The following is a 144,179-nucleotide window of genomic DNA, read 5'->3' as shown; positions in this document are numbered from 1 at the left end:
TTGATAGGTTCTAGATGGTTCCTGGATTCAGATGCTTCACACCATATGACATCTTCTCAAGATTTGTTCTCTTCTTTTGAGGTTTCTCCCACTCCACACATTTTGATGGGGAACAACACTTATATGACTATATGTGGGAAAGGTTCTATTGACATTGATGATTCCCTATATTCCACCTATTATCCCACCTCCATTGGAGATTCCACTTCGGGATTCTCGTGCATTTTCTTTTGAGCATCAACCAAGACTTCCAACTTCATCTTACATTCAGGTGTTTCATCTTCCTTGTCCACTGCCTTTGTTTCTTCCATAGTGGAGCTACATTGGTCTGATCATCAACACAAGAGTTCTACCATTCTAGGGGGGAGCTATGGAATCTCGAGTGTCTATCATGGGGGGTTTCATTGTACTTATGGTTTTGGAGAGAGTCTCTTGAGATATATCATTTGTACTTGCTTTCTATGTCTTTTTGGAGTAGGGTTTTTACCACTGGGATTTCTCTATTTCTCCATTTCATAGAGATTTGGTTGTGATTGGGTACCTCATTAGGCCTTGTTGCTGAGTTTGAAGTTTTCATTTAGCATTGTAGTTTCCTTGCTTTCCTGCATAGCTTGTAGTTGCATTGTTGCTCATCTTAAGGAGGGGTGTTAGAGTAAAGAATAATTTCCTTTATTTCCTTTACTTACCTCTTAAGTTTCATGTTTATGCATCTCCATTTAATAATTGAATGCAATTATTAAATGGGATTTTTCCTTTTAGGAAGTTTCCTTTTAGTTCATTCTGATCTCCTTTATAAGGATTGGTCATTTGTACATTTTAGTCATTCTTTTGGCTGATAATACACATTCATATTGTCAAAGAAAAAACCTTATTAATTTTGTCTCTATATTTCTTCCTTGTAACAATTTTTTGCATGCAAGTTTCTTGGGCTTAGTAGATTTATTTCTCATCAAATTTTACAATTTCATTCTAAATAAATAATAATTTGTGAATTTTATGCTACAACATTTTCATAAAAAAAAAACTCTCATGCTTGACCACCTTAACTGATTCATAAGTCAACAAAATTTAAACCTTTAAATTTTTCTAGTAGGTGAAATATAAAATGCAACACATCTTTCAAATTTTAAAAAGGTTGTATTTTTTGAAAGTTATAGATATTTTTCAATCACTATGTCAATCAACATGTTATAGGTAACTTTATTAGAAAATAAGTATAATTACTTAATAAACTCATATATTGAAAGCAATTGTATCGATGGAAAGTTGAGAATGTCCTTAAGAAACCCTTTTCATTTCATCAAATTTTGGTGAAAAAAAGTTGTCAGCTACACCCTAAAAGTATTAAGCTCACAAGAAGAGGGGGAAAACACATTTTTGGTGGGTTTTAGGCATTGACCATTAGAGCTTGGTAATACCAAGCCTAATTGGGTACTCAATTCTAAATCGGATACATGATATTTTGGGTACCTAATTTCAAATCAGATATATGATTTGCAATAATAATAATAATAATAATATTTTTAAAAAAATTGTTTTTATAATACTTATGAACCCTTTTGAGTACCATTAATATTTATTTCTTTAAACATTTGAGGACCCTTGACCATACATATCATGGTTCCAAAGGATCAAAGGGGTCAAATGGTATCCTATAACCCATTTTGACCCATTCAATCACTATATGTGTTTGTAGGGGTTGTAAGACCCCTAATCACATAGGTAATGTGATCTAATGGGTCAAAAGGGGTCCTAGGATACTGTTGGCTATTTTCGCCCCCATTGAGCCCTTCGCTGATAACCAATATGAGAGATCTTCAATGGGCTAAATTCTTTGGTGGGTTAACATGCCAATTGGCAGTTAATGTTTTCATGTTGTCCATGGTGTTCTTTAGCCGAGTGGCTTATTCTGTTCACCTCTTGAGTAGCTTAGTTACTGGCTTGGTTTTATCTTTGCCCAAGTCACTCAGTTTATTCTTTTGTTGAGTTCTATGTTATCCCATTGCATTATTTCACAAAGGCCATTTTGAGCAGCTTATGAAATAGAGAAAATGTTTGTTCTTTCTTCCACCATCCATTGAGAAATGTGTCAACCATCAAATTAAAAGGTTTCTTCATCAATGGTTGTGTTTTAACCATTCATTGGAAGATTTTTGTAGCATCTTGGCCATCCATTTTAAATGGAAATATTTGCATCAATGGTACACCACTTTTTAGGGCATATTTGATCTTTTCCATGTTGGTTAACTCTACAAGTGTACATGTGTGGGTTAACATTGCAGGTTATCCCTTTGTGCATCTTTTGACAATGATGAGATTCGATCTCTTGCATCCAACACACATCTTCAAAGCCAATTCTTTAATGTTGGATGAGCTTTTGGGCTTTGTTATGTGGTAGTAATATATTCCCATTTCTCTTTATTGCTTGTACGGATCAAATCTTTTGGATTTATCCTTCATTTGTTAGATGCATTCATTTTGGCTCTTTTATATCATTTCCAAAAGCAAGTTGTATACAAAGATCAGATTTTATTTTGATATTCAGTTATTGCTTATCTTTGTCAATTCTAACTCCACCATGGTTGGGATTTGAACTTCATCGAAATATCTAAGTTATGCTTGATCTATAAAAGGCAAGTTTGTAAATCCTTTTCTAGGTTTCTCTATGTTTGCATTTTATAGAAAAATTATGCTCTATAAATACATTTGTTTGCCTACCATTAATGAAATTTTTAGTTTTATCTCTTCTTTCCATTCTACTATCTTGCACATTTTGAATGCCTTATGTTTCTTTCATATTTCTCAAGTTTGTGTGTTGTGTTTATTCTGTTGGTAGTTTTTGTATAGAGAAAATCCATTTCCTTTCAGCATCTAATTGGTTCTAACCTACATACAAGTTCATAGAAGATATAATAGAGTTGAGATCTGTATATTTGGGCATTTTATTGATGTTCAATGCATTCATGGGTAGAGGTAGTAACCATGTTTCAATCTAGTGCATCACCCCCTTTCATTTCAGCATTTTAATTTTATGCAATCCTTCTCCCTTTTCCCTCAAACTAGTAGTTTAGGTGCATCTTGATTGTAAGGAAGCTAACCTTAGAGATTCAACTGTAGAGAATAGGTCCCATAATGGAATTTGTTTCCATGTTACACAATGTCACTTGTGGGTCATACCTCAAGCAATGTTGTAAACTTTTGTGTCAGCAATTTTTGGCATGCCTAGTGGGACACATAGATTCAACTACATAAGTTCATAGGTAGCTAGTTCAAAATCCATTCTTTGAGAAATTGGGTGTTTTCCTCAATGTCATCAGCCTTTGGAGGCATTTCCATCAAACACCATGGAAACTCTAAGTGCACATTTACTAGTTTCAAGTAGAAATGGTGTTGGTATGAAAAGATCATTCATGATCTTTTATGATTTCTAATATTTTCTATGAATTTTTAGCTTTTATGAAGTTCTAACCATGGACCCATTTCATAGAAATAACTACTATTATCCCCCATATGATGAAAATGCCATTCCTCGGCTCTCATATTATCAATTTCAATCTCATCCCTGACCTAGTTATAGTCAATCTTCTCAAAATTGTTAGCACCCTTCTACCCCTGCTACATTAGACCCAACTACTCCAAATGAAAAAATTTAAATGGAGTAAGCAAATGGATTTATGGTTTCAAGAATAGATTGAGCAATTGCTCACCAAGGATAGGAAACTTTATGAGATTGCAAGGTAGCAAGAACTATATCAACAATGGGAGGAGATGACATACTAGGCCTTTCTCCAAGAAGAAAAGAGAGAGAGAAAGATAGAGTCTCTTTTAGGAGAAACTTGAAGGAAAGTCACTGCAATAAAAGAAGAGGAAACGAACCTCAAGTTGGTTCATTTTAAGACTAAGGAAGAAGAGGCACCCCCTTCTCCAAAATTTATCATCCTTAGATTCAAGAATCCCACTCCATTACAAGATCTTTTTGTTGTAACTTATCCACTCCCTGTACAAAAAAATGGCTCTATTAGCCTTCTAAACCTATCACTATTTCACTCTTTGAGGGTGGACCAATTGTATGGACTCCTGATGGTCCAGAATGTCATTTTGGGAGAGTGAAGAAAAGCCAACAAAGCTACCATGAGAGGAGTTATAGATTGTTAAGGAGGGAAAAGAGGTGGAGGATGAGCACAAGGAAGAGGATCCAACTCTTTTATTTGAAGAGCTTCCCTCTTCTACTAAGGAAGAGAAATAAAACAAGGTTGTTCCTTCTCTCGAGGAACAAATAATGGCTTTTAAGAATATACAAATGTTTGAGGATTTGTTGCAAGTTGAAGAAGAAGAAGATCATCTATTATAGTAGGTCATCCCCCATGATAGGGAGGATCAGAAAGAGATCCCCAATGATAGCTCTATCCTTGAGGAAGAACATGTTGATATGCATGAGGCTTCCTTTCAACTTATGCATAATACTATAGTTGAGAAAGAAGAGTCTAATGAAGACAATTTTTGGAATTAGTTGAAAATTTTTTTCTCACCCTTGGACAATAAGCGATCTTCTCCTTCATCAGTAGATCATGAGGGTCAACAACAACATGTGGAGATTCACACTAGTAAATTTGAACCTATTTTTCAATGAGGGTTGGTCGATATTTTGAGAGACAATGGTCAAAAAATTTCCTCCCTAAAATTTGTTGTTGGAAATATTCAAGGCTATGCTAAGTTACTGAGAGGGGAGGCGTGAATCAATAACTTCTAAAAATTCTATTAATTTCAATTCTTAATCCAATAAACTAATCAGCATTTATTTCATCACATCTGATCTAATTGCATGCATGAGAAATTGAAAACATGAAAGCATCCACAACATTTGAACACAAAGATTTGGTGACCCAGAAACCTTCCAAATAGAAATTAAAAATGGGGTGGGGATGATACCCACAAACTTTAGTACTGCATCATAAAGTTGGCATGTTAAGGCTTACATTGATCACTTCTGATGACCTTCCTTGTTAGGAGAAAATAGGACTACTAGGTCCACCTTGTGAGAGGACTTACAAACATACAATGAAGTATGCACTCAGTAAAGAGGTTTAGAAAATATTATTAGGTCTACCTTGTTAGATGATTTTGACTCGTTCACCTATTAGGATGAAGTATTAGATCTCTGATTAGCAACTGAGTTTGCTAATAGAGATTCCTTAGTGTACTGATCACCTTTTTGTGATAGATTTTTCACTACTTCTCTTTGTACTAATATGGCCTTTACAATTCTTTATCTATTGTATTCACAATATATATGCTTTCACATTTGCATTCTTACACTTGCATTACATATTCATTGGATATGATATAATACATCACATATATATCAATCCAATTTACAAAATTACAAAGCCAACCATGACACAAGTTAACACAAATATTACAAAGTCGACCCATATGAAGATACTTGGGTTCTAAAGACTGATTTAGTGAGGTTATGATACTTGGCATCCACTGTCACTACTTGGCATCATCATGCTCTTAGTAGACGTAAAAGCTTGGTCCATACTGATCACTTTCAAGTAGTCTTGAACTCGGTCTGCACTGGTGACTCAGTAGATATTGTGCAACTTGGAAAACACTAAATCACTTGGTTACCATGAAGTAACTCAGTTAACACTAGCTTCACATCACCTAAACTATAAACTCGCTAGATACTAAAAAGCTTGGTAAACATAGGCTTCGCATCACATGGACTATGAACTCAGTAACCATTGATAAACTTAGTATACACTAAACTGCTTGATTTGAACTGTTGAACTTCACACTAACTAAATATGCTTGGTAACCACTAGAATTAGTCCAAAAGACTCGGTAGCAATTGTAGAAGCTCGATGACTACTAAATTACATGGAAAATATAGTAAACTATTCAATGAGCTTCGTAGCTATATTGAATCTAAATAAGTGTGTGTTACTAATAACAAACTTGATTGATATGTCAAAAATCTCCCCCTTTGGCATTAGTGACAAAAACACTTATTAGCCCAAAACTGAATATAAGGTAGTTGTACAAAACCTAAATAAGTGTGTGTCACTAATAACAAACTTGAATGATATATCAAAAATCTCCCCCTTTGGCATTAGTGACAAAAAAATTTATTAGCCCAAAATCAAAAATCTTGTATTCATCACCATGTGACACTAGCTTGATCTTTTTTTTTGAGATTTTTCAAAATTGATCTTTGTAAGGTATATATAGAGTATATCTATACCATAGAACATATTCCCCCATACTAGGTGATCTATTATGTACATGTAACTTTTCTCTTATATACATATCTCTTCTCCATATCTCATCTCTTCTCTATAACTCTTCTCTTCTCCCCCTTTTTGACAGTAATGCCAAAGATTTATGCAACATATTTACAAGGAGACACCAAAATGAGATAAGAATTTAAGTGCACCTTGAGAGTAATTGCCAAAGTTTTATCCCAATTTTCTTGCAATACCTTACATGTATGAATGGTAATTTACACTTCTGCTGATAATTCAATCATGTGGTCAACAAAAGAGAAGTTGTTATCATGGATCAAGGTCTTTAAATATACAATGTGTTTCTACATAGAATCCATGACTAGAAGGATCATGTTTTGTATATCAACTAATGTTGAGCGGATCCTTGCTTCTTCTCTTAACAAATTCGCTTGCATATCTGACAAAAAATTGATCTTAAAATGTGCAGAGCTTGAACTAGGTTCAAGTTGCAACTGCTAAGCACTAGCTTTAAGATTAGTATCAATTTTGGACAATTTGTCCTTAACTTCCTTGGTATACTCAGTGACATCACATAGCTTGGTAAAAAGTGATGACACATTTGAATAGGACACCTCAAGATTCACCAAAATTGTTGAAAGCTCAACTTGATGAATTGCTATTTTCTGAACACTTTATTATTGAATTTCTTTTTTGCCTTTTCAACCAATTTCTCTTATCCTTCAGTGTCCTCTTTGAACTTTTGGACTACCTCTCCAAGTTGAAAAAAAATAGGTTAAGAAGAATCAACCCCAATTACAATAGCCTCAGTCAAAATATTATTGGTATCATCTATAATCTTATACTCTTTATCTCTTTCCTCTCTCAATCCTTGCTGCTTGGCCTTTTTCTAGAAGAGTTCATCAAATATGTGCATTTGGCTTGCAGAAAGATTGTAGATATCCCATTTGGGAATTTCTATTTCCTCATCTAAATCTATATCCTCTTCTATCTCCTTTCATTTCAAAAATTTTGTACTCAGATGAATCTTAGGCTCAATTGTCCTTGTACTTATTGCTTTAGTACCTAAAATGGAAATAATAGTAGACATACTCGAGCTTGTAGTAAAAAATGAGATAACACTGACTGATGGAATACTTATAGAAATGCTAGAAGAATCCAAAATTGATGAAGTCAAAATTTGTAGAATCTAAAATTAAAGTAGACAAAATTGGAGAGCTTACCATGGATGCACTCAAAATTGAAGAAGTCAAATTGGAGAGGTGATGATTGAAGAACTTAACTTGAAAGATGAAGAGAGAGTCTATAGCTTGATTGATGAAGTGGAAGTCACTTCTGTCAATGATATGTTGAGTTGTGTTTGGGCAAAGATTGATTGGACATTTGATGTATCTAAAGTAGTCACAACCAAACTTGTTGAAGCTGTCTCCATACTCAATGTTGTCAAAGGTTTGCTCAGGGAGTGAGGAACTAAGGCAATGACTGCAATAACTATCTTTACTAGTTCAGTATCCTCATCATCTTGCTTATCTTCCTCAGTAGCTTCTTCACCTTGATCTTCTTCATCTTCCTCATTATCAAAAGGAGTCACTTCTTCAACATTTTCCTCCTCATCTTTCTCCTTATCCTCTTCTTCATCAACATCCTTAACTTTAATTAGATATTCACTTGGTTTATGAAGATGATAAATGTTCTTCCAAGTGTTTGTAGAATTCTTAACTACATGCTCTATATCCTTAATTAAAACTAAATAGGTATTAAACCTTAGAGCCATTTTATCTTCATTTTTCTTTAAAGACTCTTTTACCTCAGCATCTATTATGCTTGGTAGTAACTATCTCAAGGTTTGTGCATAAATGTCTTTTACTATTTTTATTGAAAAATCTAATCTTGACTTTATTTTCTCTAGCAAATTCATTAGAGATTTGAGAGGTGATCTGGTTTGGCGAGTACTTCCATTTACCCATTTTACTTAGGACTAGTTCTTCAACTTGTTTTTGCTCTGCCTCTGTCCTTGTCTCATACTTTAAAGATTTGAAATTTTTTATTCTAGCACCTTCTTCCATTTTCTTCAACTTTTCCTAAAAGGTGGGATGAGGTCTGTTGAATACAACGTCACTTCCTTTCTTCTGAGACCTCCTTGTGAAGACTATAGTGGATGAATTTGTAGGCTTGGTGATGATCACCTTTCCCTTTTTCTTCAAAGGTTCTTCTTCTTCTTCATCCTCTACATGCTCTTCATCTTCACCTTTACCCTCGGTTAACATGAGAGGTGCACTAGATTTCAGTTTGGCTATCCTCCTCTTTCCTTTGTTAACTGCTTGAGGGAGCTTTATTTCCAGCTCTATTCTTGCCTTTGCCTCTTCATAAGTACCAAAATACAAGGCCTTGGGGTCTATAAGTTCATTAACAAGGGCTTTAATGATATCCTTGGTTTCATCAATGTTTACCTCATAACTAAGAGGCTTGACCCACACAATTCTAGGCTTGACTACCTAGATGTATACCTTGACACAATCAACCATAAAGCACACATCATCCTTGTAGTCATTAATTAACTTCTTAGGTGTCCTAAACCTATTGTTCATTTTATCCTTGAACACATCAAAGTAGTTTTCCATGACATTACCATATTCTCTCCCATTTTTTGCAATATATTCATTTATTTGGTATAGAATAGGTACATGTTTTTTCCAGACTACAATGCCTTTGGAAGGGAAGAACTTTTGGACATAGAAGAATAAAAATGTTAATAGAGAACCAAATTTGTATGGGTTATTCTTGGAAGTTCTAATGCTTTCCATGTTCTTATTGAATTTCCTCAATAATAACATGGCAAGGTCATAAGGTAAGTTATTCTTAACCACTTTATATGCTAAGTTCACAACTTCACATGATACACTGTTAAGATGACTTGAACTATATATCTTATGAGCTATAACATGAATACCAAATTTCAATTCTGCATCTATGACACTACTTATCTTCATGCCTCTACCATCCCACTTGGCTAGGGTTTTCTTTTCCAATTTTTCTCGACCTAAGGTTTTGATTGTTTTGGCTCTGGCGAGCATGCGAAGGTTAGTGATTCGATGAATCATTTTCTTGGTTATCAATATTGGTTGCTCTAACCATTGTTGTCCACTCTGCACCTGGCTAAGGATATACCTAATCCATTTTATTTGAAACTCTTAGAGCATATGGGGAATGTGAGTTAAACCTTTTACTTCCAAATGTTGATGCTTGGGTTTCAGGGTTCCATCAACACACAACTAACCTAGGGCATCATCTATCTCAAGAGTACCAATTTCTTGAATTGCACATTTAAAATGAGTTTGAATGTCATTAACAAGAAGTACCTTAGGAGGGATTTGAGATTGAGCTCCTTTGGGGTCTAGGGTTTCAACAACCATGGGCATGAGCTTGAAGTCCAACACCTTCCATTCAACATCTTGAACCAACATGTCATAACCTTTATTCACCTCACTGCTACTAGATGCCATTTTCACTCTAGCTTGAGAGAACTTTGAAAAATTCTGCAAGAAATTTTCCCAAGTTGCTTGATCACATAGAAAATAGCTCTTCGCACTAGCACTCAAAAATTCATGGTGAAAAATGAATTTGCTTCTATGCCTTTTGTTAATTTTTTTCCATTAATGTTCAATATGAAGGTAGATATATTAAAAAAATGCTTGATAGATTGTCATGTACTACTCTGTATTGATCACTTGGCGGAGTCTTCATGACTTGGCAACCATAAGAGCTTTCGTTACTCTCGACCTTGCTTGGTAGAGTCTATGACCCAACCTCACTCGATAGAGAAGGTAACTTGATAATGACTGATACAGATCTTTCTCAATGATCCCTTTGTATCTTGCATATAGATTTGGATCTTTGTTTCCTTTCAACTAGAATTGATTCAGTTGTCTTCTTTGATAGCTTGTTTCTAGTTCTTCCTTAAGAATTTAATTGGAAATGGTAGAGTCACCCAATTCTTGAGTGACTTGACCATCATTACTTGGACTAGTATCCTTGGTAGACTTAGTAATCCATTGTTTTTTCATCTACTTTTGAATGTTATCAGCCTTTGCCTTCTTTTCATCTTCAATCTTACCAGTATTCATACAATTCTTGGCAATATGACCAAGTTTTGTACAAATAAAACATCTTATAGTGGTATCTCTTTTCCTAATATGATGTTTAACACAATTCATACCAATGTGTCTGAATTCTCCATAGTAATGACATCAACACCAAGTATTGTAATCCCAACCAAATATTGCATTCACAATTTGTTCTATAGGATTCAATGTCTTTTTTTTGCATTCTGATGCCTTGTGTCCATGTTTCTTACATTTATGATAGTTGCCTTCAAATTTTGGTTTCTCTTTGAATTCATTAGCCCTATGACCATGCTAATTGCAATTGTAGCATTTTCCATTAATTTTTGATTTTCCATTACTCCAACAATTTTTTGATGTATGACCTATCTTACCATAGTGATTGCAAGTAGGTCTTTGATTCCTTTGAGCACTTTGTTTGGAGAATTCACCTTCTTCTTTGTATCCAATTCCTACTTTTCCTTTTTTCCTATAAAGGTTTTTGTCATTAGTTGATCCATGTCTACTTGAGATTTCATCATTCTTTCATTGATTTGCTTCTTAGTGTTTAGGTCATTTCTCAATCTTTCACTAATTTATTTTTCAGATCTCAACACATTTTTTATTCTTTCATTGATTTGTCTTTCAAAATTTAGATCATTCCTTAATCTTTCATTGATTTTCTTTGGCTCATGATTTCCTTATTTGCATTGGAGAGCTGATCAATAAGGTCTACATGCTAAAGGGATTGGTTCTGGATCTCATTTTTCCTTCCATCCATCTCTTCTTTTATCTTGTTTCTCTATTCCAATACTTCACATAACCTTACTAACTAAATTTCTTGTTCTCTTTTTAGCTTTCTTACTTCTTCTTGCAAGGAACCATTCTTCTCTAGGAGTTCTTTGATTGCATCATTTTCTTCATCTGAACTACTTGAAGGGTAAATCTTCAATTATTTCTTCAATGTAAAGATGATCATTCATTTGATTTGCAAGTTCATTTCTTCTCTTCAGGGATTGGGAAAGTTGCTCCTTAGCTTTCTTGAGTTGGGCAATGCCCATTTTCAAATCCAACTTTTGATTGTCAATAGCTTTGTCAAGTCTGAATATCTCCATATCTTTGATCTTTGTTGAAGCTATTAAACTTTCTCTTGAGAACCACAATGCTCTGATACCAATTGTTGAAAATATTCAAGACTATGCTAAGTTGCTGAGAGGGGAGGGGTGAATCAGTAACTTCTAAAACTTCTATTTATTTCAATTCTTAATCCAATAAACCAATTAGCAATTATTTCATCACATCTAATATAATTGCATGAATGAGAAACTGAAAATATGAAAGCATCCACAACACTTGAACACAAAGCTTTGGTGACCCAGAAACTTTTCAAATAGAAAGTAAAACTAGGGTGGGGATGATGCCTGCAAACTTTTGTACTACAACATAAAGTTGGATTGTTAAGGATTACATTGATCACTTTTGATGATCTACCTTGTTAGGAGAAAATATGACTACTAGGTCCACGTTGAATTGCAAACTCAGTAACCATTGATAAACTTGGTATACACTAAACTACTCGATTTGAACTACTAAAATTCAAACTAACTGAATCTACTCAGTAACCACTAGAATTAGTCCAAAAGACTTGGTAGCAACTGTAGAAGCTCAATTGCTACTAAATTACATGGAAAACATAGTAAACTATTCAATGAGTTTGGTAGTTATACATAATCTGAATAAGTGTGTGTCACTAATTAAAAATTGTACTAATATGTCAACAAATTTCAACAAAATTTTGATGAAATCTAGGGTTGTCTATATATTGACAGAAAACCCCATTAAAAATTATCCCAATCTTTATTAGAGGACGGCATCAAACCATTACTAGAAACCATAAAAAAATTTATGATTAAGGGATTGGTATCAATGAGCTTGCCATGTTGTCGATGATAGGCCTCATCAAAACTTTGACGATTAGGAGATTAATATCGATGATCTTTCCATGTCATCACTAGCAGAACTTGTCGAAAGATCAAAAAAACATCATTGATGAAAAAGACTATCAATAGATCAACTAATGGTCGTTAAAACTTTGATGAAAGTGCTAGTTTTAAAAAAAAATCATAAGTGATGAGAGCTAATTATAGCCTATTTAATGCTCCATTTTAATCTATCTTACACACTTTCCTACATACTTCTTTATTCCATTTTACCATTATAATGTTGCATATAGTTTAATATAATTAAGTAGTATTTAATATTTTTTTGGGATTAAAATATGGAAAATTCATTATTGATTATGTTTTACTAATCTTTACTACTGCAGCATGTTGATTCGTTGTTGTAGATCTTCTTATTAGTTAACAACCTCCTGTCGCCTGTTAGTTGGGAATGCAACTTCCTATCGCCTTCTTCACATTCTATGGAGGACTCTTATTGATATTTATTTGGAGTATTTTCGATTCCATCAATATTGGATAAGGAATATGTTGAAGAAAATATAATGATATTATTAGAATTTTGCAAGAAATCACAATTCAAATATTTTCTATAGTCAATATTGCGTGGCAGTTTTTGAGAAAATGAAAACGAATCTGAAAAATTTGGGATATGGTTTTTGTCCAGAATAGAGCCAATTCAGTTCTCCTGTGGCAAAATCTTTAGGAAGTGAATGAAAAAGGAGTTATGAGTGGTTTTCTAAAGGCCAATATTTCAGATTTACCATTTCGACCAGATTTTCATATTGTTTATTTGTTATATTATTAGAAAATTAGTTTGCAAATAATTAGTATATTGTTAAGAAATTAGTTTATTGTGTTATAGAAAGAGTGGTCATATATTTAACACTCTTTATTAAAAATAAAACAATAAGTTTCAGCCATAAAGACTAAACTTCCATGATAAAAATGGAATTGTTTGTTTTATATGTAAAAGGCTATATAAGCCATCACATATTCAAGAGAGGAGGAGAAGAATGTATGAATTATAATATCAAAAATATATTATTGTGTTGAGCTGATTTAAAAGTTATTTGAGCATTTTCTTCAATTAGTTTGTTGGGAGGAAGGGCACCCACTCTCCAGCAGCTAATAGACTGTAAATAATTTATTCTAGTGTGTTTGGCATTTGTTTATTATGTTTTATATTGTTATGTTTGATAGTTTAATAATTTTTGTTAGTTAATATCATATTTCTATATTCAATGAGTGTTAATAATCTATTTTTATTTCAATGCTGCAGATCTAGTTGATATGGATTTCATATTTGATTTCTATTATAATTTGTCTTAATTTCTGTACTATAGTTCCTGTCGCATTCCTGTATTGTAGTTTATGTAAAATTTTCATCACAAAATTAGAAGAGAAATAATTGTGCATTAAGAAATTATGTTATCAGATTAGCCATCCATATCTTATGCACGTTTGTGGTTTGTAGATTAGTTTGGTTTGTATTTGAGATTTTTGTTTTTAGATTATTAGATCTATTGAAATTGTTATTGCCAGAAAATTATAGTTCCTATCGCCAGGAATGCACAGTTCCTGTCACCAGAATTACTTTAGTTTGCTGCAGATTTATTCTTGTGTGTTCTAGATGCATTAATAATCCCTCATATCATAAGCAACATCCCTTGATAGCATATTTCTTGGACACCTTTCGCAAGCTTACACTCTCAGCTTGACACGAATAGACCAAAGTGAATTTCATCATAAATTGTTAATTATTTTTTAATTATTTTCCCTAGTGTTGGCCTATCATTTTGATGCCATTTTCGAGGAAAGGTGTCAAAGGCATGTTAGTTTGATGATTTGAGTTAGGAACCATGCATTAGGATGAAAGCTTTTGCAACTGCTAGCCTTGCTTAAGTAATTAATCTTAATTTGTGTTGGTTATATCATATAGATGCATTGCTTTATAGTTTTTTTTGAGAGTTTGCAAGTACGCATTAGAAATTAGATTCATTAGTTTCTTTAGAAGTTAATTAAATTTTACATTATCATAAGTTGTTGTGAGTTATTGACAAGCAAATTTTGAAGAAAAAATGTTTAAAATGATGCCTTTTCAATGTTGCTCAAGTATATCAATTTTGGTTGAAAATTGTTTCAAAAATGCAAAATCTAAAGGAAATGCAAGAGGCAAAATGTGTGAGTGCACCTTGGGCACTACCCCAGGACCCCACAAGGGGCATTACCCCTTGACCCCACTAGTGGCTACCACCCCCAGGCCCCCGCCTTCAAATTTAAAAAAAAATGATGCTGACCAAAGGTGATGTTTTAATACCCTCTCTACCTAATGAGTGCATCCTAAAAGATATTGATCTTCCATCATCGCAGGTATGTAAAAATGGTATCCTTATTGCTAACCAAGAAGATATCATTGATGAATTTTTAGAGGAATGTAATTTTGATGATGCTAATTTAACCACTTGTTGTTCTCTTTGCTATAGGAAAGATGACCAATGCATATGCCTGAACAATCAAGAGTAAGTGGTGAATGATGTACAATTCTTTTGTGATCCCTATCAAGATAAGGGAGGAAGTGACCAAGTATTCCTTATAATGGATGAACAATATCAAGTGCCAACCCAAGAAGATCAAGGTATGCATTATGTTGGTAACATGTATTGTCACTCTAATTCATTACAAATTCAACATATTTCTTCAAAATGTACATCTCCACCTAGCATGCACAATGAATGTAATCATGCATGCTCACAACAACTCATATATACCTCTTATATTCCACCATATCCATCCTTACCATCTACATTTCAACCATCTTTGTTATTCCCATCTACTTTATCTCCTCCATACTTCTTACCATATTCATTATCTCATTCATATCATATTCTACCCACTCCACCATATCCACCAAATGAAACTATATTGCCTCATACAAGACTTCATAATAAGGTGGTTAATAAATTTTCACGGATCCCTTTACCATATAATGATGTGCTCAAAATTGATAAATCAACATTGGAATATATTGATGGACTTAAGGAATGGGATTTTGGTTTAATTAAATTAGAAGAACAATATTAATATTTATTGAAATATAATCAACTTTGTTCTTCTTTTATACTTAGTGAATTCCAAATACCTACAAATCAAATTGCATCAATTTTAATTAATGGACTCATGAGTAGGTGTGTTAATATCAATCATGCACTAAGTAATATTAAACCATATGTATTCCATATTCCACAAATGTGTTTTTAGATACTCCAAGATCTATATTCTATTACTTTTGTACTTACACACATTGATATTTGGAGGCCTATGATTAAACTATGCATTCTTCATATACTTGTTGATCTAGGACCAATAATTGATTAAGCATTATCATAAGGGATTCTATGCATAATGGCCAAAATCTTAAAACCTGGATGATTGTTAATCCTCATTGTTGATACTTCCCATTGTCCTAAGAAGACCAAATAAACTATGGATGATTCATTTATTTAACAAGGATCAAAGTATTAATATCCATATTTTCTTTATTCTTGGTTCTTGTATCTTATAATGATCATTCATTGATTATACATGTTAATTTCTTGATTCCTTAGATGAGGTGACTTCTCTCCGCTTTTATAACCTACAGTTTATTTTGGAATCCATCCATTGAATTATTGAAATATTTGATTTATCTATCATTCAATAAGGCTCACAAAATTCTAAAGATGTGTTACCTCTTCGGGTTACCTAATTTATTTGGTTATCCTAATGATTTCATGACCTTGTAGTGTGAAGTTAAGTTGGGGGGAATCCCTCGAATCTTGTGGTTCTTGGATGATTCCAAATCAAGCTTCATTGATTGTTTTTTTGGTTCTTTTAGCAAACCTCAACATGTGATGTCTCCACAATTCAAGGTATGTACTCTAGTGTTAAATTTGCATTGCTACTATATGAACACAAGAATTTATTTGTATTTATCCATTCTATCAAGTATCTATTCATAGCAATAACTCTATCTATCATTTGTAAAACTAAATAACCTACTTAATGATAGAGTTATTGAATGGATGATATTTAATTACTATACTTGATATGCTTGGTTTAGAGAATGTGGTTATAGGTCTCTTGTTGTGGTGTGATAATCTTAGAATCAATACCAATTGATGATGCTTATCTACACAAGCATTGCATAACACACTATGTTGGCTTTGTTCATGTTGTGTGGGCTTGCTAGCTATCTGGTGCATGTATGTTTCACTTGTGGTTCACTATTCAAGATCACAAGAAGATTATGGCATAAGGTGTTTACCACTTTGAGACAAGATTTCTTTTCTTTGGTGATTAATTCAATGGAGGAAAGTATGAAACCTAGTCTACGAGATTCATGATTATTCCACAACACATCTAATAATACTTTGAAGATATGTACAAGAATCTAGAGCATCTTGCCAGCTACCACATTACTCTCTAAAGTTCTATGGACACATTGGAGACTATCATTTGTATTTTACTCTATGACTGTGTCCTTGGTAATGAAGGTGTGCTACTCGCAACTTTACATTTTCCTACAATATATATTTCACAAGCTTCACAAGAATAGGGTTTCATATCTTCAAGAGATGTCTTCTTATTCAGTCAACATAGAGAAATATGAGAATCATCATCCTTGTGAGTAGTTCTTTCATCCAAGTGTGCTAGTATGTTCCCAAGTTCTCCAAGCAGATTTCAAATTTAGTGGTGAAGAGATACATCGATAAAAAATATTTCAAGTGCAGTGGTTTGTGGTTCTAGTTTTGATGAGGTTATTCTTGGTGATCATTTCAAGTTCATTATGCAATCAAGTTTCAACAGTGCCTTTTGTGAGGTCATGGACAAAAATTGAGCTTTGGATGATATCATTTTTCATCATCCATGTCAGAATTTCATTTCTTTGGTCATTTTATGCAATTATTAAAATATTGAAAAAAATCAAAAATAAAAATGAAAAAAATCAAAAAAATAAAAGAAAAGAAAAAATAAATAAATAAAAGATCCAACAATGAAAACCTTTGGGCGTTGTTGGCCAGTTAATATCTAAAAACCAGTTTCTGGCAGATGTTAACTGCAAAATAAATTCTTAGTGGTGAAAACTGTTCTTACAATGCCATTAAGTGGTGAATGATTGAAAACTAGCTTGTCAGTGGTCACTTGTCTTTATCAAAATTTATTCAAAAAAAAAAAAAAAGGCAAAATTGACAAATGCAATAATTGGTGTTCCTAGTTTTTCTACTAATCATTCTTTTCAGGAACACTCATTGGTTTTAGTGGTTCTTTTCACCTCCTGTCACTCACTTCTACAACTCTGCTCCTCTTCAATGTGCTCCTCACATCTTTGATCACCCCTAGTACGTGTTGCATGATCTATTGAGGTGTTTCAGTGGATTTTGGTAACTACTATATGATCTCCAGTGCTTCATTTGATAATGGTGGCCCCACAGATTGCCCTCTTTATCCCATGTTCTATTATTGGTTCCAATGGTCTTCTTTTAGCTACTTTTAGTCAAATGGTAGTCTTCTATGGTGTTGCAATACTGTTTTGGGTGCCTTTCTTCATTTATTTTTAGTTGATTCATCACTTTTGGTGGCGACAGTTGCTGAGTTACTCCATCTTCCCACCTTGGTCTCTCTACTCATGCATGTTGGTAAACCAATAAATTTTGTTTTTTTCCTTATTTTATCTCTTAACTTTATTTGTATTGCTTATTATATTGATCACTATGCAACACACCTACATATCCTCTCCTTGTTTCCCGTGGACGGTCAACCTTTAAGTTGGGGGGTGGAATGTCACCCTATTATCTTCCATCTATCGCCCTTACTAAACCCACTATATTATCCATTATATCCATCCTATAAGAACCTTTGCTTAATCTCTCATCTCTCCTATTTCACCCATTTAAACTCCTCTTGTGCAAATTGAGATAAATTCTCGTATATTAAACCTTTTGAACCATGATGCTATAAAAAATGAAAAGAAACAAAAAAGAAAAGAGAATAGAAAAATCATTTATGAGATATCCCTATTGAGGAAGAAAAATAACAAAGCTTGTCATGTAAAGCAAAGAAAGGGATTTGTGTTTGTCTATGAGTTATCATGGTTTAGAGTGGAGACAAAGTCTAAATCCATAAATCCAAGTGCTTTTAATTCAAACTAAAGGCCTCATGATCATAATGATTGCACAAGGATGCACAATAAGCTAAGTTGGGGGGAATGATGAGAGCTAATTATAACCTATTTAATGCTCCATTTTAATCTATCTTATGCACTTTCCTACACACTTCTCTATTCCATTTGTATCCCATTTCATTCCCTTTTACCATTATAATGTTGCATATAGTTTAATATAATTAAGTAGTATTTAATATTGTTTTGGGACTAAAATATGAAAAATTCATTATTGATTATGCTTTACTAATCTTTACTGCTGCAACATGTTGATTTGTTGTTGTAGATCTTCTTATTAGTTAACAACCTCCTATCGCCTGTCAGTTGGGACTGCAACTTCCTATCACCTTCTTCGCCTTCTATGGAGGACTCTTATTGGTATTTATTTGGAGTATTTTCTATTCCATCAATATTGGCTAAGGAATATGTTGAAGAAAATATAATGATATTATTAGAATTTTGCAAGAAATCACAATTCAAACATTTTCTATATTCAATATTGCGTGGCAGTTTCTGAGAAAATGAAGACAAATCTGAAAAATCTGAGATATGGGTTTTGTCCATAATAGAGCCAATTCAGTTCTCGTGCGGCAAAATCTTCAAGAAGTGAATGAAAAAGGAGTTATGAGTGATTTTCTAAAGGCCAATATTTCAGATTTACCATTTCGGCCAGATTTTGATATTGTTTATTTGTTATATTATTAGAAAATTAGTTTGTAAATAATTAGTATATTGTTAAGAAATTAGTTTATTGTGCTATAGAAAGAGTGGTCATATATTTAACACTCTTTATTAAAAATAAAACAATAAGTTTCAGCCATAAAGATTGAACTTCCATGATAAAAATGGAATTGTTTGTTTTATATGTAAAAGGCTATATAAGCTATCACATATTCAAGAGAGGAGGAGAAGAATGTATGAATTATAATATCAAAAATATATTATTGTGCTGAGTTGATTTAAGAGTTCTTTTAGCATTTTCTTCAATCAGTTTGTTGGGAGGAAGGGCGACCACTCCCCAGTAGCTGATAGACTATAAATAATTTATTCTAGTGTGTTTGGCATTTGTTTATTATGTTTTATATTGTTATGTTTGATAGTTTAATAATTTTTGTTAGTTAATATCATATTTCTATATTCAATGAGTGTTAATAATCTATTTTTATTTCAATGCTGCAGATCTAGTTGATATGGATTTCATATTTGATTTCTATTATAATTTGTCTTAATTTCTGTACTATAGTTCCCGTCGCATTCCTGTATTGTAGTTTATGTAAAATTTTCATCACAAAATTAGAAGAGAAATAATTGTGCATTAAGAAATTATGTTATCAGATTATCCATCCATATCTTATGCACGTTTATGGTTTGTAGATTAGTTTGGTTTGTATTTGAGAGTTTTGTTTTTAGATTATTAGATCTATTGAAATTGTTATTGCCAGAAAATTATAGTTCCTATCACCAGGAATGCACAGTTCCTGTCACCAGAATTACTTTAGTTTGCTGCAGATTTATTCTTGTGTGTTCTAGATGCATTCATAATCCCTCATATCATAAGCAACATCACTTGATAGCATATTGCTTGGACACCTTTCGCAAGCTTACGCTCTCGGATTGACACGAATAGACCAAAGTGAATTTTATCATAAATTGTTAATTATTTTTTAATTATTTTGCCCAGTGTTGGCCTATCAATAAGAATCCTATTTATTTGATGATCCAAGGTAATTGGTGACTGTCATGTTGGGAGCATTAAGAGTGTAAGAATCCTAATTTTTTGGTGATCTAGGGTAAGGAAATTATTGGTCTATGAGGAGTAAGCGTCCCTATTGATTTAAGAGTGAGGGAATACATTTTCTAGTTTGATAGGTGAGTGATGTTCGAAGTTTTTTGTTGTCTATCATAAGTTTGATAAAGTTAAGAATGCTATTGGGGGTTTAGTATTAGATATTAGTTCAAGGGTATGTCACAAGTAACATCCTTAGGCCTAGAGAGAGTCAAGGACTGAAGGGTCAAGGGTTGATCTAAGGACTGGATAAATGAAAAGATGTAATGTGGGTTGGTTGGGTGAGAGGGAGCATTACATTTTATTATCTAAATTTTGATAGTGATGGTAGTTTCCAATGGTCATTAAGGATGGAAAATAGTGTGTTTGAATAGCCCAAGGGTGTGGACATAGGGAAGGACAAGATGTCTCATGATGAGAGTGTGATAAAAACTATGATTGAGATCAAAAGTTGGACCTTACAATATGATCAACAGTTGATGGACTAATCAAAGTTTGAGTGCTCGATGTTTAAGGAGCTGAGTTTTGAATAGTGACATTGGTAAGGGTAGATGATGTGAGAAGTATTTTACAAATAGTTGAGAACTTATCCATATCTAAACATTGTGTGTAATGCCCACTTATAACCAATCAATCTATGCTTGGAGGGGTGCGTCTCTTCCCACCCTTGCAAGATATAAAATGGGATTCAAACTCTTTTTGAGGGGGGATCATCCATATATTTTTATATTACAATATTATCCTTTACAGATTATTACAATTAGAAAATCATTAATAACATTATATCCAATTGGAATAACAAGGAGAAGATCATCGATTGATGCCCCTCATTCAAAACCAAACATGCAACAAAATAACATTATGCAAGAATCTTAAAAAAAATTGTCATCAATACTTTTCTTCTAGATTCAAACCATAAATAGATTCTGTCCTTACCTAGAATTACCCTCAAATGATGGGGAGATACTTTCTGTACCCTATAACCTCAATTTCTCATTAAATTTTTTTGCTTAGTACCCTACAACCAAATACAACGAAATCATGATCAATTAGCATTACAAAAGATGTTGAAAAGTTTCAAGATATGTTTAAGTTTTGTTGAATTGGTGAGTGTGCTATTTGCATATTAGGATCTATAATGTTATAAAAATAACTTTAAGAAGACTAAGATCAACTTGTTAACAATATGGTTGCAATTAGTAGAGATCAATTTTAGTAAATGAAGGCAAGACACATTTCAACAAAGGAAAAAAAAAATTACTTTTAATAACAACAAAATGTAGAATGTAGCAATAGTCAAAATAAGGAAATCAATGATAGAACTACAATGTAAATAGTGAAGAATCATTGTCTATAGCCACTTAAGAATCCACATGTCTTTGGTTTCTCTTCCTCCTATCCAAAATAAGATTCAACCACTCTAATATGAGAATGCACATGCAATATCATTCCATATGCATGGACAATAGGTGGAGCTGAAAAAATGCACCACATTTACATTAATGATCTGTATAAAAAATGCAAACATGTTTCATTTTTCAGCTCCACTTGATGTCCTATGCATATCAATTGAGATTGTATATTGAACTAGGGTCTCCTTCTACATTTCCTGAAACCAAGAGATTGAGATATTTAACATCTACTAGTATCTCCATTAATCTGGTCCACTAAAGTATAATATTTTACTTTTTCTTTGAAACATAAATAGTAAAGGATATCCAACATATTAATTTCCAATTTCTCTTGAATATATTCACTAATAGGATCAACTCACAGATAGAAAAAAAAGTTTCTAATGCAGATGCAATGAAGATTTTAAGTGTTTCTTCAATTACTTTAAATAGCTATAAAATATAGATAGAAGACAAACAAATTATTAGTATTAATTGCAAGATTCTCAAAAAGGTATGTAAAGTCATCATAGATTATGGTTACATTCAATGTGGTAGATTTAACAATGTATAAAGGGCCTTGAAACTAACTTGAAGAAGAGAGGAATCAATCCTCAACTACTTACCCCTATTGTCCCATGATAATTGATTTCTTTGTGGGGGAGAATGGTGTAGGAACACCCCATTTTTGGCTTGCAAGACTCAATTTTGGGTCATAGATATGGAATAAGGGTTTCTTAGTTAAGCATCACATCATCACCAACCTCAAAATTAAAACAATAGTTATTTAAGAGATATTATTGGAGAAAACAAGTACCTTCCCATTAGAAGCTTCAATAATGACCCAACTATTGAGATACCTAAAGAAAATCCAACATATGGAAGAAAGTAGTTGGCCTAAGTTAGTCAAAGAGGAAAGACTAGATAGGAGAAAGAGCACATGGATAAAGAAAACCAAAATGAATATTTAAAAAGGGATGTTAACATTCAAAGAGTGTTTGATTAGTAATGAAGAAATAAAGAATTTTGTAAAAGAATAAATTTAGGAGTATCATATGGTCAAAACCAAAATAGATGAAAAAATTTAATATGTCAAAGAATTTAACCTCATGGATGATCATTAGGAAAAATAATTTATAGGAGAAAATATTAAATGATAAGCAATAGTTGATACCAAAACAAAAGTGGAAAACTTGCATGTATCCATTCTACAATATGAAAGTGGTTGAGACCAAACATCATGGAAGTCTCCAAATATTAAAATTATTAGTTGGCCTAAGTTAGTTAGAGAGGAAAGACTAGATATGAGAAAGAGAACATGGATAAAGAAAAACAAAAAGAGGATTTAAAAAGGGATGTTAACATTCAAATTGTCTGATTAGCAATGAAGAAATCAAGAATTTTGTAAAAAAATAAATTTAGGAGTATCATATGGTCAAACCAAAATAGATGAAACAATTTAATATGTCAAAGAATTTAATCTCATGGATGATCATTAAGATAAATAATTTATAGGAGAGAATATTAAATGATAAGCAATAGTTGATACCAAAAGAAAAGTTTAAAAATGACATGTATCTATTCTGCAATATGAAAGTGGTTGAGATGAAACATCATGGAAGTCTCCAAATATTGAAATGATTCAAATAAGATTGTGGAAAATATAAGGGATTAATTTAGGTAGAATGGGAAGAATCTCAAGTATTTTGAGGATGTCATTTTCCCTAATATGTCCAACTATTTTATGAACTGTGACTGTTAGACCAGAGTTTTATAAGTCACCATTATGATTGGGTCTCCTATTATTCTTTGAATTTTAATGAGATGAACCCTCACATTGAATGGAAATGATTTTTAAGTTTTTTTGAGTCCTTGTATAGAAAAAGAATTTATCATACTATTTTGACCATGATAGTGATAGTCATAGTAATATATTGATTCATTTAAGGTCAGATCTATATGTTTAGGAACAAAACATTGTGATTGACCTTGAAGTGCATTGAGGTTATTTATTTGGTTTGAAGTGTGTGTTGGGAAGGTTTAGATCCTTTCATGTGTCAATGTTATGTTATAGTCATAGTATGACATTCAAATCAGATTGTGAAAAGAAAGAGCTTTTGGTCCCAACAAAGTTAGTGCATTCATATGTCATGTTTGAAAGGGTGCAAGGAGAAAATATAAATCCATATTGAGATTTGTAAAGTTGATTAAAGGGTTGAGCATTGGGTGGGTAGAGTAACATTGTCATGAAATTCCTAATAGGCCTTATTGTTAATGTGATCAGTGAATGAGATAGGATTGGACAGTTCATTTGAAAGATCTAATTCCATTATGTGCTTCATGAGTGGAAGTTAAGTGAGTTTAAATGTTTGTGGTACTAGGTATTTTGATTGAATTCATGCAAGGTATGGTGAATTAGAGATCCAAATACCCCTTTGAGTTTGTGTGATGGAAATGTTGAAGGTTCCATTGGGAGTTTGTTCATAAAGCTTTTGTAATCAAAAAATGAGTTTGATCCATTTAATCCTATTTAGAAGGTGTTATGATGATTTAGTGAAGGTTTATTTGAGTGTCAAGTTGGTAGACATTTGGTGTTAGAAACAATAGTCCATAAATATAATTGAGAGGGGGAGTGAATCAATTATGTGACAACTAAAACAATTATTCTTTAAACAATCTTGATCAATCAACCATAAAGAGATGCTCATACATAATTGCACTAGATATGTTGACTAGGGAAACCCTTGATTAGAGGGAAAACTCCTATGGGAATGATGCCCACAAAATGATGGACTAATATGAATATTCCTTGTTAGACGATGGACCCTATTAGGAGTTGTTTACAACATTTAGTACAAAGAGTCCATGTTAGTAGACTTTGAATCCCTATTAGGAGATTCCAACTCTATTAGGAGTTGTGCCAACCCTATTAGGAGTTGTGGAAGGTAGTTGAACCCACTGTCCAAACAATTTTAGGATCAGATCAATGAACCCATTGTCCAATTGACCTCGGTACTATTCCTTTCAGAATAATAGATGTTTAATAGGATTTTACTTCTTCCTCTATCTAGTAAGTCAAATTTCTTCACTTTTAGATCATGTAATCAGATTTGGAACACTGTGATTCATAACAATAACCCTTAAGGTCACTTGTATGCATTAGTATGTCACTTTGATCTACTACTTAGTAATTTGTAAGTCTTCTTCTCTTCCATATCTCTAAAATATGGAAAACATCTTTCCTTTATACCACACTTAATTAATAAATCCTTGAGTTGGCCTCATACTTCATTATCATACATCAATTAAATGAAATACACATTTGATTAATGTTGTTAGATCATAGTTATACACAAAATTTCACATTTGTGACTTTACATGTGCACTCTCTAACGTCATCCATGATTAGTAAGCTATCTCCATTTCACTGTGCAACCCTTCACTACAATTATAACTAGCTATAGCAATCATGCAATAGGAACTACTTTCCTGATACTCTGTTTATATATGGTTCTCTATAAATCAATCATATCTTTTTTACACTATGGATTCAGGTTTTGCAAACTTTCCCATGTAGCAAATACACAATGTAGTATGTGCTGGTAACTGCACATAAGAAGATAAGTTATATAATATCCTCAATATAGAAATCATAGTCTACTACTCTATTAGTCTTTTAAAAACTTATTACTATGTTTTCATCAATGACAAACATAGTTATAAATACATCATAAAAATGTTCTGCAATGCGTCACCATAGCATCAGTATTCATGCTAACAATATCCCCCTTTGGCATTGATGGCAACATAGATGAAAAACATCTAGTTCCAAGAATACCAGCAAGTCTCTTCATCAATCAAATCTTTCTGCATGCAAATCCTTTATTGCAATAATTCTCCCCCATAGTATAATGTTTTTGATGCCATATTTTTCCCACATTGACATTAATGTCAAAGATAGTACACAAATGGTTGAATTTTCTTGAACATCTAATTAGCACGACCACAAGTTAGTATGTTGCTTTATAATTTTGTACATAAATCCATAAACAACTCAAGTGTCTAAAGACACTATTGTATACCAATTACCAACCGCCAAGAGTCCTTTGCTAACTCTATTCACGATAGACACTTCCCCATAGAGGAAGCATCAATATTCAATCCAGTCTAATAATGATGCTATGTACTTTGGACTGATGCACTTTTGCATCTTTTATTCTAAAATAGGCAACAACATAACCCCAAGCATACCTCTTAGGTACTCAAACGTATCCTTTGGTAAGGCCTTTGTGAAAATGTCTACAATTTGTTCCTTAGTGTTAATGTACTCTAGTATGATTTCTTTCTCTGTAATTTTTTCTTTCAACACATGATACTTTATAGAGATTTTCTTAGTCTTAGAATGCAAAACATGATTCTTAGACATGTTAATTGTGCTTGTATTATCACAGTAATTGATAACAGGTTCCTTGAATGTAATTCCAATATCCTTCATCATCTTCTTCATCCATATGACTTGATTGCAATTGTTTGCTGTTGAAACATAGCCTACCTCTATAGTGCTTTGCGAGGTGCAATCTTACGTCTTGTTGAGCCAAGAAACCAATCTTCCACCAAGAAAGAATGCTCCTCCACTGGTGCTATTTTTATCATCCCTATCTCCACCCCAATCAACATCAGTATAGGTGCAAAGAGTAAAGTCATTTCTTTTACCATACCAAATGCCATAATTAGATGTCCCTTTCAAATTTATGAATATCCTTTTTTATTGTTGCATAGCGATATTCTTTAGGATCAGCCTAAAATCTCGCCACAATTCCAACCATATTTTCTATATTAGGTCTACTATGAATTAGATACTACAATCCTCCAATCATAGATCTAATACCAATTTCTTTAGGATCAGCCTCTGGTTCAACAATAGTTACACAAGTTGTCTCTTCTAGTACTTCCTTTTTCTTGATCTTATCACAATCATTCTTGAGTTCTTTATCTTTATTAGAAGGTAAATTCTTTCTAGATTTTCTCAACCTCTTAGGACATTTACTTGAAAAATAACCAAACTCTTTACATGTCCAACAAACAAAAAGCTTCATACCTTTAGGTTCTCTCCTTGTAAACAAATCAATACCTTCTTTTATCTTTGTATCACCTTCTATTTTGGATCTATCTTTGCTTGTGTTGTTGTTTCCTTGTATGCAGCAAAAGGATTTTGGATCTATAAATTCAATATTCTATTCTTTACACAAATATGATAACTCACCAATAATTTCCATAACTCATGTGCCAAATTTTCTTGTCATATGAAGGACTTTCTTCCTTGAGTATGTTCAAGTGAAATACATTACCTTTGGTTGTTGTGCCAATACTATGTAGTTTTCCTTCCTTGTTCATGATAATACATGTGTCATTACCAAACTGCAATTGCTTACCTTTGTCCATAAGCTGTCCAACACTTAACAAGTTATGTTTCAATCCATCAACAAAATAAACATCATTAGTATTTGTTTTACCATCTAGTGTGATAGATCCGATTCTTGTAATGTGGTAGGCTGCATTGTTCCCTACTTTGACAATTTGTCCATCATGGCTTCTAAATTTGACAAATTTTCTCATATCACCAGTCATGTGATGTGAACAACCACTATCAATGATCCAATATTTCCTTTCAACTTGTGAGATTAGTGCACTTTATTTTTTGATTTCTTTTTCAAGATCATCTTCCTTTATAACTGTGAATCCTAATTCATCTTCACTTTTGTTATCATCAAAATTTTCTTCCTCTTCTTCTTTATTAGCATATAAACAACTTCTAGGTTTTCTAGATTTGAATATTCCCTTATACTTTCTTTCTCTTTTGGGACACTTAGATGTATAATGACCATATTCGTTGCATGTCCAACATTTAAAGATATTCTTAGCATCTTTTTGTCTTTCCACAAGAAGAGCCACTCCTTCCTAGATCTTTTCCTCAATAGACTTGTTGCTACTAGAAATGTCTCCTTGTGCTTTTGTGTTCCTTGCTAGACTAGGTTTAATGTTAAATGCACTAAATACTATCTCAACTTTTGTTAACTCTCCAAATTGTTTCAGATTGAATTCTTCATCTTCCAATCTACCAAGCAATATTTCTTTGGTGAGATTAGTGGTACAAGGTAACATTACCCAAATCATCTTTGTTATTGTCTTGAAAGGTGGTGTCATACTTTTCAAGATCTTCCATATTACTTCATCATCAAATTTCTTTCCACCAAGAGATGTGATTCCTACAAAAATCTTAGATATTCTACCAATATAGCTTCTTACAGATTCATCTTCCATCATTTTAGCATCTTGGAATGTGAAATACAGATTTTGTAATCTAACTCTTTTTCCATGAGTATCACCTTCATAATTAGCTTTTAAGGTTTTCCAAATTTCATGAGATGTTTTGAGTTGTTTTACCTGGCTATACTCACTTTCAGGTAGACTTGACAATATTGCTTTTCTTGCCCTTATGTTGAACATGAATACTTCTCTCTATTCCTTGGTACAACTTTCAAGATTGTCTTCTTCTACAATATTTTTAAATGCCTTGGTTACAAGCCAATATCCTGGACCCATGTATAAAATATGAGTCTTCATTTTATCCTTCTAGCTATCATAATTTGTGCCATCAAATCTTAGACTTTCTTTTCTAAACATTTTTTCCATGGATCTCCCAAAGTTATTAGACTTTTTCTTCAAGGACTTGAGGCTCTGATACCAATTGTTAGAAGCAATAGTCCCCCAATATAACTTGGGGGGGGGGGGGGGGGGGGGGGGGGTGGGTGGTGTGGGGATGCTCATAAAAAATTGCACCAAATATGTTGACTAGGGAAAGTATTGATTAGAGGAAAAACCCCAGTGGGAATGATGCTCGCAAAATGATGGACTAATATGAATATTCCTTGTTAGAGGATAGACCCAATTAGGAGTCTATTACAACATTTAGTACAAAGAGTCCCTCTTAGGAGACTTTGAATCCCTATTAGGAGATTCCAACTCTATTAGGAGTTGTGCCAACCCTGTTAGGTGTTGTGGAAGGTAGTTGAACCCACTGTCCAAATAGCTTCAGGATTAGATCAATGAACCCACTATCCAATTGACGTTGGTACTATTCCTTTTAGAATAATAGATGTGTAACAAGATTTTACTTATTCCTCTATCTATTATGTTGGACATCTTAACCTTCAGATCATGCAATTAGATTTGGAACTCTATGATTCATAACAGTAACCCTTAAGGTCACTTACACACATAAGTATGTCACTTTGCTCTGTTTCTTAGTAATTCATAAGTCTTATTTGCTTTTATATCTCTAAAATATGGAAAAAATATTTCCTTTATACCACACTTAATTAATAAATCCTTGAGTTGGCCTCATACTTCATTATCATATGTTAATTAAATGAAATACACATTTAATTAATGTTTTCAGCTCATAGTTATACACAAAATTTCACACGTGTGACTTCAATACATGCACACTCTCTGATGTCATCCACAATCAATAAGCTATCTCCATTTCACTGTGCAACTCTTCACTACAATTATAACAAGCTGTAGTAATCATGTAATAGGAACTTGTTTCCCGATACTCTGTTTCTATACAGTTCTCTATAAATAAATCATATCTTCCATACACTATTAATTTAGGTTCTACACACTTACCCATGTAGAAAATACACAATGTACTATGTGCTGGTAACTGTACATAAGAAGATAAATAATATAATGTCCTCAATACAAAAATCATAGTCTGGTGCTCTATCACTCTTTAACAAACTTTTACTATGTTGTCATCAATGAAAAACAAAGTTATAAATACACCATAACAATGTTCTGCAATGCTTGTCCATAGCATCAGTATTCATGCTAACATTTGGGAAGAATTTAATTCTATTTAAGGGCCAATGAGTGGGTTTTAATAAAACATTGGAATGAAAGTTTTAATAAAACATCAATTTTTTTATCATTCACTAGGAGTCCAAATAGAAAGCTCTTATGTCCTCATTTACAACTACCCTAGACTATTTTCTTCAAACTTAATGAAAATAATAACATATGATCAAATGCATGCCATATCCACCAAGAAATCTTCTCGCTAAAATTCCTTTGCATTTGTACAATCTCACAATAGAATATTATCTATAGCTAGTGAGATTGGCTATTTTTTAAGAAAAAACAAACTCTTGTTTCCCATAAAACACTTGAGTGAAAGGGCTACTAGGAAGTGACTAGCCAATTTAGAAATTCATAGAGAAATGGAGTTTGGGGTCATTTTGATTGTTCATTCTAGATCAAAACCAAGTTGGTTAGACCTTATTGAACTTCCTCTAAGACCTTGAAAAGAAAGGAGCAAGTTCAAGCAATTTAGGATAGACAAACCATGTTGGGAAAAGAAGGCAATTTTTGGGTGTTGTAAAGGGCCTCATTATAAAGTTAAGAAAAGCATTTTAGGTGGAGTTTGGTGATGACCAAAGGAGTCAATTAGACACATCTACATCAACATGGAAGAAGTGGTATTTGTTAGTGTAGACACCTAAATTTGATTATACCATTAGGTAATCTTATTTAGCCATCTTCTAGGACATTATTAATTAAATATTTTATATTTAATTAATTAATCATCATCCCCTAGTTAACTAATTTATATAATTAACTATAGTCCAATTGATAAAATACATGATAACCCAAAATTGATTTATCAATTAAATCCCCATTCCTCTACTAAATTAAATAAATACAAAAATCTATTTAATTTAATCACACATCACCTATTTATTAAATAAAACATTTAATAAATCATCCCAAACTCCTAAACCATCTCCAAACCCTATCATTACCCTAATCTGACCCATTCACCCATACTAACCTCACTTAGAAAACTAACCCATCCCATTAAAGCTAAGCCACTTACCTCCTAACCCCCTCCTAAGCTAAGCCTAATCCCCCTCCTAATCATGTGCACAACTTGAAGCAAGGGTTAAGATATCTTAACCCAAGCTAAAGTCAACAGTCTCCCCTATTCTCTTTCATTCCTATCCAAGAGCATTAATGGATTTTACATGCCATAAATGCCTGTTACATCCCTCTTACACACTCCTCCTCCCTCATATCTCCCTTTGATCATCCATTTTTTCCATCTCCTCTCACTCATCCTCCTTGTGACAACTGTCACTTCATGATTGGCCCGAGAAAAGCATAATCTATGTGCTTCCCTTTCAGAGCATTCTAACCCTCCCTCACAATTCTTCCATCCTTGTATTTTGACCCTCCTATTGACATAAAGGTCAATTTTTCTATAAGTGACTCAACACTTAGTCAATTGGTTACATTGCTACTAAGCACTATAGTTGCTACTGAGCTTATCATTTAGTTTACAATGTTAACCAAGTGATTCAATTATTCTTGAGCTAAGTAGTTAGTTTGCAATGTATACCAAGCTTTAGAGACAAAGTTTAGTACAAACTAAGAAAAGAAAAGGCTACTAAGAAAGTCAATGGAAGTGAAGAAGATTGTAGTGTTAACCAAGCTCTACAATGTTAACTAAGTCCAACAACATCTACCAAGCTCTCAGAGTTAACAAAGTGGACCTAGTGTTGACCAAGTCATGTAGTGTCAATTGCATGATCTAGTTGCTATCAAATTTCTTAGAGTTCACTACGTCACATAGTGCTAATTGAGTTCAAGATACTTGGAAGTGATTAGTATGGACCAAGCTTCATGTTCAACCAAATGCAAAAGATTTTTGACCATTGAGATTTTTTGTCATGTATCAAAACATCAACATGTTTTTCTTCAGAACCCGAGTTACAATAGTTGGGCTAACTTTTTGGATTATGATGAAATTGGTATTGTAGCCGACTCCAATGAGTTTTGATTTGGATTGGTATATATGTAATGCATTGTATCATGTACAAACATGATATATGAAGATATGATGAGAAAAAGTGTGAATTGAGGATGGCTACAAGTAGTATAAGGGACAAGAAAGTATTATTTATCATAGTTAGGTGATCATTGTAACACGAGGAATCTCAACCAGTGAATTAGAGTTGTAGATTAGAGATCATCCATTGGTTCATCCTAATAGGTGCATGAGTAAAATCCTTTAATAGGGTAGACTTAATAGTCTTTTCTCAATCTATTAACTGACTACATATTTCATTGAATGTTTATAAATCCTTTGACAAGGTGGACCTCATAGTCCTCATTGCTCTTAATAGGATAGACCACCAGAAATGGTCATTTGTAAGCCTTAATAGGTTAACTTTATATTGCAGTACTAAAGCTTGTGGGTATCATCCCCACCCCATTTTTACTTTCTAATTGGAAGGTTTCTAGGTCACCATATCTTGTGTCAAATTGTTATGAATGTTTATTTGCTTTAATTATTTCATGCATGCAATTAGATTAGAATATTATATGAAAGATTAATTGGTGAAATAAAATTAAGTTTTATTGGTTCCTGATTCACCACTCCCCTCTCAGTAACCTTGCCTATCTTATATTTCCAACACCTTCATCTCACCTTCCCTTAGCCTATAAATATAACCCTTCCCTCTCACAATCCATATCATCTCTTAATGAAAACTTATAATGCCACATTGACCACTACAAACACAACCACTTCACACCCTTACCATGTTAAGATCCTTCACCTCAATTGTTGAATCTTTTACCATCCCCATGCATGACCACTTACCACTTGAATCTTGGGCAATTTGGAGCACACATCCATCCATATCAGGACATATCTATGTCATCATAGGGTACACTTTTGAGGAGATTACCATTCTTAGTCTACTTTCCTCCATGATGTTTGTCTTCATCTCATTGTAAGTGTTAGTTTATTTTGTAGTGTGAGTGCTTTTTTAATCTCAATATTCTATTTGCAATTACTAAAATAGGTGATACGATTAGTGACTATGGTAAAGTTCTCCAACCACTCAATGGTGGGACCATATATTGGTTTTAGTTTTGATAGGTTTAGTTTGAGCTTCACTTGGTTTTGAGAATCCTTTCATATTCTCTACTTAACAGGGCCAACCACGTGAAGGTTGAAGCTCATTTGGCCTCCCCCTCCACCTATAATCACTCTAAATTCCCCATTAACAACTAAGTAAATATTGCATCCATTCATTTAAGAACTATATCATTCAATCATTATAGTCACATAACATTCATTAACATGACATACAATTAATTAATACATATAAACATTCACCAATAATTTGTGAACACATCAATCATTATATTCACATAACATTCATTGACATGACATATAATTCATTAATATGTACAAAATATTCATCAATAATTCATGAACACATCAATCATTATAATCATAGAACAATATTCAATAACATGAAATAAAATTTATTAACAAGAAACATTTACGAAAAATTCATTAACACATTCATCATCAAACAAAGTTTTTAACATTCATTTCTTCTTTTATTTTTTATTTTGTTGAAGATAAAGGCTAATAGGAATATCATGACTATGTTTGACATTCTCCTATGGCTCTTATGGTTTTGATGTTATGATATGAGGTTTCCTCTTTTTTTTTTTTCAGGACAAGGCTAATGCACCCCTACAATAAGAAATAAATGGGTTTAATTCTAAATATTTTTAAAAATGTTATAAGTATTTCATTAATCTAAAGAACATAACATGGAATTTTATTTACCTAATAGTGCCACATCATCTACTATCACATTTTGTTTAGCCCCAACCTCAACATGCTCAACATTAACATCATGCTCGACTTCGTCACCATGATATTTTCCATACACAAAAATTGTCATGTAAAGTTTACACCAATTGAAATTTAAGATATTAAATTTTATTAATGATCACATAATTAATTTTCAATAAAATTTTAATATGTACCTATATCATTGTGATGCACATCAAGGCCTTCGTCATTTAAGATTTGTTCCTTCATCATCATGAGTAGGATCTGTCTCAGGAGTAGAAGGTTACAATGAAATGTCATGTGTATTGTTATCATTATTTGAAATTAAAATCAAATAGATTATTTCTCATGAAGTTATCAATTTCTATTGTTATTCATTAGGCCTATTTACCTATGTGTGAATTGGTGCACCAAAATCTTCTACACTAGTACATTTTAACTCATTTTTTGACAAAAAATGGTCAAATTTTTGGTTCATGTTGGTCGAATTGTCAACCAATTACTTTGTCGCTATTTTTGTCATTTAAATTTTGACCAAATCATGTAGGTGTCATAATTTCAATGATAGATTTAGTCAAAATTGGCCTCTCTTGATAGTAAGACCACTGGTTTGAATTTCAACCAAGTTTGGTCAAATGTAAACCAAATCATTGACTAGGATTGATGCATTGATCAAAGTGTCAACAAATCTTTGGTGGAAATTTTGACCAAGATTGGTCAAAATTTCCACCAATTTTGGTAAATATTGGTGGAAATTTGACCATGTTTTATTTCAAAAAAAATAAATATCGCTATAGCATATTGTGATTGGATTCATCGCTATGCAAAGAAGACTCATTATCAATATGGTGATGAGTGATGGAATTGAATTATCATTATAACTTATAGCGATATATCTCATCAGTGAGTAGAGGAGATATCTCACTTGATGAAACTCATTTGATGCCCAAAATTGCTTATCGCTATAGGAATAGTGATAAGCATATCGCCCATTGCCATATCATTTTCTACCTTCACCATCTACCAATGATCTCTATACCCTATAATGATAAGCCATAGCATCACCCATCATTATATCATAGTCTATCTTTGTCATCCACTAATGATCATTGTACCCTATAGTGATAAGCCCTAGCATCACAAATTGCTATATCATTTTTGGCCTTCACCATCTATTGATGATCATTGTACCCTATAGCGATAATCACATCACCCATTGCTATATCATTTTCCACCTTCATCATCTAGCAATGATCACTATACCCTATAGCGATAAGCCTTGGCATCACCCATCAGTATATCATTTTCTATCTTGTCCATCTACCAATGATTTTTGTACCCTATAGCAATAAGAACATTGCCCATTTTTATATCATTTTTTTCCTTCGTTGTCCACTAATGATCACTACACTATATAGAAATAAGCACATTTCCCATCTCTATATCATTTATTGGCTTCACCATCCACTGATGATCACTATACCCTATAGTGATAAGCCCTAGCATCACCCATTGCTATATTATTTTCTATCTTTGTCATTTTCTTATGATCATTGTGCCCTATAGTGATAAGAACATTTCCCATTGCTATATTAGTTTATACCTTCATCATACACTAATAATCGCTATACCCTATAGTAATAAGCACATTGCCCATCACTATATCATCTTTTGCCTTCTTCATCAACTGATGATCACTATACCCTATAATAGAGTGGTGAGAGCACAAAAAGGATATAAAAATTAGCAATGAAACTTGGAGATCACTATAACTTATAGTGATGGATGGTTGTATTATTAAAAGGGCATTGGTGTGAGTTGGGTTGATAAGTTGAATGTGATTGTTGATCACATTTTGTGTTATAGATATATAGCGATCAACAATGAGCTGCAGGTTATTGCTATATGTTATAGCAACATTTCAAATACCAATATCAAAGGTTGAAGTTTCAATATTGACATACCTAATAGCGAGAAGGTGTATCAGAGATCACAAATGAAGATTTTCTAGTATAGTGATAAGCGATGGTGATATTTCCATTGTAATAGCGATAGACACAAAGTTAAAAGTAATTCACTATTTGTGAGGATAGGCTACAATGATCAAAATTTTATATATTTATATCAAGCCATGGAAATAAGTGCATGAAATGACTTCTATAAGTGAGTTCATTTGCTACAATGATTCATGTGGAAATTAAGTGTATGAATGCATTCTATTAATTTGGTAATAAAAGAAAATCATTACTAGTTTGAGCTCACAATAACATTTCTGCAAGATATCTCAAGATCCAATCCAGACCCAAGCTAGTCTAGATCCACACTCTGGTAGAAACCTCCAAGATCTCAACTTGTGCCCGCAAGACACCAAGCAACCTCCTTGTTTCTAAATCATAGCCACTAGCTCTTCTCCAACTTTATCCAAGATCTAAGTGTAGACTGCCTCACATTCGACACTTTGTCCACACACTCACAACTCCACCACAATCCTGTTGTAAACTACCTCACATTCGGCGCTCTATCCACAAACTCAGGAAATGTGGCCTCTAGCTTCCCCCTTCTCTCCAAGCTTCTACTAAGAAGAGATCATACCTTGAAGCCTTCACACCTTCCAACTTTCACATCTTGAAGCTTGACCTTCCAAAGCTTTCCTTCTAGCTTCTACTTCTTGAGCTTGATTAGAAATGCTCATATGCCTTGCTTAAATAGGCACTTACCACCCAATGCATGATTTATCCAAAATATTCTAGAATTCCACCTACATAATATCCACAACCTTCTACAACTTCCATAACCTTCTATAATATCCACAACTTTCTACAATATCCATAACTTTTTAGAATTCTACCAACACACCTCGATAAATGGAATGACAACCAATTTTTTTAATTTTTTTTTATAATAAATTTTCTCGTGGAAGATGCTCCTGCATCAGACTCCCCTAGTAGATAGAAAAGTGTGTCCCACGCTTTGATGCCAAAAGAAAGATATACAACCATCTTCATCTTCACCAAAGGCTTCCACCTCAATAGGGACAAGAAAACCAACATGCAAATCTTCCACATTTTTTTTCTTGATGCATGATGCTCCTTCATCCAACTCCCATGGTAGGAAAATTTTTGTGAATATGGATTCAAAAAATAAAGTAGCCATTGCTAATTTTTTTTCGGCTCTTCCAACACTTAGCTGGAACAAGTATCTGGTGCCAATATGTTTGCTTCTTTCTTCTCTTCCAACACCTAGCTGGAAAAAATGTTTGCTACTAAAAATACTCCTTTTCAATGAACTCTGTCTAAGTATAACTCTCATCCTCATCCCATCTTGTTGAATTAATCACACTTGTAATAAACCTAGCAACACCATACCAATCTTCCTTTGCATGCCACACATGATTAACAACATCCTCATGCAAACCATCATCAATATCTTTCAAACTCATCTCAAAGACAACGTCCCATGATTTGTAAGAATTTACCTATTTGACATATTCATCTTCACTTGCCTCTTTTATGTTGTCAACAATGCATGTAACTACTCCACTTGCTTGATCTCCAACTAAGGCACTATATTTTTCCTCCATTGCTGCAATCTTCAAATCATCTTGATTTATTTTAGGTTCGTAAATCTTGTCATCTTCAACCTTAGGTTCTCAAATAATTTTCTCTTCATCCTCTTTCTCTTCTTTTGTACCACATGTCTAATACTCCACTGGATCTTCTTTCTTTTCTGAATCCAAAGAATTATCAACATCTCTTTTCTGGTGATGTGCTCTTTGTTTCCACAACTCAGCTTCTAATTCATTCACTTGCTTCTACAAATCAACTAGCAATGACTATTGATTTCTTGCTCTAAATTTCTCAAGTCAAGGAATCCTTAGAATCCATCCAATCACAAAAGTCATCTTCTTCTTTCTCTTCTGCATAATCAAGTCTTTAGAAGACAAATCTAGTGCAACACAAGAACCTTGTGCAAACTGCCTCACAATCAGTGATCTATCTACACAATCAAGAACTTCTTGACAAACTTCACCCAACTCAAGGTCCTGGTGAAAACTACCTCACGTTTGGAGATCTATCTGTATGCTCAGGAACTCCTACTTTGATACCACTAATGTAGGGCCACACCATCCATACCAACTCACAACCAAGATCAGAACAAGATGGAGACAAAGAGATGACAAAATTCTTCAAAGCATGTTTTATTAATACTTGAAAATCCTTACAATATCCTCCAAATGAGAGAAGTCCAAACTCTTATAATATAAGAGAGCTTCCACATTAAACCTTCTACAAGAAGAGCCTATCCTTTAAGAGGGTATACTAGAAGAGCTTCTACTTCCCAAACTTCTACTAAGAAGAGATCACACCTTGAAGCTTGACCTTCGAAAGCTTTCCTTCCAGCTTCTACTTCTCAAGCTTGATTAGAAATGCTCATATGCCTTGCTTAAATAGGCACTTACCACCCAATGCATGATTTATCCACAATCTTCTAGAATTCCACCTATACAATATCCACAACCTTCTACAACTTCCATAACCTTATGCACAACTTTCTACAATATCTATAACTTTCTAGAATTCCACCAACACACCTCGATAAATGGAATGACAACCATTTTTTTAAATAAAAAATTTAAAATTTAAAAAAAAAATTTAAATAAATTTTCTCTTGCAATATGCTCCTACATCAAATTGTGAGATTTTTGTTTGTATTTAGTTTTTATAGAGAGTTGTTCTCAAAGAGAGTTTTAGAAGGTGTCATGGAGAGTTCTAGTTGTACACAGAAGAGGAAAGCCAACAAAGTGAAAAAGGGTAAAGATGATAAGAAGCAGAAAGAAGATGATGAAGTGCCACCAGGGAAATTGAATGAAGACCTCATTTAATAGGTGGCTTTTGCAGGTCCTAAGTCAAGAAGAAGAAATTTTGCATCCCTAGATAAACTTGAAGACAAGTATAGTGACATTGGAGATGTACGAAGTAGGGCTAAGGGTTATGAGCTCTTTTTATTATTTGGATTACAAGTAGAAAGAGTGAAATTCTGGGGGGGGGGGGTGTGAATAAGTAGTTTAAAATTGGACCCATAAAAATTTCACCATTCATTCATCACATGCATTAATTAGTAAGCTGAGATAACATGTAAAGCATATGCATCTAAGATATGCAAACATGTAAGAGTTCACACACATAACACTAGATATGATTACCTAGAAACCCTCCAATTGGGAAGGTAAAACTGGAGTGGGGATGACACCCACAAATCTTCACTACTGCAGTAATAAAGTGTATCCAATGAAGGTTACCATATTTTAACCATGAAACATGATCTACCTTGTGAAAGGTCTGCCCTGTTAAAGGCTTACAAAGACTATTAGGTCTCACCTTGTTAGAGGATTTCAACACCTTGGTAGAAGTGTTCCTTGTTATAGGACTTCAATTTACAACTAAGTAAGCACCATGTTAAAAGATTTCATACAATCTGCTAGGACTACTCTATTAAGAGATTTAACTGAAATCAACTGTTAGAATGTCTTAGCATAAATCCTATGATTGGAACTTACTTGCCTACTAATAGATCACCTGTAAACAATGTCTAATTGATCCTTTACAATAAAATGTCTCAATGTTGTATCCTTTTCTCTATCCTTTGTTCTTCTCTAACTAATTCTGCAATTCACTCTCAATCTAAGTCACCATGAATGCTCTACAAACTATCTTGTTTGCTCCTTCAAATCCTTATAAATTCATTATTCATTCCTCTATTCATCCATCCATAAAGAGTTTAGGACTTCATCCTCCTTAAGAACACTCTAGTGGCTTAGGGTTAGGTATGGATCTATGGTTGAGATTCACCCATTTTACTACTTAAACCTTCCCTTTTTCTGATTGGTTGCATGTAATTGCATAGGGAATCCAAATAGAGATTTGTCCTTATGTCCAAAATATTGAATTCTATCTTAAAGTCAGCTAAAAAAAGGTTTTTATATAGTTGTTTGTTCCATTACAAAAAAATATGTTAAAATTGTATTACTTGGCATATGAAGTCCTTGATGCTTGGCATGCACTATATTTCTGTTGTGACTTGGCACCTACATTACTTGACATCCACTATATACTCAACTCCTGAATCACTCAACATGGTCTATCTACTTAGCACCTGAGTGACTTGGCACATGAGTGACTTGACACTCATTGCAACTCGCCATGGTCTAATATTTACATGTTGTGCTCAACATGTATTACTAGTTTGGCATGAACTAAGTAAATGGCTGAAGTGCGTTAATACTCACTTGTCAAAACCAATCTAAGATCAACAATCTCCCCTTTTGACATGAATGTCAAAAACACTTAAATATGCAATATTATCCTTAACTTCTTTAGCATAACATATCCATGACTTGGCTTATATACAAAATTTCAAAATTTTGCAATAACTTAGATACCTCAAAATTTGATAACTCCCCCTAAGTTAATATGTCTATATTGCACCCAAAATTCTATGCTCCCTTTGAGAAAATGTGTTTTTGGTGATACACTTTGACTTCAATGCACTGTATTACTAATACTCTTTCATCTAATAGGCTCTCCCGTAGTTGATATCTATCCCTTTTTGCTACTTTCTCTCCCAAAAATATATCTACTACTATGCTCCCCCTTTCTTATCTATTTTCCTTTTGTTCATACTCCCCCATATTATGTTTCTCCTCCATTTCTCCATTTCTCAACCATGTTATATTTCTCCCACTTTTTGACACTTATGTCAAACAGGCTATACACCTATGGTCTGTTTGTCCAAAAAGGATTTATGGACATCCATTATTATCCTTAAAGTTGCATCCTAGTTTTCACATGCAACACCCAATGACTTAATTCGGAATACAAGCTCAACAACAAGGTGTACTAGACCATCTGAAGTAGAAAGATTGGGGTTTGTCTTTAACAATGTCTTGGCATAGCCTCGCTCCTTGTGCATTATCTCCATATGTGGGGTGAGGGTAACTTTAATACTTGTTAGTTTGGCTCTAATATTAGCCTCACCTAGTATTAAGATAACTAGTTGACTTTGTGTCTGAAGCAACGTTCTAAAATGCTTCTCACTCTGAGTTGGATTTGATGATAGTCTTGCACCCGATGCAGATTTTTGACTCTCTAGACTCAAAATGTGACTTCTAGTCTCTTGGGTGAAGAGAGTAGGATTGCAAGTTTTGTGTATAGTGAGAATATATTCTCAAGCACCTTCTTCACATCCTCAAACTTTGTTGCCAATGCAACTTGTTGTAGTGCTATCTCACTGGATATTTTCTCATTTATCTTGCCTTGAAACTTCTTTTCAAACCATTCTAAGAGTTTTGAATTTGTATCAAGGTCTTCATTGTTAGGAATAAGGTGTCTCAACCTTGTATAATTCCTATTCTTCTTATTATTTGTTTTGTAAAATGTATTTTTGAAAATAATATGTAAATGTGAGTGTACATGTCTAGTTGACATGTTGATCACTTACATGTGTTGGCATCTTGAAGTGTGTGAAGGAGATCATGGTTGAAATAGTTATGATGGATTTCTATCACGCGTAAGAGCTATTTAAGAGATGAGCTATGACAGGTGTAAGAACATCTTATGACATGAGGCCTATTTGGGTGCCCAAGAATGAGTGGTTGGTGTGTGTAAGAGAATATGCCAAAAATAGGTTGGTATGATGGATTCCCTTACACTTCACTTGTGACCGCTATTTTTGGCATATTCTATGACAAGTTGTCATTGCCTATTCAAGGGATGGACACCCTTTTCTTGGTATTGGATGTACATGTGGCATTGTCCATGTTTCTTGGTGGTTGAGCCATGAAAAATGCCCAACTCCTTTGTGGGCATTTTGTTGGGTCTTAAGATGTTCATAAAATGGGTATTGCATGTTGTAATGCAGTAGTGTGAGAGTGAGAGATGAGAAGATATTTGTATAGGGTTATGCTTCTGCATTTTCTCTAGAATGGAGCAAGATGTAAATCTCCATGTGAAGGCTGAAAATGTATTGTAACTTGTTACTAAATAATACATTAGCTTGATGATTTGTGGGGTTTTTTACCTGAAAAGGTTTTCCCCACTTATATCTATGTTCTCTATTTTTTCTTATTCTTCTAGTTCTATGATTGTAGAGTAATAATCTGTATGTCATAATGCTGCTGAATTTTGTTTAGATCAGTAAATTGCAATCACTTTCCTTTAAGGTTTTAATTGTGGGAAATCAACTATGTATTTCTTCTATTAAGATTTCTTAGCTTTCAGAGCTTGAAGAAGTTTTTTTGAAGAAATTAACTGATAATTAATCCTTTGATGAGTGGAAGTCTTGCAATTGATTTATTCTTTCAGGAGATAGCAAACATTTCTTGAAGGATTGTGAAGACAAAGAAAATAGAGTTGGTCATGTTGAAATGACATTGATCTGGAGCTCTTGGTTGACAACAGAATAACTCTTGATGCATGGGTATTTGAAGGTGTCTCTTTTGTTACCTAGAATGCATTGAGACTATGGAGTTGATCATTAGATGATCTGGAAGCTTCTGGATAGTCTCTCTCTCTCAGATGCATGAACTAGTAGTGGTTGTGGGATTGGTCTACAAGTGGGCCTGAAGTTCCAGTACTATGTTTTCCTCTTGGATGTTTATACATGCATGGCTTGGATTCTTGTTTGTTGGATTCAAGGGGTTTATAGATTTTTTGAAAAAAATCTATGGTGATGTTCATCTATGATAATCCATTATTTTGGGTTCAATTGTTTTGTATTTTATTCAGACTTTGAGTCTTCCAGATGAGAAGTGAGTGTGGATGTGCATGGGTGTTCTTAAACACAGTGTTTTTGCAAGTTTTTCATGTTGAAATAAAAAAGCTTGTGGTTTTTTGTGGATCTACTGAAGAGCTATTTTCTAGACTCTTGTTCCTTTAGAGTGGTACCAGTTGAGAGTTGTAGTTCTACATGCATGCATTCTTTGTGCATGGTGAGAGGAGGTATTTTTTCTTTCTCTGGATAGAGATGATGGTACGTGATTAGTCACTCAGCATTTCTGTGGTGATGATTTGTTGGATTCTTTGACTATGGTGCTTGATGTGGACATAATTGGCAAATCAAATTTGTGCTCGATCTGGTTTTTGAGTCATGTTGTCTACGTGATTATTCTCTTTGATATCATTTGTATATGTCACTAATGTGATAGTGGGTTTTGTATGTTGCAATGATTGGATCTACAAGTTATGCAGTTAGGTGGGTAGGTCGCCCATTTAATTGCAGTGAGATAACTTGGATGTGGACTATCTATATCCACCATATTTGATTCAGTGTTGGTACATACTTGTTAGCTGACCTTGTTTGTGGTCACTTGTGCATTTGTGTGGTTGCTTTGAGATGAGAGGATGGATGATATTTGAGTACTTGGATAGTTAGTTATGGAGTCATAAAGCATGGTGAATTTCCTTAGTGTGGAGATCTTGGTTTCACCCAATGTGATGTGTGGACTTGGATGATTTTCAATTTTGGAGGATGGTCTATCATATGCTTGGAGAGCTTGGTATCATACTTCAGTGGGAGCTTTAGCAATGGCTGTATTTTTTCCATCAAATGGTGGTGGATGATCTTCTTTAGTGTTGCAGATGTTGGAGGATGCCTTAGATCCTGTTGTTGCAGAAGGGTCTTTCATATTTGTTGGTTCACTAGTTGGAGATGGTATCTTCATGCGATTGGAGATGTTGACATCTTTAGGATTCAAGGGGTCCTTGGTATAGATGTTGTTTATGCTTTTATTTGATAGGTTATCATGGTGACTTTTATGTCATGGTTATCTCTTTATTACTAGTTTAGAGTTGTGACATGGTACAGTTATTTGATATGATCACATGAAGCATGTTATCTCTTTGGAGGAGATGGTTTAGATCATGATGTCATGATTATGTTCCTGATTCCATGGTTGGAGCTTTGACATTGATCTTGTTTTTAGTTTCTTGGTATTGAGTACTTTGATCATTTGCTTGATACTTCATGACAGTGCTAAGTTGCAGTGGAGTTTTGCATGAAGTGATTGATTACATGTGCTTGTGGATACTTGGAGAATTAGGTGAGGCTAGAGTTCTCTTGAGATGAGAGACATGTTGTTGAGATGTATACTCTTAATGAGATTTCAGTAGAAAGTCGGAGGAGCCTACACCTTTGTTGGATGTGAGTTCAATAGAGACCTATGAGGAGTTTGTTCTTGGATAAGTCACATGGTGACTTGCATATCTTGGAGGAGCATTCTTATTCCCCACTCTTGGTCTACTTGGTAGTTTATCACTTCAGAGCTATTGCCCAATGTTATTTTCAGGTGATTTATCTTTTCTTTCATATTTGTGGATATTGAGCTGCAGTTAGATGGTTTTGGAGGATTCATTGTGAGAGATGGATAACATGATTATCTCCTTGAGGTGTACTTTCATTTATGATGACAATAGGACATGGTAGTGGGCTGATTTCTTGAAATGGGAAATGGAGTTTGTTTGATCTTCTTTGAGAGGCTTACATCCATGTAGATTCGTGATATCATGTTATGTTTGATCTCTTGAGGTTGAACGGTTTTGGATGTTGTTGTGTCTTTTCTCTTGGGGTTGTGAAGGAGATCATACATGGAACAATTGACATTTAGAAGTGTTTGTAGAAGGACATGCTACATGCTTATTTTTTGCAGCTTCTTTCTTTGGTCTTGGTTATCTTCTTGAATGTTTGGGTTCACATAACATTGTTTTTTTGAGATTTGTTGGAGCTATGTGGTCACTCTTTTGTGGTCAATTGTTATCACTTTTACTTCATTATTTTTTGGTGATGACAAGTTGGTTCCTTTATCTCTTGTCTTTGTTGGATGTGGAGAACATAGGAGATTTGTGGAGATTGGATGAGAGAGATGTTTCTTGCAGTGATTTTGCTACAGGATTTGCATATCTTTGTGGATGGTCCTTGGTACTACATGGTTTCACTTTCTTTGTGTTCTTATCAATAGACTTAGTATGCTTTTGATTTTTCAGATTCGACATTATCCATGCAGTGAGAGTTCTTGTATGTGTTTGGTCTTCATCGACTGGTTTGCACATAGAGCTTGAGGTTGCAGTTTATGGGTTGGTTATGTTGTTGGCATGAGTTTTCTGGTGTTCGATACCTTTGAGGTATGGGTGATTGGATGAGTTAGAATTTACTGTGGATGCTATTTTCAATCTTGTGGGTTTATCAGTTGGATTGGATAAATAAGTTTGGTTGTTGTTTTGGCTGATGTTTTATCTTGTTTTCTGGAGGATAACTTCACAATTTTTTTGGGCTAAGAAGTTGATATTTTTGATGCTTATGTGTAACTCATGAGCATAGTGGAGTGGTGGTAGTGTGTGTAGCCTTTGTTATCACATGGATCTTATGCTTGTGTTATTTGGACAAGTGTCTAGTTGGAGCACGAGAGCATATGTTATGATTTATGTTGTTTCATGGATGGCTGTGATGATATAGTTTCATCGGTTCTCATGCTTGTAAGGAAGCCATTTGGCTTAAGAGATTGTGTTCTAATGTTGGCATTGATGCAGAACAGATTACTATTTGGTGTGATAGTCAAAAGTGCTATTTGCCTTGCAAAGAATCCAACTTTCCATGCTAGAACGAAGCACATTGATGTGCAGTTTCACTTTGTGAGAGATATGGTGGAAGATGGAAAGGTAAATTTAGAGAAGGTAGATACTGTGAAGAATGTTATAGATGCATTAATGAAACTAGTGGGCACTTAGAAGTTCAGATGGTGTTCGGAGTCTATGGGCCTTTCGGCCTATAGCGGTTAGTTCCTATTATGTTCCTATTGCTCTTACAAGGTGTTCAACAAGTGGGAGAATGTTAGGAATAAGGTGTCTCAACCTTGTATAATTCCTATTCTTATTATTATTTGTTTTGTAAAATTTATTTTTGCAAATAATATGTAAATGTGAGTGTACACGTCTAGTTGGCATGTTGATCACTTACATGTGTCAGCATCTTGAAGTGTGTGAAGGAGATCATGGCTGAAATGGTTATGACGGATTCCTATCACGCGTAAGAGCTATTTAAGGAATGAGCTATGATAGGTGTAAGAGCATCTTATGACATGAGGCCTATTTGGGCACCCAAGAATGAGTGGTTGGTGTGTGTAAGAGAATATGCCAAAAATAGGTTGGTATGATGGATTCCCTTACACTTCTATTGTGACCGCTATTTTTGGTGGATTCTATGACAAGTTGTCATTGCCTATTCAAGGGATGGATGCACTTATCTTGGTATTGGATGCACATGTGGCATTGTCCATGTTTCTTGGTGGTTGAGCCATGAAAAATGCCCAACTTCTTTGTGGGCATTTTGTTGGGTCTTAAGATGTTCATAAAATGGGTATTGCATGTTGTAATGCAGTAGTGTGAGAGTGAGAGATGAGAAGATATTTGCATAGGGTTATGCTGCCAGATTTTCTCTAGAATGGAGCAAGATGTAAATCTCCATGTGAAGGCTGAAAATGTATTGTAACTTTTTACTGAATAATACATTAGCTTGATGGTTTGGAGGGTGGGGTTTTTTACCTGAAAAGGTTTTCCCCACTTACATCTATGTTCTCTATTTTGTCTTATTCTTCTAGTTCCATGATTGTAGAGTAATAATCTATATGTCATAATGCTGCTGAATTTTGTTTAGATCAGTAAATTGCAATCACTTTCCTTTAAGGTTTTAATTATGGGAAATCAACTATGTCTGTTTCTGCTTTTATGGCATAGTAGTATGCACTTGTATTTGCTGATTAGAAGTTGTACAAGGAACTATTGTATACAGGATGTGCATACTGATCTTAGATGAATTTCTGGGGTGCTCTCATTTCCCTTCATTTATTAGTGACCTTTTCCACTATGTCAGTCTATTATTCTATTAGTGGCTTGGTCTCTTTAGGATTTGGTAGACTAAGTGCATCTAGAAAGATGTCCTTGATATCTTGAAGTTCTTGCTACTACTTGTGTTCTCTCCTAAGCATTTCTTGATGCCTTTTCCTTTCTAAGGCTTGTTGTAAAATGCCTATTTTTTCCAATATCATGGTTTCATAGTCATATTTGGGAATAATGATGTCTTCATCAAGGCTTATGTCTCCATAATAAATGACCTTTTCTACCTTTGATGAGCTTGGGCTTGGCATTGAGATTTGCAATGGAATGGCTTTTGTGCCTAGCTTCTGAAGAGCTTTTGTAGAAGGAGTGTCAGATGTTGGTAAGGCTACTAGTGCTTGGATGGCCCCTTGTTCCTTCACCTTTTTATTTTCTCACTCTCTCCAGGCTTGTCCTAGTCTATCACTATGACTTGGCTAGCACCTTGTTCCTATGTTGTAGGTATAGATGAATCTATATGTCCTATTTCCTTCTGTTGTCCTATAGTTGTGTCTTTCTCTTCTACTTTCCTTTCAATAATATCAACTTTATCACTTAAATCAACCTTGGTGGATGTGTCTACTTTTTTTTGAATCAAAGGTTGTACATAAGTAACTAAAGGGATGATTGAAGGTGGTTCTTGTGGATTCACCTTTTCCCTTGTAACATCAGTTACTGACTTTCACAATTCATTTACACTAACCAAAATTGGATTACCCCATTGTTTAGCTTGGAGTGTAGATTGATCTAATATTTTCTTCAAATATTTTGTAGTAAGTGGATTGATATTATAAGTTGGTGCATCAGGAACATCCTTTATAGTTATAGTTTTAGTGGTTTTGTTTATGTCATGGGGAGGACTGACACTTGGCACTTGTGTTTCATGTACACTCTATTGATCTTGATGTTACTCAGTTATTGGCTTATCATCATCTTCCTTTTCTATCTCTTGCCTAACTTTATTGTCTTTGTCATCATCTTCCTAACCATCATCTTTCTTGTCATCATCTTTATCATCATCTTTACCCTTTGAAGGGTCAGCTTCTCCTTCCTTGACATTGGTGAACTCATAAATGAGTTTCCATATTTGTGTTGACTTCTTCACAACATCCTCAATGTTATTTTGGAGAATGATAAAGGCTCTATATTTAGGTGTGAACCTAACTGCATATTTCTTGACTACCTTATCAATTTGTCCCTTTTTCAATTATAGCATTACTTGGGCTAATGTTATTTCACTGATCTGTCTTTCCAAATTTAGACAATAATGCCATTTTTTCTCAACATATCATATAAGCTTTTAGGTATTGAGTTAGAAAATTCTAGTGGTGTGTTCTTGAAATTTGACATCATGGCATATAATGTCTCTTCCACTTGGTTTTTTTCTTCCTTACCCAATTTATAAAAATTTACATGACTAAAACCTAATAAATCAGCATTTCTCTTGACATTTTCAGATAAGTTCTCAAGATCTGATAGAGGATTGTGACTTACCACCTTGGTTTTTTTGTTATCATTTGATTTTTTCCTCTCTTCATTATAATCTAGCTATGCCACATATTTTATTCTTTCTCTTTTTATTTCTTGTCCTCCTTGCTCTATCTACTTGGTCTTTTCTTTGGCCTTTTGGGTAGTTTCTTATGTGTTGGCTCTGGTGATAGTTGTAGTGGGCTTGGCTTGGCTAGGTTTGACAATCTTCTTTTCCTTTTCCATTAGTTATGCCTTTGCCTTCCTCTTCTTTGACTTAAGAAGAGTAGGTTCTTCCTTGGCTTCTTCTCCCTCAGCACCTACAATCTATTGTTCTTCCTTGTCTTCTACCATGCCTTGAGTTAAAGCTAGAGGTTCTTGAGTTTTATTTTGTTCTTCATCTTCATCCTCTTCTTCTTCTTCCTCTTCCTCTTTGACACCCTCTCCAAGATTTTCTTTAAATTTCTTTAGTAGCTTGTCCTTTTTCTTGATTGTAGAGGTGGTTTTCAATTCCATAGAAATCTTTGATTTTACCATCTCATAATTTCCAAAGACTTTAGTAGTCTGATCTACTTCTTTAGCAAGTAAATCTATTATGGCTACTAAGGCTTCATCAACATTGACCTAATAACCTAAGGGTCTCCAAAATCTTATCTTTGGTGTAGCAGCTTGTACAAATGTGTAGTCAGCATCAACAAGAAAACATACATCATTGTAATGTTTCTCCACAAAGGAAACTGGTATTCTCATCCTTCCATTCATCAAGTTCTTGAAATCTTCCATCCTAAAATACCAAAAGAGGGGAATGTATTTTGTACATAAAAGAATATACAAACTAGCATGGAACCAAATTTTTATTATGCACTCTTGGTTTTTTTTATTGCTCCAAGGTTCTCCATAAGTTGTTGTAGTTGGAGTTCTGCTAGATCATATGTATGATCTTTTTTGACAATCTTATAGCCAACATCTACATATGTAGGGTACACCATTCAATCTATTGGATTGATAAAATTTATGTGAGATTACCCTTACTACAAATTTTAGCAATGGATAAGTGATTGTATCTATACTCATACCTCTTTTATTCCAGACTATTCTATTATTCTTCTCAATGACTTCCTTGGAATCATTCCTAAGTGTCTTTGGCCAATCTAGGGTTGGGTAGCTAGTAACCCTATGGATTATTCTCTTAGTAATCTTGATTGGTCCTCCTTCCAACCACAAGGAACCATCATGAATTTGGCTTAGCACAATACATATCCACTCAATTTTGAATACATTATGAAAATCTAGGGTTCATGTTAAACCCTTCTTCTCAGTAATTTTGTATTCCTCTTTCAAAACACCATTTTCACACAATTTTTTATATTCACCTCTTATCTCCATGTCTCCTATGCTTCCTATCTTGCAATTGTAGGATTTCCTTACATCTTGCACCATTATCACATTTGGTGAGATCATAGATAATGTGTCAGATGGATCTTGTTTATAGGTTATGTTAGGAATGGCTTTAAATATAGGCTTCTTAACTTCATTACTGACTAGCTAAACATTTAAAACTTCCTTCCCTCAATATTTTTCAAACTAGATGCCATCTTGTCAAACTAGGGTTTATGAAAATTGAAACTGTGTAGCTCAGCTCTTGATAAATACCTTTGAAAATTTGATGAGCTAGTGTGGAACACTTTGAATGGGTTTGTGAATCACCTTCTACTCTACTCGCTCTATCTTGAATTCAAAATGATGAAGAATGAGCAAAAATTGATCATATACTCTTTGAGAACCTTGCATTTAATGCTAAGTTCTTGCACAACTATAAGCTTTGCATTAATGAATTTCAAGTTCACTCAGAATCCATTGATATTTCCATTACTTGGAAGCTACTATAAGCTTGGCATTAACTAACATTCCACTCGGCACATACATGAAACTTTTCATACTCGGCAACAACATGAAAAATTTAAAGATTTATCTTGAATTTCTAATAACTTCTTACATCTTTATTCATGCTAATTTAGTCTTTTTAGTGCTATATCCTTTTGGACTTGATGTATGATATGAGCTTTAAATATCAGTCCCACATACCTCTTGTTTCCCTAGTCTAATGAGGTGTGATCACCTAACCCATTGGGTGAAGTGACCCCTTCTCCATTTGATGTGTTGCAATCATATTTCTTTTTCCATGTCTTGTTCATCTCATCTTTGATGTGTTCAACATTTTCCTTGCCTTTACCTTTATCAAATTCATAGCTTGGTGCCTTTGACCTAGTTGGGAAATATTTACTGATGTGTATAATTTTCAAATAGCTAAAGCATGTGGTTTGACTCAACCACCTTTTGTAGTTACCATTCAAGCATGTCCTAATACAATTCTTAGGAACATGTCCATATTCTTGACAATAATGACAGCTATATCTTGTATTATAATCCCAATTATAAGAGTTTTCTTTGTTTCTTTCCTTTGTTTGCATGTTTGATGACCACATGGATTTGGATCTGCATTCAAAATCTCTATGTCCATACTTCAGATAGTTGTAGCAATATCCTTCAAATCTTTGTACATGCATGGTCCTAGTTTTGCATTTATGTGTCTGATGACCTTACTTTTTTCACGTATGACAATGAGTCATATTCTTAGGCTTGACATTCTGATTTGTATTCTTGTTCTTGCACATATTAGCAGTATGTCCTTTCTTACCACAATTATGACAAGTAGGTTAGGATTTTTTTATCTTTGATGTTCCTTTCTTCTACAAATTTGGATGATTCTCCTTCTTCAGTGCTTGTGTAGCCCAATCTTGATGTATCTATAGACACCCAAAAATTGGCAAAGACCTAAATCATGAAATTCTGATCAATTAGTGCAAATTAAAGAGAAAAGTAGATGAAACATAGTATACTTTCAAATCAAAAATCACATTAGGTCATTAATTATCTATCAAATTGACAAGACCTAAATCAACTTTAAAAGAGGAGAAAAACAATTCAAATTCATAAAATAAAATTCAAAAAAGGAGGAGGAAAAAGACAAAGTGTTGAGAATAAATAAGACATTTATTAAAACAAAAAAAAATCATTTATCCTCACAAAATTGAAAATCTCCCTTTCTCATTTTAAAAGAATTTGAAATATCCTCAATTATCCTCAAAACCAAGTCTGTTGCACTCTTCCTCTTGGTCTCTTATGAGATATTTTTAGTTTCACTTTCACCCATCAATCAAAGGTGAAAATTTTGATTCTTACCCTAGCCCCTTTCGAAATCCTATAAATAGGAGGGAAATCAAAGAGGCAAAGGACCCAAGTTTTAGGCATCTGCACTGTAGGCACATTTTGAGTTATCATTTTAGCATTATCATTCTAGTGAATTCATAGAATTTTAGCATTGGTTTATGTTATTTAGCATCATTTATTGCATGCCCATTCTAATAGCATATAATCTACATTTTTAGTCCTAGATCTTGCATGTATCCTTGTAGATCTACATTTTTAGTGTAATCCCATTCTAGAACTATCACTAAGATGCTGGTTTGAGAGCTATTGTAGCATTTGTAGTTAGGAAACATGAGATTCTCATAGAGATTACATTTTGATGATGAAATCTTGGGTTTACTTTAGTTTGTCATTAGTCCATTTGTATTTTACATTAAAGTTTCATGAATATGTGTTTACACCATGTACAAATTTGCGCCCACCATGGGCCTTGAACTAAAAGACTCTCTTTCATCAAAATTTTCAGTCTAATCTTTCATTTCTACTATAGATCCATGTTTCTTGCTATTCTCTTGTGCAAATCTGATCGAATACAAGTTCTACAGCATTCGAGAGGCCTCATATCAGTGAGAACAATGTCTCAAAGTTTTCCCTAAGCACACAAGGGCTAGATCTAAATCTTTTCACACTTCTGAGCTCTGTTATAATGCTTCCAAGAGATATTCTAATGCCTCTGAACTCTATTTTCATGCATTTAATCTTTCTAAAGTGCATTTAAATTGTTTTGTAACACATTTACATCTTTCTACAATGCTTGTAAAGTTTTCTATGATGCATTTACATTTTTTTTGTAATGCATCTAATGATTTCTAAAGCACATACAAAGTATCTTATAGTGCATCTAATTTTATTATAGTGCATTTTCCAAATTAAATAGCACATATAAGGCTCTCTATAACACATGAGTATTTCTATAACTCATCTGGTAACATTTACAATTTCTTGAATCTAACTTCTAAATTTGAATATCATTTTCTTACAAGTCCCTTTCAAGTTAACAAAATGCTCCTAGATTACAAAAAATGTGCGATAGGAATGAAGACCCTCCTAAAAGAGCCTAGCCTTTGCTATCCCTAAATAAGATAAGTGGACCTCGGCTCTTGTCAATATAAAGTATGATATTCCAAAGTTTCAAACATAGCTTAATAGAAGCATTCAATCTTGTTGATTTAAAATAGAAGTAGGCCTATGCTCTCAACTCCTTCAAGTGGATTAGAATGCCTGACCTTCTATAAATATTGGTTACAATTAAACAAGGAAATAATCCACACATACCATAACTAGGAGCTCCTCTTTTGCCAGTAGTATAAGAGCTAGTGATCAAACCTTTGTATCTATTGTGTTTGGGAAGAAAAAACAATACGAATATGCTCCCACTGTTCTTGAGTGATCAGATTCCCAAACCTGTTTGTGACTTCCATTTCCCACTTTTCACTAGTTAGGATTATCTAGCCGTAGAAAGGCTACCTACCAAGTTGCCTTAGCCAGGCCAGTGAGAGGGATTACCTCCCAATCTTATATTCCTAATCGAATGCAAGCCACCCAAGTTTGGAATATAGCCTTCCTCAAGTAGTCCTATAAGGGATTGTGCCAAACCTCCTTAGCATTGGTGGAAATCTCTCTTTCACAAGAGAGGTAAATCCAAACATAGTTGGTTAAACACTAACACCCACTAGTCACTAGCTTTAGATAACCTTGTTAGGAAGCCATTTTCTTCCATTTTCTAGGTGCATGTGGTTTTACATTTTGTTTTGGTCTTACTACTATTGTTCTTGGAAGTGCTTTAAAACTTAATAACGAACAGTAGTATAAATCACAATCCTTCCAGAAAGAAAAACTTCAAGCTAGTATCAACAAACCATGTCCATGAGGAGAACATTGCTGAATAATCTTGAAAGTAGTGCATATACTACATAAATCAGCAGTTTTGAACATTCCTATAATGCTTATGATCTCTGTTATAACACATATTCCTATTGAAGAACATGTCTGAGCCTTCAAAAAATGCATTTGCCTAGTGAAATAGCTCATCTCTATCATGAAACAATGCATATGACAATTCCAATAGCATGTCTGAGCATTTAAAAAATGCATATGATCAATTAAACATCACATTTGACCAATCATGTGATGCATCTGAGAAAAAACATTAAAAAAAGGTCATCTACATGCATAATAATTGCAAACAAATGACAAATTTGGATACCCAATTCCTTTCTGGTATTTTACAAAGTCTAAAAAATTCCATACTTGACTAAAAACACCTTTTGAAATGAGAAAACCTACAAACATCAATATCAACCCAACAATTATCATTGATTCATTTCACACATCAAGCCAAAAATGTTCAGAGACACACATCCATCCCTTACCTGACTTTGTGAAAGTGAAACTCATCCAATCAACATTGGAAAATGCCTTGTCCAATCTAGCTTGTTACCACAGACAAATCATGGTCAATGGAAACCCTCACATTCAAAAAATGCCTAAGAACTAAAGGAATCCAATTCACATTTTCATGCCACTAGATAAGAATAGTATAGTGACAAAACCAAAATGATCACCTATATAAGTGAGTGCTAGAATAGTCGGTAGAACCATCAAATGCACAAAACCTCTTAATCTCATTGAATCCACGATAGCAACAGATTGCTCACAGAATGTAATTCTTCATGAGTCACCCTTGTTTAATCAAAATTAAGAATCCTTAGCCACCATGGGTTCATCTAACATATGGGATGATAGGAGTGTCAAAACTAAAATTAAAGATTTTCAACAAAATCCTAAACTTGTCGATATCATGGACAAGATACTCAAGAAATACAAGGAGCGTTATATACTAGCATTAGCACAACAAGGTGCAAAATTACCATCCAATTTTGACATGACCAACTTAAAATGAGATGAAGAAGAGTCACCCCTAAATGTTGTCACACAAAATTTATAAGACCTACAAATGGAAATGGGAAGAATGAAGAGAGGAAAGACACAACCCATGGAATTCAGCCTCGAAAAGGTGTGTCCTCTCCCCTTTGATAAGAACATTACCTTAATGCATTTCCCATAAAATGTACAAATACCAAAATATGATAGATACTTTGGCACATCAGATCTACAAGACCACCTCAAACAATTCTATACCCTGAGTATGGAATTTGTCCATGACACAATGTACTTGATGCAATTGTCCCCTAGAAGCCTTGGCGGGCAAGCCATGGAGTGGTTCTCCAAGCTTGCCCAAGTACAACTTGGTCAACCAATTACTTAGGTCTCCAACCCATATCTCCATTTTTGAACTATTATAGAATTCCCCAGAGCATAAAAAAATACTTGTCAAAGCCTTAGTACTGAATGACTTGGATGTGAATAGATTTTAGAACATGGCCAGTAACCTAGTTTCCCCTAACTACATATCCTTTTTAGCCCAAGATGACATGTCTGTCATCTAGCCACAAAACTCTCCTTTACATATTGAAGTCTTTATCCATAGAAATAGAGTTAAGAGAGCATTGGTTGATGGTGGAGCAGGACTCAATATTTGCACACTCAATTTAGTAAAATCCCTAGGGTATACAAAGGCTATTGTTGAACCAAGAAAGAAAATTACTATCAAAGCTTATGATGACGAGGAAAGATCCTCCAAAGACATGGTTATTCTTCCCATCAAAGTAGAACCAGTTGTGAAAGAAACTATTTGTTAGGTCTAAGACCTACAATTAACTTATAACATCCTATTGGGAAGACTGTAGATCCATGACATGCAAGTTGTTCCTTCCACTTATCATTAGTGTCTTAAATTTCCTTACATAGGTCAAGAGGTGACCATAGTAGGATATTACCACTTTGCCCAATATTGTAATTCCCTTGTCCCTCACAACAAGGAAGAAACTAGCACACCAATAAATGACATCTACTATTCCACAAATGTAGACACTTCATGCTCTATCGATCAAAACAACAACCACTCATCAATGTGAACTAAGGGTAAAGAGAAGGTGGGTTGTTCGAGTCCTTCCATTCCTTCACCATCATCATCCAAAGACCCTAAATAGTCACACTATGAAGAAATGGATAGATTGATGAAAGAATTTTATAGAAAGTGTAAATTGCATCACAAAGGGGTGGGCGAGTACTTACTCTCCCTATTTGATCCCCTGATTTCTTTGAGATCTCATGGAAAGCTATCATCCACCAAGCCTTATTATGCACATTTTATCAAAGCAAGTAGCACTCCTCCAAGCTTAGTGGACAAAATTAGTCAAAAAAACATTGGCATCTCCCCCCACCTACATGGAAAATGTTTTGACATAATAAAAAAGATGGGATACATGGGAGATGGTCCTTTAGGGAAAGGAACAAGCATCATTGAACCTCTAATGGCACAATTCGAGTCCAACAGGTCCAAAATCGGGTAGGATATGATGAAAAAGACAAGAAAAAAACCTCTTCTAAAGCTCATCCTAAGCATAGTGATTCCTCCTCTTCCACCCTAGAGAGGGTACCTAAACAAAAGGATGGTTATAGCTAGAAAATAACTAACATCATAAATGTGAATCTATCCCTCTCCGGTTCACATCCCATGAAAGAACCATCTATAAATACATTTAATAAAAAAGATGATGATGATTCTGCTAAATAGGAATTTGAGTCATTATCTAAGGAGTATCTTCATGATAAATAATGTGATGTTGTTCATATACCCACATCTGATAGTTTGGTTACACAAGGAACAACCTCTAGTCTGAGACCCACTTCACCAAGGATTAGGGTACAATAGAGCAACTTAGAAGATGATGAACATGTCGAATGATATCAATTTCAAACCCTATTCCCTAATTTCTTTCTGGTAGAAGTTGAAGATGAGTACTCTGAGTCTCTCGCAAGCTCTACTTTTCCTGACACTCTAGAAGAAGCTAATGTCATAGATCTAATAGATATAATGTATGAGCCATCCAATGAAATCATGTCCTTAAACCCTATCAAACCCTTTCCATATTACAAATCACTACCTTTAGTCCATCTCAAACTCATTAACTAAGATACAATAGAGCCTCACCACATCCCTCATTTTGACATTGACCATGAAGTCTTCATCTACCTGAATTTGGTTGAACTATCTCATTGAAAAAGACCAAAAGAAAGGCATATAGTCGAGTCTGGTATTAATTACCTTAGTCACACTAGAACAAGTCAAGCATTCCACAACCTCAATGATCACTACCAAGTTGTGGCTGACCTCGAGAAAAAAATGGAAATGAATAGAAGTGACACATCCCAAGGTGAAACCCAACTGTGGCACCCACGAATGAGGTAATTGATACTTTACCCGAATACTCCAAGGAAATATCTTCCATCTTGATTGAGCCAACTGAACCAATCAACATTGGCATAGAGAAAGAAAAAAAGGTCATTTATTTGGAACAATCCTTAAGCATAAAGGAAAGAAAGGATTTCATTTTCTTCTTTGAAGAAAGATAAACTTTGCCTGGTCTTATGCAGACATGCCCAACTTAGACCCAAATTAAATCCTCCATCATCTCAACATTTCTCCGGAGGCCAAGCCAACAAAACAAAAGCTTTCAATGATGCATCACCATATAGCTCTATAAGTCAAAGAAAAATTAGTGAAGTTAATCAACACCAATTTCATTCGGTCCCTGGTGTATGCATCATGGATATCCAACATTGTTCCCATATCAAAAAAGAATGGTAGCATACACATCTGCATCAATTTTTGAGATTTAAACAAAGCATGTCCCAAGATGATTTCCCCCTTCCCATTATTGACACCATTGTCGATCTAATAGTGGGTCATTCCATGTTTTCACTCATGGATGGGTTTTCAGGGTATAATCAAATTAGGATAGCACCAAAAGATCAAGAGAAAATAGCTTTTACGTGTGCATGGGATATGTTTTGTTGGAATGTAATGCCCTTTGGGCTAAAGAATGTTGGGGCTACCTATTAATGGGCAATGACCACTATCTTTCACCATATGATGCATATCTTTATGAAAGATTATGAGGATGACATCCTTGCCAAATCCCATAGTCATGAATAAAATCTTCCCATACTGGCCAAGATATTCACCTTCCTAGAAGCTTTTAAAGTTAGGCTCAATCCTAAGAAATTCACTTTTGGAATCAAATTAGGCAAGCTCCTAGGATACATTGTCTTAGCCAAAGGGATAGAAGTTGATGCTGAAAGGGTACAAGCCATAATAAGTATGTTACCTCCAAAGGACTTAATTTAGTTAGGCTCTCTTTAAGGTAGGCTTCAATTAGTCTATCAATTCATTTCTCAATTGGCAAAAAAGTGTATACCTTTTACACACTTACTACACAAAGATATAAATTTTAAGTGGGATGACCAGTGCCAAAAGGCTTTTGACTTACTCAAAACCTACTTTATGAATCTACCCATATTCATACCTCTTGCACCACACAAACATTTGTTACTATACATTTCTATAATAGATAAATCAATTAGAGCCATCCTAGCACAAGAAAATGACCAAGGGAAAGAATAGACTATTTATTACATCAGTCATACCTTGCTCAATTATGAGCTCAATTACTCTTTTATTGAAAAGGATTTTCTAGCCATATTTTTTGTTTCCCAAAAACCATGTCACTACCTTCTAACACATAAAGTCAAGCTTATATCCAAAATTGACCCCCTCAAGTATCTTCTTAGCAAAATAGCATTAACCGGTTGATTGGCTAAATGGGTGATGATCCTAAGAAAGTTTGACATTGAGTATGTTGATAGGAAGGAAATCAAAGGATAGGCCATTGTTGATCAATTGGCAGATGTGCTTGTAGAGAGTTCAAATCCTATTCTGGCAGATTTCCTAGATATGCACATTCTTCAGACAGAGCTAGTAATGTGGAAATTATATTTTGATAGTTCCTACACACACCATGGATCAAGTGTCAGTATCTTGTTCATCATGCCACTAGGTGTTACCATCCCTAAGTCTTACAAATTTCTTTTCCCCTACACCAATAGCATGGTAGAATATGAAGCTTTGGTCTTGGGTCTCAAGCTAGCTTTAGAATGGAAACTAATAGCACTAGAGGTTTATGGAGACTCCTAGTTGATCATAAATCAAGTCACATACACTTATTAGACCAAAGATTAAAAGTTATTGCCTTACAAACATATGGTTGACATGCTCAAGGCATGTTTCATTCATATTATTTTTGAACAAATTCCTAGAGAGAAGAAAAAAGTAGTAGATGCTATGGCCACCTTGGTCTCCTTACTCTAGCTCTTGAAGCAACACAAGATTTATGAGTTCTTAGTAGAAGAGGTGGTTTAACCCACATTTATTCAACCTAATTCCCTTATCATTTTCCACTTAAACACTCCTAATTCCCTTTGGTATAACCCCATCATCACATACCTCTATGATAATACCATTCCATCTAACCTCTCACATAACCAAAAATGAAATTTCATTCAAAAAACCTCACATTACACTTTGGTGGCTGATAAACTATATAAGAAAGGTCTTGACAATACTTTTTTTAGATTCTCAAAAAGGATGAGTCTAGAGTCACTCTACAAGAAGTCCATGTAGGGATTTGTGGTTCACACTCTAGTGGCTTCACACCAGCAAAGAAGATTCTTAGGATGGGCTATTTTTTTCCAACCATGGAAAAGGATTCTATCAACTATGTCAAAACTTGTGAAAAATGTCAAATCCATGGCAACTTTGTTCATGCACAAACCCAAGAGCTCAACCCTTTAGCCAAACCATGGCCTTTTTATTAGTGGGGATTTGATTTAATTGGAGCCATTTGTTTGCCATCCTCTAGAGGACATAAATGGATTATTACTTCCATAGAATACTTCACTAGGTGGGTCAAAGCAAAGCCACTTGCTAACTCTATAGGAAAACAAATCTCTTCCTTCATTCTAAACCATATCATTTGTCAGTTTGGCATACCTCATGCCATCCTCATGGAAAATGCCCTATACTTTAAAAATCAAATAATTGATGAATTATGTGAAAAGTTTCACATTGTACACCACTCATCATAAATTTATTATCCCCAAGGCAATGGTCAAGCAGAGGCTACTAACAAAATTATCAACATTCTCAAAACAACTGTCAATAATATTTGTAGAGATTGGCACTTACAGGTGAACCCCACCCTCTGGGCCTATAGGATGAGTGTTAGGACACATATATGCATTACACCCTTCTCCTTGGTTTATGGATATGAAGCCATTCTTTCTTTAGAAGTTGAGATCCAATCCTTGAGAGTTACTCTTCGAGACATCCTATCAAATGATGATTATAGAGTGGCCCATCTAGAGTAGCTAGAGTTGTTAGAAGAACATCAGCATGCATCACATGAACACCTCAAAGTATATTAGAATATGTTACCAAGACATTATAACAAAAAAGTCAAAATCCATGTTTTTCAAATTGGTGACCTATTGCTCTAAGAAAACCCTAAGAACCAAGTGGCTAGAGAAAATAAAGGAAAGTGGGAAGCCAATTGGATTGGTCCTTATATTATCACAGAGTCCTTTGGGACTAGTACTTATAGACTTTCAAATTGTGATGACACATACCTAGTAGAACCCATCAATAGCATCCATCTCAAGAGATTTTATGTTTGGAGCCTTGAGAAACACATCAAAAATACCAAAAAAGAAATTGGTACAAAAGAAGTGAGAATGCCACCCTTGGGTTGAAAAGGGGTAAGAGATAGCACCTTTGGACTTCCCTAAACAACACAAGTCCTTCAATGTTGAACAACATTCAAGACAACCCTCAAGCAATTGCCTCTAGACAAATTTTGCTTGTTTGAGGCCCATCCAACACAATCAAGTTAATTTCACACATACCCAATTGAGGAACACTTGGGGGTCACAATTAAGTGGTTCTTTGGCCTTAGATGTAGTTCACAGTAGCAAAGACAACCAGTATGAAATCAACAAAAGGGAGCACAACAAGCTCAACAAAATAGGGAGTCAGATTATGTATTGAGATACCATAGACATGAATTGCAGGTAAATCAATGCACATCTTAGCTATCCACCTTGACCAACAATCATCAAAGCTTATTTTAGCCCTCATTCGACCCATTTGATGTCCCAAACTCCTTTCATTACCCCCCCGCATCCCAAACATAGCCATCCACGCCCATGTTCCTACATTTTGGCCCATTTTGGTCTCCTTGCCTCTTTAGGTGCCTCGCATGGCCCTAATTACCCCCATATTCCAACAAATCTCACTCACATCCTCATTCAATTACCAAAAAAATTCAAAAATTGCCAAAAATTACCAAAAAAAATTCAAATTGCCTCAATTTAACAAAAAATTCAAAAATTGCGAAAAATTGCCAAAAATCACCAAAAAATTCAAAAATTACCTAAAAGTACCAAAAAAAAAAAATTCAAAAATTGCCAAAAATTACCAAAAATATATATTCAAAAATTGCCAAAAATTACCAAAAAAATTTTAAAATTGTCCAAAATTATCAAAAAAAAGTTTGAATGTTACTAAAGGCATTCAAAAGTGGGTCATAATTATTCAACGTAGCCACTACTGCTCGAAAAATTAATAACACCCAAAAATTTCTATCAAACCCTACCTCTCTTTAGCTCAATTAGGATATATATTAGGACATAAAATATTTTGAACCCAATACACCTTGCCGATATTAAGAACTAGTGTAATAATGTCCTAAAACATTTTGCTGGATTTTAGAAAATCTGGCGCAATGCAGATAGCACAAGAGGTGCCCCTATTTCCTTCCTCTTTTCATGAGCAACAATTCCCAATAGATCATTAGTCTATTGATGTTGTAGTGGCCATGATTATTGTAGCCCCCTTCAACAAATATATCAATGCTATATCAAAAGTCTAGATATCTGGCAAACTCTTTCATCCTCACTCAATGAGGGCCACAGAATAAGTAAGTGTAATCATGAGAGCTTGATTCCCCTCTAGTGCTTTTTTAGGCCCAAGTGTCCTTTCTAAACCCCTCTAGTTCTTTTTTAGGCCCACATCGCCTTTTTAGGCCCACATCGCCTTTTTAGGCCCACAACACCTTTTTAGGACCTTCAAGTGCCTTTTTCAGGCCCCTCCAGCCCCATTTTAGGCCGAAGTGTCCTTTTCAAACCCCTTTAGTGCCTTTTTAGGCCCAAAATGCCTTTTTTAGGTTGTTAACACACCTTTTTCAAGGCCCAAGTGTCCTTTTCAGACCCCTCCAACACCTTTTTAGGCCCAAAGCACCTTTTTTAGGCCCTTCAAGCACCTTTTTCAAGGCCCAAGTGTCCTTTTTGAACCCCTCTGGTGCCTTTTTAGGCCCAAATGCATTTTCATAGGCCTTGCAAGCCTCCGTCTTGACACATACCTAGATGAATATCCTAACATTGGCCTTATCATTGTTTGTAATGACTATTAATATACACAAAATTATGTCTTGCACATTGCAGCTCCCCATATATTGCATAAATCTATATTCTTCCATTATGAGCCCACACAAACATTCTTTCCTACTAGTACTGGTTATTGTTACTATATAGATCATATTGTTCCCACTTTTACAGAGATTAAAACTGTTCTAATATTTGTCAAAAAACACAAAAACATTCAAATACTTATAAAAAATACAAAAATATTTACATATTCCACAAAATGCAAAACATCAAAATATATTCTAAAAATAAGAAAAACACACATGATGATGCTTTACAATCAACATATGTTTTCCCTTTGATTTCCACGATGACAACCACAAACTTTTTATTCTCCTACGATGATAGTGACAACATTACATTCAAACGGTGTCTAGCAGATCATTTATTCTGGCCTCCCCAAGGGAGGTGGTAGGACAAGGTGTCCAATCAATGGTGTCTCTTCTAGCCTAGCCAAAAAGAATGAAGCCCCTGGTGTCAATCCTCTACATACCCACACCACATCCATGGGAATTGGAAACCTCCCACTAGGTAGTTTTGTGTTTAACAGCTGTATAAATTCCCTATCCACAAACTACATCTCTCACCTATCCTCATTCAGGAATGCCTAATAATAATATCTCATCTAATAAGTGGCTTCTCAATGTACCTTTGCCAATTAGTGCATGTCCAAGAACATAATCTCCACCAACTTGTTTTCCCCCACTGTAGTGATCACTCATTGGCCCACGTCCCACTCCTACTACATTTGATTAGTTGCCATTCACTAGTGCTCCACATTTGCTTTTGCCTTGCCCAAATGTTGTTACAATTGTCTCACCTTCCCCTCACTTAACACTAACTGCTCCTTCAACTTCAATACTAGGGAGTTCAATTTTGTAATCACCTCCCTAAATGACTCAGACTGCGACTATAGTAACACCAGTTTATTTTGAGCACTCTCTAAACCTACTTGTGCCATCTTTAGAGATTCCTACAACTACTGAGCTTGTGACTATTTTTCTGACATTCCTGCATCACTTCCCTCCACTCATGCACCACTCTACCTCCACCACCGCTTGTAGGCATCTTGCTTCCATTTTTTCCCCATCTTCCTACACCTTCTCCATCAATCCCAACAAAAACACAACCTCCTATTCTACATTCTCTACTCAAACTCTCTAGGTGGCTAACATTCTGCATAATTCCTCCATGTCCCATGATGATTGATCCCCACCTCCCACCTCTTGTCATGGCTCATCCACATTTACACCACTCATTCCCCCTTCTATTGTCCCTTGTCCTGATGTCCTGACATTAATCAACCAATGCATCTCGCTCACTACTTCACCCCCACCAATGCCTCCTGCATCCTTTGAAGCTTCTCCCATTGACTTTTTAGGAGATTTTATCTCCCCCACCTCCTCCTCTTCTCTTGACATACTCTTTGTTATCCCAAGTGGAATATTCTCCACTTGCATCATCAACTCATCATCCAATATCACTTGCAACTCTTGTTACACCGCAGTCCCTGGCAACATCATTAAATCTGACAAGGATGTTTCCTCTGCCTTAATCCCCACCTCTTTGGGTTGCACTATCCCTTAACCTACTTAACTTGCCTCACCTGGCCCCAAAATTAATGCTTGGAATTTTTATTGATTCACCAGGTCCTCAGAGGTTTGTTGAATGTGCTTTGCTCTTCACCCTTGCCTCATCCACCTTCCCTGGCTAGCATCACCCTCCTATTGCAACTGATTTGGTGAGCCTGACATACTTTCACTTGCATAATCCGTACAACTTCTCAATATATCCAATAATTGCATTCTACTTTTCACCTCGCCTTGTTCCATTCCCACATTATCCACTTACTTATAGCCATCACTCACTTGAGACTTGTTCTTTACTAGCCTTCTATGTATCTACTCTCTATACCCCACCACACTGGTACTCGATACACTTGACCCTTGGCTCTAACATTCAACCACCCTAATTCTAGCTGACAAACACTACCTAGTAGCATCCACTGTTAAATCACTACCAACACATCTCATGCTTTCTTATCCACCCAGTAGAATAGTTGCTTCCTAGCAGAACTGAAAAAATTAAATACTATTACGTACATCTAGAAGCACACGTGGTCTACAAATAATGGTTTTCTATGCTATTGTGTGCTTTTAGTACCTTGATGATGCACTTGACTAGATGTATCGAGATGAAGTCATGATATTTTTATTGGTTTTTCATTGTTTAACTCCAATGATCCTTTGGTTTTGCACTTTCTTGGTGTCTAGTTCTAAGTGCCTCCTCTCATTTGGAGAGCCATATGTACCTCAACCAATTTTGTATGCTATCTTAGATGAGGTCTTTTATCTAACATGTGACTATTTGCATGCCTATTTTATTCTTCTTTAGCTATAGCTTCTATTTTCTAGTAGTTGTCATATTTTTATGTACAATGTTCATCTTTGTTGGTACTTCTTAGTGTGACATAGTATTCATATCACTATAACTACAGTAGTGGTGGTTGTACTTAGTCACTTTTTTATCAAATGCTCTACGATGAAAATTAGTTTGCATTTCTTTAAAAAGTGATAGTTAGTTGTATTCATCTAGTTTGCATTTTCATCTTGGGTTCCTTGAAAACAAATGGTTGGCACATAAGTTAGAATTCCACTAGATGACCTTTGTGACATCACTCAGCAAAATCATGACTAGTTATCCAATAACAGGCAACAACGTCAATATCCAGACAAGCTTTTAGCACTCAACTATCATCGACATTGTCTCCTCACAATATCACCACCATGCATTACACTTCATTATTTCACATCACCGTCTTATATTTTCATCCCACCTATTGTGTTACGTGTCTTTTGAATCTCAATCTATTCTGGTCACTATCGCCTTGTATCAAATTTCATTCCTTATCACACCCCACCATCTACTACATCTCATCACCTCCCATTTCATTTCCTTTTCATCTATCATTATTCACTATATCACATCCCATTCCCTTCCATTTCATTTCATTCCATATCACAATTTGTTTCATTTTACTTTGCTTCCCCTATTTTCCTATATCTGTGACTTGCATTTCATGTTCATCATCACATTACCTTTGTTTCATGCATTTCATCTCTTTCATTTCGTGGCTTTTGAATCCCAAAAGTTGATGTCCCATCTCATCACTTTCGAATCTCAGCCAAATTCATTTCCTTCCATTTTTCACTTTCATTCACATTTATTGATCACATTACCTTTTATCCCATTTTCATTTATCATATCATATCATTTCATCCCATCTTCACATTTTCATTTATTTTTTTAAATCTCTCATTTCATCATGTTCCATTCCATGACACTTTTCCACACATTCATTCATTTACATTTTTATTTACATGTTCATTCCATTTTCATACCATTACATTACATTGCATTATGTCACAAAAAATTTCACTTCATTACATATCATTACATTACACTACATTACATTACATTACATTACATTCCATTCCATATGATCCTATTTTATCATATCTCATATTGCATTTTCTCTCATCACATCATATTATTTTCATTTCCTCGCCATTTCATCACATTTCTCATTCACTTATCAATTTCATTTCATTTCATTACATTATCCCTAATAATTTAATTAACTATCATTTCATCACATATTATTTCTTGCATTAGACATTTCATTTCCTTTTATTACCCATTTCATTTCATTTCATTTCATGTCATCACATATCATTTCGTTCATTAGACATTTCATTCCATTTCATTACCTATTTCATTTCATTTCATTACATTACCACAACATTCATCCCATTACACTTTATTTTTCACGACTCATTTCATTACATTACATTATGATCACTTTATTACATCACATTAAATCTCATTACATTATGTTACAATACACCCAATGCCATTTCATTACATTCCATTACTTCTCATTTCATTAAAATTTCATTTTACCATATTTTATTTTATGTCATTTCACTCATATTATAACATTACCCTTTCATTACATCATTATTTGCATGTCATTCATTTCAGTCATTACCTATTTAGTCATGGTACATTAATCATTCACATCTATATACACATCTACATCCACTACTACCATAATAATCAATTCAAACCATCACATGCATACATAAGTCCATGATATAACAAGTGCACACATTGGAACATCAATAAACTCAAATATCTCATAAAGAAAAAATAACAATTAGAAAATACATCCAAAGGCCACAATCCACATGAGTATAATATAGAGTACACCAACAAGAGCATCCAAAGGATCACATAACATGAACATCAATAAATCATGAAATGTCTATCCATTTGAGCATCCAAAAGTACATCAGCATAAATATCAAATAAACATCAAAAGAATAATCATACATAATGAGGAGTAAGGCCACAACACATAAATATACACTCATCCATGCATGGGTGCTTGATCTGATGGTCCTTACTCGCTAGGGGAACTCATCCCCTCTCAGAGCACCTACTCTATCGCATCTATCATAGGTACAACCTATCATATCTGTGGCATGTCTGTCACCTACCCGATCATGATGACCTGAATCTTTGATGCCTCATCTATCCTCGGTGGTGGTGGTGGCCCTAGTGTCATCACAAATATGAATTTTTGTAGGGTACTCAACACCTCACCCATCCAAGCCTCTATGGCACTCATTTGAGTCTCCAAATATGTAGCACCCCCTAACCTCTCTGGTGGCAACTGTGCATCTGGTGGTACTAGCTACTATACCTATGGCTATGCCTCTGGTAACTATTTTTGTGGCCCCTATGGCTGTACATCCTAAAGATCCCTACCTAGTGCCTGTACTCGTGGTCTCTAGCATTGGACAAACTACACATCCTCTGGAAATCTATCCCTCACCTACTCTGCTCTGACCCACTTTGCCCCTCTATCCCACTAACCAACACCCACCCCACCAATCAATCCTCCTCTCACTCTTGCCCAACCATGGTCTCAAATCCCTCCAACCTTCCCTACACCCACTAGTCCCTACACTAGGCCCTATGCCACTCTTCTCTGTGGCAATACCATGACTAGTTAACCTTGCTTCCCTTGTGCTTTGACTACACCCCTCACCCTAGCTCTAGCCCACCATCTCCCTCTTCCTCTCCTCAGGCCACCCTCATCATCACCATCCTCTCCCCCACTCAATGGCTCATCAATCACTAGAATAGGCTCTACTGGATCTATATATCTAGGGAAGGGATGCTCCCAAAACCACCCTGCATAATCCCCCTCCATCACTCATCTTCCACCCCATCTCTCAAGGTCCATGGCTGTGGTATGTCTATCATCTACAAGAAGGCATTCAAGAAAGCCTTCTACTCCAAGGTTAGCCCCCACACTACTCTCTAACTACACCTGAGCATAATGTGTTATCCCCTATTGCATGCCCTACCACTGACCAAACTACCTTACCACCAGCCTCAAACAAAACCCCTCTGTCACTACCGATATCCAACCCAAAAAATACCTCAAACCAAAGAAGTATCCCATCTCATCATTATTCTCCACCCATGGCTTTGTAAACTGGTATGGTCTCCACACTACCTCATCAATATCATCTAAAATCCATCCCCAATACTTTGTCTTGCCCAAATGGGGCTGCATGATCACACCAGAATAAGTATACATGTCTAGCATACCCTGAGGCTACTGTTGCACACACATTAGACAAGTAATAGGAAAATGCTCCCATGTCCATAGCTATAACAAAATCACCCCTGTTGATAATGATGACATGTTAGAATACACAACCTAATGTAAATCATGATATAAGTGGGTCAAAATGCAACTACCCCATGCAAATCTCTGTGGCTGATCAATCATATCATGTATCAATCAACCCCATCCAACTATACATCCCTTCCTTGTCGATCTGGCAACAAAAAACCTCCTATCAATCCCACCAAAATTTTTAGTAGTAGCTCATACTGTAGCATCTAGAACTAGGATACACTGTCATCCTCAATGTTGTCATCTATGAGCACATCTTTGAAAGGGATGCCATCGGCAATCTAATCATAATACACCAAATCCCCTACTTTTGAGATCCGCAATATCCTATATACATCCTTGGGAGTCAGTGTCAACTCTCCCATCAATAAATGAAAGGTGTTGTGGTTCGAGTGCCATCGCTTGGCTACAGCTATCAGTAATCCCTTTTTCATTTAGAACTGGGGCATCTGTAACAAATATGTCAACCCACATCTCTCTATCACCTATCAATCTATGCCCAACAATTAGCCCACTACCTCTAACATCCATAGATACAGTCCTCATACCATGATCTTTCACCCATGAACCTATTTTTCATCAGACAAACAAAAACATTAGTTTTTGTCACAAAGTGATCATCAGACATTGGTCTCTTATTTATATCTAGCTACCCAGTACTGGTTCTACCTTGGACCTATTATCTATCTTTCTCTATCCTAAGCTAGACTTGCTTGTCTTCCCTACTTTGTATCCTAAGCTAGGGCATCACCTATCTTTATCTAATTGATCCTACAATATAACTTCATGAATACCTGATTACTATTGTTTACTCATTATGATGATCCCTAGCTGACAGACTTTCACTCTAGTCTTTTGCATTATCTTACGCTCAACGAAGGCCCTGCACCCAATTTTCACACTTGAACAATCATATGCGTTATTCCCTAGGGAACATGCACTACCAAATTAATTAAATGCGTTAAAATAGGAAAATGTGATATTATAACATTCAAAAGTGTTATTTCCCACATCAAAAGTGCTAAAACATGCCTTAGCACTATTTAAATGATCATATGCATATTTTCTTCATAAGCATTAACATATTAACTGAATGTGCTCAAAATTTTAAATGCACTATAAAAATGCTTATATAAACTATTTTTTTTACTATATGCACTAATTCACCTCAAAATAGGTTTGTACATGTTCTATTTTGTCCTACGTATGCGCTAAATGACTATTCAAATGCGCTAAACTATTTCAAATGCACTAAAAAAAGTGATAAATGCACTACACTACCTAAACTATCACATTTTTCACAAAAAAATGTTTGAACTTCCAAAAAAAATTAGGTACACATGCAAAATCTTAAAAATAGAGGATCTCAATGACTTACTAGGCAAATATAGTCTATTGGACACTCATACCGACAACCCCTGTTGAATCCATGCTCTCATAAAGGGACCACCATCCTCATTGAATCTGAGCTCCAAATCACTAAATGCAAAAGGGGAGTGTGAAAATGACAATGGTAAAAGGTCTTTTTGACCTATTTAAACCCCCTAAGGGGCATTTTTATCATTTTAAATGTTATTTACCCACCTTTAGAATATTTTTCTCACTCTCATGAATTATGTATTATATCAAACATCTTTTTTTGTCAAATTTCCAACATTTCAGAAATAAAATTGGAATTTACTTAACTTTTGCACTTCCATATTTTCTTCTAATTTCATTTTTTAGGGGGCAGTATATACATATCAAACTAGGGAATTCATGCTGGGGCATCATAATTTTCTAAAAAATCAAAAATGCCTTGCCCTAGCCAAAAGTTTCAAACATCAAGTCTACCAAAACCAGGGTATCTAAACAAAAATATCAACACTGCAATCAAACATCAAATCATCAATGATCAGACATCAAACCATCAAAAACACACCACAACAATGAAAAAATGTCAAAATATCATTGAATAGGCATCCAATCACATATTAGGTCAAAGACAGACATTTGTAGACACCCAAAAATTAGCAAAGACCTAAATCATGCAATTTTGATCAATCAGTGCAAATTAAAGAGAAAATTAGAAGAAACACAATAGACTTTCAAATCAAAAATCACATTAGTTGATTAATTATCTATCAAATTGAAAAGACCTAAATCAACTTTAAAAGAGGAGAAAAAAAACTCAAATTCATAAAATGAAATTCAGAAAAGGAGGAGAAAAAAGACAAAGTGTTGAGAATAAATAAGACATTTATTAAAACAAAAAAATCATTTATCCTCACAAAATTAAAAATCTCCCTTTTTCATTTTAAAAGAATTAGAAATATCCTCAATTATCATTAAAACCAAGTTGGTTGGACTCTTTCTCCTAGTTTCTTTTGAGATATTTTTAGTTTTACTTTCACCCATTAGTCAAAGGTGAAAATCCTAATTCTTACCCCCAACCCCTTTCGAAATCCTATAAATAGGAAGGAAATCCAAGAGGCAAAGGACCCAATTTTTAGGTATCTGCACTATAGGCACATTCTAAGTTATCATTTTAGCATTATCATTCTAGTGACTTCATAGCATTTTAGCATTTTTTATATTATTTAGTATCATTTATTGCATGTCCATTTTGATAGCATATAATCTACATTCTTAGTCCTAGATCTTGCATTTATCCTTGTAGATCTACATTTTTAGCATACTCCCATTCTAGAATTGTTACTAAGATGCTGGTATGAGAGCTATTTTAGCAATTGTAGTTAGGAAAACATGAGACACTCATAGCGATTACATTCTAATGATGATATCTTAGGTTTAGTCTAGTTCGTCATCAGTCTATCTGCATTCTACATTAAAGTTTCATGAATACATGTTCACACCATGTACAATATCATTATTAGATCTAAGGGATCTCAATAATTGCTGAAAGTACTTGATAGCTTCATTCAGTTTCTTCAAACTTTTAGAAAATTCCTTTTCTCTTTTTAGGTCACTCTACAATTGTTCATTCTACAACTTTAACGTAGTTATTTCAATGTCCTTGACATTTAGTTCATAGTTGGAATTCATCATTTGATTTAGAGTATTCAATTGGATGTTAGAAATTGTGGTTAGTTTTTTTGACTTCTCTTCTAGTCTATTGGCTAGAACTCTTTTGTCTTCTTCAATCATGGCTTTTTCCTCTATAGCTTTCTTCTTTTGTTCAATTACCTCACAGAGCAGTGTAGCTTCTGATTCTTGTTCTAACTTGAGATTTCTAATTTTCTCAGCTTGGACTCTATTCTTTTCAATTAGATCTACAACTATTGCATCAAATTCATTAGAGTCACCATCTAGAAATTTCTTGGTAGTATCTATCTCTTTGTATACTGTGTCATTTTCCATAGTAGTAATCTCTTTCCTTCTCTTCAAGGATTTCTTTAGTTCCTCTCTTGCCTCATTCAGTTGAAGTAGTATGAGATGTATTTCAATTTCCTAGTTGTCAATAGTCTTTGCCAACTTTTAGACTTCCATTTTAAGATATTTCCTCAAAGATGCAAAGCTTCTCTTTTAGAGAACAAGGCTCTAATACCAATTGTTGGAATTACAAATGGAAAGAGTAAACTTTGAAAAGGGGGGGGATGAATCAATAGTTTAAACTTGGACCCATAAAACTTACAACATTCATTCATCACATGTATTAACAAGTAAGCTAAAATAACATGTAAACATGTAAGCATTCACACACATAACACCAAATATGATTACCCAGAAACCCTCCAAGTGAGAAGGTAAAACTGGGGTGGGGATGACACCCAAAAATCTTCACTACTGCAGTAATAAAGTGTATCCAATGAAGTTTACAATGTTTTGACCATGAAACATGATCTACCCTATAAAAGGTTTTCCTTGTTAAATTCTTACAAAGATTGTTAGGTCTCACCATGTTAGAGGATTTCAATACCCTATTAGAAGTGTGCCTTGTTAGAGGACTTCAACTTACAACTAAGTAAGCTCCCTATTAAAGGATTTCATACAGCCTGCTAGGACTACTCTATTAAGAGATTTAACTAAAATCACCTATTAGAATGTCTCATCATAGATCCTACGATTGTCACTTGCTTTCCTGATAATAGATCACCTCTAAAAAATGTCTAATTGATCCTTCATGATTAGATGTCTCAATGTTGTATCCTTTTCTCTATGCTCTGTTCTTCTCTAATTGATTATGCAATTCACTTTCAATTCTAAGTTACCATGAATGCTCTACAAACTATCTTGTTTGCTCCTTCAACTCCTTATACACTCATTATTCATTCCTCTATCCATCCATCCATAAAGAGTTTAGGACTTCATCCTATTTAAGAATATTTTGGTGGCTTAGGTTAGGTATGAATCTACAACTAAGATTTACCCATTTTTCTACTTAAACCTTCCCTTTTTATGATTGGTTGCATGTAATTGCATAAGTAATCTAAATAGAGATTCATCCTTATCTCCAAAATATTGATATCTATTTTTAAGTCGACTCAAAAATGCTTTATATAGTTGTTTGTGTTATTACAAACAAATATGTTAAAACTATGTTACTTGACATATGAAGTCCTTGATGCTTGGGATGCACTATATTTTTGCTATGACTCAACACCTGCATTACTCGGCATCCACTATATACTCAACACATGAATCACTTGGCATGGTCTATCTGCTTGGCACCTAAGTGACTCGGCACATGAGTGACTCGACACTCATTGCAACTCAGCATGGTCTAATATTTACATGTTTTACTTAGCATGTATTACTAGTTTGGCATGAACTGAGTAAATGGCTAAAGTGTGTTGACACTCACTTGTCAAAACCAATCTGAGATCAACAATATCATTATGTGAGGAGAAATCACAAGGCACCTATCTATCATCCTTGGGAGATGAATTTAGGAAAATTGATAGTGGAAATGTGTTTGTGAATGTGGAGTTACTCGAGGTCATTATAAGAAAATATAATGTTGAAGACAGATGCATATACGACAAGGATGGGGAAAAATTCAAGGAGATATCTACTGAATCTCTAAATGAAGCTTTTAGACTCACTGTTAGTCTAACTAAAAGGTTGTCATTCATAGATATAAAAAATGAGTATGAGAGTTTAGATATTTTATATATGTAATGGAAATCGATGTTGCACAAAATAGAAAGGGAGCCTCCAATTATAGAAAATGGACCTTCATTAAACATCAAATTGTTTAAGAAATACTTAGACATGATATACCAATCAAGTGGACAAGTAGGAGGAATGGAAGCACTCGATTTGATGGAAATTAGGCCCATGGTGTTAGCATCATACATTCAAATGCTAGAGCCCAAACCCTATGATTATGTAGAGTATTTTTTTGATAGCATTCATACTTCTTTTGTTAATTTTGAAGATGCTAAGTAGCCTACTTTTAAACATTATTCCTTTCTTATGCATATGGTTTTATATTTTGGGCAAATGAGAGGAATATGGGGTGAGTATTTGAAATTGAATTTGAGGGAGTCTAATGGGGTAATGAAGCCTATTAAAATTTGGACACGAATATGGGATTATAGGTTTAGTATTTATTTTTACGTTACATTTGAAGATAATTTTGTTCAACCTTTGTACACTTTTTTTCAACACCAGTATTTTCCCTTAATCAACCTTGATATTAAAATATTTTTAAGACCTAGGGAAAAAGGGTTGGGAGAGAAAATCAAACACAATTGGGGAGACTCATACGCATATGATTACTTCACTTGTATTAGATTATTTGGGTTTGAAGGAAGGCCATACAGATTGTTAGTATCAGTGCTTGATAGAATTGCATATATAGAAATTACAAGGAATGTGTCTAAATATAGAAAGAAAAATTTTAGAGGTAAACAAAGAAAGTAGACTTTCTTTCCAGCAACTTTATCTTTTGGATACTTTACTATTTGTGCAATTAAGTCATATGACAAGATTGGAGAGAAATTACATAATGAATATCACATGTACACCATGGAATCCCGGAGTCATTATGATCTAGAAGGATACATTCATGCCTATAGGAAATCAAACAAATTGGGTGATTATATTCACCAAGGGATTGAATATGAGGAAGGTTTTAAGAATTTGGGGTGAAAAGAAGTACAACAAAATATTCATGAACAAAATAGGGAACTAGAAGAACAAAGGGAAAAGGCCAAAGAACAGTTCAAAGAAAACATTCAGAAGATTCTAGATTCCCCTATTCTAATCTCAAGAACTATAGATAAGCTAGTACTTCATTCCTTGGAGCATGATATGTCAATCCTTGATAAGATAAATATTGAGAAGAGTGAAATAATTTTGAAGTTAAGAAAATTTGTAAATGATGATTATTTTATCAAATCCAAGGAGTTTATGGTTGTTTTGTATAAACACAGAGGCAAATTATTGAGATATAATATCCAAAATATCTCTCCTAAGAATGAACAAGAACTAATAACAAACCTCAAGGAAGATATAAAAAGGGAAGTTGAGCATATGATTCTGGCAAGAGGAAGGCAACCAAATGAAGTAGGGGTGATGGTTATGCTTGGTTGGGATTTGAGTGCATCATACATCTTTATAGTTTAATTAAATATAGTAAAAAAGATATCAAACTTGATGTACAGGGAGTCAAGGATGTCATAATTGGTTCAAGATTTGTGGAAGAAGAAAAATCAATGTTGTTGTGGACCTTATACCCCTAACACAAAAGGCCACAAATTATTGATGTCAATCAAGATTTTGATCATTTGATGACTAAAAGTAGGGGTGATAAACCCTAATAAGGTTGCAAGTATGCAAGTAGACCTGACATTGTTTAATCAAGTAAGTGTGAAGAAAGTGGCATCTGAGAGTGATAACTAGATGACATTATATAAAATATGTTAAAGTTAGGGCATCATCAAGTCCAACCAATTATACATTCATATGTTGATGCTCTAATAATTTAATTAAAGAAATTGCAAGAAGAGAATAAAAAATTCAAAGATGTTTCAATGATTAGAAGAGAAGTCTCTGGCACTTTGATGAGAAACCATTTTAAGAATTTTCTTGATAAATTAGGTCAAGTTTGGGATAGTTATAGTACTTATAAACCCCTATATTTGAGACATAATGAGAGATATAAGAGCTTGGAAAAAGAAAAGAATACCCTTGAAGAAGATAAAGATATTCAGGAAGCAAAAAGATTGATTGAGGATCATACTGCATATTCATAGGAATTTAAGTTTTCTTTTAGGTTAATAGAGGAATTGGTTACAGAACATAGAGTTATATCTTGGCAAGATGAAAATGGAGATACCATTAACTAAGAGAGATGCATGGATATGTGTTATGTGATGCAAGAATGATTCCTAGAAGCTACACAAAATGATGATCTGGAGATGGAGAAGATGTTTGAAATCAAGGTCAAGGAAAGAAAAGTTATTAGCGATGCAGATTTAATAGGAGATATCAAATATGCATAACACATCAGGCATTACAATGATTTTATTGAATCACCATCATCGGAATAGGCAACATAAGTCTTTGTTCTATAAACTTGTTTTACGTGCATACAATTAATTGTTAATGAGTCAATTAGTTGTAAAATTTTTAAACAAAGGGCCACACCTTTTCACTATGTAACCAATTTGATGCCTATAATTATAAGGGCTAGATTTAGAATACGATATCATATCATGTAAAATTACTATCAAGAAATTATTCTTATAGTTATAAAGAGAGAATTTGATTCTATTATCTACTCTAGATTTTGTCAATTGTATGCACTAGTAACACATGTAAATTTATGGTGAAAGTATCTTCAAGTTCAATACAATGGCTTATGTGCTCGATTGGTCTTTTGATGGTATCATTCCCATCTCTTTAAATTTTTTTCCTCTAATCAAATATTTAATGTTTTCTTTAATTGATAGCCTAATTGGGTAAATGTAGTAAGGGATTTCATTACTTAAAAACAAATCTGTTGTATTAAGTAATTAATCTACATTGTTGTCGTGTTGCACTCTTCAGGGAGTTAAAATCAATAAGATTAGCTATTGAATTTTTTGTAGGAGTTAAAATTAATATAAATAAAAATTCATGTATTGTAGGGAGAATCGTGTGTTTACACACACACACACACACACACACACACACACATTTTTATTTTTTAAATTTTTTAAAAAAATTTTAACTTTTAAAGGTTTGTTATGAGAAATAGCTATTTGGCTTTAAGTTTATTAACTATCTTCAAGATGTGTATGCAAAATAGTTTTAATCATAATCAAAAAATCTCGTGTTATAACAATTGGCCCCAAATGGCTCCTCCATGGTCATTTAGAAATAAAAAGACCAATATGTTATATCATTTCCCTTGGACAACTTCCACAATAGAGGAAGATGATCTTATAAATTCTATCGAGACAAGACAACTTGCTATTAGAAGAATGAATTTTATTAATGGTGTGTCAAGTTATTTGCCAATTTTCTCTACAAGACCATATATGCTTTCGTCAAGCATCATGTACATACTACTATAAACTTTAATAAATTGATAACATTTAGTAACTTACTACATTGGACATTATTACCTTCTTTTGGCCTCTTCTATTGATCTCAGATTGGTTTTGATGAGTGTCAACACAATTAAGCCATTTACTTAGTTCATAGCAAACTAGTAATACATGTTGAGCACAACATATAAATAATAGACCACGCCAAGTTCAAATGAGTGCCAAGCCATTCATGTGTTAAGTCACTCAAGTTTTGAGTAGATACACCATGCCAAGTGATTTAGGAGTCGAGTAAACAATGGATGCCAAGTAATGATAGAGCCAAGTTAGAAGTAGAAATACAATGCATGCTGAGCATTAGTGACTTCATATGCCTAGTGACACCGTTTTGACATATTTTCTTTTAATGGCACAAACAACTATGTAAACCATTTTGAAGCTAACTTAAGGATATATTATGCTCTTTTGGAGATAAGGAAAAATCTATATTGTGATTCCCTATGTAATTACATGTAGACAATCAAAAAATGGGAAGGTTTAAGTGGAAAAATTAATGAATCTCAGTCATAGATTCATACCTAACCCTAAGCCACCAGAGTCTTCTTAAGGAGGATGAAGCCCTAAACTCTTTATAGTGTATGATGGGTGAATGATCGAATTAGAAGAGCAAAAAAGATAGTTTGTAGAACATTTAAGGTGACTTAGAAGTAAGAATGAATTGTAAAATCATTTAGAGAAGAATGGAGGATAGAGAGAAGGATACAACATTGATACATTTGATCATGAAGGATCAAAAGGACATTGTGTAGAGGTGATCTATTATCAAGGAAGTAGGTGCCAACTGCAAGATCTATGATGAGACATTTTAATAGGTGATTTCAATCAAATCTCTTAATAGAGTAGTCCTAATAGGATGTATGAAATCCTTTAATAGGGTGCTTACTTAATTGTAAGTTAACATGCTCTAACCAGGCACAACTTTAATAGGGTGTTGAAATCATCTAACAAGGTGGGACTTAACAGTCCTTGTAAGCCTTTAACATGGTAGGCCTTTCATAGGGAAGGCCATGGTTCATGGTCAAATCATTGTTACCTTCATTGCATACACTTTATTACTACAGTAGTGAAGATTTGTGGGTTTCATCTCCACCCTAGTTTTACCTTCTCGCTTGGAGGGTTTCTGGGTGATCATAACTAGTGTTGTGTGTGATTGGTTACATATTTACATGATTTAGATGCATATTATTTACATGTTATTTTAGTATATTAATGCATGTGATTAATTTTTTAAAAAGTTTTATGGGTCCAAGTTTAAACTCCTAATTCACCTCCTGCCTCCCCCCCTCCTCAGAAGTTTACTCTCTTCCCACTTGTAATTCCAACAATTGGTATCATAGCCTTGTTCTTTGAAAGAGAAGCTTTGTAGCTTTGAGAAAAGATCTTGAAATGGAAGTCTACAAGTTGGGAAGACTATTAAGAACTAGGAAATTGAAATACATCTCATACTACATCAACCGAATGAGGCAATAGAGGAACTAAAGAAATCCTTGAAGAGAAGGATAGAGATTGATATTGCAAAGAATTGCACACTATGCAAAGAGATAGACACTACCAAGCTACTTGAAGATGGTAACTCTAATGAATTTGATGCATTAGTTGTAGATCTAATGGAAAAGAATAGAATCCAAGTTGAGAAAATTAGAAATCTCAAGCTAGAACAAGAATCACAAGTTATACTACTATGTCAGGTAATTGAATAGAAGGAGAAAGCCATGGAAGACAAAGCCATGATTGAAGAAGAAAAAAGAGTTCTAGTAAACAAATTGGAAGAGAAGTCAACTGAGTTAACCAAGATCTCCAACATGCAATTGGATACTCTAAGTCAAATGATGAATGCCAACTATGAACTAAATGTCAAGGACATTGAGATACTACATTGAAGTTGTAGAATGAACAATTGTAGAGTGACCTAAAAAGAGAAAAATAATTTTCTAAAAGTCTCAACAAACCAAATAAAGCCATCAAATACTTTGACAAATTATTGAGATCCCCTAGATCCAACAAAGATACATTAGGACTGGTCTACACAAGAACTAAAGAAGGAGAATCATCCAAAGTTGCTGAAGAAAGGAACATCAAAGGTAAGAACTCTAAACCTACTTGGCATAGTTGTGGTAAGAAAGGACATACTGCTAATGTGTATAGGAGCAATAATACAAATTAGAATTGCAAGCGTAAGAACATGAATCATTATCATAAGTACAACAAGCAAGGTCATCAGGCCCATGAATGCATAACCAAGACCATGCATAAGAAGAGATTTGAAGGATATTGCTAAAACTACTAGAAGTATGGACATAAAGCCTTTAAATGCATATCCAAATCCATGTGGTTAGCTATGGAAACTTTTATAATTGGGATTATAATACAAGATATAGCTATGACTATTGCCAAGAATATGGACATATTCTTGAGAATTGTATAAGAACACACTTCAATGATAACTACAAAAAGTCGTTGAGTCAAAGTACATGTTTTAGCTATTTGAAGATTGGTCAGATCAGCAAACATTATCCAACAAGGTTAAAGACACCAAGTTTTGAATTTGATAAAGGCAAAGGCAAGGTAGATGTTGAACACATTAGAGATGAGATAAACAAGACATGGAAAAAGAAAGATGTATGTAGCACATCAAATGGAGAAGGGATCACTTTACCCAATGGGTCAAGTGATCACACCTCATCAAACTAGGAAATTAAGAGGTATGTGGGACTGATATTAAAATTTTATATCACACATCAATTCCAAAGGAGATAGTACTGAAAAGACTACATTAGGATGAATAAAGATGCAAGATATTGTTGAAAATTCAAGTCAAATATTTGAGATTTTCATGTTGTAGCTGAGTATGAAATGTTTCATATGTATGCTGAGTGAAATGCTAGTTGATGTCAAGCTGCCTGATTATCTGTTGGATGCCAAATTTATAGTAGCTTTTGAGTGATGGAAATATCTATGGATGTCGAATGATTCTAAAATTGAGTTGATGCCGAGCTTACAACTGTACAAGCACTAAGCATTAAATGTAAGGTTTTTGAAGGGTATATGTGATATTTTTCCTTGTTATTCATCATTACAAATCTACGCAAGAGAAATTAGAGTGAAAGGCAACTTAGAAACCTATTCAAATAATTTGTAGATATTTTTATAGTGATCTCACACCAAATCTTGAGATTTCACAAGGTATTTATCATAAGTCGAGCTACATAGTTTACTTTTGCATAAACCCTGGTTTGACATAATGACATCTAGCTCAAAAAATGTAAAATTAAAGAAAGTTTTAAATGTCTAGCTTGTTAGCAATGGAGTGAAACAAAATATATTTAAGGACATCCCTAACATTGCCTATAAACAAGATCCTTATAGCGCTTTGTCAATGATCCCACTAAAAGTGATTATGGTGCAAGATGTTAGAAAGTGTTACAATTGTAAAATAGGAGGTATAGGAGACATGGAAATCAGAGATGCATATGAAAAATTATGTGAGAATGGTATTATGAAGGAGGAATACAAAATTTTGGAGGAAAAGGGTTTAACACGAGCCTTAGATTTTATGAATGTGTTGAAAACTAAGTGGATAAGAATCGTATTAAGCCAAATTTATGATGGTTCTATATGGCTAGAAGGAGGACCTATTAAGATCACCAAAAGAATAATCCATAGCCTAACTAGTTATCCAGCCCTAGATCGGCCAAAGATAGTAAGAAGTGACTCCAAGGAAGTAACTGGAAAGAACACTAGAGTAGTTTGGAATAAAAAAGGTATGACTATAGATACCATCACTGATCCATTGCTAAACTTTATTGTAAGGGTAATTTCTCATAAATTCTATCAATCTAGTAGATGAAATAGTACACCTTGCATTGTTGTGGATGTTGGCTACAAGATTATAAAGAAAGATCATACATATGATTTGTCAGAGTTACAATTACAACAACTGATGGGAAATCTTGGAGCTATGAGGAAGACGAAGAGTGCTCAATGCAAATTTGGTTCAATTCTAGTTTGTATATTATTTTATGTGCATAATATATTTCCCTCTTTTGGTACTATAGGATGGAAGACCAATAGGTCAATTGCAGTGCAGATCAATGAGTTCATTGAGAAAATAGGAGAAAATTTTGAAACATTGATGACAAGTTCTTTTGAAGATTTTAAGAAATCGATGAAGGAAAGAATGAGGAGACTAGCTTCTTTGGCTGAACAACATTATAATTACATATGTTTTCTTGTTAATTCTAATTACATTTTTGTGCAAGCTGCCACACCAAGGGTTAGATGGTTAAAACCAATTGGGTATGAAATTAATGTTGATGAAGCTTCAACAACCATCACAATACTCCTAGCAAAAGACATTGATAAAAATGAAAAGATATTCGGCAACTACAAGATGGTAAAGTCAAAAATTACCATGGTGTTGAAAAATACCTCCACACTCAAGAAGAAAGATAAGTTGGTTAAGAAACTAAAAGCCAAATTTGGAGAAGGTGTAGAGGAAGAAGATGAAGAAGGAGAGGATGACGAGGAAGAACAAGAACAAGCACAAGAACCTCTTGCATTGAATCAAGGAATATGGGAGAGGATAAGGAAGAAAATGAAACTAAAGGTGCTAAGGGAGAAGAAATTGAGGAAGCACCTACTCCTGCTGAGCCAAATAAGAGAAAGGTTAAGACACAGTCAATGGCAAAGGCAAAGAAAATTGTCAAACCTAGCCTAGCCATGCCCATAGCCCCTACCACTAGAGCCAGTACATGAGTAATAATTCAAAAGGTTGAGAAGAAGTCAAACCAAACATAGAAAGGTGGCCAAGAGTAGAAAAGGCAAAGAAGGAAATATGTGGCATAGCTAGATTCAGATGAAGAAAGGACAAAATCAGATGATATAAGACAATTGAATGTGGTAAGCCATAAACCACTCTCTGATCTTGAAAATTTATGTGAAAATGTCAAGAATAATGCAGATTTATTTTGTTTAAAGCATATCAATTATGAGAAACTTAGGAAAGAAGAGAAAAATCAAGTGGAAGAGGCATTATATGCCATGATGTCTAAGTTTAAGAACATTCCACTAGAATTTACCAACATAATACCAAAAATTTTATATGATATTATTGAGAAAAAGTGGCATTACTATTTGAATTTGGAAAAGTAGATTAGAGAAACAACATTAGCTCAAGTGATGCAAGAGCTAACAAAGGGATAGATTTCTAAGGATGTCAAGATATATATACTATTAGGTTTACACCTAAATATAGATCCTTCGACATTCTTCAAAATAATATTGAAGATGTTGTCAAGAAATCAACCCAAATATGGAAACTTATTTATGGCTTGACCACTATGAAACAAGGAGAAGTTGAGCCTTCAGAGGGTAAATATGATGACAAGGAAGATGATAAGAAAGATGATGCAATTGGGGAGGAAACAAAAAATAAAGATGATGACAAGGCAACAACTGAACAAAAGCAAGATGAACGGAGTGTGCAGGAAACACAAGTGCCAAGTGTTAGTCCCCCTCACGACACAAGTGAAACTACTGAGACCATAAATATAAAGGATGTTTATGATGCATAAGCTCAAAACATTAATCCACTTACTATAGAAGATCTAAAAAATATTCTAGAGCAATCTACACTCCAAGAAATTTTTTGTGAAAATCCAGTTTTGGTCAGTGTCGAAGAGTTGCAAAAGGTAGTAATTGAAGGTACAAATGAAAAGGTGAATATAAAAGAACCACCTTCTATTATCCTTTCAGTTACTAGTGTACAAACTTTAATTCAAACAATAGTAGAGACATCTACTAAGGTTGATACACATTTTAAAATTGATACTATTTAGAAGAAGCAGGTAGAAGAAAAAGATATTGCAGGACAATAGAAAATAGGATCGATAGACTCATCTGTACCTAAAACACAAGAATAAGGTGCTATTCAAGTCATAATGTTAGATTAGGGAAAGTTTGAAGAACATGAGAAAACACCTAAGCTAAATGAATAGGAAGCCATCCAAGCATTTGTAACTCTACCAACATTTGGCGATCCTTCCACATAGGTTCTTCAGAATTCAAGCATAGAAGCAATTCTATTGAAAATCTTAGTGCCAAGGCCTAGTTCATAAAAGGTTGATAAAATAATTCACTATGGAGATATAAGCCTTGATGAAGACATTGTGATTCAAAAATTTGATTATGACACTATGACATTGGAGCAAATAGGCATTTTGGAATAGGCCTTAGAAAAGAAAAAGCATCAAGAAATGCTCAGGAGAGAACATGGGCAAAAACAAGCACTCCAAGACATCAAAGAAATCTTTTTAGATGCATTAAGCATGCCAACTCCTAAAGAGACCAAGCCACTAATAGAACAACTGATAGATATAGTGGAAAAGTTAGTAATGAAAACCTTAACACTACTACAAAACTTTTATAATGGTCTAAGAAGAAGTTCCAAGGAAAAGTGAATGAAAAGATATCTAGTGAGGTAGCATTAACTCAAGTTGCATTAGCAACTAAAGTTGAAGAAGCGAACAAGGTACTTGAGAATATATTCTCAATTTACACCAAGCTATGTGATCCTACACTCTTCACTCAAGAAACTAGGAGCCATATTTTAAGTTTGGAGAGAAACCTTAACATATCAAGTACCAATCTACCTCAAAACCCAAATACAAAGTGAGAAGCATTCTAGAAAATTTCTTCAAACACAAAGTCAATTAGCTATATTGATAGTAGATGAGGCTAGCATAAGAGCCAAATTCATAGGTATACATGCATCCCTTACCCCACACATGGAAATACTGCACAAGGAAGTAGGTTATGCCAAGACACTATTAAAGAAAGATGCGAATCTTTCTACTCTAGATGGCTTAGTGCATCTTACTGCCAAGCTTGTGATCCAAATCAAGTCATTGGATGTTTTATGTGACAATTGGGATGCAACCCTCACTGTCATAATGGAAGTCCATAAATATTTTTTTGGACAAACACACTATAAGTGTATAACCCATTTGACATAAGCGTCAAAAAAAGGGGCAAGAAATATAAAAAAGGGGGAGAATAAAGAGAGAAAGGAGAAATATACCATGGAGGAGATACAATATAGGGGGAGAATAAAAGAAAGGAAGAGATATAATATGAGAAACATATTTGGGGGAGTATGAATAATAGCAGAGCATAATATCAGGTTATATCATTGGGGTGATATATATTTTTGAGATACATCATTGAAGAAAGAAGTAAAAATATAAATAATACAGAGCATATCAGATGAAAGAGTATCGCATATAGCACATTGAAGTCAGAAAGAAGCACAAATTTTGGATACAAAATAGACACATTAACTCAGGGGGAGTTATCAATCTTAAGGTATATAGGTTATTGCAAAAAATTTAAAAATTTAAAGTTTTGTATATAAGTTGAGTCATGGATATGTTTTTTATTAAGCAAAATAGGTTTTATAGGATCCTAAAACTCAAAAGTATTACAGCATATTAAAAAATAAAGTTTTCAGTAAAGTCTAACTAAAACAAAGTGGCTTCACCAAAAGCCAACCATAAAACTGGTCAGCAACTAGAAACAAAAAACTAGTAAAACAAGATCAAAAAGAGCTAGGAACACTGGGAAAGAACAACAACGTAACTATCAATTCTATTTGTCAAGAACCTATAGGGATTTTGTAGCTTCAATAGTCCTCCTATTGTTCACATGGTCTTGGTCCTGGTTTTGAGCATCCACCTAGTCCTGGTGCTGAGCATCCACCTAGTCCTTGGTCTCTTTTAGATTGTCCTTAGCCTGCCCATTATCCTAGTTGTCCTTCTCTAGAATTTCTCTGCCAAAACTAGCACTGATCAGATATTCACTCAGGCTATTAATATTTTCATTCAGGGTAGTCAAGGTGGTGATCACCTGCTTTGCAAGGTTGTGTTGGAAAGATTTTGACGCAGGAGCATCCAGAGGTATAAGGGCAATCCTGTGTCAACCAAAAAAATGTACTTAGACTAAGTTTCTATTTAATGTGTTTTCATTTTTGGATACCCATTTGGGTCAAATAAAGGTTCCAACTCTTACAATTCCACTATTAGTGTTCTAGGATAGACTATTTGAACACCTTGGGATACGTGTAAATGCCAAAAAAAGGAGTATCTAATTGAGCCATCATTCTAGTGATTTAGAGGGTGTAAATTGGCCAGATGAATTTAATTGTAATTTAGAGCATTCTAGAAAAAAAATTAGGTCGAAAGGCCCCATGGTTTGAAAGTTATTGCAAATTTTCAACTTTTGGAGACCTCCTAAGAATGCTTCAAAGTCAGGTTAGGGGCATTAAATGACCTTGAATAGGGCCAAAAAAATGGGGACAAGTGAAGCTTGTCCATAGGGCTATAGAGCACTTCAAGATCTTTTTAGAAATGTAAACAGTTCGTCAATCAGAGCTACGGTTCAAAAGTTATGCCTCCCAAAAGTTTTGTTACCGTTTCTAGATTCTTCTAGATTTGCGCCGACTTCTAATGCAGCTTTTGGAGCCTTCTACATGGTTTGTGGATGCCAACTAGAACTTTTTAGAATGTATTCCTAATCCTTAACCCTCTGGGATCTATTTAAGAACATTTTTGGCATTGTAAAAGGTAGTTCAGAGTGGAGTTTGAGAGGAGGTACTGAAAGGAGAAATTATCTCCAGATTTCTACTATTGTAAGCCTATAGGGCATGTTTTGAAGACTAGTTTCTTTGTACTAAATTTATTAGCTTATTTACAAAGTTAATAAAATTGTCCCTTTCCTATTGTGTCCATTCTATGCTTGGGTCGTGTCCCCATCAAGTGGTATCAGAGTGGGTTTTCCTAAGTGTGTAGACAGAGCACCAACTATGAGGTAGTTTGCACTAGGACTGTGTGGTTGTGGGTTTGAGTTAAGAAGATGCCTCCATGAAGAGAGTGTGGTGAAAGGGCTAGAGCTATTAATTCTGAGGAGGTTAGAGCCCTCCAAAGGAAGGTACAAGCATTGCAGGAGGAGGTCTGTAGAGGAACAAATGTTGCTATAGGCGATGAAAGTGAGGACGGCAATGAAGAAAAAGAAATTGGACCAAAAGGGGAATTTGACAAGGAAGTTCTAAATCAAGTAGAGGAAAGTCTTTTAGGGCCATTACTAAGTTTGGAAAAATACCTACAATTGATGTGGGTGTATTTTCAGGAAATTTGAAACCAGATGAGTTGATCAATTGGATCAATGAACTAGAAGAATACTTTGAGTATGAGGATATCAGGGACCCAGATAGGGTTAAGTTTGCAAAGGCCAAACTGAAAGGACATGCCAAAATCTAGTAGCAAGAGGTTCAATTGGAAAGAAATAAAAGAAGAAAGGAGAAGATCACAAGGTGGGATCGTATGGTGGACAAATTGAAGAAGCAGTTCATTCCTGTTGATTATGAGATTGATTTGTTTAAGAAGATGCATAGGTTAAAGCAAGCAGGAAAATCAGTCTAGGAATATACAGAGGAGTTTTATTGACTTTTGATTAGAGTGGGGCATGCAGAAGCAAATAAGGAGAAGGTTGCTCATTATATCAATGGGTTGCAACCTAGCATCCAAGAGGAATTAAGTTTGGTAAGAATGACCAGCGTTGAAGAGGCATACCAGTTTGCCCTACGAATTGAAGAGAAGCTAAATAAGAGGTTTGAAGGGAGACAAAGAGGGTGTGGTCAAGGAGGAAGGGATAGTGGTAGGTCATCTGGAGGCCGAAATGAAACCCAAAAGAAAAATGAAGATGTGGGTACTAGCATGAACCAGAGGAATGAGGGTTTCAACTGCTCCTGAGATCAAGACTTTGGAAATTAGAGAGGAAGAGGTGGAGGACATGGACAAGGAAGAGGAGGCTTTCATGGTACCTATTTCCATTGCAATGAAGAATGTCATCGAGCCTTTGAAGGTCCTCAATGACAAGGAAGGATAGATAGGAGAGCTGAGGGTCAAGCTAGGGTTGCTCATGTGGATGAGGATGTACAATCATCACATTTAGAGGATGCAAAAAGAGGAGAGACTTTAGTGAATGAAAGTGTCCTACTAAGTGGTGAGATTGAACTAGGACAAAGGAGGAGTTTATTTTGTACCAGGTGCAAGTAGGAGGATAAATTTTGTGATGTGATCATTGATGGTGGTAGCACTAATAATTTGGTATCAGAGGAGATGGTCTCTAAGCTGAAGCTCAAGAGGGAGAAACATCCCTAGCCCTATCGGATTGCTTGGGTGAAAGATGATCATAAGGTCCTAGTAAGTGAAAAATGTTTAGTAAAATTCAAAATTGGGAGTTACCATGATGAAGTTCTTTGTGATGTTATTCCAATGGATGTTTGCCATCTATTGTTGGGTAGACCGTGGTAGTTTGATAGGCATGCAGTAATGATTGTCATGAAAACACATACTCTCTAACAAAGGATGGAGTTCACCACAAACTAAAGCCCATGAAAAAGGAAAGTGAAAAGGTATGTAGTAGTGCTACAATTTGTCTTGTTGATGGAAGGAAGTTTTTAGATGGCATGAACATCAGCGTATGTGCTATGCTTTGATCCATAGGAAAGATAAAGAAGGTAGTAGTGAAATACCACTTGAAGTTTCAAATTTAATAGGTGAGTTTGGAGATATCATCTCTGATAATGTTCTAGATAGATTGCCACCGGTAAGGCAAATTAGTCATTAGATAGATTTAATTCCAGGAGCTAGTTTGCCTAACAAGGCTACTCATAGGATGACCCCTTCTGAAACTAAGGAGCTAAATAGATAGGTTTAGGAGCTATTGAGGAAGGGCTTGATTCGGGAGAGCCTAAGTCCATGTGTAGTACCTGCAGTACTAGCACCAAAGAAGGATGGAGAATGGAGGATGTTTACAAACTCTCAAGCTATAAATAGGATAACCATCAAGTATCAATTTCCTTTGCCAAGAATGGATGACCTTATGGACTGCTTGAGTGGAGCTCAATACTTCACAAAAATAGATCTCAAGAGTGGCTATCATCAGATACAGATATGAGAAGGAGATGAGTGGAAAAATACCTTCAAGATCAAGGAGGGTCTTTATGAGTGGTTAGTTATGCCCTTTGGATTGACGAATGCCCCAAGAACCTTCATGCGGCTTATGAATGAGGTACTTAAGAAGTTCTTGAGAAAATTTGTTATTGTCTATTTGGATGATATTTTAATTTTCAGCAAGACTTTGGAAGAACATTTATTGCATATTCATAGTGTCCTTGAAAGGTTAAGAGAAGAGAAACTGTTAATTAATCTCAAGAAGTGTATCTTTGTAAAAAGGGAATTAGTCTACTTGGGGTTTGTTATATCACCTAAAGGTCTCAAAATGGATCCAGAGAAGGTAAAAGCCATCTTGGAATGGCCTACTCCAAGGTCTGCTACTAAGGTAAGATCATTTTATGGTCTGGTTAGTTTCTATAAGAAGTTCATTAAGAATTTCAGTGTCATATGTGCACCCCTAACTGACACAATAAGAGGGGATAGAAAAGAGTTCAAATGGACTGCAGCAACTATGAGAAGTTTTGAAGTGCTAAAGAAGAAGGTGACAGAACAACTTGTGTTGGAACTTCTAGATTTTAGAAAGGTGTTCCAGGTGGATTGTGATGCTAGTGGTAGTGCTATTGGGGCTGTATTAAGCCAAGAAGGTAAGCCTATTGCATATTTTAGTGAAAAATTAAATGATGCAAAAAAGAAGTATTCTGTTTATGATCAAGAGTTCTATGCAATAGTTTAGGCCTTAAAGTAATGGAGGAATTATTTATTGCCAAAGGAATTTTTTTTGTATACTGATAATCAGGCATTATAGTACCTAAATAGCCAAGGTAAATTGAATTAGAGGCATATGAAGTGGGTAGAGTTCTTGCAGAGCTATACATTTGTGTTGAAGCATAGAAGTGGAAAATCTAACAGGGTTGTAAATGCACTAAGTAGGAGGCAGTTGTTGCTTATAGTAATTTAGGTTGAAGTAGTTGGGTTTGATGAACTCAAGAATCTGTACCCTAAGGATCCTAATTTTGTTGAAGCGTGGAAAGCTTGTAAAGAGCCTGTTGCTATAGATAGAACTAAGTGGTTAGACTATCTGATTCAAGATGGTATGTTGTTCAAGGGCAGTCAATTATGCATTCCAAGGAGTTCCATGAGGAAAAATCTGATTAAGGAGAAACACAATGGAGGGATGGCAGGACATTTTGGTCTAGATAAGACCATTTGCATTCTCAAAGAACATTATTGTTGGCCTCAAATGTCAAAGGATGTGAAGAAGTTTGTACAGAGTTGTCAAGTTTGTCAAGTTGCCAAGGGATTTAGTCACAATACTGGACTATATCAGCCATTGCCTATTCCAACAAGCCATAGGAAGACATAAGTATGGATTTTTTTCTTGGATTGCTAAGGACACAAAGGGGTAATGACTCAGTATTTGTGGTGGTTGATAAGTTCTCCAAAATGGCACATTTCATTCCATGCCACAAAACTCATGATGTTGTCCTTATTGTAGACTTGTTTTTCAGAGAGGTGGTAAGACTACATGGTCTCCCAAGGAGTATAGTTTCTGATAGAGATACTAAATTTGTGGGGTATTTCTGGAGAACATTGTGGAAGAAGTTGAGAACAGACTTGAAATTTAGTTCCACACAACACCCACAGACTAACGACCAAACAGAAGTGCTAAACAAAATTTTGGGCAATTTGTTGAGATGTTTAGTTGTGGATAAGCCCAAGGGATGGGATTTGATTCTACCACAAGCAAAGTTTTATTACAATAACTCTATAAACAAGAGTATTGGTAGATCACCATTCCAAATTGTATATGGAAGTAGCCCAAGGACTGCACCAGAATTGAGGAAGATAGAGCAAGGAGAGAGGACAAGTGTTAAAGCTAAAGAATTTGCTAAACATATCAAGCATCTACATGAGGAGGTTCAGGCACACATTACCAAGATGAATCAAGAGTATAAAGCTAGGGTTTATCAAAGGAGAAGACATAAGGAGTTCCAAGTAGGGGATCTAGTCATGGTACACTTACAAAAAGAAAGATTTCCATCCAATATTTACAACAAGCTAAAAATGAAGAAATTTGGTCCTTGCAAAATTTTGAAGAAACATGACTTAGGAAATGCATATGAGGTGGAGTTTCCAGATGGTATTCACATTTCTCCTATTTTCAACATTGCAGACTTGACAGATTATCATGATGATGGTGCAGATGAGGAGTTGATGTTAGAGCCATGTCCAATTCCTACTTCTAAGAAGGAGGAGATAGAGGAGGTTCTGGATAGTCATGTGGGTAGGATTACCAAAAATAGGTAGTATGAAGAGTATCTGGTCAAGTGGAAAGGACGGTCGATAGAGGACTCAACTTGGATTTCAGCAACTGAGGTTTTCCATTTGGTATTTCCTCTACCATTCATAAAGTGACAGGGTCACTTTACAATCTACCCTGGGTGTCTGATGTAGGAGCATCTAGAGGTATAAGGGCAATCCTATGTCAACCAAAAAAATGTACTTGGACTTAGTTTTCGTTTCATGTGTTTTCATTTTTGGATAACCATTTGCGTCAAATAAAGGTTCCAACTCTCACAGTTCCACTATCAGTGTTCTAGGATAGAGTATTTGAACACCTTGAGATATATGTAAATGCCAAAAAAATAAAAGTATGTAATTGAGCCATCATTTTGGTGATTTAGAGGCTATAAATTGGCCAGATGAATGTAATTGTAATTTAGAGCATTCCAGAAAAAGAATCAGGTCCAAAGGCCCCACGGTTTGAAAGTTATTGTAATTTTTCAATTTTTGGAGACCTCCTAAGAATGCTTCAAAGTTAGGTTAGGGGCATTAAATGACCTCAAACAGGGCCAAAAAAATGGGTACAAGCATATCTAGTCCATAGGGCTATAGAGTGCTTCGAGAGCTTCTCAGAAATGTAAACAGTTCATCAATCAGAGCTACGGTTCAAAAGTTATGCCTCTCAGAAGTTCGGTTACCATTTTTGGTGTAGGACCAGAAAAATAGGTTAAAATGCATAACATACTATGAGAAAATCACAAAAATCAATAATCATATGTTAGCACCCACTATTCTACCATAAAATCCAAACTAATTAAGAAAGCAATAGAAACCCCCTTTTTCGTTTGTAGCTCCAATGTTCTTCTTTCTTCTCCAAATGATTGTGGCTCCAATTCGCCTATAGTGCACACAAGGTTGAAGCCAAAGCCTATGATGTGGATAATGCCATGAGAATACTTGAAGTGTGATTTTATGTGAGAGAGAGAATGCAACATGCAAAGAAGTAAAGACTCAAAGATTTGGATTTTCAAAAGTTAAGCATTCCAAGGATTCAAGGACCCAAAATGAGAGAAAGAGTGTTCATTTTATAATCAACACTCAAAGTGAGGGCATTGGATTTGTCACCCATAGATGTGTGATGTGGCAAGAGATTCCTATGATGCATATGATATAATATGCCAATTCTAAGATTCTATGACACATGCAAGTCAAACTTGGCTAAATGTGGAAGAGAATCTATGACGCGTCATAAGGCACCTCAACCCACTTAAAGCCAAGAATCTATGACAAAGCAGCCAAATAGAGACATGCGTAAGAGGTAATAATATTTGATAATGCAAATTTTAGCCAAGTGTCAAAGCAGAATCCACGAGGTGTCATATCCAAGTGTCATGATGATGGAGTATTTTATGGAATATTTGAATTAAAAATCCTCTTATTCCACAAAATAATAATTAATAGAAAATGGAATTAATGATGGAAAATGGAACTTAGGAAATTAAGAATTTCCATGGTTTGCAGTTGATAAACCAATTAATTAATAAAATTAATTAATTGAGGATTATAATTAGGAAGAATAATTAGAAAGAATGGGATTAAATTATGGGTTATTTAATCCTATAGAGAAAATTAGTAAATGATTGGCCAAATTAATTGAATGAATGTGACTATATCCTTTAATGAAAATGTGATGATGATGGATATGGAATAAGATGATGACCAGTAGATCAAAGCCATGATTAGATTGATTGATTGAATTTGATAGCATGCCAAGGACACATGACATGAATAAATTGATATGTAACATTTAACCGACATTGTAAATGCTATAGGATTGAAATTGATTGATAAGGTTTGATCATAATAACATTGATAAACATTGTCAATGTTATTAAAACGGTTGATGATGCCGTGATTTTGAAATTGAAAGCCTCAACAAGGTCAAAGATTGGATGACATGAATGATAGTTCGACCTAGCACTAAGATCCACAACAGTACTAAGGTCAAATTGATAAGATTGATAGGTTGATAGGTTTCCAAGGCACTCAAAGCCACAAAAATACCTAGGAGTGGATAAATGATGATTGGTTTGGGATGTTTGATATGTTTCAGGTTGATTAGGATTGATTTTGAGAGATTTCGGGTTAATTTGGGGTGATTTTGAGTTGATTTGGGGTGATTTCGAGTTGATTTGATATGATTCTGAGTTGATATGAAATTGATGTGAAAGGGGATACAAATGAAAAAATATGGTCAATTTGGCCAAAAGATCAAAATTAGTAGAATGAGAAAATGGGACAAATTAGTATGAAGAAGTGATGAAATTGTAGATGTGAACCATTTTTGAGCATCTACTACTGGATTCTTCTAGATTTGCGTCGACTTCTAATGCAGCTTTTAGAGCCTTCTACTTGGTCTGTGGATGCCAGCTAGCACTTTCTAGAATGTATTCCTAATCCTTAACCCTTCGGGGCCTATTTAAGAACATTTTTGGCATTGTAAAAGGTAGTTCAGAGTGGATTTTGAGAGGAGGTACTAAAAGGAGAAATTATCTCCAGATTTATACTATTGTAAGCTAATAGGGCATGTTTGGAAGACTATTTCTCTATACTGAATGTATTAGCTTATTTACAAAGTTAATAAAATTGTCCCTTTCCTATTGTGTCCATTCTATGCTTGGGTCATGTCCCCATTAGATTCCATCCATTGGACTCTTTTTTCAACCTTTTTGATTTTGTCCTCCTAGTTAGCCATGTGATCCTGGTCATAGATATGTGCTTACATTTCATTCTGGCTTCTATCTTGATCAATGTTCCCCTGGTCACTACTTGTGTATTGGTCTCCTTCCTACCTTTTTCTCCCCTTGAGTTCTTCAATTTCATGGAACAACCCTTTGTTAGACTGGAAGTTTTCTACCATGTTCTTCCTAGCATTGTTCAAAAGGTCAAGCCTAATTTCCCTAGCATTATCTGAAATCATGACCAGCCTGAGGTTAATTAGGTCCTCATAATGGGTTTTTCCATCAATGTCCTCCATCACTTGAATTTTCAAAGTCTCCCTGACAATCCCCAATTTGGCTTTATTCAAATTAAAATTCCTCCAAGATTTTCTCCTATTTTCTGTAACCACCTCCCCACACTCTTTTCTTAGAATGTCAACAGTCGGGGAAGGAGTGGGACCAGGGCCAAGGATCTCAAGAATCTGGTCTTTAGTGTCAAAAGCCTCTTAAGCTTTCCTTTTTTTAGGATTCCTTGACATGTTAGTAGAATCCTCCTCCTCTTTTTCTCTCTCCCTCCCCTTCTTTTCCTCCTTCTCATCACCCTCTTCATTCTCCTCTTCCTCCAAATCAGTGTCCTCTTCCTCCTCATTGTCCTCCTCCACCTCTTGAGGCTCAAGCGTAGGGGGAATGAGGGGTAAACCTCTCAAGCTCTTTTTGCAAGGGATACGGGCTGAGGGTTTCCTATCTTCTTTTGATTTGGACTCCTCTTCCTCCAATTTTATGCTCTACACTTCCTTAGAATCTTAGCTCTCAGTTTCCTCAGAAGTGCCCCTAGCATCACCAAGGTATTTTCCCTTGGTTTGGGCCTTTAGACGCTCATAAACTAGGAGAAGAAATCCCTCATGAATTACAAGATTAGCAGTGGGTTTTCTCTTAAATCCCTCGATACCCTTACTCATGGAAGTAAAAAGATAGAAGGGAAAAGAAATTTTGATTTTATGCCTAAAGTGATTAAGCAAGAAAAAATGATGCATTCTTATCCTGCCAAATCTAGGGTCTAGGGAAATATACTCAATGATGATCCTGAGAACATACGTCCATAGCTTTTTGATTGACTCCATGTCATAGTATGTCTCCACCTTGATGAGCTTATTTAGCTCCTTTTCATTCTTTGCAAAAATTTTGACAACGTTTGTCGACATTTTCTTATCTCTGAAAAAATTGGTTCCTTCCAGAGGAATTTTAGTAACCCAAGCTATCAACTCCACATTAACTTGGTGGGAGACCCCATCAATTTTGACTCTCCTATTTTTCCAGGAGTCCACCATGATCTTGGTTATCCTTGCATCAAAACCATGGAGCTTCTCTAGGAATCGAGAAATCTTGCCCTTTTCTAGTTTATGCCAAACCTTCAGTTTCTCCTTCCAATTCCCCACCTCTCTCGATGGCTCCCTTCTATTTCTCTCTACCACCATGTTATGATAAAAGAGTTTCACAGGATTTTTAACTCCCCCTCCTAAGTGCAATCTTGCAAATCTTTTCATCATTTATTTTGGATATTTCTAGTACTTCCCTAGATGCAATCTTGCAATAGAATATTATTTATTGCCACTGAAAAGATGTCACTAATGTGCCATGTCCTCTTCGCATTTTTGGTGACCACTTCATTGGTGAACTAGTTAGCAGCTAAATTAGCCTCCCTGTACACGTGAGTGATATAGGTCTTGTTGAACTTGCTTAGGTTAGAATTTAATTCATCAATTATATTCATAATGGTCCATGACGGCTTAGTATGACCACGAGTCATGGATATGTTATGCTCAAAATGTTAAGAAGACTATTGTATATTTAAGTGTTTTTGACACTCATGTCAAAGGGGGAGATTGTTGATCTCAGATTGGTTTTTACAAGTGAGTGTCAACACTTTTAAACCATTTACTTAGGTCTTGCCAAACTAGTAATACATGTCAAGCACGATACATAAATAATAGACCATGTCGAGTTGCAATGAGTCTCAAGTCACTCAAGTGTCAAGTAGATACACCATGCCGAGTGATTCAAGAGATGAGTAAATAGGGGATGTCAAGTAGTGTAGGTGTTGAGTCAGAAGTAGAAATATAGTGCATGCCAGGCATCAGTGCCTTCATATGCCAAGTGATACAGTTTTGACATATTTGTTTGTAATGGCACAAAAAACTATGTAAACCATTTTGAAGCCAAATTAAGGATAGATTACAATATTTTGGAGATAAGGATGAATTTATATTTGGATTCCCTATGTAATTACATGCAGCCAATCAAAAAATGGGAAGTTTTAAGCAGAAAAATGGATGAATCTCAACTATAGATTCATACCTAACCCTAAGCCACCAAAGTCTTCTTAAGGAGAATGAAACCTTAAACTCTTTATAGTGTATGATGGGTGAATAATTGAATTAGAAGAGTAAACAAGATAGTTTGTAGAAAATTCAAGGTGACTTAGAAGTATGAGTGAATTGATGAATCAGTTAGAGAAGAACATAGGATAAAGAGAAGGATACAATATTGAGACATTTGATCATGAAGGATCAAAAGGACATTGTGTAGGGGTGATATATTATCAGGCAAGCAAGTGCCAACTATAGGATCTATGCTAAGACATTTTAAAAGGTGATTTCAATTAAATCTCTTAATAGAGTAGCCCTAACATGCTATATGAAATCCTTTAATAGGGTGCTTACTTAATTTTAAGATGAAGTCCTCTAACTAGGCACAGCTTTATTAGGGTGTTGAAATCCTCTAACAAGGTGGGACTTAATAGTCTTTGTAAGCTTTTAATAGGGTAGGCCTTTCATAGGGTAGACCATGGTTATGGTCAAATCATTGTAACCTTCATTTGATACACTTTATTGCTGCAATAGTGAAGATTTGTGGGTGTCATCCTCACCCTAGTTTTACCTTCTCACTTGGAGGGTTTCTAGGTGATCATATCTAGTTTTATGTGTGTGATTGATTACATATTTACATGATTTAGATGAATATGCTTTACATGTTATTTTAGTATATTAGTGCATGTGATGAACAAATGGTGAAATTTTTATGGCTCCAAGTTTAAACTCTTGATTCACCCCCCCTCCCCTCCCTCTTAGAAGTTTACTCTCTTCCCACTTGTAATTCCAACATCTACCACCATTTTCTAGCTTGCAATATTTTGCATCATTCTTCTCATTAGCACTCCTTCTTCTCTTATGACCCCTACCAACACCTCTTATCTTAGGTTGGGGAAGTTTTGCATCACCGTTCTCATTTGAGCCTTTCTTTTCCATGATAAAATTAGAAGACTAGCATGCAAAAACTATGGAAATTCTTCTAAAATAAGGAAAAAAAGAAGAAGGAAAAATCTTCACCTCATCTTCTAATACAAATATTGGTGAATCAACATCTCCTTCAACCTTGGAAGCCACAACATTAACCATTTTCAAAATTTATATGACAAAATAGAAATTAAACCTAATATAATCAAAAGAATGAAAAATTATAATCATTAAAGTATGGGGTTTGTAATATGGTTATGTAATAAACCAGCAAAATGAATGTGCATGTAGCCTTTTAGCTTTGATTAATCATGAAAGACTGGAAAAGAAATATCACCTCTGTGGAAATATTGGCAATTCAACCTTATCAAATGGAAGAGATATATTGGAAATTCAACCTCTTCTAGATACCTTTCTATCTCTTAATAAATATGCTAGATCAAGTACCATTGGTGTAACATTGGGATCTCCATTACAATGAGCTTCTTTAACAATCAAAACTATTACAAAGAAAGAACAAAACTACTATATTTGTACTTATTTTATGTGGATCTTGTATTTGCACCAACTATAAATAAAATGAAAGAATCAAACAAAGTAAAATTCATACTGATATTCTCATCAAAATTTAATGTAGTGGTTGAATAGTACTATATTTGTACTTTTTTACGTGGATCTTTCATTTGCAACAAGTATTAGTTCTTATTTTGGTGCCTTTGTCTCCTTGGTTATGTTTCTCTCAAGGCCAAGGTTAATATTTTCATCAATGTATCTTTTATGAGTTTATGGGCCATGAATATGGGGTCAGCACTACACGCAATGTCATCTACAAATGGTGCATGTGTTTTAGATCGCATTTGATCTATTGTCAATTTTTCTTTTCCCTATCAATAAGTATCAAGTTGTGACATCAATATTAGCAAAAAAAATTCAAAATAATTCCAAAGCCATAAAGAAAAGAACATAATAATATGACATTTATTTCTATATAACTTTTACAATTACACTAATTAAGGTTTACCTTCACTGAAGAAGGTGTGTGAGATGGTACTTCCCTACAAGTGCCTTGTGGTGTATCCATGTTGCCCTGTGAAAAAGATTAGTAATTCTTAGCAGTCAACAATGAAATGAAAGTACTAGACTTACCTAAAAAAAATATTAATAATACAATAGATTGTATAATAGAGTCAATATTAATTGGAAGCACTTGGTTTAAATGTTATAATTACCTATTTGGTGATACCTACAATCTATAAAATGAGAGAAATACTAAGACTAAATTTGATATTGATGGTCAATATAAAATATGTAAATCATTTATCTTAAGTTAGCCAAAAATTACATAATATATATGCTACAAATCGTATAGAAGACAAAAATTGCATGATACATTCATCAAAATTATTGTATATTTTTTAATTCCTTACCTCCACTTTATGTGTGGTAGATATGCAATATCATTGTATATACTCCATTATAGTAGAGTTTAAAACATGATAACTTAATTATAAAAAATTAAAAGTCAAACAAATTTCTATAAATAAATCATGACCATCATCGTACTTGTCATTTTGATCATCATCGTCGTCACCACCATATTCATCATTATCATCATTATCTTCATCACCATTATGATGACCATCATTGCCTTGACCATCACTATCTTCATCAACATGATCATCATCATCATCATCATCACCATCACTGTCAACATCACCAGAATCATCATCATCTTCTTCATCACCATTGTGTAATAATCATTCATGATCATCATATACTTCATCTTCTTATTGTCCAGTATCTTCTTCTTCTATCAAATTATACTTTACTGACCTTCCTCTTAAATCATGTCTAACAACAAATGACCAACCCAATTTATGTGAAATGCCAAAGTAAAACACTTGCTCACATTGGTTTGGAAGAACATAGGACTTATCTTCAACTGGCTCAAATGACCTTGTATTAATCATTGTAAATGTGTTGTCATGTTAAGTAATTGTTCTATCAAGATCATTTCAATTCCTAGCCTATGCCATTTAATAAAAAATAGAACTAATTTGAATGAATTAAAGTAGCACTCAAGTATATCATCCAAAATGCCATAGTATCAATTTTCAGATCGTTGAGTATGTATGTCATTTCTAGATGAAATATTTGTCACCTCAAAGACTACACTTATCCTAGAATCACAAATTTTCTTTGTTTCATCTAACTTTTTTATGAAAAATTTATGGCCATGGTAGTACATAGATTTGTGGTGTTTGATCTACAATTATTCAAACATGTCAAGATTATTTGCATCATCCTATGAGTTGATATTAAAAGTGTGGGTCATGAATAGTAATCTTCTACGTACCTTTCTATCTCTTAAGCCATATACTAGATCAAGTACCATTGGCATAACATTTAGATCTTCATTATGATGAGCTTCTTTAATCAATGATGCAACACCATCCCATGTTAATGAGTGACCATTTTCTTGAGACTGTTTAATTCATATCATCATCCAATCAACATTGTTTGCAATATATAAATGTAGTGTATCCCACTCATAGCCAACTATAAATAAAACTACTAGTCTAGTTAGAAATAACTTATATTGATGATAGATAAGAATATTCTTTTTATACATAAAGATTAGATCTAACAATAACATCTTATAATTACCTCTCACTTTCCTTAATCTACCTTTCCCCATCAAGTACTCCCCTTCAAATCTATTAATGGAACTAGGATCCCAAATGCGATCTACAAGGAACTTTGATGCAAACTTGGGAAGATATTCACTAATGTACACCATGGTCTAGTATATCATATATCCCTCTACCATAGAACCCTCAAGATGTGCTCTTTATCAAACCAAACCCTTCATAAATTTTAAGTTTCTCTCAACCATCCACATTGGCCTAGTTTGTATAGGTCCACACAATTCAATCTCCTCAACTTGATGTATGAGGTAGTATTCTTGAGCATTGAAAAAAATTGAAGGTAGACACTTTTGCATTTCACACATAATGGAATTTTTCTCTTCTAATATTTTATACTTTTTTTATCAATTTCTTTAGATGATAACCACCCAAAAGGGATTTAACACATAAGAACATATAAACGAGATTTCATATAAAAAATTATAATAAATTAATAAAAAGTAAAGAAAGTCATAAATATAATAAATGTACAAAAAATCTAGGAAGTAACACTTATAACCTCATGTATTTTCCAATATCATATATAACTTTTTTAATATTGTTTTCAAGCTAGTGCAGGAGGGATAGAGGTAGGACATACTACAATCATTAAAAATTATCTTTTCAATATATTATGAAATAATACAATAGGTAGTACATGCAATTTTACAAATACATTGTAAATAGAGAATATGACTTACCTTGACGAAGTTATGCCAATCACATGTTTTCAACCCTAGCCCAAAATCACCTTTCTTTGGTACAAGACTTCTTATATTTGTAGCAAATCCTATGAATTTTTTTTTTTTATGACTTCTTTTAATGCATCACTTGGCTGCTCCATTAATAACCAAGGAATGACACTTGTATTTATGCACTCTTTATTTCTATTTGATTCAATAAAAAATTTAGTGCATGATTGGATTCATGAATGTCATTACAAATTTTGAAAAAAATTCTCTATCATGTCTTCTATCCAATATTCCCATAGTGTCTATGTTATATTCTTTTTAATATGCATAGCATCATACAAATACATGATTGGGATATCCTTGTAGTATGGTAACCTACTAAATCGAGTAAGATAACTTTTAATCTCTCTAAGAAGTTGGTCATTGATGCCTTGATGACATTCAAAAGCATAAATTACATCATAATTAAATAAAAGACAATATCAAAATATAAATTTCAAACTTTAGACCACAAACTAGACATTACCTTGGTGATTTAGTCAATTTTATTCCAACTTCCGTAGATGAGGTGTCATTCTTCATAGCCTTGATGTTGTTTTTTCTTTCCCATTAATTTTTTTTTTCCAATAATTTTATACTTATGATTATTGTGGAGAATGTTCCTAAATTTATTGAATGATGAGATTTCATCTTTTGACCATAAACTGGACACGTGAATTTTCTCTTTGCATGAAGACCTAAAAGATCATGTACAATTAACATGCACAACTTAAACATACAACAATAATGTTTAAGCACTATAATAGACAAAAATATGTGACCTTAACAATATAACATACCACAAAAAATGAGCTAGCCAAGGGGCATCATGTATTGTCCATACAAGCATTGCATGAAATTGAAATTTTCTTTGTCCTATTGATCTAGAAATGTCATACATAGTGACCCCATTCTATAACTTCAACAACTTGTCAATAAGGGGCTCAATATACATATTCAAATCTTTAACTTGGTACTTACCTAGTAATTGAGTGAACATAAATATTATATAAATATTATGACCATTTTGATGCATTTTTTACAAATTAATTTAGATAACTATTAAATTAAAAAAAATACCTAGTACAATCATTGACAACATTATGTGTTGCCTCTTAATGGGCATCAAAGCAGGAATATTATTGTTAATAGCAAAAATAGGCCACACTGAGTAAACAAATACCATATCTCCAAATGGATTGATATCGTCCACTGCCAATGAAAGCTTGAGATTATGATGTTCTTCATTAAAGTGTGGCCATGTTTTTCTATCTCTAAATGCATAACCATCTGTGGGCATTTGCATAATGTCATCTTGACTTCTATTGCATAAATGGTAATTAATAAATTATGTTAAGCTAGTGCACCTAAATAATTGTTAAAGATGTGGAATAATGGGAATGTACCAAAGAACCATGTGAGGCACCTTTTTTGTTATTTTATCTGATTGATATCTACTAATATGACAATAAGGCATTCTATTGTAAATTCATTTTGTTTAAGCTATAGAATGTGATCATTGGGACATGCATGTATTGTCTAAAACTTCATTCTAATTTGATTCATAATGGTAGATAATTCTCGGTATAATGAGGTAGAATGTTTTATGGTGGCAACAAAAACTCACCTATCAACCTACAACAACAAATATGAATTGCTAATATAATGAATAGTAATGATATGCTAACATTGAAGATGAAAAAAATGGCATACCTTAGCATACATGATATTTCTACATTGGATAAACCACTCATAACCTTCAAGTTCACCAACAATGCTGTAATAGAGAGAAGAGTTGTTTAGGAGCCTTGGTGTAGGGGCTTGTATGCCTTTTCAAGTATAGGTATATCAAGACCATCTTTATCATCATTATTAGATGCACTATTACCATCATCATGTCCATCTTCATCAGTAGCACCAATGCCATCTTCCTCAATCATGTTCTCTGGCACATTATCATCTTCTTCCATTGGAGCATTATCCTTAGATTTGATATTCACACCTTCATGTTCCTCTAGATGGAAATCCAAATTCACTAATCAATGAAAATCATGACCTCCTTCAATGTGACCATGTTTCCTATAATGACTCTGGGCTATTGAGATTAGAATTATTTGATTCTTTAATCCCTTACACTTTTTGCAAAGACAATTACATTTATCAAGTTTTCTTCAAAACTGAGACCACAATCTAGCACTTGTCTCATTCTTTTGTTCTAGCTTCATATTGTCAAGTATGGTTTTTCTTCATAGGAAAATATATCTACAAAAATATTGGACATGTTGTACTTAATGTTTATATCTACACATATGGTTTTGAAAGAATAATTTGCTATAATTGATGTGTATGTCTACAAAAGTATTGGACATGTTGTACTTAATTTTTATATCTGCACATATGGTTTTGAAAGAAAAAATTTGTTTATGTAATGTGTATTTTTGAAAAAAGAAAGACAAGTGAAGCAACATTAATTGATGGGAATAAAGAAGATAATTCAAAGAGGCATAATAGTTAAAATATAAATAAGACAATTCAAAGAAGCAAGATTGAATGTCAAAGGCCTCAAGTAGATCAAACTTCTCTTAATCTATAGGTTATGGCTCAAGATGTGCCTAATGTTCCATCCAAATAAACATCTAATGTCACAGGCTTAAAAAGTTGAGAACAAGGCCCAACATATTGAATATATAAGTATCATTCCTCAACCTAAGCTCATGTGGTGCAGGGAATCTATACCTATCTCCTTCTTGAAGAGTTTCTGTTTCATTCTTTTTTGATGTAATAAGGATGTGATGTGTTGACACTATCCATTGTGTGTTAGTTTTATCCTTTTGTGTGGACAAGGATCTTTGTGGTCATCTTATAAACCAAAGAATCCTTAGTCCACTATGATGTGTTTTTTTGTTTTGTGTGTTTTAGAGTCCAATAATTGAAAACAAGTTTTTTTTTCCTTAGATATTTATTTTCAACCATTCCTAAGGGTTTGGAATCATTTTACATCAATTAGGAGTCAAAATGCAAAAAGTTGTCATATTTGGCAAAAATTGCCAATGCAACTTTTTGAAAGTTGTCATGAAAAGGAATTTTAACTTCCCAACATTCATAACCAAAAAGAATTAATTTTAATCTATTACTTGAAGATATTTAAGGCATGCAACATATTTCCATAAGATCATCAAATTGTAGGGACAATAGCAAAATTTTATGAAAGAAAAACCTATTTTCTGGAAGGAACTTCTCTTGTACAACACTGTATAGATTAGTTAAAGAAAATAAAGTTTATGTAAAGTTGGATTTATGAATTAGATTTCATTTTAATCTAGTATTTATCAATTTGGTCTTGTGTAGAGGAAGTTACAAAATTTTGTGTGAGCATAGGTCTGAAACCCTCAAATTTAGGGTTTGAAATAGAGATGTGGCCCTAACTTGCAAGCTCACCATTGGAATTCAATCACACTGGGTTAAATTTAATTTAGGACACTATAATTCATGATTCCAAAAGTTTAGGATAGGGGAAGCTTGTTTGTTGGTTCTAATTTGATGCCCTAGGCTAAATAAGCCCATGTATTTAGCTTAAAAATGAACTATTTGAGTGTGGTAACAACATAGGGAGGTTTCTGTCCTAATATTTTGATGTATTGGATAAAAATAAGTCTATATTAGGCCACCAAACCATTGGATCAATATCATGCACCCAACTTGAAGCATTTCTATCAAACCCTGGTCTAACATAATCAATTAGGCTAAAGTATTTTTTGCAAGTGTTTTGTGTTGCAGGAGTAAGATTGGTACTTAGTGTTTGGGGAAGTGAAATTTTTACATTTGAGTAGACTAAATTCATCTCAAAATTTCTTAAGTCCATATTCTTACTCTTGGTTTAGAGGGAAAATGTTAGGACAAACCTAGTTTGCAAGAAGGTTAAAAGCCAAAAAATTGCAGTTTGTGTGTCCAAACTTAATAAGGTATTTTGGTTGTTGATATTTAGGATAAATTGATCATTTGAAAAATTCTAGAGTTCCCTAGGACTTGAGTCATCACCTTATGAGTTCTTGTGTATTCAAAGGAAGGTAGATCCTAGGAGTAAGGAGTAAAGCTAGGAATGGAAGAGTAAAAGATTGAATCAACATTGAACAACATATCAATGCATGTTGGAGGATTTACCAAGGTCACCCAAGTTTCTATTGTGTCCACTTTGTATCATATTGAAAGCGAAAAACCTAAGAAGATGATTCTAAAGAAACGAATGGAATTGTGTTCTAAACTTTTCCCCTTTCAGAAATATTCTCTAGCAGGGTCATAGAGTCTTTGTTCAACCCTTTTGAGTTGAACAATCATAAAAAATTTGGCATTCTCTTTCACTCATTGTTGTGAATTCTAGTTATATTTTTTATTAGATGTAGTGTAAGTTTCTTCTTCAGGAACAAAACACAACCAAATGACCAAGTGCCCAAATATGACTATAATATAAGTTAGGCTCTAGAATTGAACCTTACATGTATACCAACTTCAATTAGATCAAATGATTTCATAGAAATCCAATGTTATCATGCATATTTGTGTAACTATTTATATGCTTAGAGTGAAACCACAATTTGAACATGACTTTACAATATTTAAGTGACATAACACTTAAAAGGAATCTAAATAGATCTACACACTCTTCCTTTTAACATATTCTTTTACCACAACGAAGGTTCTCCTTATTGACTTCATAATCTAGGTTCACTTTCTCACTGAACCTTCTTAGCTAGGATTTAGGAATCTCATACCCCTACACACTAGCCAAAAGTGACACCTTTAAACCTACTTGTGACTTTTATGATAACTTCAAGTGACTTTATATTCCCATAATCCAGGTATAAACTTGTAATAGTGTGGGGAGAGAAACAAAGTCTTGGCTAGAGAACATTCTCAACCATGTGAAGTACTTGAAAAATAACTAAATCCATTTAATAGATTTCTAATATTATAGAAAGAATAAGAATAAAACTCTACCTACATGAATAGACAAGAATACTAAAGAAATGTGTGAAGCAAAATGTCTTCAAACTTACATCACTCACAGACCTAGCTACAAAGCATACATTCACATCTTCTCTACTAGGATTAACACATTTAAATCTCACACTTCTTCAGCCCCCCCCTACAAGCACCAAAAAATTCCCCCCTCCCCCCCCTCCCCAAAAAAAAAAAAAAATCAAAATCCCTCCCCTATCTCCAAGTTCAATTCCGTAGAATGCGGACCTCCAAATTAGCTCCTGCACAAAATTCTCAAATTGTGAAATAAATCTCGCATGCTACTTTTTCATTTTTGTTTAGTTTATGAGCCTGATTTGGTTAAAATTTTGACCAAATTTGGCCCATTAACAAAAATAATAATAATTAAACAAGCCAAAAAAAGGCCTTGGTCAAAAATTGACCTCAAATGTAATAGTTCAAAGAGCTCCTCTATAGATTTTATAAGTTGATTGTTCAATTTAGGGACTTACTCATTCCACCTTTTAAAAAAACAAAATTGTTAGATAAAAGAATTAATTCAAGCTATGTACTTTGAATAAATTACAACAAATGGATGAATTGAAAAATGTAGCACCCAATTATATGAATCTACATACCATTTATGCAATTTGATACCAAATATCTTTAATGTAAAATGATAAAAAGTTTCATTAAAAATATTATTTCCCACAAAATCATCATAGGTTCATTAGTTGAAAATGAGTTATGAATAAGTAAACTACAATTACACTCTAGATAATTACAATTTTGAAGTACCCAGAAGCTTGGGAAATTTTAAGGGAATCATATCTTTCTCATCCATCAAGAATGATGCCTCCAATGATCTAGTAGAAGTAACATGGGATGCTCCAAGAAAGGCTATGTAAATTATCACTAGTAATGGTATCTATTCTATTATCATGAGAAGTTGTACCTATTAGTGCACAAAGTTAATCAATATCATACTATAATCAAATTAACAAAAATACAAATCATATCATATTTAACACATAACAAAATGTAGTAAAACAAGGATTTACTAGTTCTAGTAGCAACAGGTGTGGATGTCTACATGCTCCTTGTTGTCAATCCTATAGTCGACAATCTCAAAGTGCTAGCTGGCCTTGTGGAAGGAGCCATATGCATGTCATCAGGATCTAAAAAATAATCACATATATACACACACAATTTATTGTCTTTTAAAAATATATATTGCAAAAACATGACAATAGTAATATAAAACTATCAATAATAATCATGAAGAAAATAATGTTGCTTCTAATGATTGAAAATTGAAATCACATACATATAGGAGATACATTAGTACCCTTGTTAGGTGGAACAACTTAGTAAGGTCTCAAAAATTTTTGTACCAACACATACATATTTTGGTTCATGATCCATAAATTAGTATAAAACATAAATCTTTATTGAACTATTGTCCTAGAAAAATATTCATGCTAGCATACTTCCAGACAATGTGCTCTCCAATACAATTCATTTCTTGTCACCTCTTTCTCTTTGGTTGGATTTGGATCCATCACAAGCACAAGAATTTGTAGATTGATGCATTTGAGGCTCTTTTTACACATGCTTATAGGATCACTAGTATATGTGTCATCATTGCATAACATTGCGGCCACTATGTCAACAACTAATTTTTCTTGTGTAATATATTCTTTTCCCTTTCCCTAAGCATCAAATTGTGACAAAAAATTAGTAAAAAAATAAAAATAAGTTCAAAACCTTAACAAAAATAACATAATAATATGACATTTTGTAAAATTAGAATTACACAATTTTTTATACAAAAGGTTTACCTATACTGGAAAAGGGGTGGGAGAAACATCCCTACCTCTGTCATCCAATGGATTATCCATGTCATCCTATAAAAAAGAATAAGTATAAAAACATCATCATAGTGAAAGGAATAGTTGACTTATCAAAAAAACTTATTAATAAAATGGTATATTGTATATTGGAGTTGTAATTGGAAGTAATTAGTTTAAATATTACATATATAGTACTTACAAGTCCCATGATAGTAACTTTCTTTGTATATATATGATTCAAATTTTAATCTATTAGTAGCTCTTCTCCTGAACTTATTGATATTATCACACATACAAAAGCATGATTTACCTCATGCACCTAGAAAATGTAATTGGGTCGCTTATTAGTTGACACATGATGCATACTATTTATAAAACTTGCAACATTCCCTATTTATTTTGGCCTTCCATTAATGTACATAGCAAGTCTTTTATTTTGATTGTTTTCTTTCTATTGTAGATAATTTGCTGACAGTGCATACCTACACATAATTTTTTCTTTATTGAACTATCCCCATCCAATTATTGTAATTGTAAAAAGGTCCTAAAAACTCCATCAATTCAACAACTTTTTTATAATTGGCCTTTATACCATCCATGGAAAATAGGCCCAAACCATGTAATGATGATGGAGCTATGTGGTATATCCTCTCATTAACACAAAAATTGATGTTAATTGCAAGTAATTCCTTGGGTACCCATTCTTTCTGAAGATGTGTGTATGTCAAGGGAACCTTGGTGTCACCCTTTGTCTCATCTTCATAAGAACATGACCCCCCTTGCACAAGGAAAAATTGCATGCATTTATTGAAGTTTCTTCTAATATTTTGACCTCTAATTTGTCTCTCTTTCATAGACTTCTTACATGTCTCACTATCCTCTTCTATTCATGCATTACCCTCACTTGAGAAAAAAAAATTTGACATATACCTATTTCGTGGTACCTTTATCTCATAAAATGAGAGATATAGTTGAAGGAGCAAAATATTTTGCTATAAAATGAGGCTAATATTGATGAAGTTTTAATAAACTTATACCTCTTGATCCATGTCACTATGTATGATCCTCATCAAATGGGTATAGTTTCTTGCATATGTAAATCATTTGTCTTAAGTTAGTTACAAATTACATGATACTTATGCTACAAATTGCATGGAACATAACATGGACAATATGCATATATCATAATCATTGTATACTTTTAAATTTGTTACCTCTACAAAAAACAAATTATAAGTAATGAAAACCAAGAATTGAGCATTGTAACAAATATTTACACCTAATCAACACCTAATACATTTCCATTGATCATGTCATTGATCATCTTCTTTGTCCATCTCATCATCGTGAACATCATCATTATTTCCATCGTCATCCAAATCATCACAATGACCACTGACATCATCATGATTGTCACTATGACCATCATCATTATCATCATCATCACCATCACCATCACCATCGCCATCACTACCATCATCATTGTTGCCACCATTATCATCATCATCATCATCGTTGTCATCGTCATCATCATCATCATCATCAACATCATCATCATCATCATCATCATCATCATCATCATCACCACTACCACCATCATCAATGCCATCACCATCATCATGAACATCATCATCATCATCTCCTTCTTCATCTTCACCATCATCATCATCTACTTCATCTTCCACTTCTTCTATGTCTTCTTCTTCAATCGCATTATACTTTATTGGTCTTCCTCTTAGATCTGTCTAATGAAAAATGACCAACACAGTTTATGTGGAACTCCAAAGTAGAACACTTACATTTTCTTGGAAGAACATAGGGCTCATTTTCAACTAGCTCAAATTATCTTGTATTAATCAATGTAAATCTATTATCATATTCAATAACAATTCTATTAGGATCATTTTGATTTAGTCATAGCAAGTACCATTTGATAACAAAAAGAACTAGTTTCAAGGAATTAAAGTTACACTCAATTATATCATCCAAAAAGCCATAGTATCTAGTTTTAGATTGTTGAGGATGCATGTATTTTCTAGATGAAATATTGGTGACCTCAAAGACTACAGTTATCCTAGAATCACAAGTTCTCTTAGTGTCGTCCACCTTTTTTATGCAAAATTTATAGTCATTGTAATACATAGCTTTGTGGTGCTTGACCTATTATTTTTCAAACATGTCAAAATTATGCATCTATCTATGAGTTGATATTAGAAAAATGGGTCATGATAGATTAACTTACATGTACCTTTCCACCTCTTAAACCATTTTCTAGATCAATTACCATTGGCATAACATTGGGATCTCTATTACAATGAGCTTCTTTAACAAATGAAGAAACACCTCCCCATGTTAATGAGTGATCATTTTTTTGAGATTGTTCAATCCATATCATCATCCAATCAAGATTGTTTTTAATATATGAATGAAGCACATCCTACTCACAAGCAATTGTATAAAATAAATAGACCAGTTAGAAACAACTTATATTGATGATGGATAAGAATTAATTAACTATCATAACATCTTATAATTACCTTTCACTTTCCTTAGTCTATCTTTCCCCATCAAGTACTCCTCTTTGAACCTGTTAATTGAGTTGGGATCCCAAATGTGATTTACATGGATCTTTGATGCAAACTTGGGAAAATATTAACTAACGCACACCATGGTTTAGTATACCATGTATCCCTTGACCATGGAACCCTTAAGATGTGCTCTTTGTCGAACCAAGCCCTTCAAAAATTTCAAGTGCCTCTCAACCATCCACATTGACCTAGTTGGTATAGGTCCACACAATTTAATCTCCTTAATTATATGTATGAGGTAGTGTTCTTGTGCATTGAAAAAAGTTGAAGCTAGACACTTTTGCATCTCACAAAAAAGATTAGGAATTTTTCTCTTCCAATTCTTTATTCTTTTTTATCAATTTATTTAGATGAAAACCACCTAGAAGATATTCATCACAAAAAAACATATTAATGAGACTCTACAAAAAACTATGCAAAATATAACTTGTTTGACACTCATGTTGTCAAAGTTGTGTGGGGGAGATAGTGGTAGAACACATAACAATAATGATAAAGTGATCTTTTCAATATATTATAAAATAAAACAATTAGAATTACATGATGCTTTACAAATTTATTTTAAATAGAGAAGAAGAATATGACTTACCTTGACAAAGGTGTGCCAATAATGTGCTTTCAACCTTGACCCAAAATTACCTTTCTTTGATATGAGACTACTTATGTTTGGAAAAAATCTTGTGAGAAATTTAGGTTATTTTATGGCATCAAATATGGCATCATTTTGCTACTGCATTAATAACCAAGGAATACCACTCATATTAATCTGGTTTCCATTTCTATTTGATTCAAGGAAAAACTTCAATGCATGATTGGACTCATCAATATCATTACAAATTTTGACCAATTTTTCTTTGTCATACCTTCCATTAAAAATTTTCCATATTGTCTCTATTACATTCTTTCCAATATGCATAGCATCAAACAAATGAATGATTGGGAGGTTCTAATAGTATGACAACCTACTAAATTGTCTAAGATAGATTTTAAGTCCTTTTAGAAGTTGCTCATCAAAGCCTTGATGACCTTTATGAACATCAATTACATCGTTACTAAACAAAAGATAGTATCCAAATTTTAATTTCATACAAAAAATTGCATAAAATAGAATGACACTACCTCAACGATTCATTCTATTATATTCCAACTTCCATATGTGAGGTCTCATTCTTCATGGATTTTATGTTGTATCTTCTTTCTCATTGAAAACATGTTTTTCAGTAATTCCATACTTATGATTTTTGTAGAGAAATTTTCTATGATTATCGAACACCTTTCCTAAAAATTTTGAATGATGAGATTTCATCATTGGACCACAAATTGGACATGCGAATTTTCCCTTTGTTTGAAGACATAAAGACCTACAAGATCATGCATAATTGGATGACATGTGTACTAGAAGATTCATATTTACAATTATCACATGCAACTTAGACATACAACAAAAATTTGTTAGCAATATTAATTACATACCAAAAATATGTGTTAACAATTTTACATACCACAAAAATGTATTAGTCTTAGGGATCATGTATTATCCATACAAGCATTGCACAGAATTGAAATTTTCTTTCAAAAATTGGTTTAGAGATGTCATACATAGTGACCCCGTTTCATAACTCCAACAACTCATCAATCAAGGGCTCAATATATACATCCATATATTTCACTTGGTACTTACTTAGTTGAATGAACATAAAAAAAATATAATTATTATGGCCATTTTTTATACTATATTTATAAATTAATTTAGATGATTATTAAATGGAAAAATACTTGGTAAAATCATTTCCAACATTATGTGCTCCTTCTTTATGGACATCCAAACAGGAATGTTATTGTTGTTAGCATGAATGTTGATGATATTCCTTTAGTGGAATATCCTAAGCATTGGAGAGCATTGACATGTTGCATTCATGACTGTATTTGTCATTGATGTTAACATAGCAGTAAGTCTATGAAGACTGACAAAGTAGAAGACAAAGATCTTAGTTTTATGAACAATGTTTTAATTATCTGATGATGTGCATTCATGGACATGTTTGATACACTATCTTGATGTGAAGGTTCAGTGCACACCACATAATTCAAAGACATACAAAAGCTATACCCGATTTACAAAGAAAAACACAAAGATAGATGAGCTAAGAAGCAATTTTTAATGTTTGCATTATATCCTTTGGCATTGATATAATCTATTGATGTGTTGTCAACTAGTGACTTATGACAATCTAATGATGATATCAGCAGATGTGCAAGCCCTAGTGTCACAATTGTGAGAAGTTGTATAAATTGTGAGTTGAAAGTGCTATTGTAATTGTAAATTAATTAATTATCTTATTATAATTAATTGGGAAAGCCTCAAGGTTGACTCAAGGAATTCTTTTGACGATATGGTATAAAGGAAAAATGTTTTTGGCTCTTGTTGCATTTCTATTTTGCTCGACATCGTCTGTGACTCGGCATTTAAATATCACCCAGCTCTTGTATCATGCTCGGCACCTAAAGTCACTCAGCACTTGATCTTCACTCGGCACCTAAAGTCTGCTCGACACCTAAAGATCACTCGGCACTTGAAGGTTGCTTGGCTTCAATGTAGAAAGTGGTTAAGTGTGTTGGCACTCAAATGTCAAAAACATTCTGAGACTAACAATCTCCCCCTTTGACATGAGTGTCAAAAACACTTAACTAAGCATTATTTATCTGACCTTATGAGTACATTCACTAATTGCAAAATTATTGTAACTCCCCTTGAGATGATTGTGCCATTATCTGTTCTGTCTTGGTAACTAATTTTATTTTTATTTTTTATTTTTTTGTAGAATATGTCTCATGCTAAATGCTGATATAACATTATATATTCTCTTTATCTCTCCCTTTTTTGACACTTATGTCAAAGGGTTCTAAGGGTTAAGACCATATTTTTCCAAAAATGTACTATTTACCTCCATAATCATCCTAAGAGAAGCATCCCAATTACTCATAGAAATTTCAAGAGATTTGTACTGGATGGAAGTCTCCACAGCAAGATGAACAAGACCGTCTAAAGTAGACAAATTAGGGTCTTTCTTTAGAACATTTTCTGCATAGCCTTGTTCCTTGTGGAGGATTTCCAAGTGTGGGGTGATGGAAGATTGAAGCTATAGCAATTTGGCTTTAATGATGCTCTCTTCTATTGTCAATTCAACCAATTCCTTCTAAGTACGATGTGTTTGAGCAAAATGCTTCTCACTTTGAGCTAGATCCTTAGGTAGCTACATGCTTGAAATATTCAGATTCCTCTCCAAGCTCATTATCCTCTGGTTGGTCTCTTGTGTGAAATATGAGAAGTCACACAACTTTTTGTACAATGAGAATATATTCTCAAGTACCTATTTGACCTTTTCAATTTTCTTGGCCAGTTCAACTTGTGCTAGTGCTATTTCATTTGCAATTTTCTTGTTTACTTTCCTTTGAAATTTCTTTTCAGACCATTCCATTATTTTTACATTGATCTCTTGGTCTTCATTTTGTACCTGGTCCACTATATTGGCTAGTTGCTCCATTATGGGCTTTTTCTCATCAGGTACTTGTAAATTGAAAGCATCTAGAAATATATCCTTAATTTCTACTAATGCTTGCCTTTGTTTGTACTCATTCCTAAGTACCTTTTGCTTCTTCTTCCTTTCAAGTGCCTCTTGCACCTCAGTCATTTGGGCAATGGTCATGGTGTCAAAGTCATACCTGGGAATGACTATCTCTTCATCAAGAGTAGGGTCTCCATAGTGAAGTACCCTTGCAACCTTGGTAGAACTCAAGCCTAGTACAAATATTTGCAATGGTACTATAGAGCTTAGTTGTTGTGAAGTTTCAGTGGGAGTCATTATTCTAGGCAAGTTGGCCAATGTTTGAATTGCCTGCTACTCCTTCTCCTTAGGGCTCTCCCCTTCCTTGTCCTATTCTTTTCTACCTTGATCAATGATAGTTATCTTAGGCAATGCACCTTGTGTTTGTGTTGTAGATATAGAGGTATCTTTCTATCTAGTTTTCTATTTTGTTGTCTCCCCTATAGGTGTACTTACTGAATTGTCAACCTTAGTAGTTATATCTTTGACTTCATGCTCTTTAGGTTGAGTACTAGTAGCTGTAGGAAGTTGTGAAGGTGGTTCTTGTGGATTCACCTTTTCTTTTATAATTTTAGCTACTACCTTCTGTAATTCCTCTACACTCACCAAAATAGGGCTAGTTCACAACTATGATTGCAATGTTGTTTGGTGAAGAATCTTCTTGAGATCCTCTATAGTGAGTAGATTGATGTTCTGACAAGAGGTGTTAGGAACATCCTTTATTTTTATAGATTTTGTAGGTGTAGTTGCAATATGCGGAGGACTAGGTGGTGGTAATTGGGTGTCTTGGACACTCTGTTCTTGGTTCTGTGCCTTAGCTATTGCATGTTCACCTTCTTGGGCATCTTTCTCCATATCTTCCTCTTTTTCACTCTCATCAATATCTTCTTCTTCATTTCTCCCTTCAAAAGGGTCCTCTTCTCCCTCCTTTCTTATAGTCAATCCATAGATTACCTTCCATATTTGTGTTGACTTTTTGACAATATCTTCAATTTGATTATGTAGGATACTGAAGGCTCGGTAGTTAGGTACAAGTTTGCTTGCATATTTTTTGCTTGCCTTACTGATTTGACCTTTTGTAAGGTCTGGCATTACATGAGCCAAAGTTGACTCTCTTATTTCCTTTTCCATTTTAAGGCAGTAATACCACTTATTCTCAATTAATGTACTTAGCTCCTTGGGTATTGAGTCATCAAGTTCAAGTGGAGTAGTCTTGAACTTTTCCATCATAGTGTAGATGGACTCCTCAACTATGTTTTGTTGTTCTATAGACAACTTATTGAACTTTATGGTCTTAAGACCAGACAAATCTACATTATCTCTAATATCATTACAAATGCTTTCTAATCTGGATGAAGTGGAGCATCTTACCATTCTAAATTGTTCTTCATCAGATTCTATTTCTTCTTCCTCTGACTCCTATGGTGCAATAAACTTTCTTCTCTTCTTCTTTGTAGGCCCACCTTGCTCTATTGCCTTCTTCTTTTCTTGGTCCTTTTCTGCTTTGGTTGTTCCCCTTGTATCTGCCCTTGTAGTTGGCTTTACTGGGCTAGGTTTTGTCACAGTTTTCTATGCCTTAGGCTATGCAACTGGTTCCTTCTTTGCTTTCCTTTTCTTGGGCTCAGCCTTGGGTGCATCCTTCTTTATATTTTTCTCTTCTTCAACATCTTCACCCATGTAATGGGTTAATGCAAGTGGTCCTTGCCCTTTCTCTTCTTCATCTCCTTCTGCTTCTTCATCCCCTTCTGATGTGCCTTCACCAAGTTTTTCCTTTAGCTTTATAACCAATTTATCCTTTTTCTTGAGTGTGGAGGTAGTCTTTAACTCCATATTCACCTTTGACCTTACTACATCATAAGTGCCACACTACATCATAAGTGCCAAAGTGTGGGGCACTCTTGTCTATCTCTTCTACCAATAATGCAATTATTGCTGCAGATGCTTCATCTATGTTGATCTCATAATCAAGAGGCCTTAACCATATCACTCTTGGTATTATGGCTTGTATATAGGTATAGTCAATATCTACAAGAAAACAAACATCATTTACATGTTTCTCCACTAAAGAAACTGGAATCCTGAGTCTTTGCTTCATTGATTTCTTAAAATCTTCAAAATAACTTGTCATCAGTGTGTCAAAATTATCTCCCATTTGTTCCATATATTCATTAATTTGGGCTATGATAGTTCTATCATTTCTCCATGCAACTTTTCCAAAAGAAGGAAATTCATTCTGAACATAGAAGAATATACAAACCAAATTTGCACCAAATTTGCATTGGGCACCCTTTGTCCTTCTTATAGCTGCTAAGTTTTCATTAATCTGTTGTAGTTTCAGCTCTGCAAGATCATAAGTATGATCCTTTTTCACCAATTTGTAGCATACATCTACTGCAATACAAGGCACACTATTGAGTCTACTGGATTGATAGAATTTATGGGCAATAACTCTACCAAAAAATTCAATGAGAGGATCTTAAATGGTGTCAATTGTCATTCCTCTTTTATTCCACTTAGCACCTGTGATTTTCTCAATAACCTCCTTGGAATCACTTCTCAAGGTCTTGTATCAATCTAGGGTAGGATATCCCATTACCCTATGAATGATTTTTTTTGTGATCTTTATGGGAACATCTTCTAACCACAGACTACCATCATGAATTCTTCTTCACACAAGTCTAATCCATTCTATCTTAAATATGATGGGAAAACCCAAAGCTCATGTTAAACCCTTTCTCTCAAAAATTTTATGTTCATCCTTCAAAACTCCATCAACCCACAACTTCTCATAAGCTTCCCTTATTTCCATATCTCCTATGGCTCCTATCTTATAGCTATAACATCTCCTTATGTCCTAAACCATAACATCTCCTTATCTCCTTATAACATCTCCTTATGTCCTAAACCTCAAACGACTCTTTGTCATGGGTTTTCTTACATCTTGAAGCCATTTGTGCAAACTAAGGTTTCCTTTACAAAGAAATATGAAACTGCGTAGCTTGGCACAAATGAAAATACCTCAAGATCGATGAAAATGTGTTGCAAGAGGTTGGAATCTGCTTGGAACATTGAATTCTCTGCTATGAAGTCACTCCGCTATCTTTCTCTTCTTTGCTTCTCTTTCATGATGAAGAAAAATGATTAAAATCATGATAATATACCCTATTTCCATCGCATTAAATGCTCAACTACTCACTCGGCTTCTAAAGGATTTTTAATATTACTTGGCTTGCACTACATTTCCACTTCACTTAGCTTCCATTGGAGTTACTCAACTCGGCATCAGTCATCAACTCGGTCACTATTAGGAACTCGACACCCACTAGAGTTTTACTTGACCTCTGAGGACAACTCGGCAATTTTGTAAGAATCTTCATATTATGACTTGGCATATTTGCTTATAATGATTTCTTCTTTTTATTACTTCTTTGTCTTGGGACTGGTGTATGATATAACTTTGTATATCACTCCCATGCATCGATTCATGTTTAGTTTGATGAAGTGTGATCACTTGACCCATTGGGTGAAGTGATCCTTTCACTTGATGTGTTGCACTCATCTTTCTTCTTCCAAGTCTTATTCATTTTCCCTCTTTATTTTTTGACATGAATCTTTTCTTTTCCTTTGTTGACTTCAATTTTTGGTACTTTTGACCTTTTAGGACAGTTTCTGCTGATATGGCTAGTTTTCAAGCAGTTGAAATAGGTGGTTTGACTTAGCCACCTGCTATAATTCCCTCTAAAGTGTGTCCTTATACAAATTTTAGGGATATATCCATATTCCTAACAATAATAATATCTATACCTAGTTTTGTAATCCTAACAGTAGTGATTTTCATTTCCTTTTGTTTTTACTAGTTGATTTGATGTCCACATAGGCTTTGATCTACATTCAAAGGCTCTATGTCAATACTTCTTGTAGTTGTAGCAGTGACGTTCAAATCTTGGTTTCTTGATAGTCCTAGTTCTACATTCATGCGCTTGATGTCCTTGTTTCTTGCACTTATGACAATAGCTTGCGCTCTTAGGCTTATCATGCTGATGGGCATTCTTGCTTCTGCATACATTACAAGTATGTCCTTTGTTACCACAAAAATGATAGGTAGGTTTGGTCTTCCTACCTTTGTTGTTTCTTTCTTCTGTAGTCTTGGATGACTATCCTTCTTTAGTGCTGGTATATCCTAATCCTTGAGTGTCATGGCTAGACCTTGGAGATCTCAGTAACTGCTCAAAATACTTGATGGCTTCACTTGACTTGTTGAGATTTTCTCCTATTTCTTTTTCTCTAGTCAATTCATTCTGCATCTTTAAAGTAGAGATCTCAATATCTTTCATATTGAGTTCATGATGAAGGTTCATCATTTGGGCAAGTGTATCCATATGCATGTTTGAGATCCTTGTTAATTCAGTACATTTTTCTCCAAGTTTGTTTGCAAGATTCCTTTTGTCATCTTCCATCATGACTATATCCTCAACTGCTCTTTTCTTTTGGTCAATGATTTCACATAACATTATGGCCTATGATTCATGTTCCATCTTGAGAGATCTTATCTCTTCTACTTGAACTCTATTTTTCTCCATCAGTTCTACTATTGCTGCATCAAACTCTTTAGTGTCTCCATTGGAAAACACTTGTGTGGTATCAATCCCCCTGTAGTTTATATCATTTTTAGCTATGGATATCTCCTTTCTTCTTTTCAGGGATTTTCTTATTTCCTCTCTAGCTTCCTCTACCATGTGTAGAGCAAGATGCACATCTCTCACCTAGTTCTCAATGATCTTTCCAAGTTTGAAAACTTCCATCTTCAAATCTTTTCCTCCAAGCTATTAGGCTTCTTCTTGAGAGAACTTGGCTCTAATACCAATTTTTGGAATGTCTTAATGGGAAGAATGCTTCTGAGGGGGGGGGGGGGAGGGGGTGGGTGAATCAAAAGTACTAGCCTTTAGCCTATTTTAAATCCTTAATAACATATAAATGAAATTAACATGCATTCATATAAACATTAAAAAAATTTGAGAAACAAACATGCATCACCACATAACACTTGAGATTTTGGTAACCCAGAAACCCTCTAGGAATAAGAAGGTAAAACTAGGGTGGGGATGATACCCACAAAATTACTGCAGCAATAATGTTTGACCACTTCTGATGGTCTACCCTGTTAAAGGCCTACCCTATTAAAGGCTTTACACTATGTTAATAGTGACCTGGTTAAAGGATTTACAAACACTTTACATGAAGTGGTACCCTGTTAAAGGATTTAATCACCTTTTTAAAGGATCTACAAAATAGTTGTTAAGCTAACCTATCAACATAGGGTTTCCTTTTTAATACAATGGCTAGAGAGTATTAGGTATAATAAACCTGATAGCTTACAATCCTTCATTGATGAATATAGACACTTGATCTACTTTCTTTGATCTTGATCCTCTAAGATCTAATATTTGTTCTTATACATTGCTTTGTTCTGATCAACTGAATGTTTAACTGCTACTCTCTTCCTCTAAGTCTTTTTACTCTTCACTATGAACTCCACTATAGTTTCCCCATACACTCCTTCATCCATTCATAATACAATGAGATTTTTTCTTCCTTATAAAGACATTTGAAGACTTAGGGTTATGTGTGGATCTATGATCCATATTGAGTCTCTATTTCCTGCTCATTCCTTGCACTTTTGTTATTGGTTGCATGCCTTCTTCATTTTTTTAATTGGTTGCATGTAGTTTGCATAAGAAATATAAAAGATTCGATCTTATATATTTGATCCTTCTAGATCCTTCAATGTTAGCCATAAAAATGGTTTACATTTGAATTAGTGAAGTTACAAACTTATATGTACATTCTGTGTTACTTAGCACTTACTAATTTTTTATGCTTGACACATGTCAAAAAACTATCTTACTCAGCTCTTGTTGCATTTATATTTTCCTTGGCATCGTCTGTGACTCGACACTTAAATATCACTTAACTCTTGTATCATGCGCGACACCTAAAGTCACTCGGCACTTGATCTTCACTCGGCACCTGAAGATCACTAGGCACCTGAAGGTTGCTCGGCTTCAATGTAGAAAGTGGTTAAGTGTGTTGGCACTCAAATGTCAAAACCATTCTGAGACTAACAGTTTGAACTTCATGGAAGCATCTAATTTATGCTTGATCTATAAAGGCAAGTTTATAATTACTTTTATGGTTTCCTCTCTATTTGCATTTTGCAATAGCATTATGCTCTATAAATGCATTATGTTGCCTACCATTAATGAAATTCTTAGTTTTACCTCTTCTTTCCATTCTATTGTCTTGTTCAATTTTAATGCCTTGTAGTGAATGTTTCTTTTTCTATGTTCTTAGGTTTGTGTGTTGTGCTTATTCTATTGGTAGTTGTATAGTGAAAATATGTTTCCTTTCAGCATCTAATCAATTCCAACCTATATATAGTTCTTACAAGGTATAAGAGAGTTGAGATCTATGTATTTGGGTATTTTATTGATGTTAAATGTATTCATGGGAAGAAGTAGTAACCATGTTTCAATCCAGTGCATTACCCCCTTTCATTTTATCAATTTAATTTTATGCAATCATTATCCCTTTTCCCTCAAAGTGTTAGTTTAGATGCATCCTAATTGTAAGGAAGTTGACCTTCTCTGAAGATTCAACATTGGAGTGCAAGTCACACTCAGAGTTATTTTCGTGTTACACAAGGTATCTTAAAGGTCATACCTCAAGCAAGTGCTGACTTTAGTGCCAATAGATACCCTATGACTCCTTTTGACCCATTCAATGTCATTAACTGTGCTTAGTAGTTGTAGACCCCCTAACCATATAGATAATGTGATATCATGGGTTAAAAGGATTCATAAGATACCCTATGTCCCCTTTCAACCTATTCAATGATAACAAGTGTATTGAGAGATCCTAGGACCCCTAACCACATAAATAATATGATATAATGGGTTAAAATAGGTCATAAGATAACCTATGACCCCTTTTGACCCATTTAATGATAACATATGTTCCTAAGGGTCCTAGGATTCCTAAAACATATCTCATGCATTGAAAAGGGTTAAAAGGGGTTGTAGGGTACCCTCTGACCCCTATGACCGAATTGGTGACAACATATGTTCCTATGAACATGTATTATATGTTGGAATTAGTCAAAAGGGGTCATACACTACCCTATGACCCCTTTCAAACCATTACATGACAACATATGTTGTTAGGGGTCTTATGACCCCTAGGGACATATATCATGTTATCCAATGGGTCAAATGGGGTTAGAGGGTACCCTATGACTCCTTTTGACCCATTAGATGACAACATATGTTCCCATCTAATGGGTCAAAAGGGGTCATAGGGTACCCTCTAACCCCTTTCAACCTATTACATGACAACATATGATTCCTAGTAACATATATCATATGTTTGAATGGATTGAAAGGCATCATAAGGTATACCCTTTGACCCCTTTCAACCCACTTGATGACAACATATGTTCCTAGAAGTCCTATGAGCCCTAGGAACATACCTCATATGTTTGAGTGGGTCGAAGGGGTCATAAGATACCTTATGACCCCATTCTACCCATTAGATGACAACATTTGTTCCTAGGGGTCCTAACACCTCTAAGTACATACATCATGTTATCAAATGGGTCATTAGATGACAAAATATGTTTATAGGGGTCCTATGACCACTAGGACATATCTCACATGTTTGAATGGGTAAAAAGAGGTGGGTCATAGGGTACCCTATGACCACTTTTGACACATTCCATGAAAACGTATATTTCTAGGGGTCCTAGAATCCATATGAACATATCTCATACATTTGAAAGGGCTGAAAGTGATCATAGGGTACCCAATTGTAATACCCCAAAATTGGCACATTGCCATATTAACCAACTTTGGTTTATTCAACTATTCCTAAGTCCTATTTTACTAGGCAATTATAATTCTAATAATCACTACTTGACCTAGGTGTCTAATGTAGAAAACCATGATTTGCATTAATCATATTATTTATTTAATTCTTAAATATCGACTCAAATTAGCTACACAAACCTATCAATTTAATTTAATTTTATTATAAGTGTTCTACTTTAATTAAATTAAAATTAGCTCTTTAGCTAATATACAAAGGAATTAAATATATTTAATTTAATAAGATATCTCCTTTTTTTAATTATTGAATTTAATTATTCAATTAGTTAAAGTTATCCATTTATGAGGTCATCTTCTATTTTATTAAATTAGATATTCACTCAAAAAAAAGAACCAGTCAGCTCCTTTTATCACTCAAAAGACTGTTAGTTAGCTCCTTTTATCACTCAAAAGGACACAGTTAACTCGTTTTATCACTCAAAAAGGACTCAGTTAACTCCTTTTATCACTCAGAAAGGACTCAGTTAACTCCTTTTATCACTCAAAAAGGACTCGGTTAACTCCTTTTATCACTCAAAGGCAACCAGTTAACTCCCTTTTCATGAGGAAGTTACCTTTATGACTGGCTCTCCTCTTCAATCTTGACTGTCCATTTCGGTTAATCTTGACCGTCAATCACCTCTTGGATTCTATAAAAGAAACTCTCCATTCTTCATTATATAGGATGAATTTTGGAATTTGTGTCAAATTTATGCTAAAATTCTTACTCACTTTTCTCACATTTGTAGAGCTTTATTTCTTTCATTGTAATATCATTTAGATTTTAAATATGCATCCATTTAGCATACTATGCTTCTTCATTTCTTAGATTAATAATTGCATCTCTCATCTAGATTAATTGCACTTTCATTTAGCTGCATAAATCCTTTGTTCTAGAGGTTTGGTTGCTTGTTTCTCGTTTTGAGAGTAAAGGCATAATCCTTCTAGTTAGAAGGCAACAGGTTGCTCTATTAGACTTTTTGAATAAACAATACAATGTTTATTTCGAGATGATCTCACAGGTAATGACCATGTTGAAGTGTCTGTGAGGATCAGAGGCCCCCAATTTTGTATATACATTTATGGCACCCACTGCGGGGCTAAAAAAATCAATATTTTTAGATTTTCTATATTTTTTGCTTTTTTATTGTTCTGTCTATATAGGTTTCCATATTTTTGCATGAGAAATCTTCTTCTTTTTTGCACGAAGACTTGAAGATTTTGTGTCTTCCTCTACACTTTCTCAAGCAAAAAAGTGCATAATTGCGCAGATTCTCGCATGGTGCACATCATTTTTTCATGTGGGTCTATGCATGATTTCACACAAAATTTTGTAACATAATTGTGAATACAGGTTTTTCAATTCTATTTTATCAATATGTTTGTTCAAATAACAATTTTCTCTAGAGAAAAATCTTTCTAATTTTTTTTTTTTTCTGTAGCTTAATAGTGGTTTGTAGGACATTTTGAATATTGACTTTTGACTTTTTCATAGGTTTTGGCTTTTTTTAAGCTGTTTTATGGGTATCAAAAAGAACAAAAAAAGTTAAATTTTATTTTCCCATAGTTAAGCTTCCATTTAACTAATGTTGTTTTCTGAAGCATTTTTTTTCTAATTTCTAGTTTTCAACAGGTTAACAGTGGTTTGCAAGATGCTTGATGAAGATACCTTTTATCCAAACACTTCAAACATTTACTAACTATGTGAATGCATGACATTTTTCAAAGATATGCATGATGAAGATTTTTTTCAAATCCACATAAACATTGTGTCTTCTATTATTGCTTTTCACACATAGTATAAATAGGGCTTGTGAACTTTGTGGGGTGCAAAATGGGGGAATAGGGGAGTATGCTCTTTTACCACTTGGAGGTCATGACCAAGGGTAAATTAGAAACCTAGAAGCCTTTAAAGATGGCATCCGAGGGAGGAAAGAAAATTAGTGGTTCTCCCAAATGAAGTCTTTAATGAAGAGATGATGATTTCCTTCTAGGGGATCAAAGTCTTGGAATAGGACAAGGTGGGATCGATTAAGCTAACTTAGTGATCAACATGTCTTGTGTGTTTGGGTGAGGAAATGAGGTAGAGGAGTATGATCTTTCACCTTGAGGGAAATCAAAAACTTTGATCCTTAGATCCAAACCACTAGTTTGAATCAATCCTTTAGAGGGCCTGTTGGAGTGATCCAACATCTTGGAATGAACCAACTAAGCACACTCCTTTCACTGGAGATTCCACCTCACTATAATAAAGAAGATTTGAGTGAAAGACTCCAAATCCATATTAATTTCCTCTTCTTCATTCTAATATTACATATCAAGAAGAGGCTCTGTAAACTACACTAGTCAGTGTCGGCCCTAGTCTTGCTAGTCAAGAGTGTGCATTTACAGATGCTAGTGTTAGCTGCTGGCCTCAATTTTTCTTGCAAAGCCACTCGAGATTATTATGAATAGAAGCCAAATAAAAAACTCTTAGTTAGTTGCTACCCGGTTCACCTCCTAAAGGAGGCATAATCTTTCTGCAAGGAAGGGGAAGAATCTCTCCTGTAGAACTCACCATAAGCATGCAACTAGGTGTTTGAAGGTGGCATATGCACTTGACCCCTACCACAAGGGTTTTCATTCAATGTATATGTTATTGAACCCTTTGAATAGACCAAAAAATGGGCACCCTATGGGGGGTGACATAGTTGTGTGAGGTGCACACATGCACATAAGTTGTGGGACAAAGGTTTTGCCTTCTCTACCAATTTTCTATTTTAGGGATAAAAACATGTTTGTTATTGAGTCTTTAAGAATTGTCCAAACCTATCAAACAAACTAAACCTCAAGACTCCACCACCTCTCTAAGTTTCTTTGTCCTTGGTTGGGTTGTTTGAAACTACTACTTGCTTCCTATGTTTATCTAGAAACCAATTGTCTTGTTCAAAACAACCAAAATGTTGTCCAAAACTTGAAAATAGTCTTACTACCTATCTAAAATATGTAAAAACAACCAACAATTTTTCCAGAACAATCACTTCAAAATTTAGTATCTACTTGTGCTCTAAATTTGGTCTATTATCTACAACATTTTACCTCTTTTCTATTTGCAAACAATGTCAAACAATGGCTTCCTTCTTAGCTAATGACTTGTGACCTACACATAAACTAGTCTTGTCTCTTGTTCACTTTTTCTTTGGTCTTTGGTGCTTGTCATATTCCATGTCATGATATTTATAATATTTTTCTGTTCTAGCCATTACTCAAATGACTTGTACCTTACTATACAATACCCTTATCTTGCTTTGTTTTTGAGACCATGTTCTAGTGTGGTCCTTGTTTAAGCTTTAGCTTTTTGTCCTTATATATGACTGTGGCAACAAGAAGTGGCAAAGTATTTTATCCCCAAAGACCTAGATGAGGTAGAGCTAGGGGTACTAATCATGCTAGAGGTTGCTCTTTAGTCCATACACGATCTATCTCTAGTTCATCTATTGAGAAATCTTCACAATCCCCCTCACCTATCAGATCATCTTGGGTCCATAGAACGTTCTCTGTAAACTTCCAACAAACTAGGAATCCCTTGTATTAAGAAAATCCTAAAACTAGAAAAGGTCCCACATCTCCAAATGACATATCTAAATTCTTTTTCAAAGGAACTTTCCAATCACAACATACTAAAACTAAACACGTTCCAACAATGGCTGATTATGAACTTGAACATGGTGAACATAGAAGAAACCAAGACCAAACTAAGAATGACAAAGAAAAAGACCATGACATTGATAAGGAGCAAGAAGAGGTGGAAATACCTCCTGAACACATAGCAAAGTGTCGTAAAGCCAAAAAATTTCAAAAGGTCATGGAGATTCTACTCAATGTAGAGAAAGAAAAATAATTTCCCAAACTTGCCCAAGAGGGAGCTAAGCTACCCCATCATTTCAATGTGGAAACTATCATCAGCCTAAAGAGAAAATTGAGACTTCCAAACTCCAAAAACAACTAAAAATTATGCAAGACGAACTGGCTTAGATGATGCATGAGAAAGACAAACCCATGAAAACATACATCTTAGATGCTCTTTGTCCATTTCCATTTGAAAAGAGCATAGACATTCCTCCTTTTCCAAGAGGAGTAGAGCTACCTAAGTATGCGAAATAATTTGGAACTAATAAACCCTATGATCATTTGTGGGAATTTGGTGCCTTGTCTATGGAATTTATGCATAATCAGACATATCTCATGTGTTTATTCCCAAGAAGTCTAGGTGGTTAGGCTATGGAGTGGTTTTCACACTTGCCTCCTGGTATTAAAACATTTGATGAAATTGCCAACTTATTTGTCCATCAATATTCTCATAACATTCAACACCCTATTAACATTTGAGATTTATGTAATCTTAAGCAAAAGATTGGGGAACCTTTCCTCACATTCCTTTAGAACTGGAGACAACTTTATACTAAATACTCATGCAAAATCCCAAAAACAAAGAAACTTGACATCTTTATGGATAACCTCCTACATGATTTTGGGTATAGAGTCCAACTTCAAGGTCCACATAGCTTTGAAGACATGGTCACACAGGCTATTTGCATAGAAGAATTCATGGTCAAGAAGGGTGAAATTACTATTTAGAAAGACACAAAACAAGGCTCCACCTCTAATAAGGACAAACTCAAGTATGCCAACAAGTATCAAGAAATTGTACATGATAGGGGTGTTGACAATGTCACTCCTAAGCTAGCATTTAATCTCATAGATAGTCTCAATGTAGCCAAGAATACTAAGAAACCTCCTCATGATAACAAGACATCTAGGAATAGACCAAGAAACTCATGGGCTACACGCCCTAAATGAGAGTATACACCCTTGGGTGAACCTTTGGATGTGGTTTACAAAAAATTGCTCCAACACAAGCTTATTTCACCACTAGACAACCCTCATCCCTATGATCCACAACCACGCCCACCATGGTGGAATGAAACCTCATTCTGTGAGTATTAAGCAACTGCATAAACTTGTTCCATAAAGTCAAGGACATGATTAGTGCCGATGAACTTGTGATAGATGGACATAACAAGAACTCAGATCACAAGGCATTCAAATAGTCTTTCCCAGCCTATGAAAAAGGAGAAACTTCAAAACCAAATCGAAGTGGGTGAAATGTCTAGGGTTAGGTCAGATGGGTTTGATCCAACTAGAGTCCTAGAGTCGGCAATTGCTAACGTTAGTACTTAGAGGTGTTTGAACACACCTATGGATGAAGTTTCCATAGATCTTGAATTGCTGGTCCAAGCACTTAATGACTATACCATGAATGCAATTGAACCTATCTCTACTCTTTCACTCACACATCCTAAGCTTATAGACTGGAACCCTAATGCATCTAGCAAAGTCCCAATGTTCTATAGTGACTATGCTCTTACCTACTACCTAAACACTGTCGAACCTATAAAATCTTCCACCAATGAACAGAGCATCAACATGACTAAAGCTAACATCAAATATCTCAGTCATACAATTAAAAAGAAAAAATGCAAAAGGTCTAATGGTGAAAAGCACATTATGGTAGTGTCAGAACCCAAAAAAGTAAAAACAAAAGCCATATCCAAGGGTGAAAACCTCTCTAAGGAACCTATAGATGAGATATTTGATGCGCTTCCAAGTCATTTTCAAGAGAGATCATCAGTGTTGATAGAGCCAACATAGCCAATTAACTTGGGTATAGAAGAACATCCTCATATGATAGATCTGGCATAGTCATTTTCATCTAAAGAAAAGGAACAATTCATTGCCTTTTTTTTGAGAGAAGAAGATAAATTTTGCTTGGACATATTCTAAAATGCCAGGATTAGATCTTGACCTTATCATGCATCACTTTTCCATTGCACCAGGTATCAAACCAATTAAATAGAAACTTCAAAAAATGCATCATCATGTTGCATTTAGAACTGGAGAAACTTTTGAAAGCTGGTTTCACCTGCACAATTGATTATGCTAAATGGATATCCAATATCGTTCAAGTCTCCAAGCATAATAAATCTATCAAAGTTTGTACTGACTTCTATGATCTCAACTTGGCATGTCCTAAGGGCGATTTTCCATTTCCCAACATTGATATGATAGTGGACGTGACAGTAGACTATGAGATGTACTCACTAACGGATGGGTTTTCTAGTTACAATCAGATAAAAATTGCTCCAGAAGACCAAGAGGAAACTACTTTCACATGTGCATGGGGAACCTTTTGCTAGAATGTAATGCCATTCAGTTTGAAAAATGCTAGTGCAACTTATCAAAGAGCAGTAACCACAACTTTCCATGGCATGATGCATAAGACCATGGAGGATTACATGGATGATACCTTGGTCAAAAGTGCTAAATGCAATACTCATTTGCAAGATTTGGGACCCATCCTAGATCACATGGAAAAGTTCAATCTCAAGCTCAATCCTAAGAAATGTACATTTGGCATCACATTAGGGAAAATATTAGGATACATTGTGTCTGTAAAAGGAATCAAGGTGGATTCGGAGAAGGTTGAAGCAATCATGGATATGCCTCTGACCTGTAACATCAGCCAGATGAAAGGCCTACAAGGAAACCTCCAATCTATCTGTAGGTTCATCTCATAGTTGGCAGATAGATCACAACATTTTACAAAGACTTTACACAAGGGTGTCAAATACAATAGGAGTCAGGATTGTGAGCAAAACTTAAAATAGATAAAATAATATCTTGCTAATCCATCGATCTTGATGCCGCCTATCTATAGGAAGCCTTTGATTTTGTACATTTCAGCAATTGAAACATCTCTGGGAATCTTATTATCTCAAGAGGACAATGATAACAAGAAGAGAACTATTTATTATTTGAGTCGCACACTAATATCTTATGAGAAGAATTACAACATCATTGAGAAAGCTTTCTTGGCAGTTGTCTTTTCTTCCCAAAAGTTGAGACACTACATGCTTGCCCACACTATGTGGCTAGTGGCTAAAATAGATCCACTAAAGTTCTTTCTCAATAAGGCAGCTCTCACAAGACGATTGGCTAAGTGGGTCATGATACTCAACAAGTTTGACATTCAATATGTTGAATGAAAAACTATCAAGGGACAAGCAATTACATATTAACTAGCAGATGCACCTATCTAGAGTCTTCTCTTGATGAACATTGATTTCCCTGATGAGTCAATTATGACACTCACAAAGCAAACGTGGGGTGATTTTCTTTGACGGGTCCTTCACACAATAGGAATTTGGAGCTAGATTACTCTTCATAATGCCACATAGATATTCATTACCCAAAGAATACAAGATTTTTTTTCCTTGCACAAACAATACTATTGAATATAAGGCTTTGATTAATGACATGAAGATTTTAGCTAAATGGAGAGTTGATCAATTAGATATCTTTGGGGAATCCCAACTCATAATCAACCAGGTTAATGATGTGTATCAAACAAAGGATGAGAAATTTATCCCTTACAAATACATGGTTGATGACCTAAAGAAGTATTTTGTGCACATCACCTTCTAGTAAATTCCTCAAGAAAATAACAAAGCGGCTAATGCAATGGCTACTTTGGCCTCCTTGCTACAAATGCTCGACAATGATCTCTGACATGAGTTCCTAGTGGAAGTGTTACACTACCTGGCCTATGATATCCCTGATTCTAGGATGATTTGTTCTATTGTAGGAGAAGACTCATCTCGCTACCATCACATTTACTTCTATCTCTGTAATCAAACCATTCCGAACAGTCTAACCCAGAATGAAAAACACAACCTTATCCGTAATGCTTCATAGTATGTCATTATTATTGATGATGTTTAGGAGAGGTCTTGGCCGAACACTCCTTAGCTATTTAGAACCCAAAGAGTCCAAATACACATTAATTGACGTTCATGAGAGCATTTGTAGATCCCACTCAAATGGCTTGACACTAGCTCACAAACTCATTAGAGCTAGTTACTATTGGCCTAAAATGGAGCAAGAGGCAATCAAGAATGCCACGTCCTACAAGTAGTGCCAGCTCCATGGGAATTTGATTCATGCTCCAGCTAGGGAGCTCATTCCATCTACCACAATGTGGCCATTTCAACAATGGGCCTTCAACTTAGTGGGTCATATTCACCCATCTTCTTCTACTGGACATAAGTTCATTATTACAACTATAGACTACACAAAATGGGTAGGGGTAGTACCCCTCACAATAGAAAATGGTAAAATTGTAGCTCTTTTTATCACAAACTATATCATATGTAGGTATGGTGTACCATCCTCCATCATTACCAACAATGGAGGATAGTTCAAAAACAAAGACCTCAAGGAACTATGCAAAAGATTCAAAATCACACAACATTGGTCTTCTATCTATTACCCCCAGGGTAATGGTCAAGCAGAGGCATCCAACAAGGCGATTCTCAAGATCCTCCATTGTACTGTCTAAAAATCTAGGAGGGACTAGCACCTCTAGATTAATCCAGCTTTGAGAGCATATAGGACAAGCATTAGGACTCCAACGAGTATGATGCCCTTTGCTTTGGTTTATGGGGTGAATGTTGTACTTCTAATAAAGGTCGAGATCCCTACCTTAAGAATCTCTATGAAAGGCCTTATTACTAATGAAGATTATAGAATAGCTTGGCTTCAAGAGCTAGTCTAACTAGATGAATGTCAACAAGTGGCATTCAATCACCTACGAGCTTATCAGTAGCAAATGTCAAGAAGCTACAATAGGAAAGTTAAGCCATGTGACTACCACCTAGGTGATCTTGTCCTGAGAGAAAGTCCTAGGAATTAGTAAAAACGGGTCCAAAAAGGGAAGCTCAAACCAAACTGGCTTGGTCCTTACATAATAATTGTAGTGTATGGATATGGTGCTTACCAGCTTTCAATAGTCAAGGGAGAAGTGCTTAAGGAGCCTATCAACACGCTCCACCTAAACAAGTTCTATAGCTGATCTGATCTTAGAAGCTCTTTGTACATATCTAAATGTCCTAAAAAAAATCTAAAAATTGCAAAAAGTCCTTAAAAAAATCATTATCTTCGTGAAAACCTAGCAATAGGCACCTTGGTAATACCAAAAAAATTGAAAAGTTTCAAAAAAATACAAAAAAATCCAAGAAAAAATAAAAAATAAATAAATAAATCAAAAAGAAAAGAAAAATACAAAAAGATTGAAAAACAAGAAAGTTCCATTGGTGAAATTTGGAAATAGGCATCATGGTAGCCAAAAAAAAATGAAAGCCCTGCCAAGAAGGTGAAAACTTGGCAAATAAGCACCTCTTGTTCCCAATGCTCCATCTTCTAGCTCATCTTCTAGCTCCCTATATAGTTGCTTTCCTACTTTAGTTTACTACTTTTTTCTCATGTGTCCATGGATTGAGTCTTTTCATAGCTCGGGGCCACTACTCTCCAGTGTCCTAGAATCTCTTTCATGACAGTCGCTAGTTGTTTTAGTTGTGTCTGCCTACTGTCACTAGTGTCACTCTTTGTTGAGATTCTCCTCATAGTATCTCTTTTACGACAGTCACCAATTGTTTCAACTGTGTTTGCCTACTATCGCTAGTTCCACCCTTTGTTGAGATTCTCCTCATAGAATCTCTTTTGCAATAGTCACTTGTTGTTTTAGCTATGTTTTCCTATTGTCGCTAGTGTCAATCTTTTTCAAGATTCTCCTCATAGAATTTCTTTTGTAATAGTCACCATTTGTTTTAGTTATGTCTACCTACTGTCGCTTCTGTCACTTTTCAAGATTCCTTAATGGTAGATCTCTCTTGTGTTAGTCACTAGCTATTTTGGCTATGTTTATCTACTATCACTCGGTCCTCTTTAGGTTCTTCACATTGAAGATTCCTATTTGACCTCAGTCACCAATCATACTGGCTGCATTTGTCTACTATTGTCACTGTAATGAAGAGATTTCTTTCATCTATCTTCTAGACATTGACACTTGACATTAATCCCAAAAACATGAACTCAAAATGACATACTTGTTTAGATATACAGAGCATTTTCTTTGTTTGTTTCATTTTCTCTTCATCATGTCTCCTTGAGCAACTCGATGATGTCATTTTTGACTAGAGAAGCAAGGACTAGGGGCATGATCTTTTCTTTGCTTTCTATTTTTGGTTTAGTTCGAATGATCTAAGGTGTACATATAAATGGGGTGTCCACTATAAGAGCCTCCATCTTGTATTGGATGGCCATGTGTACCTCGACTCCTTTTATATGGATAAATCATTGAGTTTGGTTCCTCTCCTTGCTTGTTGGAGTGAACTCTTTATGCTACAGTAAATACGGATACTCATCCTGCTAAGTGAACGTACAGGTCACTACAAGTGTATATGGAAACTTTTTTCTCGGGTTATGAACACAAGGGCCATTGTGGAAAAAATACTTATTGACTACTTAGCATAAGAGGCATCTCCCATGTGTCTTGTGTGTCTATATGCAAGAAACATTATGGTCATCCTAGTGTTTTGGCTCTAATGCTTATGTTCACTTGCTATATTAAAAGAGACAAATATTATGGTCATTTTGGCTTCTTGTGCCTCAAATGATTACATTTAATCCTAACAAAACTAGAATAGATGTCCTATTCATATTCCTATGATTGCAATGTCAGTGGGAATTGTGTGACATCTGGGATTCACTATACACTCAATGATGATAATTATTGAAGCTTGGTAACCAAACCTAGGGTTGCATCTAGTTTAAGATTGTATGTAGTGTAAGATTGCATTGCTTAAGCACATGATTCAATTGTAGATCCACTTACATCATTTGTAATGAGGAATTGTTGGCTTATTCAAAAGTATCATTTTTCTTCATGATTGGAAAAATGATTGGTTCATCACTCTCTTGGTTACTTTGATTGCTCTAAATCCATTTTTGAGATTGAATTCAAAATCTAACACACTTAAACAGCTCAAAATCATATTTTCAAATTTTGAAACTGGCATGGTTGAATGCTTCTGTAGTCCATTTTTTATTTTGATACTTTGTGAATCTTGAAATCTTTTCAAATCACACTTTCTTCAAATTTTCCAAGATTTCTTCAAATTGGCTTCTATATTTCTTCTAGTTGTACTAATCTCTTCTAAATTTTTCTAATCATTCTAATCTCTTCTATATTTCTTCTAATCATTCTGATCTCTTTTATGTTCTTCTGAACCTCAAATTTCTTCAGTATCTTTTAACATACTATGCTACATCACATTTTTGGTGTGTCGTCTTTTGATTTTGCTCCTAAGGGGGCAGGATGATTACATCATTGAATCTAAAATTCAACTCAATATGATTCTTATGTCTTCATTGCTTGGGCCATCTTCAATGCTTAGGGCATCTTTTATCCATCTTATGTTCTCACTACTAAGGGTACCCTATTCCTTGCTATCTAGCATCATTTGTCATCTATCTCATCTATTCATTAACTAATCACATCTTATAACATTTCTAATCAAAGTTTGATAGATAGGTATCAGGATGGTATAAATCCTAACTCCTAAGGATCAAGCCTCATTCTGAGCATGATTCTACAACTCATGATTGGATTATGTTTTCTTTTATGCTTAGGTATCTAGGTGTTCTATCTAGATCCTTAAAGGTTAAGCTGCATTCTAGAGGAAACCTTTAAAATGCTTATTCAACTTAGGTATCTAGGTGTTCTATCTAGATCCCTTAAGATTAAGCTCTGTCTTGGAGATAATATTTAAAATCTTGTCAATTTAGGTATCTAGGTGTTCTATCTAGATTCCTTAGGGTTAAGCTTCATTCTGGATATAATCTTTAAAATCTTGTTCAACTTAGGTATCTATGTGTTCTATCTAGATCCCTTAAGATTAAGCTATGTTCTAGAGATAATGTTTAAAATCTTCTCAATTTAGGTATCTAGGTGTTCTATCTAGATTCCTTAGGGTTAAGCTCCATTCTAGAGATAATCTTTAAAAGCTTATTCATCTTGGTATCTAGGTGTTCTATCCAGATCCCTAAAGGTTAAGCTTCATTATGGAGAAAACCTTTAAAATGCTTATCACTTCAGGTATCTAAGTGTTTTGCTTCGATTCCTTAAGGTTAAGCTCTGTTTTGTAAATAATGTTTAAAATTTTATGAATTGGTCTCTGTGTCATCAATTTTGAACCAATCTCATTTCTTGTTCTTTGCATCATGCTTTCCGATTTTCTTTGAATTGAACGTGTTGCTCACACATTCATTCAAAGAGGGGCAAAATGTTATACCCCAAAATTGGCACATTGCCATATTAACCAACTTTGGTTTATTCAACTATTCCTAAATCCTATTTTACTAGGCAATTCTAATTCTAATAATCGCTGCTTGACCTAGGTGTCAAATGTAGAAAACCATTATTTGCTTTAATCATATTATTTATTTAATTCCTAAATATTGACTCAAATTAGCTACACAAACCTATCAATTTAATTTAATTTAATTTAATTTAATTATAAGTGTTCTACTTTAATTAAATTAAAATTACCTCTTTAGCTAATATACAAAGGAATTAAATATATTTAATTTAATAAGATATCTCCTCTTTTTAATTATTGAATTTGATTATTCAATTAGTTAAAGTTATCCATTTATGAGGTCATATTCTATTTTATTAAATTAGATATTCACTCAAAAAAAAGAGCTAGTCATCCCCTTTTATCACTCAAAAAGTAGTTAGTCAGCTCCTTTTACCACTCAAAAGGACTCAGTTAACTCCTTTTATCACTCAAAAAGAACTCAGTTAACTCCTTTTATCACTCAAAAAGGACTCATTTAACTCCTTTTATCACTCAAATGCAACCAGTTAACTCCCTTTTCATGAGGAAGTTACCTTTATGACTGGCTCTCCTCTTCAATCTTGACCATCGATCAACTCTTGGATTCTATAAAAGAAGCTCTCCATTCCTCATTACAAAGGATGAATTTTTGAATTTGCGTCGAATTTATGCTGATATTCTTACTCACTTTGCTCACATTTGTAGAGCTTTATTTCTTTCATTGTAATATCATTTAGATTTTAAATATGAATCCATTTAGCATACATCATGTCATATGATGGGTCAAATTGGGTCATAAGGTACCCTATGACCCCTCTCAACCATCAAATGATAATATATATTCCCAAGGGTCCTAGGATCTATAGGAACATGTCTCATATGTTTGAATAGGTTGAATGGGGTCATAGACTACCTTATTACCCTTTTCGAACCATTAGATAATTACATATGTTCCTTGGAGTCTTAGGACCCCTAGGGACATACATCATGTCATCAAATGGGTCAAATGGGGTCATATGGTACCCTATGACCCCTTTCGGCCTATTATTTGACAACATATATTTCTACGAGTCTAGGACCACTAGAAACATATCTCATATATTTGAATTGGTTGAAAGGGGTCATATGGTATCCTATAACCCTTTTTGACCCATTATATGATAACATATGCTTGTAGGGGTCGTAGTACCCCTAGAGACATACATGATCTCATCAAATATGACAAATGGGGTCGCAAGGTACCCTACCACCTCTTTTGACCCTTTTGATGGCAAGATATGTTTTTAAGGGTCCTTGGACCTCTAAGAACATGTCATATATTTGAATGGGTTGAAAGGGGTCATAGGGTACACTTGGTATCCTATGACCCTATTTTATTTCTTATATGAAAACATATATTTGAACCCCTAAGAACATATCTCATATGTTTTAGTGGATCAAAATGGGTCATAGGCTACCATATGACCCCTTTTAGGCCATTACATGCCAACATATGTTCATACAAGTCCTAGGACCCCTAGGAACATGTTTCATATGTTTCAATGGGTTGGGAAAGGGTCATAGGATACCGTGTGACCCTTTCCAATCCATTAGATGACAACATATGTTCTTAGGGGTCCTCGGACCCCTAGAAAAATATCGCATATGTTTTAATGGGTTAAAAGGGGTCATAGGGTACCTTGTGACCCTTTTCAAGCTATTAAATGTCAACATATGTTCTTAGGGGTCTTAAGACCCCTTAAGGTACATATAACCATCCAAATAGGTCAAACGGGGTCATGGGGTACCCAATGACCCCCCTTGACCCATTTGATCAGATAACATTTGTCTTAAGGGGCCCTAGGACCTCTTAAGATACATCATATCATTCAAATGGGTCAAAGGGGGTCATGTGGTACCCATGATCTCCTTTTACCCATTTGATCAAATCATGTGTTTTAAGGGGTCCTAGGATCACTTAAGTCATTTCATATCATATCATTTAAATGGGTTAAAGGGGGTCATAAGGAACCCTATGATCCCCTTTGACCTATTCAATTCAATCATATGTGTCTTATGGGGTCTTAAGACCCCTTAATATATATATGATCCAATCAAATGTGTAAAAGGAGGTCATAGGGTACCTAATGACTCCCTTTAACCTGTTTGAATTGTCAAATTTGTCATAAGGGGTCCTAGGACCCGTTAAGACACATAATATCATTCTAGTGGATCAAAGGCTATCATAGGGTACACGATGACCTCCTTCAACCAATTTGACAAGATCATATGTGTCTTAAGAGGTCCTAGGACCACTTAAGACATATGACATCATTCTAAAGGGTCAAAGGGGATCATGGGGTACCTAATAACCCCTTTTGACCCATTTGATAATATCATATGTGTATTGGGGGTCCTTAGACCTATTAAGTGATGTAGGAGCATTCTAGGTTTTCTACTATCTTGCATGTTTTTACTTTTTCCTAGTTCTTCCAAGTTGAAATGTTTTGCATTACCAAGTTCTCAGTGGGTACCAAGCATTTAGAGGATGTCAAGCTTTCTGGTTGATGTCAAGTTCATAGTTATTACTGAGGGATCTTTGGTTGCCAAGTCATCCTTTGGTAGCCAAGTTTGTGTGGTTACCAAGTGATCTTTGGTTGTCGAGTCACCCTTCGATTACTAAATTCATTTGGTTTCTGAGCGATCTTTTTTGGTTGATTGCATGTGGTTACCGAGTGTTCATTTGGATGTTGAGTGTCAATATTTCATGGAGCCTTCATTTTTTGAGTTGTTTATGTCTGGTTCTAGTTTGGCCCAACCTTGCACATACTTAATTTCAATATTGGTAGTTAATATTTGATGTGATCCAACTTGTGGTTGTACATGCATTTTATTTAAGGTTAATTTTTTGATAGACTCACCTGTCACTACATGAGTATTTAAGGAGGTCTAGGATTGATCCTTAGGTGCAGAACTAAGAGTGAGTAGGAAGTAGAATGTGAAGTTGGATCATCAAAGATTTTAATTAGATTATATCCAATCATAACCTAGAAGTCTTAAATAAAACTAGGCATGTAATAGATCTTTGGATGCATCTATGAATGAAAAATTTTACTTCCTCTATCTTTGGAATTATTTTTTTGTCATTATTTCCACTATGTTGACTCCATGTAGGTAGTAGGATAGTTGGGTGTTCATTTGGTCCTAGTTATTCTAGTCCCTCCCTATGTCAAGTGGTATTAGAGCTTGAGGTTCATCCTTGTGGTGAGTAGAACCCTGAGTGAATTGAGTTGTAGGGTTATAGATCTGTGGATTTGACTTGTAACTTTTAGAGGGCTACGATCTTGTAAGAACCTAATTTTTAAAGATGGTTCAAGGTAGAGGAAATGTTGATAATGCAATATTGGATACATTGAGACAAATTACACCTAGATTAGATGTTGTAGAGATGGCCTAGAGGAGAGGAGCACATTCCTCATGATGTAAATGATGATGAAGCAATAGCACCAAACCCTAATCTAGAACATAAAGAAGACCAAGATAAAGCAAGGTTGTTGAGAGTGTTATCTTGGGAAAATTCAAAGCTTGTTGTAGAAGTTGTTCCTTATGATGGAAAATTGGATACCAATGTTGTGTTGGATTGGATCTATGATATGGAGAAGTTCTTTGAGCATTAAAACACTCCTAATAATAGGATGGTGAAAATTATTGTTACAAGGTTAAAGGGCCATGCCTCACTATGGTGGGAGCATTTGCAAACTAATAGAAAAATCAGAGGAAAGGAAAAGATCAAGACTTGGCCAAAGATGGTAAACAAAGCGAAGAAAAAAATTCCTTGTTGCTGATTACCAAGTTAGCTCATTTAAGAAGTTACAAAATTTGAGTTAAAGAGACATGAGTTCGAAGGAGTATACTAAAGAATTTTATAGCTTGGACATTAGATCTAGACATGTGGATGATGATGTTGAGAAAATTGCAAGGTACATAAATGGATTGAGATCTAGAGTTCAAGATGAAATAAGTTTTGTGAAGTTGGAAAGTGTGGAAGAAGCATACCAATATTCCTTCAAGGCTAAGGAGATCTTGAGAAAGAAGCATGAAGAGAGACAAAGAGCTAGAGGTGGTAGATTCCAGAGAGGCAGAGGTAGATCTTATAGTGAAGGTGGTATATTTGATAATTCTATACAAGATAATGAAAAATTTGAATGGAAGAATAATGAAAAAGGAAAGAATGAATGGAAATATGGTAATCCTTATTGAGGAGGTACTAATTCTTACCAAGGAATAGGTAATTCTTATTCTAGAGGTGGTTTTCATGGTAATTGTTTCAGATGTGGTAAGGCCATAGAACTTTCGAATGTAGATCCTCTAAAAGTGGGCAAGGTAACATAAATGTTGTTATTCAAGGAGATGATGAGGGTTTCCCAAGTGGACCTAAGGCTAGAGAAAATTTGATGGTGAGAAGAACCTTATGTAATAAGGGAAGGGATGAGGAGCCTATTTTAAGGAGAAGTCTTTTCAAGACAAGATGTAAGATTGCTGGAAAGTGTTACAAAGTGATCATTTATAGTGGAAGTTCTACAAATTTGGTATCAAAAGAGTTGGTTACAAAGTTGCAATTATAGAGGTTGAAGCATTATAAACCCTATCATGTTTCATGTATCAAAGATGAGCATAGGATATTGGTAAGTGAGTAATGCCTTGTGAAGTTCAAGATTGGACATTAATTTGATGAAGTTTTATGTGATATTATGCCTTTGGATTGTTGTCATATTCTATTGGATTGACCTTGGAAATATGATAGATATGCTATACTTGATGGAAGATTGAATCAATATACTCTTTGGGTGAATGGGAAGAAACAAATATTGTTGCCTTTGATTAAAAGTCCAGATGAAAATTTTTAAAGGGAAATGAAAAAGAATCAAGTTTGTTTTGCTATAATTCCAAGGAGACTGGGTTGTGTCAATAGTAACTAATTGCCAGAAAATAGTGGTAACCAAGTGCCAATCAGTGGTGATTGAGTGATAGTTGGTTGTATTGATCGAGTACCAAAAGAAATTGCAGAATTACTAAATGAGTATAAAGAGATTGTTGTAGAGGATGTACTTGATGGTTTACCTCCAATGAGAAGTATAAGTCATTGTATGGATCTAATTCCTCAAGCAAGTTTTCCAAAAAAAGCACCATATAGATTGACACCTATAGAGAATGAAGAACTTAATAAAAAAGTGCATGAATTGTTGGAGAAAGGTTTGATCAGAGAAATTTTGAGCCCATGTGTTGTGCCTATTGTATTAGCACATAAAAATAATGGAGAATGGAAAATGTGTACTAATTCCAGAGCTATTAACAAGATCATAGTGAAATATTGATTTCCTATGCTGAGGATAGACAACATAATGGATTGTTTGAGTAGAGAAAAGTATTTTACAAAGATTGATTTAAAGAGTGGTTATCATTAGATCAAAGTTAGAGAAGGCAATGAATGGAAGACTTCTTCCAAGACAAAATATGGTTTGTATGAATGGTTTGTTATGCCTTTTGGTTTGACTAATGCACCTAGTACTTTCATGAGGTTGATGAATGAAGTTTTAAAAATATTCTTGGGTAAGTTGATGATTTTTTATTTGAATAATATTTTGATATTCAATAAGACTAAGGAAGAACATCTTGAGAATATTAGGCAAGTATTACAATGATTGAAAGAGGAGAAGTTGATGCTTAATTTGAAGGAGTGTTCTTTTATGCAAGAGGAGATTGTGTATTTGGGGTTTGTAATTTCAGCTCATGGTTTAAAGATGGATCCTAAGAAGATAAAAGCAATTTGGAATGTCCTAAACCTAATAATGTTGGTGAGGTAAGATCATTTCATGGTTTGGCTAGTCTTTATAGGAAGTTTATAAGGAATTTTAGTTATGTTTGTAATGTTGTGACTGGGACAATGAAAGGAGATAAAAAGGAATTCAAGTGGACACATGGACCTAATAAGAGTTTAGAGACTTTAAAATAAAAGGCTATTGAGTTACATGAATTGGCCTTGCTTGATTTCAATAACATATTTGAAGTTGAATGTGATGCAAGTGGTAGTGCAATAGGAGTTGTATTGAGTCAAGAAGGTAAACCTATTGCTTTTAATGATGCTAAAAGGAAGTATTATGTGTATGATCATGAGTCTTATGCCATTGTTCAAGCCTTGAAGAAGTGGAGACATTATTTCATTCCTAAGGAGTTTATGCTGTATACTAATCATAAAGCTTTGCAGTACTTGGGAAGTCAACATAAATTGAACTAGAGACATATGAATTGGGTTGAGTATTTGTAGAGTTTACATTTGTGATCAAGCATAAGAGTCAAGTTACTAATAGATTTTTTGATGCATTGAGTAGAAGGTGTTCCTTGTTGACTAAAATGAAGGTTGAAGTTCTTGGTTTTGATGAAATGAAAGAGTTGTATAATACTAACACTAATTTTTCTGAGGCATGGAGAGAGTATAGAGCAACGAATCTAACAAATCACATAAGTATGATGAATATTTAATTCAAGGAGGTATGTTGTTTAAAGGAATTCAATTGTGTATCCCTACAAGTTATATGAGAATTAATTTGATCAAGGTAAAGCATAGTGGTGGATTGGCTAGACAGTTCGAAATTGATAAGACATTGAGTTTGCTAAAGGATAAGTATTATTGGCCACAAATGTATAAGGATGTTTAGAATTTTGTTAAGAGTTGTGGAGTTTTTCAAGTTGCAAATGGAATAAGTCAAAATATTGGTTTCTATACACCTATTTTTGTTCCTGAAAAACCTTGGAGTGACATCAGTACGGATTTTGTTCTTGGATTGCCTAAGATAGTGAAGGGGTATGATTCTATATCTGTTGTTCTAGATAGATTTTCTAAAATGGATCATTTCATACCATACAAGAAGGCATCAGATGCCAAGAATTTTCCTAAAATTTCCTTCAAAGATATTGTGAGACTGCATGGACTACCAAGAAGTATTATTTCTGATAGAGCTGGTAAGTTTGTTGGTTATTTTTTGAAGACTTTCTGGAAGAACATGGGTATTGAGTTGAAGTTTAGTTCTACATCCCATCCATAGATAGATGGATAGATAGAGGTTGTGAATAGAAGCTTGGGTAATTTGTTGAGATGTTTAGTGGGACATAAGCCAAGTAATTGGGAAGTATTATTGGCACAAGCTAAGTTTGCATATAATAATTCTGTGAATAGGAGTACAAGGAAAACACCTTTTGAGATTCTTACTAGAATGTAGCCTAGAGGTATATTAGATTTGAGAGATATTTCCAATGAAGAAAAGAAAAGTGTTGTAGGAGTAGAATTTGATGGAATATTTGCCTAAGGAAATGAAGGTGGGGTTGGAATAAAGTAATCAAAAGTTAAGGAGAATGTTGATAAGTCTAGAAGACATCATGACTTTGAAGTTGGTGATGAGGTGATGGTTCATTTAAAGAAAGGAATATTTCCTATTGGAACATACAGTAAGATGAGTATGAAGAAGTTTGGACCTTGTAAGATCCTAAAGAAGTTTGATAGTGGTAATGAATATGAAGTTGAGTTACCTAATGACATGGATACATCTTCTATATTCTATGTTATTGATTTATACAAATATCATTAGTTAGAAGATGAAGTGGAGGTGTAAGATGATTATCCCAAGAAGCAAATTGAAGAAGTTGAAAAGATATTAGGTTAGAGAGTTGGTAAGAGTATGAGAGGAAAAGACTACTATGGGTATTTTCTAAAATAGAAATGTAGACCTAGTGAAAATTGCAACATGGATTTCTCAATCTAAGTTGGACTGAGCTCAAGTTGTAACACTTCCATGATTCAGTAAAATCATTTTTTCCTACACTAGTTGTTTGATGCAAGAGAATCCTAGGTTTATCTACTATCCTACATGTGTTTATTTTTTTCTAGTTCTATTGAGTTGACGTATCTTGCATTGTAAAGTTCTTAGTGGGTGTCAAGCGTTTAGAGCATGTTGAGCTTTCGGGTTGATGTCAAGCTCATAGTTATTTCCAAGTGATATTTGGTTGCCAAGTTATCCTTTTGTAGCCAAGTTCATGTGGTTACTGAGCGATCTTTGGTTGCCAAGTTCATGTGGTTTTTGAGTGATCTTTGGTTGTCGAGTTCGTCTAGTTATTGAGTGTTTGTTTGGTTGTCGATTATCAATATTTCATGGAACCTTCGTTTGTCAAGTTGTCTATGTTTGGTTCTAGTTTGGGTTGACCTTGCACGTATTTAATTTTGATATTGGTGGTTAATATTTGATGTGAGTTGAATTGGGCTTGTGCATGCATTTAGTGAAAGGCTAATTTTGTGATAGGAAGACCTATGGCCACACAAGTATTTAAGGAGGTATAGGATTGAGTCTTAGGTGAAGAACTAAGACTAAGTAGGAAACAGAATGTGAAGTTGGATCATCAAATATTTTAATTAGTTTATATCCAATCGTAACCTAGAGGGCTTTATAGTTGGGCATGTAAAATATCTTTGAATGCATATATGAATGAAAGCTTTTACTTCCTCTATCTCCATAGTTGTTTGTTTTGTCATTATTTTCATTGTGTTGACTCTATGCAGGCAGTAGGATAGCTAGGTGTACCTTTGGCTCTAGTTATTCCAATCCCTCCCTACACTATTAAGACACATGATATCATTCAAATGAGTCAAAGGGGGTCATGGAACACCTTATGAAACCTTTTAACTAATTAGAATGATATTATGTTCCTTAAGAGGTCTTTTGTTTCTCAAGCCACATATGATCTGATCAAATGGGTCAAAGATGGTCATAGCATACCCCTTGACCCCCTTTGACCCATTAGAATGATATTATGTGTCTAAAGGGGTACTTGGATCCCTTAAGACTCATAATATTGCCCTAATGGGTGAAAGGGGGTCATGGAATATCTTATTGCTCCCTTTGACCAATTTGATGCATCATATGTGTCTTAAGGAGTCCTAAGACTCCTTTAGACACATAATATAATTTGAGTGGGTCAAGGGGGGTCAAATGGTACCTAATTACCCCCTTTAACCCATTTAATTGGATCATATGTATCGTAAGGGGTCTTAGGACCCTTTTAGACACATCAAATCATTCAAATGGGTCAAAGGGGGTCATAGGGAATGATATGACCCCCTTTGACCCATTCGATGGCATCACATCTATCTTAAGGGGTCCTAAGACCCCTTAAGACACATAATATAAATATATGATGACCCCCTTTGACCTATTTGATGACATCATTTGTGTCTTAAGGGATCACAATTTTACCCCATATGATGTCATCAAATTGGTCAAAGTGCCCTTTGACCCCCTTTGACCCATTGCAGTGATATTATATGTATGGAGAGGTGCTAGGACCCCTTAAGACATATTATCTAGCTAAATAGGTAAAAGGGAATCATAGGGTTCCCTATGACCCCCTCTGACCCATTAAAATGATATGATGTGTCTTAAGGAGTCTTAAGACCCCTTAAGACCCATATAATCTGATTGAATGGGTTAAAGGGGGTCATGGCCCCATGACCCCCGTTGGCCCATTCAAAGCATCATATTGTTTACTATATGTTATAATATAATATAATATAATATAATATAATATTTTATAACTATAATATATATTATATGTTGTTATATATGTTACTAAATATGCATTACATATAACATATAATATAGCTTATATTATATTTGAATATGTGATTTTTTTTTCAAAATTTGGTAGGAAAAATCAAGTACCCAATATATAAAGTAGCTAATTTGAAATTAGGTACCCAAAATATTGGGTATTTGATTTGGTTAGGATAGTTAAAATTTGACATGGTAATAGGCTTGAAGGGAAAAATTCAAAGTAGATTTGTAAGTGCTTTTGGATGATTCAAAATTGTTTTTATTTTCACATTGCCACTTTTTGGACCCCCATGATCATGTACATACCCAAAAGCTAGCTTATACCAATAACACAAGTCTAGAGAATATAAAATAAAGTAAAATAAAGAAAAGGTCTAAACTCTGGCCTTTTCCTTTCCCTTCTTCATTCATAGAAATTTGGCCCAATCATCAGTAAGGAAACCATATAGCTTCCTTAAATCTTCTATGTCAAGGCCCTTATCTTCACTTTTTTGGTGTAGCAATTAGAGAGTGGTAGTAATAGTATCAGTCATTTTCAATAGAAAATTAAAAAGAGTAGTAAAAAACATCCAAAGCATTGAACTAGACATTGAGTTCTTTGATCTCTCTTTTAGTGTCCTTAACCAAACCAGACAACTCCATAAACCCAACACAATTTCCTTTACCCACTATGACACTTGAATGTGCAACATAACAGGCTTAGCAGAAAAAACATTCTTATCATTTTTCTCCATCCTCATAGGGAAGGTAGTTGTGATTAGTGTTAGGAACAATTTTTCCCTTTGAAATATTAACTGATTCTTGACACTAATACCAAATTTAAGAGAAAAACACACACAATAACAAATAAGTCCCTCTAACTCTTTTTATTTAATAGGTACAAATTACTCACTTGAAATATCTTGTAGATTAAATCTTATTTTAAAAGAATGATTTTCACAATTACTTTTTACTAGAAAGTATAAGGTAAAAAAATTATTTCATAATGATGAAAACAATGTGTAGATTAAAAAGAAATTCAAATTTCACAATAATGATTAGCCATGTAAATAATTCCTACTATGAAATAATCTTTAAAAAATGATATTAAATAAGGGCTACTCTATTATTCTAGATTCAACATTAACATGTAATGCAAATAAAGAATTGGCTTCACATACATTCACTCCCACATGACAATGAAAAGTATGCTTCAACAAACTATATGATTTAATAGCCAAGATTCAATATATGAACCATAAGATCCCATATATCATTGCATTAAATATCAACTCTCACCAAACCAAAAGTATACTTTAAACTAAGTTTTGACATCTAGAGAGTCAACCCTCTCAAAATTTCAAAATTATGCTTATATAGCCACATAGGATCTTAATATTCAGTTTTAGAAATTAACTCCCCAAGGAGTTACAAACTAACATATTGAAATAGAGTATTTAAAGAAATTAATGATAAATAAGCCTATTAAGGTGAGTAACCCCTAAATCCTACAAGAGGATTAGCTTGTTGCTTTTAATTCTTAGGAAGTCTGCCACTTACATCCTTCCTCCTGTAGTAAGAAACAATGAATTTGACCAACTCCTTTTGTATGGGTACTTCAATCTGCTCTAGCCTTAGTTTCCACCTGTGCTCAATCCTATGAACATGGTCCATCTTCTTTTTGTGTACTTCTAGATTATCCCTACATAAAATCATCATGGCTTCTTCACGGAAAATGGTAACAAAATCCTTGACTATCATTTATTGAATCTCTTCCATTATCTTCATTTTGTCTAAAAAGGATGTCAATACTTCTTGGATTCCCCTGTTAGGTTTATTTTCATTTTCCATGATCCTAACATGTATACACTTAATGTCATATTCGAGGATCTATTTGAGGCATTCCATCTCCCTTAGCAACTATGATGTTTCCTCTGAAACCTGTTTAATGGTTCTATTTATCCACTCGATATTAGCTCTCCCTATGAATGGAAAATCAACATCCACAGTGGCATTAGGCACATTGTTCTAGAACTTAGTAGTACCATAAGTCTGGATCTCTATAATTTAGATGATGTACTCATCCCACTTAACTTTCTTAGCCTCCCACACATTTAGTTCATACTCTGATTCTATTTTACCTACCTGTGCTTTATTTTTGGTGAATTCAGAGATGTAAAGCTCACCCCATTGGCCATTATAGTACCCACCCAATTATTGATATCTTTTGTCACTAGGGGGCTTGTAGATGTCAGCTATTAAATGTCATGTTTTATCATCCACATCTAGCATGGATTAAAATTTTGGTTTCTTACTCTTGGGAGTCATTCCAAGGTATTTTCCTACCATATCCATTTTCCCTTTTTGACTCTAGGAGTGGGTGATCCATCTTGTTGTCTAAATTTGAACTTGAACTAGCTCCTTTGAATAAGGTTCAACTTCTTGTTCTGAAACATGTTCACATGCAAGGGAACAAGGTGTAGCCTTATTAGTATTAAGAGGTGGCATCACTAAACTAGAATTAGTTGAGGTCATCTATAGGGGATTCTCTATTTATTTTAGCCTCAACCACTTTTGGCATCATTGAACTAGAACTAGTTGAGATAATTTGTAGGGGATTTTTTGTTTCATTTAGCCTTAACCTCTTTTTCATTTTGAGCTAAGATTTAGTTATATTGATTACAAGAACAATTCCCACCTGAAGATCTTCCTCCTTTGGCTTATCTGAGTTTGAGCTCAACATAGTAAAGAATTCAACTTGTTCTATGTACGTAGGGTCCAAGACCT

The sequence above is a fragment of the Cupressus sempervirens genome, chromosome 10 (assembly GCF_028749045.1).
Source record: "Cupressus sempervirens isolate cs-2001-9-10 chromosome 10, ASM2874904v1, whole genome shotgun sequence".
Lineage (NCBI taxonomy): Eukaryota > Viridiplantae > Streptophyta > Pinopsida > Cupressales > Cupressaceae > Cupressus > Cupressus sempervirens.
Note: the sequence above shows the minus strand (reverse complement) of the source record.